The sequence below is a fragment of the Crinia signifera genome, chromosome 3, assembly GCF_055691185.1.
Source record: "Crinia signifera chromosome 3, ASM5569118v1, whole genome shotgun sequence".
Taxonomy (NCBI): Eukaryota; Metazoa; Chordata; class Amphibia; order Anura; family Myobatrachidae; genus Crinia; species Crinia signifera.
This window is the reverse complement of record NC_139219.1, coordinates 139,781,283-139,925,461: the sequence shown is the minus strand read 5'-3', so window position 1 is coordinate 139,925,461 and position 144,179 is coordinate 139,781,283. Positions and strand designations below refer to the sequence as shown.

The 144,179-nt window shown below is 45.5% G+C and overlaps 2 protein-coding genes and 1 pseudogene across 4 annotated transcripts; 2 read left to right on the top strand and 1 right to left on the bottom strand.

Annotated features, from left to right (window-relative positions):
- Positions 1 to 59,631: 59,631 nt before the first annotated feature.
- Positions 59,632 to 65,432, bottom strand: LOC146062924 (uncharacterized). The gene is made up of 6 exons (XM_083174933.1): positions 65,331 to 65,432; positions 62,073 to 62,305; positions 61,910 to 61,974; positions 60,780 to 60,854; positions 60,174 to 60,286; positions 59,632 to 59,884 (listed from the first exon to the last, which is right to left on the bottom strand). Exons 1-6 carry the CDS (start codon positions 65,430 to 65,432, stop codon positions 59,822 to 59,824), a joined length of 651 nt encoding a protein of 216 aa, XP_083031059.1. The 3' UTR covers positions 59,632 to 59,821.
- A 2,283-nt stretch (positions 65,433 to 67,715) lies between these two features.
- On the top strand, positions 67,716 to 122,866 carry TNFAIP3 (TNF alpha induced protein 3). Of its 3 annotated transcripts, none has more exons than XM_083176614.1 (10): positions 67,716 to 67,937; positions 82,066 to 82,174; positions 98,432 to 98,733; positions 112,533 to 112,723; positions 113,758 to 113,905; positions 114,598 to 114,768; positions 115,648 to 115,828; positions 116,269 to 117,170; positions 119,391 to 119,599; positions 121,058 to 122,866. In XM_083176614.1, the coding sequence occupies exons 3-10, from the start codon at positions 98,436 to 98,438 to the stop codon at positions 121,292 to 121,294; spliced, it is 2,337 nt and encodes a 778-aa protein (XP_083032740.1). In that variant the 5' UTR covers positions 67,716 to 67,937; positions 82,066 to 82,174; positions 98,432 to 98,435; the 3' UTR covers positions 121,295 to 122,866. The 3 variants fall into 3 exon arrangements, with proteins under 3 accessions (XP_083032740.1, XP_083032739.1, XP_083032738.1); XM_083176613.1 differs by lacking the exon at positions 82,066 to 82,174 and adding an exon at positions 69,848 to 69,927; XM_083176612.1 differs by lacking the exons at positions 67,716 to 67,937; positions 82,066 to 82,174 and adding an exon at positions 90,217 to 90,491.
- Positions 122,867 to 143,258: 20,392 nt separating this feature from the next.
- LOC146066046 (U2 spliceosomal RNA) lies at positions 143,259 to 143,478 on the top strand (annotated as a pseudogene).
- The last annotated feature ends 701 nt before the right edge of the window (positions 143,479 to 144,179 follow it).

Genomic DNA, 144,179 nt, shown 5'->3' with positions numbered 1-144,179 from the left:
TCCCAACTGCCACCCCCCGCAGCGGGACAATGCCTGCCGCGGGTGGGACAGCGGGACAGGACCCGAAAATCGGGACTGTCCCGCTGTAATCGTGACAGTTGGGAGGTATGCTAATCTGTCATTGTAATTTAAAGACTCCATCCCTTTTATTAGCTTGGTTGCCCTTCTCTGGTCTTTTTCCAGTTCTATAATGTCCTTTCTGTAGGCTGGGGCCCAGAATTGCATTCCAAATCCCAGATGAGGTCTAATCAGTGCCTTCAAGAGTAGTATAATTACATTGTCGACCCAAGTTTCCATATCCCGTTTTATACAGGCCATTTTTCTGTTGGCCTTAGTGGCTGCACCATGGCACGGAGCACTGCACCCAGAGGTGTAACTAGACCTTTGTGGGCCCCATAGCAAAATTTTTAATGGGCCCTCCAACTCAGGAGAGTCTGTATGGCTAGTGAAGCACAAGAAGTGTGGTTAGTGTTGCCTCTCATATATACATCCATACACCACTGCTCTCATACATACTGTATAAACATATGTAAGCCCCAGCACAGTAGGGGTTAATATGGACATCAGCACGCCGGCCACAGCCCGCCCTGAGAGGGTTAATGTGGGAGGAGGCAGGAGCAACCCGTGATGGACAGCTCAGCACGACCTGGGATAGGCTGGGACAAGGGGAAGACAAGGACCGGAAGGAGGGGAGAGGAGGCTGGGAGAAGAGACTCACGTGGAAGGAGAGACGAGCGGCGGCACGGGAAGAGGATTGACGCAGCGCTGTCGAGAAGGGAGCAAGCAGCGGGACCCCCTGCCGAGCGGAGAAGCCGGGAGCGGAGGACGCGGCGCAGCAGTGACGTCACCGCCGGGAGAGACAGAGACGCCGGGAGCCGAGGACCGCGGGCAGGAGCGACGTCACTGCCCAAGAAGAGGAGGGAGAGTGACGCTGACCCCCGCCGACTGCCGGGACGACAAGGGAGCGGGTAAGACTGTGATTGAGTGAGGCCACCAGCAGCCCCAGGTCCCGTCACACCAGGCCACCAGCAGACCCCCACCAGCACCAGGCCACCATCAGCCTAGGGCACCAGCAGAGGCCCCCCTTGGGAGTGTCCCAGACCACCAGCCGCCCAGGCCACCAGCAGCCCAAGCCACCAGCAGCTCAGGCCACCAGCAGAGGCCCCTTGAGAGTGTCCCAGGCTACCAGTGTCCCAGGCTACCAGAAGCCCAGGCCACCAGCAGAGCACTTTGAGGGCCACACCAGGCCACCAGCAGACCCCCCCACCAGGTGCCCGTACAGTAACAGAGGGAGAAAGGAGTGCAGTAGGGAGAACTGCAGAGCCCAGCAGTAATTGCAGCCAGACAGAGGACCCAACAGCAGCCGGGGGCGCAGTGTAGCGGAGTGTGGCAACGCCTGGCACCCACACTAGCAATCCCATCGGGGTGCACTGCGACCGGTGAATATCTGCCCACACCCAGCGGGAGCTGGCACCGTGCCACAGGTACTTTACCCCTGACCTTAACAGTTAAGCTCCGTACTTTGCCACTCCACTTTCCGAATCTGAGGAAAAGGTTGCTGGAGCAACATTGCCACCCGGTGGCCAAAGGATAAAAGTACAGAGACCCATAGACCTAAATAAATCCTATGCATAGGCTCTTGTTGAGGACTGACCGGTCTTAGCTAACAATAGTACCCAGGTACATAGGCTTAGGTGGTGCGAAGTAATATTTCATGATATGTATGTTGCGATAGGTAGAGGTTAAGAAAAGGCCTAACTACTGCTGTGTTGGTGATAATCGTAAATAATTGCCGTCACTGTTCTAGAGCTATTGTCCTGTTTGTATTGCAAATGATGTCTGCACTTTGATATTGTTTTATACTGTTACGTGGTGTTCACCCCATTCAAAGGTTAAAAACAAAGCTGGCGCCCCTAGTTGCAGGCCCAGAATAAAGCATCAATTGAGAAAGTGTGTCGATTGATTTGTGTACCTGTCACGCGCCGCCGCGGCGGTACACGGCGGGTCCTGTACTCACCCGTCCGTGTCCGCAGTCGGCTGGCGTGTGTCGGCCTCCATGTCAGGTGAGGCGGCAGGCAAAGGTCCGGCAGTGTTGGAGGGCAGCATGGAAGTCTGCAGCGTGGTCTCACTCTAGGCTATGGGTGCCGTGAGACCAGCGCCGCCATCTTGCTTAAGGGCAAACAGGGGATTGGGCCAGGTCAGAGCTGCACACCTGTTCCACTGTGATAGCCAATGGCAGCCGCCTTCTATGCATATAGAGGATCTGCCCAGGTAACTCAGTGTCAGTGCAAAGAGTCTTCTGTGCCGTGCACTTCCTGGAAGGCTCCTGACTCATTGTGTCCTTGCTATCCCAGCTGTGTCCGTCAGCTCGCTTTGGCTTCAGATCCAGTGCTCCTTTCCAGTCACGCTGGTCGCCAGCTTCTCTCTGGTACCCTTGGGTGCTTCCTCCTGGATTTCCCAAAGACCTCCTCTTCAGCTACCTCCAGCCGCAGTCACCTCCCATCTTCTTCCAGTTCCGGATCCTCTATTTGCCACCATCTTTTCATCTCTTCATCAGGATTTTCCTCTTCATTGTCTTCTGGACATTCATCCTCATTGTCTTCTGGACATTCATCCTCATTGTCTTCTGGACATTTATCGTTTGCCATTTACTTTGATTCCTATTACAGTTGTTCTCAAAGAAGTATTTGAGTCCTGTATGACAGCCTTTATTAAACCTGCTCGTTTTAACCCTACTACTGCCTCCTCCTCAGTCCCTGAGCACCACACGACCTCATCAGAATCTTCGGCCGTGACAGTTTGCACTGACCCGATGGAGTCGGGTGAAAATCAGGGATCTCTGGCAAACGTATTGCAAGGCATTATGGGCCGCCTGGAAAAAGTGGAGTCTTCACAGCGGCAAGTGGCGCAATTTTTACAATCACTGACTTCCTCACAAACCACCCCTCCAGCGGCTACAGCAACATCTTCAGTATCCTCGGGAGGAGTTTCCGCCACGCCACCAGTCGGGTCCATTATTCCCCCTCGGTTACATTTGCCAACCCCCAGCAAGTACGATGGGTCTCCTAAAGGATGTCGCGGGTTTTTGAATCAGTGCGATGTGCACTTCACTCTCCAAGCCTCCAACTTTCCAACTGACAAGGCGCGTGTAGCCTACATTGTCTCCCTCCTCTCGGGATCTGCCCTAGAGTGGGTTTCGCCTCTGTGGGAGAGAACAGATCCTCTACTAAACAACTACGATGATTTTATTGCCTCCTTCCGACGAATCTTTGACGAACCAGGTCGAGTGTCATCAGCCGCTGCAGAGATTCTGAGAATTCGACAAGGTAGCAGATCGGTGGGCCAATATGTGGTGCAGTTCCAGACACTAGCATCGGAGTTGGAGTGGAATGAAGAGGCTCTCGTCGCCGCGTTCTGGAATGGTCTTTCCAGCCGTCTCAAGGACGAACTAGCTACCCGTGACATCCCTTCCACTCTGACAGCGCTAATCTCCTTGTGCAATAAAGTTGATCTGCGGCTTCACGAGCGACAACTGGAAAGGACTCGTTCTGAACGTTTTCGACCTCGTTCTTCTTCTGTGGTTACTTCTCCTGTAAAGATTGGATCATCTACTCCTTCTGCCACAGAAGAACCAATGCAAATAAATCGGTCCCGTCTCTCTCTCGAAGAAAAGAACCGACGTCGCAGAGATAATCTCTGTATGTACTGCGCTTCATCTTCTCATCTTCTGATCTCTTGTCCTCTTCGCCCGGGAAACGACCGCTCCTAATCTCCACGAGGGAGGCTAGATTAGGAGTGTTATCGCCTGCTCCCTCCACCATAGACTCTACCATCTCAGTCACCCTGAGTACTCCTCAGGGACAAACGTCCATGCAAGCTCTACTGGACTCAGGTGCGGCTGGGAACTTCATCTCGGCCGACATGGCTGCACAACTCTCCATACCTCTCCAACCACTGGAACAACCTCTGGTCCTGACAGCCGTCGATGGCAGCCACATCTCCAGTGGCCATGTCACCTCACAGACGGTACCGATCCATCTTCAAGTTGGAGCCCTGCACCAAGAGAAGTTAGAGTTTTTGGTTCTCCCTCAGTCCTCTCACCCTGTAGTCCTAGGGATGCCGTGGCTTACCAAGCATAACCCCCATGTCGACTGGCTAACTATGGAGATTAAGGCCTGGAGTAAGGACTGCTTTTCTTCTTGCTTATCTCCTGTTATTCCTATTCTTCTGAGCAAACCTCAAGCATTTTCTCCCCAGCTTCCTGCCTCCACCATACCCGCACCATACTCGTCTTTTTCAGATGTCTTTAGTAAAGGAGGTGCCGATACATTGCCGCCCCACCGGCCATGGGATTGTCCCATTGATCTCATTCCAGGCAAGACACCACCACGGGGAAGAACGTACCCTTTATCGTTGCCTGAGACCGAGGCCATGTCGGCATACATCCAGGAGAATCTGGAGAAGGGATTTATCCGGCCATCCACCTCTCCGGCAGGAGCAGGCTTCTTCTTCGTCAAGAAGAAAGATGGCAGCCTGAGACCGTGTATCGATTATCGGGGGTTGAATGACATCACCGTTAAAAATCGCTATCCGCTGCCCCTCATCACTGAATTGTTCGACCGAGTTAAGGGGGCCACGGTCTTCACCAAACTAGACTTGAGGGGAGCATATAACCTGATCCGTATCCGCCAGGGGGACGAATGGAAAACGGCCTTCAATACCCGAGATGGACATTATGAATACCTCGTTATGCCGTTTGGTCTGTGTAATGCTCCAGCCGTTTTCCAGCAATTCGTGAATGACATCTTTCGGGACTTGTTATATATTTCCATTGTTGTCTATTTAGATGACATCCTCATCTTCTCGTCCAATCTCAGCACTCACCGGCACACCGTTCGGGAGGTGTTAAGCCGTCTTCGCCAGAACCAGCTTTTCTGTAAGCTCGAAAAGTGTGCCTTCGAAGTCTCGTCAATTCCCTTCCTGGGTCATATTCTTTCAAGTACTGGGCTGGAGATGGATCCTGAAAAAGTCCGCGCTATTCAAGATTGGACACCCCCAACCACTCTCAAAGGTTTGCAAAGATTCCTCGGCTTTTCCAACTACTACCGCCGCTTCATCCGCAATTTCTCCTCCATAGCAGCACCTCTGACGGCTCTTACCCAAAAAGGGGCCAATCCTGCCCAATGGCCGTCCGCAGCTACCAAGGCTTTCCAACTACTGAAACAGGCGTTTATCACCGCTCCAATTCTTCTTCAACCTGATGTGAACCGACCCTTCATCCTGGAGGTTGACGCCTCTTCTGACGGAGTAGGAGCAGTTCTTTCGCAAAAAGGAGAGGATGCAGAGCTTCACCCTTGCGCATACTTTTCCAAGAAATTTCTCCCGGCAGAAAAGAACTACCCTATTGGAGAACAGGAGCTGCTCGCTGTTAAGTTAGCCTTCGAGGAGTGGCGGTATCTGTTAGAGGGGGCTCGTCACCAGATCACAGTTTTTTCCGACCACAAAAATCTTTCTTTCTTAAGACAAGCACAATGTCTCACTTCACGCCAGGCTCGTTGGGCTATGTTCTTCGAACGCTTCAATTTCCAAATCAAGTATCGTCCAGGTGTTTTAAACAATAAAGCTGATGCCTTGTCTCGGTCCTTCAATCCCAGCTCAGATTCTGAACCACTTAAACAGTCCATCCTGAACCCTGTCGTTTTTGCTCATGTCTCTCCTCACCCTACACCACCTGCAGGCAAGTCCTTTGTGCCGCCCAATTTACGCAAGAAGCTGTTGACGTGGGGCCACGCCTCCCGCTTTGCTGGACATTCCGGGGTACAAAAAACTTTACAATTTCTCCTACGATCATATTGGTGGCCAACCATTCGACAGGATGTAAAACACTTTGTATCTTCATGTGTCAAGTGCGCCCAACACAAGACGTCTCGGACTCCCCCAGCTGGGGCTTTGCTACCACTGTCCATCCCAACGGAACCATGGACTCATCTGTCGATGGACTTCATTTCTGAATTACCCTCCTCTAGCGGTTACACTGTTATCTGGGTGATAGTCGACCGATTTTCCAAAATGGCCCACTTCGTGCCCCTAAAATCATTACCTTCGGCTCCAGTACTAGCCCAACTCTTCATATCCACCATCTTCAGGCTTCATGGGTTGCCCAAAGAGATCATATCCGATAGGGGTGTGCAGTTTGTCGCCAAGTTCTGGAGAGCTCTGTGTACTGCCGTTCAGGTGAAATTAAAATTCTCCACCGCCTTCCATCCTCAGACTAACGGGCAAACCGAACGTGTCAACCAAGACCTAGAGACATTTATTCGACTTTTTGTGTCCTCCTCTCAAGATGAATGGAAGGATCTATTACCCTGGGCGGAGTATGCACACAACAACTCTTATCACTCCTCTTCAGGTACTACACCCTTCTTCACAGTCTACGGCAAACATCCACGGTCCCCTGATTTCTCAAGTTTGCCGTCTCCGGAGGTTCCGGCAGCTTCCATGTCTCTTCATCGTTTCAAAAAGATATGGGCTGAAGTTCACAAAGCTCTTCTTCAAGCTTCTGCCAGATATAAGAAAGCAGCTGATAAGCGAAGAAAGGCAGTTCCACCATTTAAAGTAGGGGATCGAGTGTGGCTGTCTACCCGCAATCTTCGACTTCGCGTACCCTCGATGAAACTTGCCCCTCGTTTTATTGGTCCATTCCCCATCACCCAAGTCATCAACCCGGTGTCCTACAGATTGCAGCTTCCATCTTCTATGAAGGTATCTAATTCGTTTCATATATCTCTTCTCAAACCATTGAAATTAAGCATCTTCCAAAAGAAAGTACCCCGACCCTCAAAGGTCAATACCGAGAAGGATGCTGAGTTTGAGGTCAGACGAATCATAGACTCTCGTTATCGCAACTCTCGACATCAATTTCTGGTGGAGTGGGCTGGTTTCGGACCGGAGGAGAACTCCTGGGTGGATCAAGCTGATTTACATGCCCCAAGTCTCGTTAAGCGCTTTTTTCAGAAGAATCCTCACAAGAAGCGCAAATGTCCTGAGGTTACCCGAAAAGGGGGGGGTACTGTCACGCGCCGCCGCGGCGGTACACGGCGGGTCCTGTACTCACCCGTCCGTGTCCGCAGTCGGCTGGCGTGTGTCGGCCTCCATGTCAGGTGAGGCGGCAGGCAAAGGTCCGGCAGTGTTGGAGGGCAGCATGGAAGTCTGCAGCGTGGTCTCACTCTAGGCTATGGGTGCCGTGAGACCAGCGCCGCCATCTTGCTTAAGGGCAAACAGGGGATTGGGCCAGGTCAGAGCTGCACACCTGTTCCACTGTGATAGCCAATGGCAGCCGCCTTCTATGCATATAGAGGATCTGCCCAGGTAACTCAGTGTCAGTGCAAAGAGTCTTCTGTGCCGTGCACTTCCTGGAAGGCTCCTGACTCATTGTGTCCTTGCTATCCCAGCTGTGTCCGTCAGCTCGCTTTGGCTTCAGATCCAGTGCTCCTTTCCAGTCACGCTGGTCGCCAGCTTCTCTCTGGTACCCTTGGGTGCTTCCTCCTGGATTTCCCAAAGACCTCCTCTTCAGCTACCTCCAGCCGCAGTCACCTCCCATCTTCTTCCAGTTCCGGATCCTCTATTTGCCACCATCTTTTCATCTCTTCATCAGGATTTTCCTCTTCATTGTCTTCTGGACATTCATCCTCATTGTCTTCTGGACATTCATCCTCATTGTCTTCTGGACATTTATCGTTTGCCATTTACTTTGATTCCTATTACAGTTGTTCTCAAAGAAGTATTTGAGTCCTGTATGACAGCCTTTATTAAACCTGCTCGTTTTAACCCTACTACTGCCTCCTCCTCAGTCCCTGAGCACCACACGACCTCATCAGAATCTTCGGCCGTGACAGTACCCATCCTAAAGTAAGAGAAGACTTCAGACCGTGAACCGGAGAAGACTAGTGGGACCGATTCCAGGCGTACCAAGTGAGGTAATTCCCCTTACGGTGCCCACACATACACCGTTCCTCTCATACACACACACAGCCTATATTTTACATACATACACGCACATACACATATAATTAGCATCTCTTTTTTAATGTACATACACTGCCTCCTTAATACTAGAAACATAGAAACATAGAATTTGACAGCAGATAAGAACCACTTGGCCCATCTAGTCTGCCCCTTTTTTAAACATGTTACCTCAAACCATATTCGATCCTTATTTTTTTGTAAGGATATCAATATGCTTATCCCAAGCATGTTTAAATTGTATTACTGTATTTGCGTCTACCACCTCTGATGGCAGGCTATTCCACTTATCTACTTCTCTTTCTGTGAAGTAATTCTTCCTCACATTTCCCCTGAATCTTCCTCCCTCGAGGTTCAGTGCATGTCCTCGTGTTCTGTTGCTCCTCTTCCTGTGAAGAATGTCTCCCACCTGTACCTTGTTAAAACCCTTGATATATTTAAAAGTTTCTATCATGTTCCCCCTTTCCTTCTCTGCTCTAAAGTATACATATTAAGATCTTTTAGTCTTTCCTGGTACGTTTTGTGATGTAGGCCATGCACCATTTTAGTTGCTCTTCTTTGTACAGTCTCTAATGAATTTATATCCTTCTGGAGATATAGCCTCCAGAACTGAACACAATACTCTAGGTGAGGTCGTACCAATGACCTATACAGTGGCATTATTACTTCTTTCTTTCAACTGCTGATACCTCTCCCTATGCAACCAAGCATCTGACTTGCCTTCTTCATTGCTTTGTTACATTGCCTACCTGCTTTTAAGTCCCCTGAAATAGTGACACCTAGACCCCTCTCTTCCTCAGTAGTTTCCATTATAGTGCCATTTATACTATATTTAGTCTTTGGATTTCTGAGACCCAAGTGCATGATTTTGCATTTTTTGGCATTAGTTGCATACATGCATTCATACACTGCCTGTCATATACTGTACATCTTACCCCCTCCACACTAGCGCACACGGAGACCACCTTCCCCGGGTGGTGACTCTGAGCAGCCACCACTACAACTGGGACGAGGACACTGCCATTGGCCGGCTTAATGCTGTTACTAGAGATATCATCCAGAGCCGGCAGAGGACGCAAAGCAGGTAGGCGCCGGGCAGAAGAGGCGCTGTCTCTGCTCTACATCCCCTGCTGTCTCTGTGGCTGCCGGCTGCTGCTGCGCCTGTCACACTGCAGGGCAGGCAGCAGCGCCGGAGGCACAGAGCTCCTTCCAGGCTCCTAAACAACAGGTCTGCAGCACGGTTGAAAAGGGGCAGGGCTACACAGACGGAGGGGGCGGGGCTACGAGGGAGCCAGGCTGAAGACACAGGAGAGGCTGAGCTGCATTGCCAGGAGACTAAAGTAGGAGTGTACTATGTCGGCAACTGGTGTGAGCATGTGTATAGGTACTGCTAGTAATGCCGGCAACTGGTGTGAGCATGAGTGTAGACAACGCTACTAATGTCGGCAACTGGTGTTGACAGGTGTATAGTCAGCGCTACTAATGTCGGCAACTGGTGTGGGCACGTGTATAGTCAGCGCTACTTATGTCGGCAACTGGTGTGGGCACATGTATATTCAGCGCTACTAATGTCGGCAACTGGTGTGGGCACGTGTATAGTCAGCTCTACTTATGTCGGCACGTGTATAGTCAGCGCTACTAATGTCGGCAACTGGTGTGGGCACATGTATAGTCAGCGCTACTAATGTCGGCAACTGGTGTGGGCGTTATGTATAGGCAGCGCTACTAATGTCGGCAACTGGTGTGGGCACATGTACAGGCAGCGATACTAATGTAGTATGGAGATAGAGACATCTTGCGCTGCTTTGTGGATACTGTATATTGCTCTGAGAATATACCCCTGAACAAAATGTATACTGGACACACCGTAAGATTACATTGTTTTTATAAATTCAATAATTAATAGGAAGAGCAATACCCATTAAAAAATAATACACTTAATACAATAAGAAAAATATGAAAAAAAAAAACTAAATTAGCGCTACTAATGTAGGCAACTGGTGTGGGCACGTGTATAGGCGGTGCTACAACTGTCGGCAACTGGTGTGGGCACGTGTATAGACAGTGCTACTACTGTCGGCAACTGGTTTATGTCTATAGTCAGCGCTACTTATGTCGGCAACTGGTGTGGGCACGTGTATAGGCAGTGCTACTACTGCTGTTGGCAAGTGGTGTGGGCATATGGTTACACAGTGCTACTAATGTCGGCAACTGGTGTGAGCACTACGTATAAGCAGAGCAACTACTTTTGGCAACTGGTGTGGGCATTATAAATAAGCAGCCCTTCAAATGTGGGCATATCCAGGAGTACTCGGGGCATTATGTGTAGCATAATGTGTGTCATATGGGTGTTATGGTGCATGCCATTTTGTAAGGGGAATTACGGTGTGTGGCATAATGTGTAATGGGCATTATGGTGTGCTGCATATTGTGTAAGGGGCATCATGATGTGTGGCATGATGTATAATTTGCGGTTCTTGTGTAGTTTCACGGCGCCAGCCCGCAGCGTGGGCGAGCGAAGCGCCGTGAAACTACACAAGTACCTAATTTGCATTACTGTGTGATAAAATGTGTAATGGGCATTGAGGTGTGAAGCATAATGTGTTATGGGGATTACGGTGTAATTGGTATTTTCATGTGACCATGCAGCGGTGTAGCTTGGTGCCATGGTGCCCGGAGCAAGGTCATATTTCGCGCCCCCCCCCCCCCCCGTAATGAATTGGGGGCGTGGCTAACATGTGTTGGTATGTTACATTTGAAATATATGACAGTGGCAGAATCTACTGCGATATATAAGACGCTATAACGGAATCTGCTGCGCTTATAAGACACTGTAACGGAATCTGCTGCGCTATATAAGACACTTTAATGGAATCTGCTGCTCTATATAAGACACTAACGGAATCTGCTGCGCTATATAAGACACTGTAACGGAATCTGCTGCGCTATATAAGACACTGTAACGGAATCTGCTGCGCTATATGAGACACTGTAACAGAATCTGCTGCGCTATATAAGACACTGTAACGGATTCTGCTGCGCTATATGAGACACTGTAACGGAATCTGCTGCGCTATATAAGAAACTGTAACGGAATCTGCTGCGCTATATAACACGCTGTAATGGAATCTGCTGCGCTATATAACACGCTGTAACGGAATCTGATGCGTATATAAGAACCTGTAACGGAATCTGCTGTGCTATATAAGACACTGTAACGGAATCTGCTGCTCTATATAAGACACTGTAACGGAATCTGCTGTGCTATATAAGACACTGTAACGGAATCTGCTGCTCTATACAAGACACTGTAACGGAATCTGCTGCGTTATATAAGACACTAAAGGAATCTGCTGCGCTATATAAGACACTGTAACGGAATCTGCTGCTCTATATAAGACACTGTAACGGAATCTTCTGCGCTATATAAGACACTGTAACGGAATCTGCTGCGCTCCCTATGCCTCTGTGACCATGTCCCTTCCCCATGAAGCCATGCTCCTACATTTTTGCACGCTCCTACGGCGCAAACTCTCCCTGTTTTTTTAACTCATGGCACCAAAATGGCTAGTTACAGCTGTGTAAGGTGAATAATATTGTGCTACTATGTGGTGTAATTTGGAGTGGGAGTACTATAGTGTGGCCATTCCCCTTCCTTGTGAGATCACTCATTTTTCTTTTGGTGTGCGCTGTCCCTTTGTAAAGCTTGGGTGAGCGCAAATTTATAGTTTGCAGGAGGACACCGAACCCCCTAGCACTGGCCCTGATATCATTAGCTCATTGTGTTGCTTACCAGAGGCGCTGCTACGTCTAAAGAGGGGACACTGGCTGTTCCGCAATGCTGCTGCTTTCTCTGTAGTGACACTGGCCGACAGTGGCGTAGCTTGGTTTGGGGCGCCCCCCGCTGTTAATGGGGGGTGCCCCCTATCACCGCAGGCTTACCTGTCTGCGCGTCCCGGAGGGGAGCCTCCTGGCTTCAATTAATCACGATAAAATGGACGCCCCCAAACCGCAGACAGTTTCAGAGAACTGTCTGCTTTATGGGGCGGCCATTTTATCGTGGTCCGTCTCCATAGAATTGATTGAAGCCAGGAGGGGAGTCGGGACGCGCAGACAGGTAAGCCTGCGGGGGATGGGGGGCGGGGCATTACTATAGCACCGCACCTCCCCCGGCGCCCCCACATGCACAGCGCCCCCCCCCCCCCAAGCGAGGGGGCTGCGGTGCTATAGTTATGCCCCTGCTGGCCGAGTTGTGCTGCAGTGCTTATCGGGCTGGTGCTGCTGCTGCTTCTAACAGTAGGACACTGCTGTACCTTGCTGCCGCTGTTTCTATAGTGTCGCTTGTCAGCTCGGCAGTCCTGCTGCTGGCGGGAGATGCGATGCGCGGCAGCTGTCACTCATTTTTGGCCTGCTTGGCTCCCTGGGACCCTGCGGCGGTGTGTATACACGAATGTGACCCCATATTGTCAGGGTCCCAAATAGGGATATTGAATAATATATAAAAATATGTGTATGGTGTATTTTGGAGGTGTATAAATATTGAAAAAATAACTGTTACAGTGTTATAATATCTACCAAACATTGGACAAGATACATGACCTCTGTGTTAGGATTTTGTACACTCCGTTACTGTACATGGTTATGCTGTTAATATGAACTTCTTTCATGGCTTGATTATTAATTATCCCTCATGAGGGAGCAAAATTTAACCAGAACTTTTCACAGAAAATGATGTGAAATAGTTAGTACTTGTTGGAAAATGCATGTGGACCAAACCCCCCTCCATTATAATGAGGTGGTATTGCCCTTCCAGTATATGTATAGCAGTTGGTAAAAGGACTGTTCCATTCTTCCTGGCAGTTGGGGGAGAGACTTTGGATTGAACTTATTGTACCCCAGGTAAATAGTTAAATAAAGTTGTTGTACATTCAAACTGAATGTATAAAACGGGGGAGCAGGAGAGAGAGGGGGAAAAAATTATCCTGAGGAGATTGAGGGCAGAAGTGTGCAGCCCTGGCAGATAGGAGAACTGACCTGTGAGGGAGAAAAGACTACTACCAGAGGCTCCGTGTGATGGCAGCTTCTACAGCTGACCAGATGCTGACAGGTGGCCTAAATCTCTGGCTGGGCAGATAGTGTACATTCCGGTGGGAGGTACCAGAGGTGTGGCACATCATCACTGGAGGTGGCATCTGGGAGGAGATTGGGCGGAGGCCTAAAGAGGAAAGAACGGGGAGTGGTGAGTGCTGTCCAAAACCCTGCATCACTCATAGCTACACAGGGAAAGATTCCTAAGTGCAGACTGACAGGTGATATATGACACCTCACTGCAGCTGCCTTACAGCAAGGGAAAGATCACTACTACTCTGAAGGTGCCCATACACGGTCCGTTAAACGGATCCGTTTGGGTCTTAATTAGTATGCATCGTATCGGATCGCATGCCTAGTGCATGCAATGCGATCCGATACGATGTTTAGCTAGTACAAAAAGTATGTGCAGCACATACTTTTTGTACCGTACTTTGTGATGCGCGGGAGCGCGCATCGCATAGTACAAAACGGACGGTCCGGGAACGGACCGTCTATGGGTACCTTAAGTTAGAGTATCATAAACATTGCACAGGTTTTCAGCACAGCTTTAGATCAGCAACCCCTGAATAAAGAACTATTAACCCCTTCAGTGCTCACAGTGAAGTAATAATAAAGGCATCCTGACAGTCAATAGTCTACAAGATCATTACAGCTCCAGCAGCACAAAAGTGAGATAAGGAGAGTGAGAGGGAAAAGGAGTTTAAGTACAATACAGAGACATTGTATTTGGGTATAAAGAGAGCAGCTAATTATACTTCAGCAGCAGAGAAATTGTGAATGACAGACTAAGGGTTAAGCTGTATACAGGGAAAATTTGAGAAAGTACAGAAGTCCTATTTGTAATGAGCACAAGGTGATAAGATATAGATATAAAGGATACCACTCTGGGATTTTATACAGAAAGACTGCACTACAGATGATCTTGGGGAAAACCTTTCCAGAGACTGCAGATAAATTACATCCGGAATAAAAATGGTGTATTTAATAATAGACAGCTGCATACAGTAGATCTTTGGGAACCTAACAGTGCAGTATTACTAGCAGGATACAAAAAGTTTCTTCGTAGAGCAGTATTAAAGTTTTCACTCCAAACAGCTATGAAACTGACACTTTGTGGACTGGAAAAGTGTCAGACATTGTTACATAGTTACCTACCCTCCTGCATTCTGCAGGAGACTCCCTGAAACAGCAGCAATCTCCCTCTCTCCCTCATTAGTCTAGCAATCTCCCTCATTTCACCTAGCCCACATTACATTGTTACATTTTTTTGGAAAAAAGGAATGAGAGATGCATTTACATTGAATCATCAGCGCCATTTCCCAGCACGTTACCAAGTATAGTAGCTCTTACTAACGGCTTTGGGGCTCATCTACATTTGGATATAATTCATTGTAAAAGATTCCTCTCAGATGTAGCAGTACACACCCACGCTTCTAGGTGCCACGTACACAATCTCTCCATATATGGAACTAGACACACCCTTTGGGTGGAGCATGGCACGCCCCCTCAGTGGGGCACTGTGTAAAATTCTACTACCAACTATAATCTCCCTGAAACTAGTTTTCAAAGTAGGCAAGTATGCATTGTTATTACACTAGTATCAGCTGATAGTGTTTCGTTAACAGAACATAATTCTCTCTAGCATCTAAGAGAATATACTCCTTTTTGCATACAGCAGCAACAGTTCCTTCAAACCAATATAGTAGAACTATATAACATTGAATACAAGTGTGGATTGTTTAATAACACAAATTCCATTCAGGAAAGTACAGCCTGTTAGGAGAGAGCGGATCCTTTATAGTGGGAACTCATTTCTTGAATCCTTCAGTAAATATCTTGCAGTCTATTTCTAGATTGGATTACAAACACTTCATATAAGTTCAACTCCTATTACTTACAAACTCACCTTACAGGACTCAGGTGGGAACTTTAGATTGCTCAGGAACTGCAGTATATGGTTAACAAAGGAACAAAATACAAAAGCGCTTATAGTAACACCAAGACTAGTGTACACTAACTAAAATACATATTATTGCGCAATAATAGTTTAAGGTTTATTACTATATGTTTGTTTTATTGTTGGTTGAAATTGTTGTTTAAACGGTGAAGATATTAATTCACTTGCATGTGACGTATAATATGTTTATTTGTTTCAGCCGACTAAGGTAGGCTTGTATAATCTTTTTTACTTGAGGAAGGTGTAAGCCCCAGGAGAGGAAGGGGTTAATACACCCTGACACAGCGCGCCAAGTGACGTCAGGGAATGGTGGGACGGAAGAGCCTGAAGGAGAAAGGAGGAGTGGCGTGCAGCGTGGAAAGGCAACGGAGGGACTGGCACAGGCACAATTGAACTCCGCAAGCGCTGAGGAGCTGAGCCGCACGTGTGAGACGGGCGGCAGGAGATTGAAGCGGGGGAACGCAGCCACAGAGCCGGGCACCGGGAACAGCGAGCGGCAGAGCGGTGACGTCAGTGTGACCCCCGCCGACCTCCACAGCGCGAAGAGGAGACGCGGCGCTGGAGACGGCCGCAGCCATGACAAGTGAGGGAGCGCGGAGAGGTCTGTGACCCCCGCTGACCTCCCTGGCTGTCAGCAGCACCAGCCACGCACGTAGGGGGCGAGAGAAGGAAGAATCCCTGTGCGCCCAGCACCCAACAGCCGCATCCACAGCGCGGGAGGGTGGTGACCCCGCTGACCCCACCAACTAGCAGCACCCACAGAAGCGAGAGGGGACTGCACTGCACCTCAACCATATCAGCAGCGCAGGGGGACCGAGCCTGAGGGTCCCAGCGTGTCTGGCCTTGTGTGGAGGAGCCAGTAACAGAAAGAAGCCAGCTGTCCTAGCAGGGGTGCCAGACCCACAGCCCAGCTTCAGTGTGACCAGCCACTGCCCTGCAGCAGAAGCAGCCGACCGTCTGCCGCGATCCAGTGTGACCTACCTAACCGTGAGTCTGCCTGTGGGGCAATTAATGCTAAAAGTTCCCTGGTACCAAGAGGGGAGAACCAGTACAGGGAGGCCTCTTTACTGTAGTATTGACTGTGTAGCCTGACAGACATTTTTGCTAGTTAAACCGATTTATTGGGGACTGCTTTGCTGTTAAATACAGGCTGGGACATTATTCGGCTACCCTGGTAAGGAAACAAATGAAACTATAAGGGCCACGGAGGCCTCCTTGCCATGCGGGGTTTGCTGTCTGCTAGTTAATCCTTCCAAAGTAAGGGAGAGACTTTCCTTGGAGAAACACTGCCACCCGGTGACCCAAGGACCAAATTGCATCCTTGTATAGGATTTACCGGAAATGCAATTGATTATTTTAAGTCCTATGCATAGGCCCTTGTCGGGACTGACCGGTCTTACTGATAGAGAGTGTACCCGGGTACTTAGGGTTAAACACGTATTATTGTGACGTAATGTGCTAAAGTTAGTCGTTAAGGTAACAATCTGTAACTCCATAGTCTTTGAGTGGTATATCACCGTGGTTCATGCATTATTGAGTGTGTTAATGCTGTTTTTGCATAGAGTAAGGTATACTGCATATTGTATTGTGATGTGGTGAAAATATTGTTAAGTCAGTACGTGAAAGAGGTTGACGGTCTCAGTGACCGGTTTTAGAATAAAAGGTCAACCTGATCCCGTTGTCGATTGTTCTGTGTCCATTCCTGCATCACGAGAAGACTCCAGACTAGAACCCGTGAGATCGAGGAAGCACGGCCCTCACCGCATTCCATAAGGTAACCCCTCTTCAGGTGTTTACAATTCTGTGGCGTCACGAACAGGATCTAGTCGACGCGGAGTATAATCTGATCACAGGATGGACGCACCACAGGCCGGGGGTGGGCAACCGCCCGGTGTGCCCCCCAACGGCGACCAACAGGCTGCCCCGCCAGTGGCAGTGCCTGCCCCAGCAGCAGCTCCTCACGCCCCCATCACGCTACCCTATTACTTTGGGGCCCCATGGATGCTGACCTACAGTGGGGATCCCAACAAAGGCGCAACGTTCACGGCATTCAGGAATCAGATGAAGTCCATGGGTCAGCTCTATACCCCAAGTGAAGAGCAGAGAGTGCAGATATTAGTTGGCCAACTCACGGGCTCCGCCCTTAGCGAGGTCGAATCGTGGGAGGACGACCAAAAGAAGAACGCCGACCAGATCTTGACTCGGCTAGCCACGATCTTCGAGACCGCCACCCTCCCGGAGTTGAAGATGCAACTCTACGGTCGGAAACAGCGACCAGGCGAAACCCTCCGGGACTTCGCCATAAGTCTACAAAAGACCCTGAGGCTCATCCAAGGGGCCGACAAGGATGAGGTGCGTAACAGTGATGAGGCGCTCACACTCCAATTCGTGGAAGGGGTGTCGAACTCCAACATCAAGACCCAACTGCGACTCCTAAGGATGCAGATGTCGGGGAAGTCCTTTGCTGATTTTAAGAACGCCGCCATCTTGACCGTCGGGAACCACGTGGACCCCGAGGTGGAATACCCGGAGATGGTGGGGGCCCGAGGAGCCGTAGCCTCGAGTTCGGAACAAGTCGGCCGACTGAAGGGCCCAGCCAGCCGGGGTGGCCAACCACCAGCGGATGATTCAGAGCAGGCCCTCCAACGTCAGGTAGAAGACCTGGCCCTCGAGATGGCAGCTATGCAGCGGGACATACGCCAGCTGGTGCAACAGACCACGTCGAACCACGAGGAAGCCAGATGGAGGGCGGAAAGGCAGCCGTCAAACCGGAGGCGATGGGACCCACCTCAGGAATATGGGAGGCGAGCCTCGGACCAATTTGACCATCAAGGTCGACCCATCTGTCGCCACTGTCAGGAGGCCGGGCACGTCGAGAGAAGCTGCCCCTCGCCCGACCATTTAAACTCCAATGCCCCGAGGGAGAGGGCCGAACCTCGGGGAGAACACCGGGAGTAGACTCAGACCCGGAGGAATGGTGGGCCCAATATGTAGGACAATGCCCGAGGATCCCAGTAGTGATCAACGGGATAGAGACAGTGGCCATGATCGACACCGGGTCACAGGTATCCATGATACAGTTACCCACTCTCCAAAAGTATTGGGGAAAAGTACCGTTTAGACAGCCCCCCACGCAAGTGAAGGTGGTCGCTGCCAATGGCCGAGAAGTCGTCTGCAACGGGTACTGGGAAGCAGATTTGCAGATTGGACGAACACATTTACCCAGGCAGGGGTATTTAGTGATCACCTGCGGGGAAGAGAGAGTTGCCCCCATCATCCTGGGTATGAACATACTAAGGAATTGCCCAGAAGAGCTGATTGCAGCGTTAAAACAGGAACCAGTGAACCAAGACCAGGCTGGGGAGATCACCCAACAGCACATAATCTGCGTCCAGGGGAGCCAAGTGGAGAAGAGAGTGAGGGCCCCGCGTATCCAAGGGACGGTCAAGTGGTTTAACATCCGAAGGGGATATGGTTTCATCAACCGGAGTGACACAAGGGATGACGTTTTTGTCCATCGGACAGCCCTAAAGAAGAGCCACTCGCGGAGACTTCTGTGCAGTCTCAGAGAAGGCGAGACGGTGGAGTTCGACGTGGTGGAGGAAAAAAAGGGCGCCAAAGCGGTGAACGTGACTGGTCCAGGTGGAGTGCCAGCAAGAAGAAACCGGCTGGGCCCCGACAGGCGTCCTTTCCGCAGGCGTGCCCATTGTTGCCAAAGTGGACAGATGGGGGCACCGATTTCCCTCAGCCCAGTCTCACGGCATCTACTCTCAGGGGTGAACCTTGTCCCCGCCAATAGAGGAGAGAAGCCGGTCGCTGAAGGGGTATGGAATCACCACCCCCCTATCGTTAACAGTCGTCCATGGCGTAGATTTCACCATACCTGGGAGACCGAGCCCTACGTGGTCACCAAGAGCCCGACTGCAGCAATCGAAGTCCGCCAAAGTGGAGAACCGGACGGGACTCGACTGCACTGGGCACATCGCAACCAGCCTAAGTCATACCCTCGACAGACGGAGACGCCTACCGTCACCCCCGGGGGCATGCCCAGGGACCCGCAGGAACTGCTGTTGAACGTAGGGTGGAGCATACCGTCCATCCCGGCTACACTGACCACAGAACCTGTAGAAAACTACGTGACCCCAGCGCCAGGAGAAGAAGCGCCCGCATTACCGGCGGGGCGGTCCTCCCGAAGTACTAAGGGTACGCTACCAGCCCGATACCAATAATAAATTCCTAAGCCCTAAGGGCCTGTCATTATTGTATATAAATATGCTCTACTGTTATTTATGATGCAGTCCTTAATTTACAGTTGTTGTGATGTTATACCCTTGTGTGAGAAAGAGACTTTACTTATTCGGAACTTTGAACAGTTCAGACTTGCCTTTTCGGTAACGTGGTGTGAGGACACGACCACGAAAAAGTACGGGCGGATGTAAGCCCCAGGAGAGGAAGGGGTTAATACACCCTGACACAGCGCGCCAAGTGACGTCAGGGAATGGTGGGACGGAAGAGCCTGAAGGAGAAAGGAGGAGTGGCGTGCAGCGTGGAAAGGCAACGGAGGGACTGGCACAGGCACAATTGAACTCCGCAAGCGCTGAGGAGCTGAGCCGCACGTGTGAGACGGGCGGCAGGAGATTGAAGCGGGGGAACGCAGCCACAGAGCCGGGCACCGGGAACAGCGAGCGGCAGAGCGGTGACGTCAGTGTGACCCCCGCCGACCTCCACAGCGCGAAGAGGAGACGCGGCGCTGGAGACGGCCGCAGCCATGACAAGTGAGGGAGCGCGGAGAGGTCTGTGACCCCCGCTGACCTCCCTGGCTGTCAGCAGCACCAGCCACGCACGTAGGGGGCGAGAGAGGGAAGAATCCCTGTGCGCCCAGCACCCAACAGCCGCATCCACAGCGCGGGAGGGTGGTGACCCCGCTGACCCCACCAACTAGCAGCACCCACAGAAGCGAGAGGGGACTGCACTGCACCTCAACCATATCAGCAGCGCAGGGGGACCGAGCCTGAGGGTCCCAGCGTGTCTGGCCTTGTGTGGAGGAGCCAGTAACAGAAAGAAGCCAGCTGTCCTAGCAGGGGTGCCAGACCCACAGCCCAGCTTCAGTGTGACCAGCCACTGCCCTGCAGCAGAAGCAGCCGACCGTCTGCCGCGATCCAGTGTGACCTACCTAACCGTGAGTCTGCCTGTGGGGCAATTAATGCTAAAAGTTCCCTGGTACCAAGAGGGGAGAACCAGTACAGGGAGGCCTCTTTACTGTAGTATTGACTGTGTAGCCTGACAGACATTTTTGCTAGTTAAACCGATTTATTGGGGACTGCTTTGCTGTTAAATACAGGCTGGGACATTATTCGGCTACCCTGGTAAGGAAACAAATGAAACTATAAGGGCCACGGAGGCCTCCTTGCCATGCGGGGTTTGCTGTCTGCTAGTTAATCCTTCCAAAGTAAGGGAGAGACTTTCCTTGGAGAAACACTGCCACCCGGTGACCCAAGGACCAAATTGCATCCTTGTATAGGATTTACCGGAAATGCAATTGATTATTTTAAGTCCTATGCATAGGCCCTTGTCGGGACTGACCGGTCTTACTGATAGAGAGTGTACCCGGGTACTTAGGGTTAAACACGTATTATTGTGACGTAATGTGCTAAAGTTAGTCGTTAAGGTAACAATCTGTAACTCCATAGTCTTTGAGTGGTATATCACCGTGGTTCATGCATTATTGAGTGTGTTAATGCTGTTTTTGCATAGAGTAAGGTATACTGCATATTGTATTGTGATGTGGTGAAAATATTGTTAAGTCAGTACGTGAAAGAGGTTGACGGTCTCAGTGACCGGTTTTAGAATAAAAGGTCAACCTGATCCCGTTGTCGATTGTTCTGTGTCCATTCCTGCATCACGAGAAGACTCCAGACTAGAACCCGTGAGATCGAGGAAGCACGGCCCTCACCGCATTCCATAAGGTAACCCCTCTTCAGGTGTTTACAAAGGCATTCCAGAAATATTACTGAACACGACTACACGTCTTAAGTTCCAGTCAAATAAAATTGGTTGTGATGATTAATGCCATTATTTCACCTATTTTTGTTGTGTGAAATTACCTATGTAAATAATATTATTGTTATGCAAATAACTTGTTAACTTTATTGGTTACTGGATAGTTCAAAGGGTGTTTCCCCGAGCTCGCCCTCATAGAAATATATACATATCGATATAACCTATCTTTATACCATCAAAGCTTGGGGTGGAGGCACATAAACTCGCTTATACATACTCAGTGCTGAAGACAGCGTTACACGAAGTAAATTTTATTTTTAAAATCACAGTGCAGGGGGGCGCTTGCTGGACCCACGGGTACCCGAAACACCTAACTGGTGGCGGGCCCCATAGCAAGTGCACCCCCTGCACCCTCCATAGTTATGCCACTGACTGCACCTCAGTTTGTTGTTAACTTGGACTCCTAGGTCCTTTTCCAACTTTGATTTGCTTAATTCTACCCCCATTTTGTTAATAACTAGCACACTGGTTATGTCTCCCAAGATGTATAACCTTACATATATCAACATTGAACCTCATTTTACCATTTATCTCTGCACTCATCTAGTGTATTTAAATCCTCCTTTAGCATGGAGACATCCTCAAACATTCTAATCACCCTACACATTTTTGTGTCATCCACAAAGATGGTAACTTTGCTTAGTATTCCATACTTTATATCAGCGGTTCTCAAACTGTGGGTCCCGACCCCAAAGTGGGTCCCGACCTTCTCAGCACGGGGTCGCGACTCCGTGTTGCTGACCATCAGGCTGATGACTTTTCTAATCTCAGTCAGTGATTCAAGGAGTCTGAAACATCTGTTGAATTGTCTGTTATTTTAGACTCCTCCCATCATTCCACAATGCTGCCATGTACAGTATGTGCTGTCTGCTGACTACACATGTGATGTGATGGCCTTCTGCAGTAACTTGCTGGGGTCCTGTCATTATTTTTATTGTCTGATGGGGTCCCAGAGCAAAATAGTTTGAGGACCACTGCTCTATATCATTAATGAATGTATTATACAGAAGAACCCTGCGGTACTCAAATTAGTACTAGCATCCAGCTTGAATATGCACCATTTACACCCTCTGGTTTCTATCCTGCAGACAGTTTCTTGCCCAGCTACAAATTTGAACCCAGTCCCAAATCCTCCATTTTCTTAATCTGCTTCTTATGTTGCACAGTGACAAATGCCTTTGCAAAATCCAGGTAAATCACTTCTACAGCACCTAAGTGTCCATCTCTGTGCTTTGCTCCGCCCCTCTGGAAACCCCCTTCTGAAAATCCTGCGTTTGCCCCTGCAGCCCACACCAGTCCTTACACTAGCATATATGCCAAGCACATTGCAGTTATATGTACTCAACTCTCAGATACAGAGCGGAGCATCTATACAGGTCTGTCTTGTGAGCAACACCCTACTAGGCCTTTTATAGGCTTAACTGAAAGCTGCCATGATAGCACTGGGCAACTTGATTTGAAACAAACAAAAACATGATATATGACTATGCTCTATTTTACCGATACTATACTGTACATAGTTGAGTGGCAATATAAATGCCATATAAGTATACAAAAGAGAAAGTCTTTTGCTATCAGCGCTAATAATAATATATTATAATTATATAGAGGGCGTTTTTGTTATATATTTATCAAGGAATCCCAATTTTCTGCAAGCCCCTACCTCCCTACCCTAGCATGCATGCTCATCACACCATTACATTGCAGTTATGTGGGCTGGGACTGGTAATGCATGATTAATGTGCATGGTCCAGGAGAGGTGGTAGAACTCTCCCAATATGTCACAGCAAGGGTGAGTGCTAGGGTGTTTGCCCCCCCCCCCCCCTCCAAGCTTTAAATTTATGACCTATCCCACACACCCATGAAAAGAATAATGCGTGCCCCATAATACCATCCCTAATTTAAATTATGCCCCACAGTGCAAAACAACCCAACAACTAAAATAATTGCTCGATGCCCAGTGCCAGGGTTACTTTACATGCACAGTGCCAGTTACTGTGTGTACTGCACTCACTGTGCGGTAAAGGAGACAATCATTCAGAGTGGTGGGAAACCCAGCTGTCTCTCTCAGAACCAGTCCATCTGTATGTGGCACAGCTATTTCAAATGACGCGCCGGGCCCGGCTTGCGGCTCACAAACCAATCAGAGCTCACGGCCCAGCAGCCAATCTGGAGCCATCGCGAGTTGCAAGCCAGGCCCGGAACGTCATTTTAATTAGCCGCAATGCAAATGGATGGGCATACTCTGAGAAAGACAGCTGGGTTTCCCACCACTCTGCCCAGCTGTCTCATTTATAGCAATGCAGGCAGAGCCAGGGACAAACAGCGAGGCAAGGTTAGCGGACAGAGGAAGAACCATTCCACTCCAAAATGGAACTGACGGAACGCAGTTCTGCCCTGTTTAGGGTCACTTTAACCCCTGCATGACCCTATTTATTGGACTTGTGGAATACATTCTGCACTCATCTTCTAATAGATTTTATTAGACTTTGCCACCCAAGGCGTGTGGACTGATCATGGAGTCTGTCACTGATTTCTTTCTTCTTCATAGGTCTTTCAATTCCCATTTTTTCTTTTTTCTTTCAGAACTTATTTGTATATTAGGTACTTGTGTATTTGCAGGGCGCCCAATTTACATACGTACGGCACCATAGTAAAATCGCATCGCATGTAATTTTGCTGTGCGATGCGATGTCACTAGTTAATATGGTACTTGTATATATTAGCATGGCGCCCGTTATGCAGTTAGCGTAGTGGTGCTGTCAGAATCAGCAAAGTGTTTGCGCAGGCTGCGTAAATAGCATGCGATTTTGCATGTGATACAATTTAGCAAAACACCCCCACTGTACATGTCTATGTGATCTAATGGGATTTACCTCACCCCACTATCCACGTCACCCTGAAGCGTGGCGAGGGGATGCGGTTACTCATCCTCCCAACCTTTTCATACCCCCACTATCCACGTCGGTGTGGAGTTGACTCTATAAAGTGTGGCGAGCGCAGTGAGCCACCGAGCCCGAAGCGTGGCGAGCCCATGAGGGGACACGGAATACATGTAAAGTTATCCGTGTCCCCTTGCGGGGCTCCCTGCGCTCGCCACGCTTCGAGCAAGGTGGCTCACTGCGCTTGCCACACGTGGATAGTGGGGGTGTGCTAAATCCGATTACATCACATAGACATGTACACTGGGGGGTGTTGTGCTAAATCGCAATGCATTAAAAATCACATGTGATCGGCAGTCAGGGTGCAGTGAATAAATTAACTAGTGCCATGCGATGCAATGCAATTTCACTACGCAGAATAGCCCACTAAGCAAATAGCGTAGTGAGTGCCGTGCTATTACACGGGATGCAGTTACCATCCCGGCGGTCGGGATCCCGGCGTTCAGAATCCCGACGCCGGAATCCCGACCGCCGAAATGCCGACATTTTCTCCCTCCGTGGGTGTCCACGACACCCCTGGAGGGAGAATAAATTAGCGTGCCGAGCGTAGCGAGGCACCGGGCCCGCTGCGTGGCGAGCGCAGCGAGCCCGCAAGGGGGGGCGATCCACGTCCCCCCCTTGTCGGCATTTCGGCTGTCGGGATTCCGGCGTCGGGATTCTGAACGCCGGGATTCTGAACGCCGGGATCCCGACCGCCGGGATTCAATACTGAATCCCTATTACACAAGTACCCTATTTTACATTGTTCTAGTGCCTATACCGTGTCCTCATTCGGAAGAGATTTGATCATTTCCTCCAGTTGGTCATTGGTCTCTGCTACCAGGCTGTTACAGTCTCCTTTCTTGGTGTCTTCCCTTGGGTCACCATCAGGCTCATTTGTGGCAGTGGTGACCATTTCTGCTCGCTCATTGAGTGTCCACATTGAAAGGTATTCCAGCCTTTATGGGGCTTATAACGGTCAAAATGATGTGCAGTAGTCGCAACGAACATTGAAATATCTAGTTTTTCTTTCTCTGTGATGACCCTCAGATATTCCTCCTCAATTTCTGGAGCTGTCAATAGTCTTTAGGGGCCGATTTATCACCATCCTAACCGGGGGCATAGGGAGACTCCAGTGGAGAGCAAGCTCTGGGCAGCAAAAAGCCAGAGGGAATGTGCTGGAAACATATACAGACACAGTTGGGTCTGTGCTTTGTTCTTCTTTGTAAATACGCATCACTGGCTATATTTTATTAGTATTTTTGTAAATAATTGTATAGTCATTATTTATGATGCAAACCGAACCTAGGTTGGTAATCAATGGATCCGGGATGTTGCATTTAAAGTGTGAATATCTTTTTGCTGTGTATATGTAATGATGTGGTGGCAAGCTTGACCATTTTTGGCCAAAATATCTGATGAAGGGAGAAGGGGGGTGTTCAATTGTCTATATGGTCAGTTCCCCGCTCCACAATTATAACCCCAACTAAGGGTTAGACATTTATACTTTTGTACAAATATATGATTGTGTACTTAATACTTTTATGAAATTGTGTGTACATTGTATATGTAAATGTTGAGCTATTATATATTAATATTATAATTTATGGAAGTAAATTGGTGGCAGTGACTATAGGGTTATTTTCATGTATAAATGCACATTGGTGGCCAGGGCTGACAGAAGGATCTAGAAGCCTCACGTACACTAAGCAGCTGTCAATCTAAACAGCTGCAGCTTGAGACAGAGGCGGGAAAGCTAACCCCTTACTCACTGGACAGTAGAGGTCACGTGCTAACTTGAGAGGGTTATATAAGGGCTGTCAGTAGCAGCTGACGGCCAGTCTGGAGATCCCATCCTCGAGTGCTCCTCCCCCTGTGCCTGGTATGCCGGAACTGTGAACATCTGAGCTGTAAGTGGGCGGCCAGGCACATGGGAGAGGAGCCGGAGAGGGAGCCTGGATCACAGCAGGACCTGGGAGTCCCCAGTGGCTCTGTGTGGGCAGCGTCACTGACCAGCCTGAAGTCTCCTCTCAGTGCTTGCCCCTTCTGCGCTACGGCAGCTGTGGTGATGAGCAATGTAGCTGGTTGCTGTTGAGCTGTGCAGCCAGAGAATGTTCAGCGGTAAAAAGTGGGCAGAGCCAGTTAAAGTTTTTAAGTGCATAGGACCTATTATTGCACAAACTTTTAGCAGCAATGTATTAACTGAAATGCATAATAACACCTGAAATAGACAATCATAGCAAGACCTGGGTGTTATATGCAACTGGACACTGTGACAGCTGAGGGTACTGCTCAGGCAGAGGAAGACTTAATGGCAGTATATATTAGAACTCTCTCCATGGCTCGTAGGGGAGGAGTCCGGGGAGAGAGACGAGTCAGTGCAGAACCATTATCAGAGTGTTGGCTTTAGAAGCAGCCACAAGACATAAATGACTGACAGCTTCCAAGATATTGTATGTAGCATAGCATTTGCATTAGGTACAAATGCAACTTTTCAGTGTGACAGGAAGCAAGGAACTAGCCTACTGGAACTGGATACATTTGTATCTGTGAACCATGACATTACTGTATATACCTGAACTTACTGTTTTATGGCTTCAGCAAAACAAAATCTACAAAATCTACTGGAAGGAGCAGATATAAAGCGAGTTACATCCATGGCAGGTTAAATAAACTCTACAGTTTAGTAAACTTCCAGTTTGCATATTTAAAGGCCACAGCTGGATTCAATTATATTCAATCTATATCATAATAAAAAAAAAAGGTCATAAAGGAACATGCATAAAATAATTGAACAAGTTACTGTATTTTATAGTACTGTCATCAACAGACTAGGATATCATGCGCACCAACTAAACTGCAGTATAAAACTAAAGTAGCCTTGGCGCTAAAGACTTTTAACATTCTTTACAATGATATTTGTAATTATAAGCATGTTATAATATTGTATTGCATAGTAAGATATTTAAGAATTGTACTTACCTGTAGGGTAATTTGAGTATATTGTGGGTTAGGATTATAAACTACAGTATGTTTGACTTGGTTTTTATATGGCGATATAATAGTTTTATTTCAAAGTATATGCATGGAAGTTAAGGTATCACACGTTACTGTTTATGTCACTTGTGTTCATAATATAAATAAAAGTGTTGTAATTAATGATAAGTGGAGAGGTGTACTTGAGAAGTGTTATTTGCTGGAGCTGCAGTGTAAATCAATATTTAAGTATAAGTGGTAAATACTTAAGTACTTTATACTACGCTACTGTAATTTACCTAATGATTACAGAGAACATAGACATGTCCTTTACCCAATGGGCTTTCCCATGTAGGCCCAATACTTGGGTGGAGGCACTGATGATATTCAATAGGCACATTCCTTTAACAGCAGGTTAAGGGTCTGCTTACATTTGTGACAAGGTTATTGGTAACCTAAAGTCCCTTTAAATGTTACACAATTCCTGATGGCGGCCCTGTCTGCGGCCAAGAGCTGTCTAATCACAAGCATGGTAGGCGCCCCCAAGGGTTTGAATGCACTCACTCCCATGGGGCTTGTCACTGCAGGATTCTGATGTCAGAGACCCGATTGTCAAAGAGGTATACCATGCCGTCGTTATCTTTGTGTAAATATGTAATGTGTGGATAGATAGTATTTGTATATACATATGGGTAAAGTTGTGACCATGCCTCTCTGTTCTTTTGGATCAACCCTATATTAGTTCATTTGACTGTATTTTCTACCTATGTAGGGTGCTGTATAAAACGTCTGGTGCCATATACATATCAAAGATAATATATAAATAAAAAGTCACCAAGTAGCTTATGAAACCATAATAATCCCTAAAAGGCAGCAGTTGTTTAACATACAACTCCTCCCAGTCAGTTTATTAGTAATGATTACAATATGAATGGTAAAAACATAATTACAAAAAAGTTATATATTACATATGGGGAATTCCCAACCAACGACACAACATGTGTGTTGCTTCACTTCCTCAGGGGATAATGTCCAAAGATCCCCATGCATTTCAAGGACTGCTAATGATTAATTTCTATCCCAAAAGAGGAAGATGACAACTGTTTGTGTGAAAATGGGGCAGCACAGGACCGGCATGAAGGAGCAGTATCTCTCTGTACCAATGGTAAGTGAATCCAGCTCCGTTTGGCCACAGTCAAATGTTCCTCTTAGTTTTCACCAAAGATCCACAAGGATTTACCAAAGATCCAATGCATTTTGCTGCAGGGAAAAAATAGTTAGCTGAGTCTTATTTATTGCTAATAAAATGCCAAATCACAACACTTGCTAAAATTAAATACACGCTAAAAGATGAGGGTCAGCCAGCAGTGAAGCATGTCTGAGAATGGACTACAGCAGGAAAGACAGGTACCCCAGTAAATCAGGAAACACAGGTGAGGAAAGGATCCAGGAAATAGTATTTAGTCAAAGAGCAGGTATAGTCAAAGATAGATTTATACCGCAACTGGCCCATTTCCACCATAACATTTTTGGATTTGGGGATTTTGCTGATCCCCATACAAATCTCAGATCATCAGAGCACGCCATATGGTGTATTGAATCGACATCAGCAGAATGGGGAATTGGCATGTATAGCCTGCATAAGTATTCTCATGAGCAGTGCCTTTGTTCTGTAGTCTGGGTTTATTACAGTATGTCCACATTATAGGAGCTAATTTTTGTTTTCCCATTATATTTTTATTGGGTTATATGCAGTGCAGTGATCAGGCGGCCTGTAGCACCCCATCCCCACCCAGGGTCTTCTGAGCAGGCAGCTCCAGGCTCGGGACAGGGGGGTTACAAATGGTACACTTGTCCCAGACCAAAATTCAACAGGGCCTCCAGGTTCACAAGGGTGCACACAAAATGGCTGCATGCCCATACCAGCCCATAATCAACTTGACCAGTGTACTTCCCCTCCCCCATTCTTCCCTGTTCTGTCCCTATCTCTGTGCACTTATTCGGTTTACTATGGAAATTTGCAAGTAACTGAATAGCTCCAGGCTTTAAACCCAGGAACTGCAATTGCACAGTAAGTCCTTTATCTAAATCAATCTGCCCCAAAGTATAAATGAATGCCTGATGGCTCATGATTCTATTATGTGAATACAATACCTTTGCCCATGTTATTGGTCTTTCTTCCACCCTACATACAGTATGTGCAGATACTTGTATAATCACACAGGGGAGGGATATCAGTGTACAGGGCCCCAGGATTTCTGCTGCTAGGCCTGGGCAGCCTGAGGCAGCCCCCCTTCCCCTCACCACCAGACAGCTCAGTGCAGAGCAGGTAACCTGTGGCACCTCCTCTGCGCCTGGTGGGCAGCTGCAGAGCAGTAGCCTGAGGCAGAGGAATGGTGGGAGCAGTACAATGTGCTGACAATGAATATTGGCTGAGAAAGGTAATGAAGGGTGAGGATGGTGATGAGAAGAGGAATGTACTGACACTGAAGAGGGGCTGATGAAGGTAATTGGGGGACTGATGGAAGGTGACTAGGGCTTAGAGGAAGGTGATAAGGCCTCCGTTCTGTGATCAAGGTTCAACAAACCAGTCTGCCTCACCATGCCTGCCAACCTATTAAGGACATGCCACCTTTCGGGTGGCCATGCCCTCATATTTTCAGTGTGTGCAGCAATTCACCCTAGAGCAGTAGTTTCCAACCTCAGCCTCAAGTATCCCTAACAGTTCAGGTTCCAAAACACCCAGCTGGTGCACTATTAATAACTGTCACCTCTTTAAAAATCCACAGGAGACTTTGAATATGTGAAAAGTTGGGGGTACTTGAAGACCGCAGTTGGGAACCACTGCTCTAGAGTGAACATGAAATCCTCTTAAATTTTCCGTACCCACACTTCCAAAATTCCGCTTCAACCACTGGTTATATAGACATATTGTACATAACAGATAGGTACATTCTAACAAGTAAAAGCATCAAACGTTATGCTTAAATGGCTACAGGACTACATCAAAAGAAAATACCATGTGGCAATTGGCAAGTGATCAGTAAAACTGTAAGTTATTAACCTTGAGAAATTGGGGGGAGAAAGTGGAAAGGAAGGAGAGTAAGGAACATCTTGTGTAACAACCAGGGTTGCCAAGAGAAATCCTGGGCCCGGGTACAAAAATTTCCCGGGGCCCCTACGGAGGGTGCTCCACGCACAATCCACTGGCGCTGGCGTCGGTCTGCGGCGGGAGCTTACTGAGTTTCAATTATTGCATTGCCACTCTCTCTCTCTCTATATATATATATATATATACACAAGGGCTCGCTAAATTTCTTTAAAATGTAGGATACAGAATGAAAATGTAGAGCCGGAAAAAAGGACAGTGCACTTAAAAAATGTCACTGTAATGCCTATTACACATGTCAAACACCCATTACAGATTATACCATATGCCATAATGCCCATTACTCGTTATGCCACACACGGTAATGCCCAGTACACATTATGCCACACATTGAAATACCTGTCACATATTTTACCACACGCCATAATTTCCATTACATGTTATTCCACACGCAGTAATGCCTATTACATATAATACCACATCCCATAATTACATATTATGCCACATACAGTAAGTTCCGCTTAACTACATGCTCATTGCTATGGGCTTACATGCTCTGCCAGGAGTTACATGCTCTGCTAGGAGTTAACATGCTCATTTCCATGAGGTTAACATGCTAGTTGCCATGGGGCAGGAGGACTACATCACTGCAGGCGGGTGGCTGGAGGTTTGGCAGAGAAGAGTTGCACTGACACATCCACGGCTTCCCAATACTGGGGCCGTGGCTTTACCGCATGTGGCAGGCCCCGGCATTGGAGAGCGGAACACGATTGTTCGCTATATATGGCCTCCTTAAGCAGGAGCTCAGACACACTGCCGCTGCGTCCTATGTCCTATCTCCTCGGTTGGAGACAAGCTGTACCCCTAACAAGATCTGGTCACCAGGGAGGAATATCTGGTCACCATGGCGACCTGTACCCCGGGGTTTGTTGAGCCCTGATATATATATATCTCTATAGATTTGTATCTACCCAGTTTGTTTAATCACTGTTGTTTCCAATTGTAAAGCGCAACGGAATCTGCTGCGCTATATAAGAGACTGTAACGGAATCTGCCACGCTATATAAGACACTGTAAAGGAATCTTCTGCGCTATATAAGACACTGTAACGGAATCTGCTGCACTATATAAGACGCTGTAACGGAATCTGCTGCGCTATATAAGACACTGTAACGGAAACTGCTGCGCTGTATAAGATGCTGTAACGGAATCTGCCGCGCTATATAAGATGCTGTAACGGAATCTGCCGCGCTATATAAGACATTGTAACGGAAACTGCTGCGCTATATAAGACGCTGTAACGGAATCTGCCGCGCTATATAAGATACTGCATGGGTCCTCAAACTGCGGCCCTCCAGATGTTGTGAAACTACAAATCCCAGCATGTATTGCCACAGTTTTAACACTCCCTTATAGCAAAACTGTGGCAAGGCATGCTGGGACTTGTAGTTTCACAACATCTGGAGGGCCGCAGTTTGAGGACCCATGAGATACTGTAACGGAATCTGCTGCGCTATATAAGACACTGTAACGGAATCTGCTGCACTATGTAAGACACTGTAACGGAATCTGTTGCGCTATATAAGACATTGTGACGGAATCTGCTGCGCTATATACGAAACTTAATAAATAAATATATACAAGAAAAACTGCAAGGCAATCTCGTGCACCTATCACCTGTGCTGCCCCCTGCGGGGTACTGATGACGTCATTGGTGCTCAGGCGCTGGTTTTCTCATGGTCACTAGGGGGCATGTGTTAAACACCGTGATTGAGGTTACAAAGGTAATGGGATAAACAACAACGTGTGGACTATATATACATATATATAATATAGTTAGTTGCTGGCGGCACTCGCAGAAATAAATAACACACACGGAGGTGTAATAATAATAATAATATATATATATAAAATACATAAATATATATATATATATATATACATTTTATATATATATATTAATATTATATATCAATTTATATATACAGATAAATCATACATATTAAGCCAGGCAGAGGAGACAAATGCACTTACTTGGAGCGTTTTTAGAGTGGGTCAGTCTGAGTTTTCTGTGTCACTGTCAGCAGTTTTTCACAGTGAGCTCAGCTCAGCCTCTGAGCTCCTCCGGCTCCACACCGCACCTTCCCCTTCCTGGTGTCCCACAGGCAGGCTGCAGAATCCGGTCCCAGCTGCTGGCATGCAGTCTGCTGATTCACAGTCAGGAGACCTGCGAGATGATGATGTCATCATCTCGCGGGGGTCTAAGCACGGAAGCTCCGCACTGGAATGTCCCTGCCTGCCGTGCACTGTCTGCACACAGCAAGACAGAGACAGTTAGCACCCGCTCCCCGGCGGCCTCTCCTCCTTTGATGTATCGGCGCGCCGCAGCCGACCGCGCTACCACTACTCAGAAATGCGCAACGCACCAGTTGCTGGAGGAAAAGAAAGTTATTTTGTGTGCTCTCGGACCCGGGCCCCCTAATAGGCCCGGGCCCAGGTAAAATGTAACCGCCCCCCTCCCCTCTCGGCGGCCCTGGTAACAACATTTTATGTAAATCAGTTTAATGCCAAAACAGTTTAATGCCAAAAAATGCAAAATCATGCACTTGGGCCTCAGAAATCTAAAGATTAAATATAGTATAAATGGCACTATAATGGAAACTACTGAGGAAGAGAGGAATCTAGGTGTCACTATTTCAGGGGACTTAAAAGCAGGTAGGCAATGTAACAAAGCAATGAAGAAGGCAAGTCAGATGCTTGGTTGCATAGGGAGAGGCAGGGGCGGATCCAGGAAAAAATGACAGGGGGGGCACCAAGATAGGGGAGGGGGGGTGTTAGTGGTGCCAGTGTGCACGCTCAGAGAACAGAGAGAGAGAGGAGGAGAGCAGAGAGAGAGAGAGAGGAGGAGAGCAGATAGAGGGTGGGAATGGGTTTAAAAATAGGCCCTGGCATTGAAAGTACGCAGGCCTACCTTGGCGTTAATAGTGAAGCACGTAGTTGTGCGCACGCCGAAGGCGCGCGTCGAAAAATGGGGTGGGGCCACTCAAAAGGGGGCGTAATCTTGAGTGTAGTGTACCACACCATATACCACTTTTACACATTATGCAACAAAATAGTACACCTCATTATACCCGCTACATAAGTGTTGCTTACCTTCATGCTCGTTGCCAGGGGTTCCATGCTCGTTGCCAGGGGTTCCATGCTCGTTTCCATGTGGGATTCCATGCTTATTGCCATGTGGGATTCCATGCTCATTGCCATGTGGGATTCCATGCTTGTTGCCATGTGAGAAATTTATTTTTTTTGTTCCGGCCAATGATGCTTATGCAGATAGGAATAGTGGGTCCTGGACTCCTGGTGAGTATGTGTGCGGTGCGGGGGTGGGCACACTGGCACCCAGTATTGGTGCAGCATAGTGGGCACAGGGGGCACCCAGTATTGGTGCAGCATAGTGGGCACCCAGTATTTGTGCAGCATAGCAGGCACAGGGGCAGAGAACAGATGGATTGCTGGATCAGTGCTGCTAGCAGTGAATAGCTGGAGTAGCCACAAGTGCCCCTTTGTTCCCTGCTGCTGCAGGTGGGTGGCTTATAGCTAAACGTTATCTTTCCCCCGCAGTGGTGTGCACAGTGCACTGCCCCAGCAGGTGCCACATTCTAATGGTGTGACTATACAGCAATGTTTCATATGGTCGCCTACATGGTGTACAGGCAGCATTGCTACTGTCTGCTCATGATAACGGTCCCCACAGAGGAAACTAGTTCTTTTGTCAATGCAGTGAGTGGTGTGGAGGTTCAGGGGGTGAGGAGTGAGAGGTGTGGAGGGCAGGGTGTGGGGAATGAGGGGTGTAAGGGGCACAGTGTGTGGGGAGTTAGGGGTGTGGAGGTTGTAGGGGCGCAGGGTGAGGGGTTCAGGCTGTGGGGGGATGCAGGGGCCGTGCACAGTAGTAGAATTTTTGCCTAGGGCTGGGGACGGGTGCTAATAAATCTTCCACATACCCTGTCTGTACTAGTGTCTTCACAGCTGGGCAGAGAGCAGAGAGCTGCCCGGCTGTTACATAGTTACATAGTAGGTAAGGCTGAAAAAAGACTTGCGTCCATCTAGTTCAACCTGGTATAGATATCCATTGCTGATTTGGTAGGTTCTGATATTTTACATACAGATTATATTTCTTATTTGTACCCATGGATGTTTTTCTCCAGTAAATGTTTTGCCTTGAACGCATTTAATGAGTCAGCCGTTACCACCTCTCTGGGAAGAGAGTTCCAGAGTTTGACTGTTCTGACCGTAAAGAAATTCTTTCTACTAGCTGAATTAAATCTTTCTTCTTCTAATTTATACTTATGCCCTCGTGTCCTAGATTCCTTTATAGTAGAAAAGATGGTGTGTGACAGTTCCTTATATTGGCCCTTGATATACTTGTACATGTTGAGCATGTCCCCCTTAAACGTCTCTTTTCCAATGTAAAAAGTCCCAAATTGCTTAATTTCTCCTTAGCTTAAATTCTCCATTCCCCTAATCAGCTTTGTTGCTCGCCTTTGGACTTTTTTTAATTCTATGATGTCCTTTTTATAGTGTGGGGCCCAGAACTGCACTCCGTACTCGAGGTGAGGTCTCACCAATGCTTTATACAGTGGCATAATTACCCTTGAGTCCCTAGTTTCCATTCCCCTCTTAATACATGCCAGAATTTTGTTGGCCTTTTTTGTAGCTACATTACAATGGGCACTACATCCCAGTTTGCTGTCTATTTGGACTCCTAGATCCTTTTCAAGTATGGAATTACCCAGTTCCTCTCCGTTAAGGTTGTAACTTGCACACTGGTTGTGTCTCCCAAGGTGCATAACCTTACATTTATCTACATTGAACCTCATCTTCCATTTTTTTGCCCACTCATCTAGAATTGCAAGATCATTTTGAAGCATGGTGACATCTTCTGATGATTTGATGACTTTGCTAAGTTTTGTATCGTCCGCAAAGATGGATATATTGCTGAGTAACCCTATCCCAATAACGTTAATAAAAATGTTAAACAAAATGGGCCCCAAAACCAAACCCTGGGGCACTCCACTTAGTACCGGTATCGTATCTGATACGGCACCATTCACAACCACTCTTTGTTTTCTATTACATAGCCAATTCCCTACCCATCTGCAGATATTTTCACCCAATCCTAGGTTCTCCATTTTATTAATCAATCTCTTGTGTGGGACAGTATTAAATGCTTTAGCGAAATCTAGGAAAATCACATCTACAGCATTTCCATTATCAAGGTTTTTGCTAACCTCTTCATAGAACCCTAGTAGATTAGTCAAGATCAAGAGGACACTGCAGCAGCCCTAGGTCCCGTCCTCCTGACTACCCGCTATTTTAAAACTTGCAACAGCCAATCAGGAGTGGTGTCTCTTGATTGGCTGCCAGACCGCGAACGAGGTCCGATTGGCTTGCGGACCCGACAGGCTGCTGCAGCAGCGCAAGTTTTAAAATAGCCGGGAGTCAGGAGGACGGGACCTAGGGCTGCTGCAGTGTCCTCTTGATCTTGACAATACAGCCGGGCAGCTCTCTGCCCGGCTGTAAATGCTCTCCGGCGGCGGGCGGGAGTTAAAGTTAAAAAAAAAAAGTGTCAGAAATGACAGGGGGGCACGTGCCCGGGTGCCCCCCCCCCCCCCCCCCTAAATCCGCGCATGGGGAGAGGTATCAGCAGTAGAAAGAAAGAAGTAATTATGCCACTGTATAGGTCATTGGTATGACCTCACCTAGAGTATTGTGTTCAGTTCTGGAGGCCATATCTCCAGAAGAATATAAATACATTAGAGACTGTACAAAGAAGGGCAAGGTGCATGGCCTACATCACAAAACGTACCAGGAAAGACTAAAAGATCTTAATATGTATACTTTAGAGCAGAGAAGGGAAAGGAGGGACATGATAGAAACTTTCAAATATATCAAGGGTTTTAACAAGGTACAGGTGGGAGACATTCTTCACAGGAAGAGGAGAAGCAGAACAAGAGGACATGCACTGAAACTAGAGGGAGAAAGATTCAGGGGAAATGTGAGGAAGAATTACTTCACAGAAAGAGTAGTAGATAAGTGGAACAGCCTACCATCAGAGGTGGTAGACGCAAATACAGTAGTACAATTTAAAGATGCTTGGGATAGGCATATTGATATCCTTACAAAAAAATAAGGATCAAATATGGTTTGAGGTAACATGTTTAAAAAAGGGGCAGACTAGATGGGCCAAGTGGTTCTTATCTGCCATCAAATTCTATGTTTCTATGTTATGTTTCTATAAATCTGAAAGAAAAAAAAATACACAAACTGTGGTTACAACACTTTTAGTGCTGAGCTCCTAATGAAACACTACATATTTGACACTTTAACTGCTTCTTCTTACTAGTATGATGCCCTGGGGCAATTGTGTTTCATGCCCACATGCAACTACTGCCTAATTGTGATACTGTACTGATGGTACCTGGGGCAAATTAGGATTTTAAACAATAAGGTTAAAGTTGAGACAATGGAGAAAATGGAATTTGAAGCCTGTCCCAACAAACCAAAATTTGATTGATTGATTGATTGATTGATTGAAACATCTTCGGCAGCCATTCCTGTGGTTAGATAACCCAAACAGACAAATATTTTACAAACAGGTTATAATTTAGTACTCACTATTGAAGTGTATTTCTTTATTAGTATTGCTAAGGGAATATTGCTATTACAAAATTTTAATTGTGTATTATTAGGTGATACATGTTTGGCAGTCACGGACATACTTTGATTGATTTCCACAGAAACTGTTCCTCAAGCATGACCCTTTTTGTCCTTCTTTACTTTTGTCCATTCTAAAACATGCAAGAGCATTTTTGTGGTAAGCAGAAACATGGGACAGCTAACTAAAAGCTTTTCATGGTTCCATTCTATTAACCCTGGCAAGAGACTCCATACAAAGTACTCAGTGGTGAGGACATTCTTGCCGTTGCCTCGTAAAATTTGTGATAAGAAGCAGCTCAGAGAGTAACACTCTTAGTTTTATTAAAGAAAGGGTTTAGGGAACCACTGGCGCTTAAAAAAGTGACTGCAATAACAGGTCACTAGCTCCAATACCAAAATGTATGGAAGATCCGTCCAATCCCGGGACGCTACTACTCTCACATGTGATAAGACACTTACTTCAAAGTTCTGTCTCGCATGCACATAATGGTTTCTTTTGGGCTGGATGACAGAGTCCTTATGTTCAAACGGCTGATTTATTCACAAGATAAAAAAGGTATTCACAAAATCTGTATATACATAGGATTGGATACAAAGTAGGCAGACAGGAAAAACGGAACCCCAGGATGGTGCTGCTGATCCGGCGGCAAGACGCTGCAGACGTTACCGCTGATGTACGCTCCTGGGTGCAGATCTCCTGTCCTCTTTGTGTGCAGACTGTCTTAGTGAAAAGGCAGAGGACGGCAATCAACTCTTAGGGCCTTATTCTGGTCGGTGCGGCCGGATCCGATTATGCGGCCAGGACCGTGCGTGCGAAACCCCGCCTTCCATACCGATCGCCAACTCCGTCCGTACGCGGTAAGAAGCTGGCCGAACGGACCGCACGTGTATTTTACACGGAATACGCCTCCTCCATCTAAGGGAACCTCCCCCATCATTCGATGGTCGCAGACCATCGAATGCAGGACCGAGTGCTCCACCAGCTCCCGCAACCTCAGACCACACAGACATTTTTCCGTGTAAAAGCAGGGATCTGGGCGGGCAGCTGACATCCGGCGATGTCATATGTCCGCTCCCTTCACGTGCGTCACGGCCGCATTACCATACGTACGCCCAGCGTTTGCATGGGAACGCCCATGAAACGCGGGGCGTATGCATATGGTAATGAGCAATGTTCCCTCTAATTTTTCGAAGGCTGTGTGCGGCAAAAGATTTTGGCTGTGCAACTTTTGAAGGAAATTTTAATTTTTGTGCGTCACTTACATAAAACTGGAAAATGACATTCAGCATTTGTGTTAAATTTACTTCAAAATGATATTAAACATTTAAAACACAGCACACAATAAAGTTAATGGGTGAAACATACATTAATTGAGTCCACAACTGCAAAAAGGGACCACTGCTGCTTTGTGCGCTCTGTTGTAATGTCTGTGCGCACGCTCGTCAAGTTGTGTGCGCGCGCACAGCTTAGAGGGAACACTGGTAATGAGCACAAATAGCCCTTCACGCCCCTCTCCACCCCCTGTTCGGAGTGTTCACATATCATGCGGGATTTGGCCGTACGCCCCGCTCGCACATGCGCAGAGACGCCTCTGCACATGCGCAGACACAAAACATCGGCGGCCCGAACGCACGCGGATATATCCGCACCAACCAGAATAAGGGCCTTAGTTTTATATTAGCTTAGGTATTTTTACAAATATCAAAAATTTTATGTAAAGAGGTTGTGCTCAAACTTATATGTGGTATCTGATGGCTCATGATTCTATAATCTGAATACAATACCTTTGCCCATGTCATTGGTCTTTCTTCCACCCAGGGCCGGCGCTACCCACTCAGCAGCTTCTGCAAAGCAGGGAGGCGCCATGCTGATAAGGCGCTGTCTCCCTCCCTACTCTGCTAAAGCTGCCTCAGCCCTCACTGTCACTGCCTCCTGCACACCGCCTGCAGTGCCTGTCTGACAGCGGGCGGCAGTATGGAGAGGCTGAGCAGCTCCCTGAACCACGCACACACTGTCCTCCTCCTGCGACCTGCCCCCTCTTCCTCACGGACACTTGCGCTGAGGCATGTAGCGCTGTCTGTGAATGCCTGGATGACATGTCATGTCCGGATGCACCCCCTACCCATTGCTCCCTGCGCCTGTCAGCTGTCAATCAAATGACGAACAGGCAGCAGCGCCGCCCTTCCTTCCCTCTTCTCAGTGTGCTGTGCCAGTGCCATTGCCAGTCCTCAACACTCTGCCCCCTCTATCTCCTCCCCTCTTCTTCCATCTCCGCCTTCTCTCCCCTCCTTTCCCCCTCAGTCACGAGAGGGGTGTAATGGCGTCCTCAGCGTCCTGCCTACGCAAATAGAAGAGAAGGGACTGCACAAGAGTTAAACAGCAAAAGAACAGTGAGTCTTTTATTATAAATGTTTATAACAAATTTTTTAATAATTGTAGATTTTTTTATATTAATTTAGACACTTTTTAAATAATGGGCTGGGTTATGTGCCTAAAGGTAGCCATACACGCTGCAATCGGGCATCGCATCGCACAGTACAAAAAGTATGTGCTGCACTGAGATGGTGTATGCATACATGTACATGCAACCGAGATCCTCCATAGGATCGCATGTTGCATACACTCCCACAATCGGGCTGCAGCTTGTTGCAATGGCAATGTGAAAGGGCGCAAAATGTATGGTTTGCAGGAGGGCGCCAGACACCCTACCACCGGCCCTGCTTCCACCCTACATATGTGGAGATACTTGTATAATCACACAGGGGAGGGATATCAGTGTACAGGGCCCCAGGATTTATGCTGCTAGGCCTGGGCAGCCTAAGGCACCAGGCAGCTCAGTGCAGAGCAGGTAACCTGTGGCACCTCCTCTGCGTCTGGTGGGCAGCTGCAGAGCAGGAGCCTAAGGCAGAGGAATGGTGGGAGCAGTACAATTAATGTGCTGACAATGAATATTGGCTGAGAAAGGTAATGAAGGGACGGATGAAGGTGATGAGGAGAAGAGGAATGTATTGACACTGAAGAGGGGCTGAGGAAGGTAACTAGGGGACTGATGGAAGGTGACTAGGGCTTAGAGTAGAGAAAGGTGCTAAGCAGGGCCGTCTTAACATTAGGAAGGGCCCCTGGGCAACCTAGTTCACTGGACCCCCCCCCCCAAATTAGTTTGCCCAGGAGCCCACAGTCACCTCCCCAACCCTCACCTCTCTGGCTCCGTGCGGCAGCCAGTCAGCTTCCGGCGGCCGGGGATCCGATCATCTTCGCTGGGGGATCCGGGCAGCGGGATCAGGGCAGCGGCGGTAGCTAGGAGCCTGCCCTGAAGTGGCAAAGCGCTATTAACTGGCGGGGCGGGAAGCGCTGTTGCATTTGAAAAGACTGGCCAGACGCTGATTGGCTGAATTCAGCCAATCAGCGTTCGGCCAGTCTTTTCAAATGCAGCAGCGCTTCCCGCCCCACCGGCAAATATCGCTAATGGGAAAGATGGTGGCCGGGTGGCGGGGATCCGACCATCCTCGCTGGGGAAGGGGATCAGGGCGGCGGTGGCGGTAGCTAGGAGCCCGAAGCGGCGAAGCACTATTTGTCGGCGGGGGTGGGAAGCGCTGTTGAATTTGAAAAGACTGGCCGGATGCTGATTGGCTGAATTCAGCCAATCAGCATTCAGCCAGTCATTTTAAATGCAGCAGCGCTTCTCGCCCCCCCTGCCGGCAAATAGTGCTTCGCCGCTTCGGGCTCCTAGCTACCGCCACCGATGCCCTGATCCCCCTGCCGGATCACCCAGTGAGGGTGATCAGAACCCCGGCACACGGACCCCCGAAATTAAATTCACTGCTAGCTAGGAGGTGAAGCGCTATTTGCCGGCGGGGTGGGAAGCGCTGTTGCCTTTTCAAAGACTGGCCGGATGCTGATTTTCTGAATTCAGCCAATCAGCGTCCGGCCAGTCTATTCAAATGCAACAGCGCTTCCCGCCCAGCCGGCAAATAGAGCTTCGCCGAATCAGGCTTCTAGCTACCGTCACCGCCCTGATCCCCCTGCCCGGATCCCCCAGCGAGGGTGAGCGGATTCCCGGACCCCGGCCACCATCTTTCCCATTGGGCTGGGCCGGGGGCCCCTAGGTCCTAGGGCCCCCGGGCAACTGCCCATCGTGCCCAATGGGAAAGGCGGCACTGGTGCTAAGGCCTCCGTTCTGTGATCAAGGTTCACCAAAACAGTCTACCCCACCGTGCCTGCGGACCTCTTATTTTCCCTCATATTTTCAGTGTGTGCAGCAATTCACCCTAGAGCAGTAGTTTCCAACCTCAGCCTCAAGTATCCCTAACAGTTCAGGTTTTCCAAGACACCCAGCTGGTGCACTATTAATAACTGTCACCTTTTTAAAAATCCACAGGTGACTTTGAATATGTGAAAAGTTGGGGGTACTTGAAGACCGCAGTTGGGAACCACTGCTCTAGAGTGAACATGAAATCCTCTTAAATTTTCCGTACCCACGCTTCAAAAATTCCGCTTCAACCACTGGTTATATAGACATATTGTACATAACAGATAGGTACATTCTAACAAGTAAAAGCATCAAACATTATGATCAAATGGCTACAGGACTACATCAAAATAAAATACCATGTGGCAATTGGCAAGTGATCAGTAAAATTGTAAATGAAAGTTATTAACCTTGAAAAATTGAGGGGAGACAAGTGGAAAGGAAGGAGAGTAAGGAACATCTTGTGTAACAACATCTTATGCAAATCTGAAAGGAAAAACAAACAGATACTGTAAATGGGGAAAGGAAAAACCCGGCATGTACACAAACTGTGGTTACAACACTTTTAGTGCTGAGCTCCTACTTCTTATTAAGGAAATACTATTTGACACTTAGTACATTAGAACATGCCGTAAAAACCACTTAAGGAGGATTTTTATCACATATTTGCTTTTGTACGTACCACCCTAAAAGAGAAGTGGAAAGCTAAAGGGGTCCTGGTGTCAGAAGCAGTCTTAGAGCGAGATTCAAGTAGCTCTGGTAATTAACCATGGACTGATGCGGTGGCCAGGGTTTTTCAATTACAGCCCACAGCAGCCTGTGAAAAGACCACACAGCACAACTTAAAATACGATATATTTCCATAATTATCCAATAAGTACCCTTATACCTGGTGGCGCAAACACATTTTTTAGCTCATAGTTAACCCTATGGGTTAACATGCGTTACCCGCAGATTTATGGTGCAAGAAAGTGTGGTAAGCTTTCTAGGCCTAATTCTCCCTATACTATACATCTCCTATATATTTGGCTACATCTGTCACTCAAAGTGGGTGTCTGTGTCTATAACGCTCTGTTCCTGGACTTTCCTCTTAATGTGTGATTGCCTTCATCTGTGCTGAACACTTTTCTGAGAAATTAACCTGTTTAAAACAGGTGATGGCAATCATACATTAAGGGGAAGTCTAGAAACAGAGCATTGTGTCCCTCCTGGAGAGGGTCATGTTGGGAGATATGTGACAGAGAACCAGCCCAGTGAGCCCACAGACAGTGCCAGACCCCCACTGCCTTCCCATGTTGCCCAGCACTGCTACTCCACAGCCACCAGGTGAGCGCCCCCCTCCCTCGATTTGCGGCAAAACCTCCCCCCCCGCCCCCCCCCCCCTCCCGCGATTCGCGGCAAAAACACCCGCTCCCCCGCGACCCCCACTACCGCGATTCGCAGCAAAAACACCCCCGCGACCCCCCCTCCCGCGATTCGCTGCAAAAAGAACCCCTCCACGACCCCTCCCGCAATTCGCGGCATAACCACCACCCCGCGACCCCCCCCTCCCGCGAATCGCGGCAAACCCTCCCCCGTGACCCCCCCCCGATTCGCGGAAAAAACCCCCCCCCGCGACCTCCCTCCCGTGATTCGCGGCAAAAAGAACCCCCCGCGACCCCCCCTTGCACGATTGGCGGCACCCCCCCTGCGACCCCCCTCCCGCGATTCGCGGCACACACCCCCCCCCCGCGCAATTCGCAGCAGCCCCAGGATTAAATGGCACATGCAAAACACTGACATGGCTATGGTCGACAATGAAAATGACATGAGTTTTTGAAGATTTATTTTTAATTTTTTTAATTTTTTCATATTCATTGTCATGTGTCGACATGGACACCAATGAAGTGGCACACTTATGTCAACATTTACATGTGTTGACCTTTCTGTGTTGATTTTTTCTTGTGGCGATTCGCGTCACACCCCCCCGCAACCTCCCCTCCCGCGATTCGCGGCACCCCCCGTGACCCCCCACCTCCCGCAATTCGCGGCAAACCCCCACCGGAACCCCTGTGAACCCCGCCCTCCCGCGATTCGCGGCACCCACCCCCGCGACCCCCCCTCCCGCAATTCGCGGCACCCCCCCTCCCGCAATTCGCGGCAGCTCCAGAATTAAATTGCACATGGAAAACACTGACATGGCTATGGTCGACAATGAAAAAGGTTGACATGAGTTTTTGTCATTTTTTGAATATTTTCATATTCATTCTCATGTGTCGACATGGACACCAATGAAGTGCCACACTTATGTCAACATTTACATGTGTTGACCTTTCTGTGTTGATTTTTTTCTTGTGGCGATTCGCGTCACACCTCCCGCAACCCCCCCTCCGGCGATTCGCAGCACCCCGGCACCCCCCCGCGACCCCCCCCCTCCCGCAATTCGCGGCAACCCCCCGCCGGAACCCCCATGAACCCCGCTCTCCCGCGATTCGCGGCACCCACCCCCCGCAACCCCCCCCCTCCCGCAAATCGCGGCACCCCCCGCGATTCGCGGCAGCCCCAGGATTAAATGGCACATGCAAAACACTGGCACGGCTATGGTCGACAATGAAAAAGGTTGACATGAGTTTTTGAAGATTTATTTCATTTTTTGAATGTTTTCATATTCATTGTCATGTGTCAACATGGACACCAATGAAGTGGCACACTTATGTCAACATTTACATGTGTTGACCTTTCTGTGTTGATTTTTTCTTGTGGCGATTTGCGTCACACCCCCCTACCCCCCCCCCCCCCACAACCCCCACTCCCGCGATTCACGGCACACACACACCTCCCCCGCGATTCTCGGCACCCCACCCCGTGATCCCCCCTTCCGGTATTCACGGCACACCCCCGCGACCCCCCCTCCCATGATTCGCCGCAACCCCCGCCCCGTAACCCCCCCTCCCGCGATTCGCGGCACCCACCCCCGCGACCCCCCCTCCCGCAATTCGCGGCACCCCCCCGCGATTCGCGGCAGCTCCAGAATTAAATTGCACATGGAAAACACTGACATGGCTATGGTCGACAATGAAAAAGGTTGACATGAGTTTTTGAAGTTTTTTTTTTCATTTTTTGAATGTTTTCATATTCATTCTCATGTGTCGACATGGACACCAATGAAGTGCCACACTTATGTCAACATTTACATGTGTTGACCTTTCTGTGTTGATTTTTTCTTGTGGCGATTCGCGTCACACCCCCCCACCCCCCCGCAACCCCCACTTCCGCGATTCACGGCACACACACACACCCCCGCGATTCTCGGCACCCCACCCCGTGACCCCCCCTCCCGTGATTCACGGCACACCCCCTGCGACCCCCCCTACCATGATTCGCCGCAACCCCCGCCCCCGTAACCCCCCTCCCGCGATTTGCGGCAACCCACCCCCCCACAACCCCCCCTCCTGCAATTCGCGGCATCCCCCGCGACCCCCCCTCCTGCAATTCGCGGCACCCTCCGCGACCCCCCCTCCCGCGATTCGCGGACACCTAAGTTGCAATACAGGGCATCTTTCATACAATTCTAACCATATTTCTCATATACAAACGTTCACAAATTAAGGGGGCGCAGCCCCTTACGACGGTGTGAAGAGCGCCCGCAGGGCGCGATGAATCACCTAGTCCCTTATATATTTGGCTACATCTGTCACTCAAAATGTGTGAGTGTGTCTATAACGCTGGGTGGAGCCTCTGACTCCGCCCACGCACACTCAGATAGTGACAGAGAACCAGCCCAGTGAGCCCACAGTGCCAGACACCCTCTGCCTCCCCATGCTGCCCAGCAAAGACACTGCTACTCCACGGAACCCCCCGTGACCCCCCCTCCCGCGATTCGCAGCACCCACGCGACCCCTCTCCCATGATTCGTGCCCCCCCGCGCGATTTTCCGCCCTCCCACTATTCGCAGACCCGCCTCACGCGATTCATGGCACCCCCTCCCGCAAATCGCGGACCCCCCATGCTCCCCCTCCCGCAATTCACACACCCCCTCCCGCGATTCATGGCACCCCCCGCGCCCCCTCCCACGATTCATGGCACCCCCCACGCCCCCTCCCACGATTCGCAATCCCCCCCCCCCTCCCGCACTTTGCGGACCTCCACCCCCTCCCGCGATTCTGCCCCCCCCTGCGCCCCCTCCCGCAATTTGCGGACCCCCCTTCCCACGATTCACGCCCCCCCCTCCCACGATTTGCGGACCCCCGCACCCTCCGCAATTTGCAGACCCCCTCCCGGCTATTCCACCCCCAGCGGACCCCCGCTCCCGCATTTCACATACCCCGAAAGAATGGGGGATCCTGTACCGCCACAAGCAGGTGCCGCCCCTAGGTGGGAAATCTGGCCCTAGCTGCCGCGCTGCAGGTTCCCCCACTGCCAGAAGTGTCCCTACGGTCCTCTGCACCAGAGCCACAACTTTTATAAATGTCTTGCCCACATACCACTATTATACAGCCTCCTGCTCTCATGCACGCTCACTCCCTCCCAGTGGATGCATACTGTCCCCCACCCTCTTCCAGTTCTAGGGATGCCCATCGACCATCAATGATTTCAAATAATCAATGGTTTATGGCCGATGTTGAATACTTTTGCCATCGATGTGGGAGGACCAGATGGTTTCCCTACATTGATGGCAAAGGAGAACTGATCAAGTTTCAAATTTTTTAATGGTGCCGGGACACAGAGCATAGCTCCTCCCCCCCACACCCGACAGTCCCGCCACCGAGTTCTGATTGTCCCACGGCCTATTCAGTCAGATATAATGGATGACCATCGATAGCTACAACAATTGATGGTTATCCAAGTAATACTTTACTATTATCGATGGCAGGGTGCAAAAATCGCCATCAATGCCAACCATCGATGGCGTCTGCACCAATGCCCATCCCTACTCTGCAACAGGGAAAAACCTTTACTACCCCTCATGCCTACACACCTCTATCACTGCCCTGCCTCCTGTTCTCCTGCCCCGTAACTTCCGCCAGTGGGGACCCGCTCACCCTGTGTTGCCCACATTCCCCTATCATGCTTTACCACCCAGCCTCCTGCGCTCCTGAACCGTAACTTCCACCACTGGGGAGTCGCTGACGTTGTGTTGCCCACATACCCCTATCATGCCTCATAGCCCAGTCTCCTGCTCTCATGCACCCTGTGCAGGAGGAGACACTGACTCATGGGCACCGTCCTGTACTCTTGTGCTGCCACGCTGGACCCTCACCCACTGGCAGAAGCTGCACAGTGTCCCCCACCCTCCTTTTTAGTCCCCCTTATGCCCACACACCCCTTTCACTACCCAGCCTCCTGTTTTCCTGTGTCGTGACCTCCGCCAATGGGGAGCCGCTGACTCAAAAACACACTACTATACTATTGCACACACACCTAAACAACACGCACACCCCCCCCCCCCACACACACACACACACATGTCACTGTACCCTCCACACTATCAATGTACATCTTACTCTGTAATCGCTTTTTAATTAAACAAAACAATACAATACACACCCCCTTCCACATCATATGCTCTCTATTTAACACATTTCACCTATAACTCAAGTTGCAATACAGGCCATCTTACATACAATTCTAACCATATTTCTCACAATACAAACGTACACAAATTAAGGGGGCGCAGCCCCTTACGACGGTGTGAAGAGCGCCCGTAGGGCGCGATGAATCACCTAGTATACATATATATAGCTAAGCCCTGCCACCTATTGGATGTTTGAGACATTACACAGTTCAGACAAGTTACTGCATGGTTTGCCACCCATGCATGGGTCAATAGAGACATTCCAGTGATTAGATAAATCAAAAAGTCAGAGCCATGAGCCAGCAGTAAGATACACTGCATAAAGAGCAGCAGAATTATTCAAACCTAAAACACAAGGCAATACTCTATAATAATCATAATATACTCGCCTATCTCTGATACTGCGCCAATACAATAAATATCAGTGCAACACACTAAAGTGGGTCATGAAATTGAGGAGTCTGACACGATACACACTGTCAGACCACCCATACGACTTTAACATACTAGGATCACAGAGCAGCAAAGAGTGGCGAACTTGTAACAAGCTTACAAGCCTTTAAACAACACGGCTTCCACGCAGTAGCAGTAAGATACACTGCATAAAGAGCAGAAGAATCATTGAAATATAGGCTATACTTTACAGTAATTGTAACATATCCGCCTATCTCTGATACTGCGCAAATAAAATCAGTACAATACACTAAAGTGGTATTATCTAATCAAATCTACAGAGATAGGAAACTGAGCAAAAGAATCGATAAATACACTACAGATCTATCACATCTTGCACAAAAAGAAACACCCAACCAGCGCGTGCATCAATTTTATATTTATTGTTCAATGTTTGTTTGTTTAGTCATGTATGTGGTACATATTTCACTCTAACGGTTTTTATCTACACATATAATTAAAAGTTACATTTTAAAATTCTTCTCTTCAGTGCGCCAGAAAAAAAGACAATCCTTTTCTTTTTTTGTTCTCTTGAATCCAATTATTGTCTTTAGCAGCACCCCCATCTGTGTATCAATTGTAATAAACACGGCAACTACAATTTGGGGATATTAACATTCCCAAAAAGAAGCTTGTGCAGAAGTCCTTCACATCTTCCCCCAGCCCCTCTTTTAAATACCATAATGATATCACCAGACTTAAAGATCCTCCTTCCAGTAACTTTATGGTCTGCAAACCGGGGTGCTATAAGTGCATACACTGCACTACTAGTAGCTTCTTGGAAACCGGTGATAGCTGCTCACACCCACATACAGGGGCCCACATTCCCATACGACATGTGATGACATGTAGTACTACCCATGTCATCTACATAATACGCTGTCCGTGTGGGCTCCTGTATGTGGGTAAAACAACATGCCAGTTCAAAGAACGGATGGCAGGACACAGGTCCCATATTAGAAAAGCACTTGAAGGGAAGATACTACCCCAAGAACAGCCTGTCCCGCGTCACTTTCGTGAATTTAAACATGGGTTAGCCACCCTAAGATACAAAATGATTGATCACATCCCCAAAACCTTAAGGGGAGGTGATTGGGATACCAAACTCCTGCAGCGTGAGACCTGGTGGATACACCGCTTAAACACGGTGGCTCATCGGGATTCAATGAAGCCTGCAGCTTTCTTCCTTTTTTGTAATTGCTTTGATCCATTATGTATATACTATTTTCGTGGCATTTATGATATGACCGCCCCAGAATTGATGTCCTAGGCTTTTCTTCTTACCATATTGCTTTTGTTGATTACGTACTTTGCCGCATAGGACTCTCTGTTAGATCTGCTCATCTTTTAAACTGCACATTGGTTTTTGTTTTTGTTTATAGGTCGCCTGGCAACCCGTCCACGTTCTGGCATACCGACTGGTATGCGTCGCTGGCTAGTGACGTCATAATGACCCGGACCTCTGGCGGCGACCTGGCGACCGTTGTAACGGTGTTTGGTGAAGGTATAAAGGTATGTCCATGATATGTTATGTGTGAGCTTGAAAAAGGTCATTAAAGACCGAAACGTCACACGGACCGAAGTGTCTGTATCATTCTTTTCACAAGTCCCATGAGTGCCTCCATTCCCACCCCCATATGTGTATATATATATATATATATATATATATATATATATATATATATATATATATATAATTGTAACTCCACGTTTGTTATATATCTGCTAACCTGTGGCTCCGGCCTTAAATATGTCGGTAAGACAAAGAGATGTCTGAAGATCCGTATGTTTGAGCATATAAGAAATATTAAGCATGGTGTAACCAATCACAGTGTCTCCCATCACTTTAGTAAAAGTCACAACTGTAATCCATCCATCTTAACCTTTAAACGTATTAAAATAGTTCAGCAAGGGAAGCGAGGAGGAGATCGGGAGAAAGCACTGCTGAAAAGAGAAACCTTTTGGATTCTTAAGTTAAATACACTGTGTCCCTTCGGACTTAATGAAGGGTATGAAATTACACCCTTTATTAATTGAGTTTAACACTGTTTATATATGCTTAATCTAACATTTTTTTGTTGTATTTTACAATGAAGTTACATGTATTTTTCATGTTGTTTTTTTTAAGTGGTACTGTCTCTTTAAGAAAATTTGTTATGTAATTTTTAATCTTTTTTTATACAGTTTTCATATAAATTGTAAGACGTGACATATATTATCGCGTCTGTTTGAATCTAGAGACTTTTGGGTTCTTGTTCGTTAAAAATGGATTGTCAATCCATTGGAGTCAATTGTGCCTGTGTTTTTTAATTAGACATAAAGCGTCATGTGGGTGGAGACTCCGTGAGCTTTGGGCACTTGATTGACACCTCTGGCCTATTTAGGGGCTGTGAGTATGTGCGGTGGCCACGCCCTCTGACGAAGTCCCAGTGACGAAACGCGTCAGGGTGTGGCTATCTGCACTTACTGACTGGCTGTTCCTGTGGCTCCTTTGGACCCTTCACCCGATCCCGTTCTCCTTCAAGCGCCTGCCCGCAATCCAGTGGGGGACGCATGTGAGGTATTCAGTTCTTCGGGACCAGGATTGCCCAGCTGCTTTGCCTGGGCTTTTATATGTCATGTCATGTGGTATCCAGTCCACCCTGTTTTAAATTTGGTACGAGCATTTGCTTTGCTCTCCCTGGTCTAAAATATTTTTTACTCATTAAAACTCGTTTAATGCACCATGAAGCGCATCTTCTTATGTTTCTTTGCCTATATATATATATATATATATATATATATATATATATATATATATATATATATATATGTATGTGTATGTATATATATATATATACATACACAGTGTATGTATATATATATATATATATTTGTGTGTGTGTGTGTATGCCCTCTCACTGTGTGCCGCTGAACCATGCTCCCCTCTCACTGTGTCCCGCCAGCCGCCGCAGGTGCTCCAGAGTCCTCCTGCTCCATGGCACCCTGTAAGAGCATGCGCCGACGGAGGAGTGTGGGAGGGTACGCGCCGGAGCCGCGTGACGTCAGTGCGATGCACGCCGGCCTGGGCCTGCAAAGCACCACTGGGAACGGGTGCTAGTGTCTACTACCCGCGGCCGGGGCCGATCGAGGGAAGAAGGAAGACCGCCTGGAACCAGGCAGAAAATCGGAACATTGGTACACTTTGTTTTTTTTCCTGGTACAGACCGTTAAAAAACTGTACTGTACCAGCAAAATCGGTACAGTTGGAGGGTATGCTGTAAGGTCACTTTCAGTCATTGGTATTTTATTCATAAAAACTAGTGACATATTGTGAATTTCCACTTGACAAAACCAAATGTATAACCTGTTATAAAAAAAATTCCCCAAAAATTTAACTCAATGATCCTGAAATGTATTTTAGTTAAACTTAATGTCATTAAGTGGGTTCATTTTGTAATTTCCTAAAGCTATATTCAGAGAAACATAATGTGGGGCTTGAAGTATTTTGATCATGCTAGAGTGAATGTGTGTGTGGTTTATCTGACCTTGTGACATAAAGTGGGTTTGGTTTTCAGTGGTAAAATGAAAGAAAAAAGTACACAGCATACTTCCCCTTTGATATGCTGTTAGAGTAGTACAAAGTCAGCTGATTATACATCAGTTTATACTATACACTTCCCAAACTTGAATCACAATGCCCTAGGGCTAAAAGTATGTTATTGAGAGATTCAGCTAAAATGATTACATTTTTTAAACTGTGCTTAGGTTCAGTCCTGTGGTAGTGGACAGGGTGCAGAGGCTTACTGGCAACTTTAAGCATAGGGGCAAACACCACCAAGTGACCCTTGTGCACTGCAAATATAAAAATGGAGTGATAATATCCTTTAGGAGAAGATTAATATTTAATTTTGGCGAGTTTCAGATGGTTTTTAGTCAGTTTCACTGACTAAAAATTACTACAAAACAGAACAAACACCCATCATTTTGATAAAACATCTGGATCCCTGAGTAAACAACCGATCCAGGTGTTTAGCCCCTGCCAGATTTTTTGACCAGTCCAAAAATCGGCACATTAATTAAATAGGTCATATTCTACCTAAAAACGTCACAAAGATCTGACTAGTCAAAAAAATCCCTCTTAATTGAATATCCTCCATTATCATAATGATCTCAATATATACACAGAGCATTCTAGGAACTAAAATGCATACACTCATGAATTACCCAAGCTCTGCGGCTGGCTAAATTCAAGCCTACATTTCCCCTGGTTTTAATCAGCCACAGAACTTGTGTAATTGAGTGTCCTGGTATAAAGGGATTGTATGGTAAACTTATCATAACATAATACAAGGGCACTCTAGTGACTTAAAGTATGTACATGCCACATATTTTAATCAGCAGAAGCTGCTTGTGCATCCTGTTTGCATTCTTTTGTGAATAAGATACATTTTATTGAAAAAATAAATCAAAAAAGATGCCCAGCGCTAGAACTGTTTAAAGCAAAATGAGGCTAGCTATACATGGACACATCTGTACAATGCAGGGAGAACGTTATTAATTAATGTACAATACTGTACATGTACTGTACCAAACTTATCTCTGTAAACTGGAAGCACTTTAGTAATTATACTTTCCATAATACATATCAATAGGAAGCAATTCACATAATTTCCAGGTCCTAGACCTGATAATTATAATTTCTTGTCAACTTTTTTACAGCAATAAGAAATTAATTATTGCTGGAATGCAGCCAATTGGACATTATCTGAATTGAAGTGTGTCATAAGTGATCACTAATGTGATCACTTCTCCTATGGGATCTAGTTGTATTAGCATGGTCTGCTGACATACTGTAAGCGGATGGAGAGTGCTCGGAAGGTGCTATGGATCTCTGTCCTGGGAATCCATAGACTACATTGTGGATAGGGATGATGAAAACAGGTGTGGTACAAAATGTTAGTGTTCACATTCATAATGTCAACATGTGAAATATCAACAATGTCAACATTGACATAATGTAAACATTATGAACATTGACATTCGGCATACAGACCATATTCTTTTGCATTTGTGAGATGAGTATCTCTAACCCCAGTTCTAGCCTTAATCGTCTAAAGCTGGGTACACACACACACACAAAGATTTATCTGTCCAATCTGTCTTGTGGGAGCAAAAATCTGGGAATGCATGGGTGAAAATGACAATCGATCAATTGCTCCCAAACACTGGAAAATGGATAAAAACAATCTTCGGATTAGTTTCATAAATCAAACATTTATCCAATTTATCTGAATTACTATAGTTTTCAACATCGTATTGCCAAATTCACACTGCCGATAGTATGTCATGTCAACATTCTCAGAGGGAAATTTACTAAGATGGGAGTTGTATTTCAGATGAGATGTTGCTGTGGGCAACCAATCATCTACTATCTATTATCTTCTAGAACAGGCATGTCCAACGTTGGCCCTCCAAAAGTTTTGAAACTACACATCCCAGCATGCTTTGCCACAGTGTTGCTATTAGAGAATGCTAAAACTATTGCAAAGCATGCTGGGATGTGTAGTTTCAAAACATCTGGAGGGCCAACGTTGGACATGCCTGGTCTAGAAGGTCCTAAATAAATATGAAGTAGATTCTGATCTGTTGCCCAATAGCAACATCATATCTGAAATAAAACATTGTGACAATGTTAACATTCTGAATGTGTAACATATCATAGTAGTTGAGGTTGAAAAAAGACATGTGTCCAACCATTTCAACCTTACACAAGACTCGGTAGGTGGTATAGACTAGATGTGATATCCCCATTTTAATATCACCATCTGTTCCAACTGTGGCTAAATAGTGATTGGTTGTCCCCCTGAAAGTTTTTTTCCAGAAAATGTTTATCCTACCTTATTTTAACCCCTTCCCGCCGCAGCATGTTTTTGCCTTCCTGACAGAGGCCTTTTTTTCAAATCTGACATGTATCACTTAAGTGGGGATAACTTTTTTTTGCTTTTACTTATCCCAGTGATTTTGAGATTGTTTTCCCGTGACACATTGTACTTTAAATTAGTGGTAAATTTTGGTCGATACAATTTTTTTTTTTTTTGTGAAAAATACCAAAATGTCGTAAAAAAATGGAACATTTTGCTATTTGCAAAATGTTACATTTTCTGCTTGTGAGACAAATAATCATACCACTCAAAATAGTTAATAACTAACAAAGACCATATCTATACTTTATTAAAAAATCATTATTTTAACCTCCTTTAATTTTTTTGGACACTAGGGGGCAGCAGCGTCTAAATTTTACACTACACGCAGTTTAACGCTGGTTTTGGCTGTTCACTTTTTGACAGCCAATCGCAGCGATCGCCCAAGACGGGGGGGCAACCCTGCCCCCCCTGGGCAATGAGGGAGGATGTCTGCTGTCAGGGACAGCAGACATCGTCCCTCTGTCACCGCGTCTGTAGACGCGGTGGCACTTTTAAGTCATGACGTATATATACGTCATGTGTCGGGAAGTACATCCCGGCCATGACGTATATATACGTCAAATGTCGGGAAGGGGTTAAATGTGTTAAATGTGTCTGCCATCACCAACTTTCCTGAAAGATTGTTCCATACCCTTACCCATTACTCTAACCATAAAAAAAACTTTCCTTCTAGGGTTACAGAATCTTCTCTTCTCTAGACTGAAATGCCTTAAGGTCCACACACACTGGACGACTATGCCCATACACACTGAGCGGATTTCCCACTGCCTGGTGCCGACAGCAGGGGGCGGACAGCTTTGCATAGCGCGGAGCTATGCAAAGCCGACCTCAAAGCCATTCATCTGCTGGTAATACCAGCAGATGAGCGGCTTTCCCGGTGACGATGTGGGAGCGTGCAGCAGCACTCAATGCTCATCGCCGGGCCATACACATTGGGCGGCTTTGAGCTGAAAGCCGCTCAAACTTGCTGTTTAGTTTCTGACCGCAGAGTAAAGAGGTTGCCTGATAGTTTAGAATATTGCCCCCTGATATATTTGTACATGTTAAGCATCTCTCCCTTTAAACATCTCTTTTCTAGTGTAAACATTCCTAATCTAGTCTGTCTTCATAGCTTAAGGACATCCATATTTTTTTTCTTAGCTTAGTTGCTCTTCTCTTTTTCCAGTTCAATAATGTCTTTTTTTTTGTAATGTGGGGCCCAGAATTGTATTCCAAATTCCAGGTGAGATCTAACCAGTGCCTTGTAGAGTGGCAAAATTACATTGTTTGCTCTAGTTTCCATGCCCCCTTTTATACATGCTAATATCCTGTTGGCTTTAGTGGCTGCACCATTACACTGAGAACTGCATCCCAGTTTGTTGTCAATTTGGACCTTTTACAATTCTGATTTGCCCAATTCTACTCTATATAGTGTATAAGTTGCACACTGGTTATGTCTTCCGAGATGCATAACCTTACATTTATCTACACTGAACCTCATTTTCTTATCAGTCCATTCATCAAGTTTATCTAAGTCCCTTTGTATAATGCTGACATCCTCAACCATTCTAACCTTCCTGCACATTTTTGTGTCATCCGCAAAAATGGAGACTCTGCTTATGATCCCATCCTCTATATCTTTAATGAATAGGTTAAATAGAAGAGGCCCTAACACTGAACATTGTGGTACTCCACTCAGTACTGGTATCCAACTCAGTGCTCGAAGTGGGCCGGTATAGGACGGTATGTCATACTGGCACTTCTTAAAGCACTGATTTTTTTTTCGGTTCAGTGGATGCAGGTCTTAATTCCCCCACAGCTGTCTCCCCCCACCCCGCTCAAACATTCGGTGTCTGTGACCGGCACCAAACCCACACCACCATGCAGTGGCTGTGTAGGCACCATGCCAAAACAACCTGCCCGGGTAACATGGATGTTTCAGCCTCCCCCTCTTACATACCCAACGGCTTTCCACTCTGTGCGGCACAGGAGCCCACTACCTCCTTACATGCCAGACAGCTTCCCGCAGCACAGGAGCCCCCCACCCCCTTACTTGCCCGACGGCTCTCCGATTTGTGCATCACAGGAGGCTCCCCCATACACACCCAGCAGCTCTCCACTCTGTGCAGCACACTAGCCCACCTCCCCCTTACACGCCAGGTGGCACAGGAGCCCCCCCACAAACACCCACACACACGGTGGCTCCCCTCTCTGTACGGCAGCAAACACCTTCCCCTTTACACACACAGTGGAGCTGCCTTCTGTCCCATTCCCTACTCGGCGGCTGTGTCCTCACCCGCCCGGCGGTGCTGTCTCCGTCCACCAGACAGCTGCGTTTGGAACCCCCTTGTCAGTGTCCTGTGTCAGGTTAAGTAATATGTCAGCATCCTTGTCATTGTCCGTGTACCAGTATCTGTTTATTTGTCAGTATAAGTGTGTCAGAGTCTGTGTCTTAGCATTTGTCTGTATTGGCATCAGTGTCAGCGTGTGTCAGGGTTAGTGTTCATGTGTCTGTGTCAGCATCCATGTGTTGGTAGCAGCATCTGTGTGTTTGCGTCTTTGTGTCAGCTAATGTCAGGGTTAATGTGCGAGCATCCATGTGTCGGTGTGTCAGTCTTTCAGCATCTGTCCATGTGTCTGTTTGTAGTATCTGTCTGTATCAGCACGTGACGGGGTTATTGTTTCATTGTATGGGTCTGTGTGAGCGTCCATGTGTCAGCATCTGTCTGTCTGCATCAGTGTGTCATCATCGGGGGTGTGTGTATGCTGTGTATGCATTATTGTCTGTCATTGTTTATTTGTCTGTGTGTCAGTCTCTGTCCATGTGTTGGTGTCTATGGGCCTTATTCTGGTTGGTGCGGCCGGCCCGTACGCGTACGTTCCGGGGTTTTTAATGACCTGCGCATGCGTACCATCTCCAATGCGCAGGCGCGAACACTCCACAACGCTTACGGACGGGTCTCTCCGTGCGAAAAAACCTGTACGCGAGAGTACGGCATTGGGGGCGGCATAGGGGCGTGATGAGGGGAGCGGCCAAAATAATGAGGGAAAATGGGTGTAAATATGGGCGTACACGGGGGTGTGCACCAAAAATGAACGGTGCTACTACCGCACGATCGGCTAAAGCACCGTTCATTTCGGACACAAAACAGGCGGCCGCCAACCGCCACCTCAGACCACCCCTACAGATACCGCATGCCAGCGTGCGCCTGGGTTTGCTAATTTACGCTGATTACTACTCAAACACATACACCTGAATGTAATAAGCAATGCTGCAGTCTATTAAGTCCAAACCATTATTTCACTACCTGCAAGCCTACACACAGCACTCACAGCACTCACACATTGGAAGCTTATCTTTCTATACTTCTCTACATTTAAAGGTTTGTTTAATTTAAGGTAAGAATCTTTTTAAGACCTGCTTATATATGCTAAGGTAGGTATTTGTTAAACAGTTATACACATTCACTACGTGCTTTCATAGACTTTACACAGTAGCACACTCAATCTACACAAGTCGACATGTGTCAACGTGTTCACTCTAATACAAACATAGGTTTTGTATTTATGATACAATAACATAAACCACATCTAACACCTACAAAGGATGTTTCAGCAATGTTTTAAGCCCATGCCCACTATTTTGCACACAATCTTCAATTGAGTTAATAGAAAACAATAATTGAATAACAATTAGAATAATTAATTAATTGTCAGAATTATAGTTGAAAGGCAAGATTTGCAGGTCCATATATGTGAAGGGTATGCCAGCGTGCACGGACGTACTCTCACGAGCGGTGACATAAGCTGAGTTTTCCATTGAAAACAATAGGGACCCGTCCGTGCAAGCTGGCGTACGCTCAGATTTCCGCAAGAAGTCGGCGGGAAGACGGACGAGAGACGTCCGTAAACGGTGGCGTACGCTCTGTTGTACGCCAGTTGTCGGAGTCTAAGGGCTGATCCGTCCGTGTACGTTGGCGTACGCTCAATTGTACGCCACTCCCCTTCGACGTTGTTTCTGGCCGTACGTATGCGGCTGATTTGTGGGTGGACTTAACCTCAACGGGCGCGTACGGAGAGCGTACGCTAATATGGAACGTACGCACGTTTGGCCGCACCGATCAGAATAACCTCCTAAGTGTCAGCATTTGGGTGTCAGTGTGTTTGTGTGTCAGCATCTGTGTTTTGTTACATGCATCACAGTCTGTGTGTCTGCATCTGCCAGTGTGTCAGCATCTGCCTTTGTGGCTTTGTTGGCATCTGTCAGTGTCTGTGTGACACCATGTCAGCATCAGTTTGTGCATCAGCATCCGTCTGTCCTTGTGTATCTATGCATCAGTATCCGTGTATCAGCATCTGTCTGCGTATTATCTACTGTGTCTCAGTGTCTGTGTGAGCGCCTGTGTCAGCATTTGTTTGTCAGCTTCCATGTGTCATTGTATGTCAGCTTTTTTGTGTAGGTGTGCCAGTGGCTGTCTGTGTCAGCATTCCCACCATAGACTGCCTTATTACCCCTGTCAGCTTAAGAGCACGACTCCTTTGAGTTACTATGCACCTTTCCCCAGCTCTATAATGTGTCCTAAAATGGACACTAGGGGTGACACTCTATGGGCTGAGAGAAAAGCGCATATATTTTTCGCACTCCACATCGCCGCTCTTTGCACTTTCAGAAATCGCATTTTTTTGTCATAATTCGCATATTTAATGGGATGCGCATTAGAGGATAAAAAGTGCGATGTAGTGCGATTTGCGGCGAATTGATGCGAAATTATGTCACTAAAAAGTGCGATTTCTTCCGCCGGTCATGTGCGCATTTTAGACCAACCGGAGTGCGATTTACAAGACTGTCTCCACATGACAAATAACCCCCTAACCTATTGGGCCACCAAGGTCCCCTCCATTCTGCATCACACCCCCTATATAAAGGGGCATTGGCGCCATTTCACTCTTTGATAGGAAGTAAGGAGCATGGAGAGGAGCAGTGGCAGTGTGAGAAGAGGAAGAGGTGTTGGTGGCAGAGTGAGGAGTGGCAGAGGGGCCAGTGGCAGAGGGAGCAGTGGCAGTGTGACCAGAAGAAGAGGGGCCAGTGGCAGAGGGAGCAATGGCAGCAGCCAGGCAAGAGGAGCCAGTGGGAGAGGCAGCAGAGGACTGGTGAGGTCGACCTCCATTACTGGTGAGGTCGACCACCATGGCCACTGCAAGGGCAGCCCCAGACCAGGCCCTGGCGGACCAGGCCCAGCAGGAGGAGGTGGAGGATCCGCTGGCATCCCCATCCTGTAGCCAGGACCTTGCCCATACCCCACAGCAGCTGCAGGAGGGCCACATGTCTGAGATGGAGGAAGATGGAGGTGAGGAGGAGGAGGAGGAGGAGGAGGAGGAGGAGGAAGACACTGGAAGATATAGAGGATGAGGAGGAGGGTGAAACTGGCAGCACCAAAAGTGGGAGAAAGGTCAGATTCAGCTATGAGGAGAATGTGGCGCTTGTCCGGGCCATCATACCCCTGTATGACCGCTTACTGGGGAAAAACCAGCACAAGACCACTTCACATCGTAAACGTGGTATGTGGAAGGACATCACCCAGGCGGTCAACGCTGTCATTCACCGCAAGAGGCTAAGCAAAAACGTTAAAAAGCGGTTTAACGACATCAAGCAGCAGAAAATGGCCATGGAGATGGAGGAGGTCACCAAGACTGGCGGAGGAAGCCCCACCACAATAACCTACACATCATATGAGGTGAAGCTCCAAAGAATTATCCCCCCTGAGGTCCTGCCTGGGATGCACATTGCGGATACCGATAGGCCGGCAAGCCCACCCCGAGCTGGTAAGTGTCACCACATGCAATATGAAACATACATGCCAATGTATTTAAACTGCAATGTTATTTTGTATTGTTATACTAATTAATGTGGTGCTGTGGAACTACATAGCCCAGCAAGCAGCGGCGTAGCTTTGTTTGGGGCGCCCCCCCCCCACCGTTAATGGGGGGGTGCCCCCCTCCCGCCCGCCCATCCGTCCATCCGTCCAGCGTGCCCCCCGTGCCCCCTCCCCCCATTGCCGCATGCTTACCTGTCCGGACGCGCGTCCCGGCTCCCCTCCTGGGTTCATTAAATTCTATGCAGACGGACCACGATAAAATGGCCGCCCCATACCGCAGACTGTTTCAGAGAACAGTCTGCTTTATGGGGCGGCCATTTTATCGTGGTCCGTCTCCATAGCATTGCTTGAAGCCAGGAGGGGAGCCGGGACGCGCGGACAGGTAAGCATGCGGGGGATGGGGGGTGGGGGGATTACTTTAGCACCGCAGCCCCCCCGGCGCCCCCATATGCACAGCACCCCCCCGTGACCGCGGGGGGCTGCGGTGCTATAGTTACGCCACTGCCAGCAAGGTCTGTCAATGGCAATAGTCTACACCTACTTTAAAAATGATCAGAATGCTGGGCCTTGTAGTTCCACAACTGCACATCTATTGTTTCACACTGTAACATTTTTTCTACCAGCTTCATATGTATGTGGCCCAAAAACATTGGTGTACTGGTGGTTTAGCAGTCACGCCTACATACAACAGATTTGCCAACAGTTGTAATGTGTCAAGCAGCGTTTTCATTTTTTGGCCTGACTACAGGTTCAAAACATCAATGTAAAAATATAGTTAGTAAATAATATAGCCCTAAACCAAAGGTAAATTTGTCCATTATTGTAATTTATTTGATGATTTTGCACAAAAGCATCTCCATTGCTCGGTACATAAAGTCTGCCGATCTTTCCTTTCACAGATTGTCCATCCCGAAGTGATCAAGCATCCAAGAGAAGAAGCTCCGATGGTGCCGCATCTGTGGAAGCAGGTAAATGTTCAAACCACAGGCCATTACACATACAGTACACACACCCATGTCACATCAAATAATAAATCACATTACAGTCATCTCCAGCTGCTACATTGCAACGGACATGAATGTAATGTGGCCTAGCCATGTCAATGAAGATTATTGTCAATGTTTCATGCAGGATCGGGGTCCATTTGTAAGTACATAGCACCCCTAGGTATGGGCGTCTACCATCTCAGACCCTTTCCAAAACAGTACTGACTACAGAAAGGACAATATATGCATCTGTACTTACCTCTTCCTCTGTATCCACAGGTACTGTACAACTAGGACAACAATCCACAGAATCCTCTGATATGCCGGTGGATGACATAGAGATAATTCTGGAACCAGTGGACACGTTTGCGGCTGAGGAGGAAATAAACACATCATCACAGAGTGATCTTCCACCAAGTGGGGTGACTCCAAACCCACCCCCACCCAGAAATACTACCCCTACAGCTGCTTCTGCTGCCCAAGTAGCTACCTCCTTGGTACATTTCAAGGACAAACAACTAGAATGTATGGCCTCCCAAAGTCTGGAAATGGGCAACATTAAGGGGTACATGCGTGACACCTTTCTACAGTTGAGAAAAATGTCTAGGAGTGTACGGGTTGGTGTAGGCAATCAGGTGCGTATGGCAAATAGCATAGACACCCGTCTTGCTGAACTTAGTTCTGCTGTAAGGGAGCAGAATATCCATATTGGCAGCCTTGCACAAAGTATTCATTCAATTAGTCAATCGTGTACTGCACAGACCAATGCGTTGGGCACAAATCCATCACATGGAGGTGTCAGGTGTCATAGGTGCAACTACATCTACAATTAGTAGTGTATCTAGCACAACAGTAAGTGGCTCACCAACTTCCCCACCCCGTCGGAGTATTAGGACCCGGGGTGGCGTGTGCGCAGGGTCAAGAGGTGGTAGTGCGCGGCCTGATGGAGGGAAAAAATAATTATTTAACATAAAATAAATTGATAATGCATGTACTATGCTTGAATTTTTGTGACATTAATACACATTTCGGTACTTATGTAGTATCTGGGCTGCCGATTTTTTGATTGTATGCCTTAAGTTAAGGCATACAATCAGATGCGATGCGATGCGATATCGCATCGCATCGCATACGATGCGATGCGATGCGATGCGATGCCCCGATTTTTCCATAGGATTCAATGTTAAAATGGACTGAGTCCATTTTAACATGGAATTCAATGGGAAAAAGGGGTCCTTTTCATACCCCTACTATCCAAGTGGGCATGGAGTTGGATATAAACCTGTGGCGAGCGTAGCGAGCCACCGAGCCCGAAGCGTGGCGAGCGAAGCGAGCCCCGCGAGGGGACGGTATTCTGTGTCCCCTCGCGGGGCTCGCTACGCTCGCCACGCTTCGGGCTCGGTGGCTCGCTACGCTCGCCACAGGTTTATATCCAACTCCATGCCCACTTGGATAGTAGGGGTATGAAAAGGACCCCTTTTTCCCATTGAATTCCATGTTAAAATGGACTCAGTCCATTTTAACATTGAATCCTATGGAAAAATCGGGTCCATCGCATCGCATCGCATGCGATTTGGTCGGGTGCGATGCGATGCGATGGACCCGATTTCAAAATCGGCAGCCCAGTTACTACATAAGTACCCACATTTCTATTGTTTGTGACTGACAAATGCAGGTTATGTATGACATAATATACTGTAGTAAAAATGTCACAATGCATACCATTTTGTCTGTGTGTTATTCTTCAAACATTTGTTGTGTGATCTGTTCCATAATGTAATGATATATGGGCAAGGTATTGGTGGAAGTTGCTGTTGTCTCAAATCTGGCCCGTCCGAGTTTGTGGAACTACATATTTTAGCAAGCTGTGGCAGTCATGTTTTGAGCTGTCATACTTACAGTGTGTCAGGGCATGCTGGGCCATGTAGTTCCACAACAACAGGTGAGCCATAGTTGATTGCACAAAAATCACATACATGTTGTGAATATACTTACAAGGTTTTTTACAGCAAGGGATAGGTCTGCACCACCAACTGTACCCTTGGACTGTGTCTATTGGGCTAAATGTGGGGGCAAAAAGATGTTAGTGATAAATGTAATGCAGGTGAGTTCACTTCCAGCAAAGGTACATGTAGGAATAGAGGGCACATGTGCTTACCAGAAAAGTAGTGCCTGATGATGTCTGTACGCACCAGATTCCCCCTCTGCGTACCCCTCACTACCCGAGGTGTGGTAGGTTGGGCTTCCTGCACGACTGCTGCATGATCCTCCTCCACATAGGCTGGTTGGTATAGGGCTATGTTGTGTAACATGCAGCAAGCCTGGACGATCATCACTACTTTTGCAGGGTGGTAAAGCAGCAAACCAGATGACCGGTCCAAACACCAGAATCTACTTTTCAACACTCCAAACGTACGCTCCACCACATTGCGGGTTGCAATATGGGCTTCATTATACCGGTGCTGTGCAGGGCCATCGGGGGTGCGCAAAGGTGTCATGAGCCAGGAAAGACACCCATATCCTGAGTTACCTAAACCAAAGAAAGGAAGTTATTGCCTTATATGGTAAGGTATGTGCAGTGGTCAAATAGTATTTACTTGGACAAGAGTAGTAGGCTGGTGAAAATTGAAACACACACACACATTTCAGCTGGTACAAACACGAATAGAGAGGGTAATATGTAAAAATGTACTTACCAAGTAGCCAGCCCTCTGGCATTTGTTGTTGGGGAAATCGGTTCCAGAGGCCAGAGTGTCTCAGAATATAGGCGTCATGGCAGTTCCCAGGGAAGCCTGCAACCACACTTAGGATTTTCAGATGAGCATCACATACAACCTGCACGTTCAGGGAGTGCCTCCCACGCCTATTGACATAGACGTGGCCCCGCACGTGCGGTGCCCTAATCCCAATATGTGTGCAGTCTATAGCTCCCAGCACGTGAGGGAATGCTGAGAGTCTATAGAAAGCAACCTTGTGGTCCTGCCACTCTGACTCTGAACTGGGGAATCTGATGTATGTCCGCCACAACTTCTTAAAAGCAAGTAACACTTGAGTAAAATGCTTTGAGAAAGTGGCTTGTTATACCCCCAAGGACCATGAGGTCACGGACTGAGTGGAGCCAGTGGCCAAATAGTAGAGGGTACACATTAATTTCTGCAGCCCAGACACTGCATAGTTGCCCCCCCCCCCCCCCCCCCAAAAAAAAGGGTCCAAATCATCTCTCACCTGCTCATATAAGTTCAACAAGTTATTGCGGTTTAGCCTAAACATCCCCACAACCTGTTGATCCGAGAGGGAGTCCAGGTACAGCCTAGCATGATACATACGTGGGGTACGCACTATTTGGGGTGGTACCTGGTTCTGGTGCGCAGCTTCCTCCCTCCTGCCCAGCTCCTCCAAATGGGCCAAATCCAAAATGAGCAACTCAAATCCACTCTGCACAATCTCCATGTCTCAAACCCTCACAGGTGTCCTTAATGATGTGGGGGTATATGTAGGGGTGTTTGTGAGTGAAATTAAGGACACCTGTGATGACATTAACCATGTGTGCACTTGAGCAAATTGAGTTCTGGGCCAAATCGCCCAACAGAACCTGGTCTGAAAAAATGGCGATTATTAGACACCTTAAAAGTGAGATTTGCGAAATCCGATTCCATTAAATAAACGAATTGTATACCTTTCTATTGGAAAACATCTGGATGCGATAAAAGTGCGAATTTTTACCGCACTTTCAGTACGCATGACTTATCGCAAAAAATTTGCGATTTAGGGACCTTTTCGAATCACATTAAATATGCAAATTCACGGAAAATGCGAATTAGCCGGTTTTTTTTAGTAAAAATCACCAAAAAAACACAACTCTCATTCCATAGAATGTCACCCCAAATCCCTTTCCCTGCTGTCACTCTTTCTGTCCCTGCTGTCAATCTCTATCCCTGACGTTACCCTCCCTGTCCCTATGTCCCTGCTGTCACTCTCCATGTTATCACTCGCCCTGTCCATGTTGTCAATAGCGCTATCCATATGTCCTTGCAGACACTCTCTTGCGCCCTGCTGTCACTCTCTCTCTGTCTCGACCACAGCCTCCTCCGCACCACCAAGAATAACAACCACAGCCTCCTATGTACCACCGCAGATCACAGCCTCTGCTGCCTCTGATGTCCACAGCCTTCTCTACACAGCTGCCACTTCTGCAGAATCTAGCCTCCTCCTCTGCAACGCTGTTTCCAAACCCAGTCTCCCCCTCTACAGCCTAAGGCAGGCATTCCGAACTACAGTCCTCAAGGCACACCAACAGTGCAGGTTTTCTAGATATCCAGGCTTGGTTTGAAAAATGACAGGCAGGAGATGATTGGCCGGTGAAAAAAAACAGACACTATTCACTTCAGCGAGCTTAATAATTCTACCCCACAGTGTCAAATGTCATTGAAAAATCCAGGAAGACCACATCTACAACATTGCCAATGTCTATGGTTTCTGCTAACGTCCACATAAAAACTTATTAGGTTAGTTTGGCATGAATGATTCTTTACAAACCCATGTTGATTACTACTGAATATATTATTCATCTCTAGGTACTTCTGGATACCTTCTCTTAAAATTCCCTCAAATAATTCCCTACGATTGACGTTAAGCTCACAGGTCTAAAATTCGCTGGGTGACCTTTTTCCTTTTTTTAAATAATGATACTATTTCCCCAATTCTCCAGTCCTTTGGCACTGTACTAGACGAATAAGATTTGTCATAAATGTAGTGCAGAGGATTTGCTATCTCCTCCTTTAGTTCCATCAGAATCTCAGCTGGACCTGGTGATATATTTGTTTTTATTTTGCCTAGCCTCTTGAGGATCTACTCTACGGTGAAGTCTGTATTTACCTCTTTTGAGGTGCCTGTATGTTCCACTGACTGCTCTTCCCTAGTAAAAAAGATGAGAAAAATGTATTTGATAGTTCTGCTTTATCTTCATCCTCAATAACGCTACTTCCATTAGCCTTGCTTAACAATCTCTTTTTTTTAACCGTTTGCTATTGATGTATTTAAAGAACTTTTTGGGTTTGCTTTGCTTCTATGGCTGTTAGCTTTTCAGTTTCCCTTTCGGCAGCTTTAATTTTCTTTTTACAAATGTAATTTAACTCTTTGACTTTGTGCATGTCTCTTCATCTCCGGAAGCCTTGTATAATTTAAACGCTCTTTTCATATTGTCTATTGCTTCCCTTACTTTTTTGTTTAACCATGCTGGATATTTCTTGCTGATGCTATCCTTATTTCCCTTTGGGATACATTTATTTGTTAAAGTGTCAAACAGCTATTTAAAAGTATCCCACATTTCCTCAAATAAAACATCCCACTCTATTTATTTTCTAGATTCCCTAAGCAAATCAAAGTTGGCTTTCCTGAACATGGAACCTGACTTTACCTCTTCAGCATGGGCCTCCACCAATATATTACTCCGGTGACCCTTCATGCCCCAGTCCAGAAGCACAAAGATTGTTTGATTGTCTGATCCTTGATTTTCCATTATGGCTAAAACATTACCGAACTTTCAACAGAGGTGTTAAAGGGAAGCTTGTTACAAACAAAGTAATAGTTCAGTAGTGCACATTTAAAGGCATTTGAAGTAACAGTAGTAGGTATTTATGGTTAGATAGACTTTTATAGTCAAATTTTCCTGCTGTCCCTATAAGGTAAGTTGGTGTAGTATATTAGCTCTACACTTATTAGATAGACAATTAGTAGGTCAACATCTAAAAGGGTGACAGTTAACAGATTGACTGTGTCTGTGGTTGACAGGGTTAAAAGGTCGACAAATGGTTGACTTAAAAAAGTTTGTCAAGCAAAACTTTGTCCATTTCACACCCTGTGACCATGGTTAGTGACAACAAGGCTTTACTATTGCCAGTCATATTTACTGTCAATGGTAAATTAATCAATAGTTGAAAATAATTAATATACCTCTCGACTGACCATAAGCACAGTTGACCTTTTATCTGTCGACCCTTGGACCACATCGTTCTATTGCATTTTGACTTTGTGGGGTCAACCTACATTACTGATTGTCTAGCTAGATACTGTCTATACATTGGAACCCAAGCTAAATAAGGGCATAGCATTGCTCTCTAGAAATTAGTCACTCCAAAATACCATTGCTTTGAAGCCAAGTATCTAGTTACTTATCTCAGTATAGACAAAAAACATTTTAGTTTCATGTTTTTTTTTTTACATATATTGGATACCGTTCTGTTCATGTTAAATAGCTCTTCTCTATTTGTGCGATATTGAGGAAATGAGTGGGTGGTAAGTAATTGTTTATTCTAGGGGGTTAACCAAATTACAAAAAAAAAAATGATTAAGTGGTTACATAAGGTTAAATCGCTGAAAATTACATCCTGCCAGAAAAAGTTTATGAATGCTGAAAATGTCAGACGCTAAGGTGAAGGTAGTTTCATTATGTATGGCTATGGTAAATAATTGTGTGGCCCATAACAGACTATAGAGAAAGAAATAACACTCAACAACCACATCAAATTGCATCAATGAACGTAGCTTATTTTTATTCATTTTAATTGCATAAGACATGCCATTCTATACAGTGCACAAAAGAATTGGGCCAGATTTTTTTGCAATTTTTTAAAGTAAGCAGATTGCATTTACCTCAGAACTGGAAATACTATCTATCCAAATGAACTAAAAAAAGTAAAAAAAATACCATGCAGTTAGCCCTGTGATAATAACGCCTGCTTCAGCTGAAAATGTTGCTACCTCTGTACTGCTTTCTCTGTCTCTGGGCAGTATCGGGAAATGGTCTCTTAAGCTTATCCGCATATGCCAGTATGTTTGCATCCAGCACTTTTGTCTCCTCCTAGCTGTAAAGAATACAGGAAGGAGCAGTCTAATTTATGTTGAATACAGTATTACTGTGTTTGTATAGGCGGATTGGCCCACCGGGAAACCGGGCCATTTCCCGGTGGGCCAGTGCAGATTCCCCACTGGCAGGGCCACCGACCGTGCCTCCGGGGTTGGCATCATTGCCCAAAACAAATATGGCCGCCGCATATATGCATATATTATATGCATATATTATATGCACGTATGCGGCGGCCATATTTGTTTGGACCATGCTGCGACCGAGCGGACCAAGGCACGGCGGTGCGGCAGCCGAGGTAAGTAGTCCCCCCCGCGCTGTATCGTCAGCCCAAATGTTGGAGGGTATGCAGTATGTTTGTGTGTGGGGGTGCATATACAGTATGTGTGTGTGTGTGGTTGGTATGTGTGCATATACAGTATGTGTGTGGTTGGTATGTGTGCATATACAGTATGTGTGTGTGTGGGTTGTGTGCATATTCAGTATATACAGTATGTGTGTGGGTGAGGGTGTGCATATACAGTATGTTTGTGTGTGGGGTGCATATACAGTATGTGTGTGTGGTTAGTATGTGTGCATATACAGTATGTGTGTGTGGTTGTGATATGTGCATATACAGTATGTATGTGTGGGGGTTGTGTGCATATAAAGTATGTTTGTGTGGGATGTGCATCAAAGGCGGGCTGGGCCGGGGGGCAGGGTGCCATGTGCCCCCCAGGCCGGTGCAGTTATGCAGCACTCGGGCCACTGTGTGAGATTCAGGCTGATAAGTTTGACGTACCACCAGCCTGAACGGAGGAACCCGGCTTTCAGACTCCAGAGCAGGAAAAATAGCGGCACATGGGATTTGTAGTTTAACTGTTACTGCTCAGACTCTGAGCAGTCAAAGATTAACTACAAATCCCATGATGCCATTGTTCCTGTTAAAGATGGCCACCGCGGAGCTAGACAGCACTTGGGCTGTCCTGGTGTCCTGCCTGTCCCTCCTCCTCTCCTATTGCTCTGCTAGCTGTAGGGGTTAAACAGGAGGGGAGTGGAGAATGAGATCGAGCAGGTGGGCGGAGCTAGACGGCAGCCTGCACACAGAGTGCACAACATGTGAGGACTGGAGGAGGCAGCTGCAATAAAGACACTGGGCCCACCCAGTAATAGTGTGATGAGGTACCATATTATGTGTATGTGACAATATATATTATATACATGTGCACTGAGTGTGGCTGTATGCATATGTGTGTCTGCCTGTACATAGATAAGTGTGTGACTATGTGTGACATATATATATATACATATTTATATATATATATATATATATATATATATATATATATATATATATGATGTGTTGTACTATTTGTGTGACTATATGTGACTGTATGTGTGTAACTGTACATATGTACTGTATGTTTATATGTGTGTAATGGAGTAACTATAGTAGGTGCTATGGTGCTCTCACCCTGCACTCATTTATGGGTAGAATGGTTTTCTGTGTGTGTGTGTGTGTATGTACAGTATGTGTGTGTATGTATGTGTATATATATATATATATATATATATATATATATATATATATATATATATATATATATATATACACACACTCCAAATAAAGATGTCTTGTTAAAGTGCAAAAAGGTGCTTTACTGCTGTTTCGGGACTCGCCCATCTTCAGGACATACACGTGTATGTCCTGAAGATGGGCAAATCCCAAAACGCCGTAGACAGCAGAAAAGCACCTTTTTGCACTTTAACAAGACCCGGAGTGACAGATTTATTTGGAGTGTTTGTATGGTGGGTGTTGTCCCTCTGGATGGGCACCCGGGCAGAGTGTATTTATGCCGGACCTTGCACAGTATATATAGTATATATATGAGATTTTTAGATTGTCTTTATTTGTGGGTCTAGGTTGGACATAGTGGCGACATTGGTTGCAGTGGGGTGGCGTGTCCTGCGCATGTGTCCCTAAGGTTTTTGTGTGGAGTCATAGTGCAGACTCAGGCGTGATGAGGTGTTGGGCCTATCTGGGCAGTTGCAGGAATGGTCTGGCTGGTCAGACACAGGTAAAATTTTGCTATGGGCCCAAATAGGTCTAGTTAGTAGTTACGCCCCAGTGTCAGGGTCAGACTAGTGCACGGGCTTACTGCTGCGTCCGGCATAAAGAGAAATGGCTCTGTGTGATAGGGTAGGGCTTAGCGTGATGCGCGGTGGGGGGGTCACACTGCCCAGCTGTGTTGGTCAGTGTCTCTGATTGTTAGGTGCAGACAGAAGCCTTTCCTGCAGGTCACTTCCCAATCCTCCCCTTCCTTTCCACTGTCCAATAAAGTAATAATGCAGAGCTAAGCTCCGCCCCAAACATAACAAGGAGCTGAATGCTAAAGCAGCCTAACAATGCTTCTGAAGCTGTATTGGAAAAAGGGGCTGTTGGTGGGAAGGTGCATATTGCTGTACCCCTGCAGCCAGTGATGTAACTACTGTGGGTGCAGGGGATGTAGCTGCTCTGGGGTCCTGGCTGTCTCCAGGCCCACAGCTTTCCTGGTCCCAGTCATGAATTGTGCTGACATGCTGGGAAGGAGGGTTCAATTGTGCGGCACAACAGGTTGACAAACTCACCCGCCCTGCCCCGCCGCACACCATTCCCCTCATACAGTAGCTCACCAAGTGCCGCACATGTGCGGCAGCTTCAAGTAGCTACAAAGCTGGATGAATCCACCAGTTGCTGCGTCACATGGCTCCTCCCAGACACCTCTGAGTGATCGTGTCACTGTGGAGCACTACTCCGTGTTCTGGACAGCTGCAAGTAAGGTGTGTGGCATTTTGGGGGATAAACAAGCAGTATTTTGTGCTCTGCTGCAATAAATGCACTTTTGCTGCTTATCGTTTTTACACACCGGCAGGATTTGTGTGGTGGTAGACAAGCCAGGGCCTTTTGTTTGTATTTGCCCCCCAGGCTGAAAGTTGCCAGCCAGCCCCTGATGTGCATATAGTGTGTGTGTGTGTCACTAAACAGAAGTCCCAGCTCACTGTTTTCCCTGTGCTTTGTCCCCGTGCTTCCCTGACATTTGCCATCGGAGTAGTGCAGCTGCTGGAAGGGACCGGATGTACATTGGGTCAGCGATGGAGGGAACTTGAGGCCACATGGTTTAACTTAAGCCAGGTTAGTACACTACACTACACTGAACAGAATTTGTTCAAACCATCAAGGTTATCTAAAGCCGCCCCTCCTGGCAGTTCAACCCAAACCATATACCACCCACCCACAACCTAACTCTAACCATATCTCCCCCCTCAGCATAACCCTACCCATACACAAACTTCTGCAGCCTAAACTAACCATACACTTAGCTCCACAGCCTAACTCTACCCATAAACACACTCCCACAGTCTTTCCCCCCTTATTTGGCCTGACCCTAACCCATCTCGGCATACTTATGTTTGGGATGCTGGCTGTCGGTATTTCAGTGTTGATATTCTGAAATCTTTCGAAGATTTGGCGACGGTGTTCTGATGGCAGCCTGGTTGTCGGTGTACGTACACTGCACACAGCCATGCTGACTGCATCCCATATATTTAATTATGGGAGATATATATATATATATATATATATATATATATAGAGAGAGAGAGAGAGAGAGAGAGAGAGAGAGAGAGAGAGTGTAAGGCACTTGTTTCCTAGCACGGCGCCCAATATTTTGATCGTAGTACATCTTATACAATCGCATTGCATCCACGTCGGTGTGGAGTTGATTTTATATAGTGTGGCGAGCGCAGCGAGACACCGAGCCCGAAGCGTGGCGTGCACAGCGAGCCCCACGAGGGGACACCGATTACTTTACATGTATTCCGTGTCGTATTCCTTCGTATTGCTTCGGGCTCGGTGGCACGCTGCGCTCGCCACACCATCAAAAATCAACTCCACACCGACGTGGATAGTGGGGGGTATGAAAAGGTCGGAGGACACGTACCGCCACCCCTCGCGGGCTCGCTGTGCTCGCCACGCTTCGGGTTGTGTTGATAGTGGGGGTGGCGTTGCCAATGGGGGTGCATTTAACATTGAAAGCACCCATCAGGATGCTTGTACAATGAAAAACCGCGGCGCATCGCATGCCATTTGCTGGCATGCAATGCTATGTGATATTTCATTGTACAAGCACTCCTGTTAATTTAACAGGAATTTCGCATCGCATTGCACGCATCACACACCACTAAGCTATTTTTCAGCAAGAACCAGCAGGAACTCAGATCCTGAACCTCTAATTAAATATGGCATTATCAGGGGGGCGTGGCCTGACTGGCAATGTGAGCGGGTGCGGGGATTAGGAGCTCCGACAAGATCCTGATATATATCCTGCTCCCCGACCCCTGGACGCTGTATTCTTACCTCCACTGGCTCCGGAGTTGCTCCTGCGTCCCCGGCGTCATCTGGGATTCTGCTGTGTGGAGGACGGAGAGTTGTGCAGCTGTTGATCCGTGGTGATCCGTGTCTCCTCTTCCTCGAGTGCGGGCGCCATCTTGGTTTCTCCGACAGCGTTGGCTGAGCTCCTGCAGTACGGCCCCGTGGCTTGACAGCACCGGTGCCCTGTCCGGTGTCCCAGCAGGTGGAGGTGACTGGCGACCCTCCGGTGGATTGTCGGCGGATAGCGGGAGCTGTCTCTGTCGGAGCGCGCTGCTTGGCTGGCCGGAGACGCTGACGCCATCTTACTCATCTGGTTCCTGGGCTGAGGTACCTGGCCTGACTTAACCCTGCAAGTGGAGACCTTTAAGCACCCCTGATTTACTCTAAATTGTCAAGGTGGGATCTATATTGAAGTGAGTTGCTGATCCCTTTCACAGACACTAGCTACATGCTGAACTATATACTTGTGGACATGAACTGTCTATCTGATTCCATTTGTGCCTTGGAGGATTAATGTTGGTGGCCCTACATTTAATTATACTGCTTCATTTACTGTCACTTTTTAGCGGTGTGCTAACCACCGCCTGTCTCCCTTAAGACTCCTCCAAGACGATTGGCTTGGATTTCCTTCCACTTTGTGAGCCTCCCTGCATTATGGAAATATCGCAAATCCTGCAGGCCATTTCTGCATCTGAGCGGAGGCTTCTAAACATGTTTAACACTTTGATGGAGGATGTTGCATCTCCATTTGAAGAGCCTGGTAATGCCCTTGCTGATGGATGCGCTTCAAATAACGCTGATCCCCAGCGGAAAGTCCTGTCTCTCTCTGCTGCACCTGTCCGGCAGGAGAGTAGAGTTGGGGGGGCTCAACTTATGTTTGATGTTCATGGAGTTCCTATGACTCCCCTGCCTGCTCATGCCATAGACTTTCCTGAGACCCCATTCAAACCGGTGGATTTAGATCTCTCTACACCTGCCTGCCTCATTCACGATATGCTCTATGTACAGGGCCCTGATTTACTTCACCTGCAGGTCACGTTTCTCTGGAATACATATCTGGAACGCTACCTTTATTCCCGAATGATCTGGGAAATTACTATATGTTCCTTTATATCACTCCTGGAACCTGAGGCCTGACTGGACTAGGGATGCAGAGTCTCTGATACAAGTGGAGATGGAAATGTTTCTTACGCCTTGTCCTATAATTTGTTGCGCAATACTTTCATATCCTGTTTGCTATCCCTCTAAGTTTTATGTTCCCCTATGTGCTAGTAACGTCTGTAATAAGATCCTGATTTCTGAATGCTTATACTTCGATATTGTTACATGCCTATGTCTGTGACTCTTCTGATCTCACTATTGTTTATCGTACTGTTATTTATTCCTTACTATATCCGTTTGTGGACTCTGTTATTGAGTGGGAAGATATGGGAGTCACATTTTGACCTGTTTCAATTTTAGCTCTGAGACCACTACCCACGATATATCCTTTATATACTATCCGGTAACTAAGGGGCGGGGGGGGGGGGGTACGGGAGTTAGTTAGGTTAGTATAGTTTGGGGAGCTAGTAGGGTAATTATGGGATCCAAGTACGCCTTAGTTGGGGGTGGGTTGTACAGGGTGGGGTGTTTATGGGAGGTTTGTTTTGGTTTTATGAGGGACTTATTTTAATAGTGTTAGTGGGTTAGGTTTCCTAGTAATATACTTCCATGCTGATGTGTTCCTTACCTGCAGTGTTACAATACCGGCTATGACGCAACTGCGAATATGACTTGTTCTCCTCTATAGGCGAGTGTGCCCGGATGGTGCCTTCGGGCTACTCCAATATGTCCTTGGAAATGAGTGTATATCCTGTCTTCACTCACATATATTCTAGTGTATGTTTGCAATATGATTCATCACTTTGTGATATTTGTTTTTATGTCTATACCGGGATTTTGTAAGGTTATTTACAAGTTTTGAAAACTCAATAAAAATATGTTATTTAAAATATGACATCATCAGGAACTAAAAATGTACTTTCCATAAGATAAGTTGTATTTTAAAGTCACCTTTGTTTCTAAACACAGTATATACGTCTATCTCTCCCTCCCACTCTTTATTATATATATTCTTTTTTATTTAATTGATCCGCCCCCAGACCTGGAGTTCCTGGACCTCTTTTTCCAGAAAAAATAGTACTGCCACTAAGTATGGTATGCGATGAGTGCCGTGCTAGGAAACAAGTACCCAGTGTAAATGATTGCCGCTTTAAAAAACTGGAGATTTCTTTCCAAATCTCTCACTTTCTGATTCTCTCACCCATAGTATTAAATAGAAAAAGGGAAGTACTGTGGCAAATACAAGGTGGAGAAAAATATTGCATACTGTATTCTAGTTCAGTAAAATGACCACGCCCCTTACCATGCCCCCTCAAGAGATCCCACCCCCACATAAGGGCTGCTTTGAGAACTTTCCTGGGCTGGTTTTAAATCCCAATCCGCCCCTGGCTGGTGAAGTAACTGCTAGGAGGCACGGGGGGTGGGGAGAGCACACTGTGACTGACTGACACTGGCGGCTCGCTGAGTCGTTCAGCGGCTCTCCCGTGACTGGCTGCACCAACCAATCAGAGGCTCACATGCTAGCGATATCTTTTCAAATGGCCCCGGGTTATCCTCAAGTAGTAGGAGAAGCGCTATCTGCGCTCTCCACAGAGGGAAGAATCCAGCGGGGGCAGTCTAAGAAGAAGAGAAGTGGCAGCAGTGGTGAATACTGATGGAGGAATTAGATAGACACTAAGGGCATTGTGCATTAGACACTACAGGGGGCATTCTTCATATGGACATATGGGGGGGGGGCATTCTGCATATTGCACTACTAGAGGAATTAGGCACATGGCACTATGGGGGGGGGCATTCTTCATATGGACATATGGGGGGGGGGGCATTCTGCATATTGCACTACTAGAGGAATTAGGCACATGGCACTATGGGGGGGGGCATTCTGCATATGGAACTATAAGAGGCATTCTGTGTATTACTGAGGGAATTCTGTTTATGGCTCTATGGGGGGCATTCTGCATATGGTACTACTGGGGAATTTCATCATAAGGCACTAAGGGGGCATTATGTATATGGAACTAAGGGGGAATTATGTATATGTCCCTATAATCCCCGGTCCCACAAAGCCATGCCCTAAATTTTTGCACGCACTGTTCCTTTCCTTTTTGGGGTTTGGTTTATTTTGCACTGTGGGACATAATTTGAATTAAAGATGGTATTATGTGGCCCGCATTATTCTTTTCATGGGTGTGTGGGATAGGCCATGAATTTAAAACTGGCAGAGGGGCGCCAAACACCATTGCACCCACTCTAGCTGTGACATATGGGGGGAAGAGGCAGGAGAAGTGAGTTCCACCACCTCACCAAGACCACTTTAAGCACTGCCTATCTCTCTAACACTCCCTGCTTTCAGCCTAACCCTCCCCCCCTCAGCTTGACTCTAACCCTCCCCGCTAGTACCTAAGCCTAACCACTGTTACCTAAACCTAACCTCCCTGCCCCACAGCCTGACCCTAACCCCTACCTTGCAAGTCCTTTAACCTAACTGCCCAACTCCACAGCATAACCCTATGTCCCCTCCTCTAGTGTCTAAACCTATTCCCCCTATCTTTGGCCTGAGCCTAACCCATCTCGGCATACTTATGTTTGGGATGCTGGCTGTCGGTATTTCAGTGTAGATATTCTGAAATCTTTAGGAGATTTGGCGACGGTGTTCTGATATATATATATATGAGAGAGAGATACCATATATATGTGCGGAAAATGCAGCCTGGCTTTCCCTTAGCCAGTAACTATGCTCCCCGTTGCCTTCCAGACAATAACAAATAGAAGAAAGGTAAAGCCAGTACTCCAAGGTAGTTTCAAATAGGTGTATTCACCAAATACACAAACTGGCAAATTCTGACATTTTGGGGAGTGCACGCCCCTTTGCCAAGGTGCAGGTGAGTCAAATAATAAAGTGTACAGTGCATAACTTTATACAGTGAAGATAAAGTTTGTCCTCGCACGAGGAGCTAGCTGGGGCTGTCCGTTACCGGAAGTAAAATATCGGAAGTTCCAGAAATCATGCCTCATCCCTACATGTGGAATGTAAGCAATGTTGGTTGCTATGCCTCCTTGGGTGTCATGGGGAGGAAATTCTGGCACTTGGGGCCTTATTCTAGTTCACTCTTAGAGGCAAATTCCTTCTCAAATGGACAAAACCCTGTGCACTGCAGGTGCAGATATAGCAGATATTGCATGTGCAGGGAGAGTTAGATGGTTTTGTCCATCTGAGAATGAATTTGCCTCTAAGAGTGAACTAGAATAAGGCCCTGGGTGAGCTCAGTGCAGCTAAGGAACAAATGTAACAACGTTTTTATATAGATTGGCATGATTCTTTAAGTGAAACATGATATAGTATGAATATATTACAAAAGTGCAAATTAGGATCCCAGTTGCAACTTGGGAGTAATGTGACTGTCACGGCTAAAGGGCTGGATGGAGTCGTGTGGTGCACAGGAACCGGAGACGGACCAGGAGGAGTAGGATTGAAACGTGCAGGTTTAATAACGGATTTCATAAATGATAAACTTCACTCAAATACTTCTTTAAGTGACAGTTGGAATAAATTAAATAGAGTCCAGCACAATACTAATAACGGGCAGGGAAATCTGGAAACGTATACTTGGTGAGCCAGAGTACATAGATGAGGATCCGGAAGGAGGTTGATTTGATGACAGAAGAAATGGATCCGGATGACTGAAAGATGATGGAATGAATGAGTTGTATGAAGGAGGACAGCGGGAAGCTGTGCAGGGTAATTCTGGGACACAAGCAGGAACAAGCACTAGGTAGGACTTGCAGCATTGGTGTCAGGAGAAAACTTCCTTGTAGCAAGATGCAGGGAGCAAGGCACCAGAGTCAGGAGAGAAAGAGCCAGGATCCGGGAATCAGCTAGGAGTTGTGAATGACTCCAAAGACTCATTGCACTGACACTGAACAGCCTAGGCAGATCCCCTATATCCCCAGGGGATGGCTGCCATTGGCTGTCAGCACAGGATGAGGAGGGAACCTCCACTCTGGGCCAATCTGTCTCCTGCCCTCAACCAAGATGGCGACGCTGGCCTCCCGGCACCACTACTGCTGCCATCCCTACCCAGAGCTGCCGCTACCCGCACACCGCAGACCGGAGCCTGCACACGCTAGCCGGCGGCGGGCGCGGACGGGTGAGTACTGTACCCGCCGCGCTCCGTCGCGGCTACGTGTGACAGTACCCCCCCTTTTCAGGGTGACCCCAGGGTGCCTATGGGCCTTGTGCGGATTTCTCTGGAGAAATTGCTTTACCAGTTTTGGAGCGTGCAAATCAATGGAATCCACCCAAGAGTTCTCTTCGGGACCAAACCCAACCCATTCCACCAGATACTGGGTACGAGAATTGCGGCAACGAGAGTCTATAATGCGTCTTACCTCGAATTCAGCCCCACTTTCGGAGTTAATCTTGGGCGGTTTGGGAATCTTCTTTTGATAAGAGTTCAACCTTAAAGGCTTGAGGAGGGACACATGGAAGGAATTCGAAATCCTTAGGGAAGGAGGAAGTTGAAGTCTATAAGCGACAGGATTAATGACTTGGATGATAGGGTATGGCCCAATGAACCGGGGAGCCAGCTTCATAGAGGGCAGACGGAGGCGTATATGGCGGGTAGACAGCCATACCCGGTCTCCGACTTTCAATCTGGGCGCTGCCCTTCTTTTCCTGTCTGCCATCCTCTTGTATCGGGCGGAAGATTTAAGAAGAGCGGTGTGGACATCCGACCAGATTTTAGCAAAGCGTTGTAATGAAGTGGTTGCTGCAGGAACTTCGGAAGAGGATAATTCTGAGAAATCCGGAGATCGTGGATGTTTGCCGAATACTGTAAAGAAGGGGGTGGTTCCGGAGGAAGAGTGATAGGAGTTGTTATGCATATATTCTGCCCACGGGAGAAGATCCACCCAGTCATCTTGGGAAGACGAGACAAACAGTCGGATAAAGGCCTCCAAGTCTTGATTCACCCGTTCTGTCTGGCCGTTGGTCTGGGGATGAAAGGCAGTGGAAAACTTGAGTTTGACCTGTACCGCGGCACAGAGAGCTCTCCAGAACTTTGCAACGAACTGTACTCCGCGGTCGGATACAATCTCTTTGGGCAGTCCGTGAAGTTTAAAAATGGTTGAGATGAATAGCTGAGCCAGTACTGGAGCAGAGGGGAGACCTTTTAGTGGGAAAAAATGGACCATTTTCGAGAATCGGTCGACCACTACCCAGATTGCGGTATGCCCTTTTGAGGGAGGTAGTTCGCAAATGAAGTCCATTGACAGATGGGTCCATGGTTCTGTGGGAATGGTTAGAGGGCGGAGAGGACCAGCGGGAGTTGTTCTGGGCACTTTATGCTGAGCACATCTTACACAAGAGGCAACGAAGTTGGTTACGTCGTGGCGGATGGTTGGCCACCAATAAGAACGTGACAGGAACATCAAGGTCTTTTGTGCTCCTGCGTGCCCTGCGAAGCGGGAAGAATGTGCCCATGACAATATTTTCTTGCGAAGTTCGGGGGGAACGAACGTTTTACCTGGAGGAGGAGATGGCTGTACGGTTACTTGGGCGAAGACCAGCGGATCGAGGATTGGACGAGGAGGTGTCTCTAGGTCAGAGGTCGTCTCAAAGGAGCGGGATAGAGCGTCTGCCTTAGTATTCGTGGTTCCAGGTCGGAATTTAATTTGGAAATCAAAGCGTTCAAAAAACATGGCCCAACGGGCTTGGCGGGCAGTAAGGCACTGAGCCTGTTTAAGAAAGGACAGATTTTTGTGGTCTGAATACACGGTGATCTTATGTCGTGCCCCCTCCAGAAGGTATCGCCACTCCTCTAACGCAGTTTTGACTGCAAGCAACTCCTGTTCCCCGATGGGGTAATTCTTCTCTGCTGGGAGGAATTTTTTGGAGAGGAAGGCACAAGGGTGTAATTCTTGATCCTCACCTTTTTGTGACAAGATGGCCCCGATCCCTTCCGAGGATGCGTCCACCTCGAGAATGAAGGGCCTGTCGAGGTCTGGTTGGAGGAGGATTGGTGCCGTCATGAATGCTCTCTTTAACTGCTGGAAGGCAGAGGATGCTTCTGGCGACCATCGGCTTGGATCAGCTCCCTTGCAAGTGAGAGCAGTGAGGGGAGCAGCGATAGTAGAGAAGTTCCGGATAAATCGCCGGTAATAGTTTGAGAACCCTAGGAATCTCTGAATTCCTTTGAGTGTTGTGGGGGCTGCCCAGTCTTGGATGGCTCTCACCTTCTCTGGGTCCATTTCTATCCCAGTGGCGGAGAGAATGTGACCCAAGAATGGAATGGACGTGACCTCAAAAACGCACTTCTCCAACTTGCAGAACAGTTGATTTTGGCGAAGACGTCGTAGGACTTCGGACACTGTCTGTCTGTGAAGTTGGAGATTTGGAGAGAAGATGAGTATATCGTCTAGATAGACTACGATGGAGTGGTACAGCAAGTCCCGAAAGATATCATTTACAAACTGTTGGAAGACAGCGGGGGCGTTACAAAGGCCGAAGGGCATCACCAGGTATTCATAGTGGCCGTCGCGCGTGTTAAAAGCCGTCTTCCACTCGTCACCTGGACGGATCCGGATCAAATTGTAGGCCCCTCGCAGGTCCAATTTAGTAAAGATTGCTGCCCCTCTGATCTTGTCGAATAGTTCTGCGATAAGGGGTAAGGGATAGCGGTTTTTAATGGTGATGTCGTTCAGGCCCCTATAGTCGATACATGGCCGAAGACCGCCATCTTTCTTTTTCACAAAGAAAAACCCGGCCCCGGCCGGAGAAGTAGATGGTCGAATGAAACCTTTGTTTAAGTTCTCTTGAATGTACGAGGACATGGCCTCAGTCTCAGGTAGCGACAGGGGATAGATGCGGCCACGAGGAGGGAATTTCCCGGCCACCAGCTCTATCGGGCAGTCCCAAGGACGGTGAGGAGGCAAGGTGTCGGCACCACCTTTACTGAATACATCTGTAAATGAACGATATGGTGCGGGTATCGACAAGGGTGGAGCTGAAGAGGATGAAGGACAGTTACCCTCACGTTGTGGATGGGTCTGGTAGACCGGAAGGATCTGAGGAATGCAAGTAGACTGGCAATCTGTTCCCCAGGCCTTGACCTCCATATTGGTCCAATCGATGTGTGGGTTATGTTTGGAGAGCCAGGGAAGGCCCAGGACCATTTGGTGTGAGGACTGTGGAAGAATGAAGAATTCGAGGGTCTCTTGATGTAGAGCTCCTATGAGCAGTGTCACCGGGGTGGTCTGATGGGTGATTTGTCCACTACGAATTCGACTCCCATCCACTGCAGTGAGGACCAGCGAGTGATCCAGGGGTTGCACAGGCAGGGCATGTTGGGTAACAAAAGAAGAAGAAAGGAAGTTTCCCGCTGCTCCAGAGTCCAATAGGGCCTGAACTCTTTTTCTCCCTTGGGGACACACAAGGGTAACCGGAATGGTGGAATCAGAAGAAGAGGGAGATGGAAGCAAGACTCCTAATCGGACCTCCCTCGGGGAGATTAGGAGCGGTCGTTTCCCGGCCGCAGCGGGCAGGAAGCCAATAAGTGAGCTGAGGAGCCACAGTACATGCATAGATTCTCTCGCCGTCTTCGGGACTTCTCTTCGAGAGAGAGACGGGAGCGGTTGATTTGCATGGGCTCATCTGTTGACACCGCAGGAGGCGGGGTTGGTTTGGAGGCTGGTGCGACATTGGAAGGAAATCGAGGGCGAAGGCGATCAGAGCGATTCCTCTCAAGTTGGCGTTCTTGGAGTCGCAGATCGACTTTGTTACATAATGAAATGAGTTCAGCCAGGGTGGAAGGAGAATCGCGAGTTGCTAACTCGTCCTTGATGCGCCCGGCTAGGCCGTTCCAGAAGGCAGAAACGAGAGCCTCTTCGTTCCATCTTAGTTCGGAAGCCAGGGTTTGAAATTGTACGACATATTGTCCCACTGGGCGACTGCCCTGACGAATCCTTAGGATCTCCGTGGCTGCGGAGGACACTCTGCCAGGCTCGTCGAAGATGCGACGGAAGGAGGCCACAAATTCTTCATAGTTATTGAGGATGGGATCCGCACGCTCCCAAAGGGGGGACACCCACTCCAGGGCTGGACCCGCCAGTAGGGACACGATGTAAGCCACCCGAGTCTTGGGAGAGGGGAAATTGGAAGGCTGGAGGGTAAAATGGACGTCACATTGATTCAGGAATCCTCGACACCCCCTCGGGGACCCGTCATATTTACTGGGGGTTGACAGGTGTAGCTGGTGAGGAGCAGCTGGCCCAGGGGGAGCAGCAGGGGCCGAAGCTCCGGAGGTTGGTGCTGCTGAAACTGAGGGAGCCGCCTGAGGTGATGACAAGGTCTGGAGAAATTGAGCCACTTGACGCTGGGTAGTCTCTACTTGTTCCAATCGAGCCATGATGCCTTGAAGAACATCCGTCATGGAGGCCTGTGCTTCACCCGATTCCATCGGGTCAGTGCAAACTGTCACGGCTAAAGGGCTGGATGGAGTCGTGTGGTGCACAGGAACCGGAGACGGACCAGGAGGAGTAGGATTGAAACGTGCAGGTTTAATAACGGATTTCATAAATGATAAACTTCACTCAAATACTTCTTTAAGTGACAGTTGGAATAAATTAAATAGAGTCCAGCACAATACTAATAACGGGCAGGGAAATCTGGAAACGTATACTTGGTGAGCCAGAGTACATAGATGAGGATCCGGAAGGAGGTTGATTTGATGACAGAAGAAATGGATCCGGATGACTGAAAGATGATGGAATGAATGAGTTGTATGAAGGAGGACAGCGGGAAGCTGTGCAGGGTAATTCTGGGACACAAGCAGGAACAAGCACTAGGTACAGATGGCGCCGGGCTCATCTTTCCAGGGGATGGCGATGGCGACGCCATTCGCCATTCCCTGCTCCGGCGCCATCTGTGTGTCGGAAGGGGACGCGCGCGCACGAGGTGTGCGCGCGTCCCCTTCCGACGGTGCTGCCGTCCTCGTCCGACGGGCGCCCGGTGCCCACACCGGGCGCCCGCACCCCCCCACAGCCGCTTCGGGTCCCCCCAGCCCCCCTCGAGCGGGAGGCGGACAGTATTGCGTCCGCCTCGCCCGCCGGCCGCCCGGATACTGAGACGCACGTGCGTGGGGGACGCACGCGCGTCTCAGTCAGATGGCGCGCCGTGCTGCTGGCGGATCGCCAGCGGCATGCTGCTGGCGATTCGCCAGCAAGCATAAGGCCTGCCCCATCTGTAGGACTTGCAGCATTGGTGTCAGGAGAAAACTTCCTTGTAGCAAGATGCAGGGAGCAAGGCACCAGAGTCAGGAGAGAAAGAGCCAGGATCCGGGAATCAGCTAGGAGTTGTGAATGACTCCAAAGACTCATTGCACTGACACTGAACAGCCTAGGCAGATCCCCTATATCCCCAGGGGATGGCTGCCATTGGCTGTCAGCACAGGATGAGGAGGGAACCTCCACTCTGGGCCAATCTGTCTCCTGCCCTCAACCAAGATGGCGACGCCGGCCTCCCGGCACCACTACTGCTGCCATCCCTACCCAGAGCTGCCGCTACCCGCACACCGCAGACCGGAGCCTGCACACGCTAGCCGGCGGCGGGCGCGGACGGGTGAGTACTGTACCCGCCGCGCTCCGTCGCGGCTACGTGTGACAGTGACATAAACGCTACAATACAATAAAATGTAATTTACATATATGATCACTGTGACATAATAATGAGAAATCAGTAACATCAGTAAAATATGGGGACATAACACATAATATATATTTTCTGGTGATTCTGTTTATAAGGGTCAAAGGAATCACCATACATTCCACACCGAGGGATGAGGCATGATTTTGGGGACTTCCGATCTGTAACTCAGCATGTGGGGACGAACTTGATCTTCACTTTGTAAAGGTAAGCACTGTACACTTTATTATTTGATTCACCTGCACCTTGACAAAGGAGCGTGTCAGCCCCAAAACATCGGAATTTGCCAGTTTGTTAACTACAATACACCTATTTGAAACTACCTCAGAGTGCCGCTGTTCGCTCCCCCCACTACACCGTCACTCTATTGTAATGGCTATTTTTACATTGCATGTGCTGGTAGAAGAAGAGGGGGCATTTCCTTGTGTGTGCCTCCCAGGCTTAAAGTTGCCAGCCAGTCCCTGAATGTACTATTCTGTATATGTTGATTCACAACTGTTTTCTCAAGGAAGAACAGAAATATATAGAAGCAATTACATTTCACAGTTGATAATCTCATCTTCAGGAAACACCTGCTGTAACAGTGTCATGCAGGCGCTTGAAATAAAAGAAAGTGTCTGTATTAGTCACATTATATAAATTATATGGAAATCCTCTAGAATGAAGGCCTTTCTTCAGATATTTCCATGGTTGAGGCTCAAAGGGTGTGGTTTGATCTCCCGATAGTTGGGATTCTGATGGTCATTAGGGCAGGGCCGTCTTAACAGCAGTGTGGGCCGCTGGGCAAAGCAATGCACTGGGGCCCTTACCCATTCTCCCCTCCTAGGGGTGGGGGGTGCTATCAGCAGCAGCTTTGATGTCCCACGGGTGGCAGGTGGTGCTCTATCTTCCATTCAACATGTAGGACCTGGAGCAGTAACTTACAAAGCCATGTAAAACAAAATACACACACAAAAAAAAAAAAAATATATATATATATATAATGAACTGCTGTTAAAAGCTGCTACCACGAAATATTTGTAGTTAGAAATAAAGGTTAGCTTAACTCATTGGCAGTGTAGTGAGGAGCAGGAGTGTGTATTTTGTTTTACTTGGCTTTGCATACTTACCAGGTGGCACATTGACACTTTTTTTAATACAGTTTTTTAGTACACTTGCTGTGTTCTCGTAGCATAGTCAGTTTATTAAATTGACACCATCGCCATCCCATTCTTTTATTAATACATATTGTCATTTTAGTATCCATTTTTTATCCTCCCCTCTTTTTTTATTCGGTCTCTTTGGTTTAAATCTGATACATTTTATATTGCGGTTTTATAACATTGTGTGAATATCTATATGTATTTTTATACCTTTCTCTTCTGTATTTAAATAAATTAATTTTCTTCATACACTGTCCCATGTGAAATACGTGCACAGTATTCGCTATCCAAAGTCCAAAACAAAAACTTCCTCTACAAATCACCCCCTGAGTGGCACACCACCGCTCCTGGACTTAGCTGACGCCCCAACCATAATATTAGGGGAGTGCTCTATATGGGATCACGCTCCTGGACAACTACCTGTTTATACCCTCCTGGCGCACATCTCACCAAATTCTAACCCTTCCACATATATATTGTGACGAAACCAGGCCACGCCCCTTTCTGTCATATGTTGTTCTCCCGCCTCTTTCTGCGCTTCAGCAAAGAGAATTGCGAAATGCCGGCGATAACCGGATATTATCACTGACTGTATTCATATCTGAGCTGTGTTCCCCAGACTGCTGTATACAGGGGACATCACAGGGCGGTATGTCGGACAATAATAGGATGTTATACTGAATAATCCAAACAGGTTATTCCATTAGGCTGAGTATGTGTGCTACTGGAGGGAAATATTCCCTCATGTTATGTAAATGACTGTAATATGTTCCCAAAGCTTTGTATACTGTATCCCATACTGTTACATATGCATATGAAGGCAAGAAGATAGTTTTCTGGGCACAGGAGAAACTGGTAGGGAGGATCAGCGTTGCCTGTGGTTACGTCACTGCCTCCAGGTCCTGTTCTTAGTAAACTGCGATGGTATCATGAATAAGGGATTTGTGACTATGAAGTTAATTATGGCAGTCTTCCCAAATGTATATTACTCAAATAATGCAACTGTATATGTGGAGACAAATGGTCTGGCTAGAATGGACCAAATGCTTAGATTGGAATGTGTTTATTTTGTGTAGTCTTAGGTTCAGCGATCAAAGGACCTATACAGAATAGTAAGTAATACAGTGCTAGCTGCCCAATACGCTTCCCCCGCGGTCTATAGTCAGTCTCCAGAGAAGAGATATGTTCACATGAAGGTGTGAAACCCGTCACCTCACCCTTGATACATGTGTTTACACAAGCTTCAAAGCCAGCTGAAGGGAGCAAGGTAATCAGCCCCTGGACGGGTAACAGGAGACCCTGTTACATTCTTACAATTGCACCCAGCATAGGAAGGGTTAAGAATTCCTAAGGGAGGGGGAGAGGGGTGCTTTTGGGATGTAAGTTGGTGTTTGCAGGGAGAGAGGGAGAGATGTGAATGAGAGCCAGCGCTGGGAGTCATGGACTAGCGTGTCCTGCCCATCTGAGCTTAATCTGAAGGTAACGTGGTAAGGTTCTGATAACGTGACTAATACTGATGGCCTTTCTGTATATAATGTATATAGACTGTAATTGCTGATTTTACATGTATAACCCGTGTGTAAAATAAAGGTAATACTTTTGTACCTTTGCTATTGTGTATTCCTGTGCGATCTTTGGAACTCGGAGTGACCCCGGGGCTCTGCGTGAGGCATAAGTCGCGCTGCGCTGCTGCATGATCCCGGGATCATCACATATATATATATATATATATATATATATAGACTTTCTGCGGGGCTGGGCACTCCTCCTATAGATAAGTTGCTGCGTTGTGTGCCTTCAACAGGTAGAATATAGACTTGCAGAATGAAGCGGCACTCCAAACGATGTAGCAGTAAAAAGAAAAAGCTCTTTATTGGCAACGTTTCAATACGTGTGTATTAGCCTGAAGATAATACACACGTATTGAAACGTTGCCAATAAAGAGCTTTTTCTTTTTACTGCTACATCGTTTGGAGTGCCGCTTCATTCTGCAAGTCTATATATATATATATATATATATATGCAAAGAGTGACCCAAAGGAGCGCCCAATTTGGTATGGCAGCTACTTCACAAATCTCCCCTGTTAGTGGGAGATGTAATGCAACAAAGAGAAAAGAAAAGAGAGTGGAGAGCGCCAGAGGTTTACCAACCACCTTAATGATATGTACAGTGCACAAAACACAGAATACAGTATAAAATATTTTTATTAAAAAATCAGATGATCACATCAGGATTTCATCTCTAGAATGCAGTTTCAATAACCCGACGCGTTTCGTCTTGAAAAAGACTTCATCAGGGGTTTAGTACATGCACAAAAAGTAAAGAATCAACAGGATTGATGTGGAAGCTGAACACACCTGTCCCTTATAATGGATGGCGGTTTCTTAAATGAAGATAATCTTTATTTTGGTATGAAATCGTGTTCTTTGGATGGAACTGAGGTTGAAGATTAGTATCGGTGGGAGTATTAATTCACCTTAGTGTCCATAACAGTAGGTACGGGAGTTATGGAAGCCAGCTGATGACAGGGGATACGTCTGTATGTCGACACTCAGGGTGTAATGACAGACAATGGTTCCCCTCAGGTGTGGGTAGAATCCAATTCCAACAAATAGTCAGATTAAACAAGGTGTAGAATCTGTTACCGATGTGAACGCCAGTGACCTGATTGTGAGATATATATATATATGTGAGAGTGCTGAATCTGCACTTACCCATAGACTGTGATGGCGTACCATATCTGTATTGCGCATGGAACACATCCATTAAAGCGTCAACCTTAATGATCGGAATTTCAATGCTTTTTGGCGCTTGAGTGGAAGAGTTACTATAGGTTTCTGAAATGCCAGATCATGTGTATGAAGCCTTAATGGGACATATGAAACTGTAAGGTTTTTTGTCTATGGAATATATATAACTGGCTTAGGGACCCAGTGCCTACCTGGACTCCCTGAAGCTAATGGCCCTTTTCATTGGTGGCTCAGTGGGCGCCAAACTGGAGGGGCGTCCATGCCTGTTGCTGGGCAGTATAGCAGGTTGCAAGTAACCCGGAGGAGGGGCAAAGGAGGGCGCGAAGTAAGGAGTAAGCAGGAGGTTTGGCGCAGGGCATGAATTAGAGTGAGCTGTGGCCAGAGCTGGTCACACGCAGAGAAGGTAAGAGACTGACCTGTAAGGAGTAAACAGCACAGCATACTGCAGGGAGACCGCAGGCGGATATCGGCGCAGTGAAGAGGGCAGCCCGGAGACTGAGATCTCCGGCAGCAGTACCCAGTAACGCCGGAGCCGACCACGCAAGCTGAGGAGAGGTGCAGGGATCTGGCACCCGGAGCGCAATGCAGCCCTGAACAACCCCGAGCGGTGACCCACATCCAGAAGCGGTCCACAGCAGGAGGGCCTGGTAAGCGGCGGTAGCCAGCAGCGACCCCCAGTGGGAGAAATCACTACACCAGCCCCTGACAAGACCCTGGCAGAGCTGCCAGGGAGTTAATGTGCCTACTGTTAATTTGACGCGTAGCAGCCAGTAGCCTGTGCCCTGGTGTCCAGAGCCTACAGCACAGATACAAGTGCCCAGCAGAGGTCCCCCAGTGCCCAGCAGAGGTCCCCCAGTGCCCAGCAGAGGTCCCCCAGTGCCCAGCAGTGGTCCCCAAGAGCCCAGCAGAGACAGTAGTGTCCAGCCCAGCAGTGACAGAGCCCAGCGGTGACAGCAGTGTCCAGCCCAGAAGTGACCGGCAGGAGCTGGCAACGGCACCAGAATTCCAGGTATTTCACAATCACCTGCCCTGATAGCCCAGCTTGTTCAGTGGCCCACAGCCCCTCTTCTACTCCTATCCAAGAACTGCACCACCAGAAACCACCTTAATTGGCCAGCCTAACAGGCCCTCGGCTATAGGCCCCACAGCAGGTGTACCCATCTGCTCTACAAAATGACCCCATTAACACAGGTCACTAAACAGACCTGTCCTGCAAAGCCCGCAGGAACTGTTACACTACCCATTCACTACGTGCCTTACCGTGACAAGTCTGAAACTGTACAGGCCTGAGCCTGATTCACCAGCGTTTGTTTGCTACACCACACCTGGTGGTATATTCGGTGCACCTAGGCCAAAGGCACCTAACTTTAGGGGTAAACTGCGCAGTTTTGGGGAATTAGTACGCCCTATTGGGGTTTCATTGTTACACAATATTGATTGATGTGTTATAAGTATGGAATTGCCTTACTTGTATGTGCCTACCGTTAATGTTTAACGAGACCTTTAGTGCAGCGTATTGTGCGAATTGCGGCCCAATGCCTACTGTGGGCCCCATCATGCACAGTATCCTTTAATTGATTGTATTACACTGTATTATTCATTGCATATTCCTGCCCTGTGATTTCAATTGATTGTATTGTTTAGTAATTGCTTAATCATGTCTGCTGTATAGTATACCCTGCGAATTGCGGAGCGCAGTGACAGGGTCACATCGCGCACAATATTATTTTTAACGATCAGTACCATTATTGTTGCCAGTCATTGCAACTGTTCTTGCATAATTCCTTACAGCGGTGACCCATGATCCAGTGCTGCTTAATAAAATATCCGTTCACCGTCCTCACGTGTGGTGAGCGTGTTATTGTGTGGGTGTATGTGTGGGGGCGTTGCTCTTTGGGGTTCCTTGTCCCTTGGGCCGCAGAGTTCAGGCGAGTGAAGTTGGAGGACCACTGATGGATAACGGCAGGTGGGAATCAAGAGTTCAAGGTACAGGTTACATCCACACCTCAGCCTAACAACATTACATTAGGAACTATAAAGAGGCAAGTATCTCCTTCTTGCAAAGCTGGATGTTGTAAAAAAAAATACAGGGACTGCTCCCTAGGTGTTATTTGCTGTAAATGATTGTCTTAAATATTCTCTAAGGGCAGGATGTACTAACGGAAAAATTTACCGCATTTTCCTATGTACTATTACCCGGCCACCACATCACCGCAGTGTAGGGTATCGCCACCTTTGGGTGGCGATACCCTATAGAAGCCTATGGGCTTCTTTTCGCCGCCCGACGCCTCCGCCGAAAAACCCGCCGACCCCCCCCCCCCCCTCTCCCCCTCCCTCTCTTACCTGGTCCAGGTCCTCCTGGACCCGGAAGGTAACACCTTCCTCCCCCTAGTGACACAGCCGGACCTTCCGGCTACAGGGGGGAGGAGGAGGCGCCAGGGACAGCTTGCTTAGCTGTCCCCGGCATGAGGAATGCAGGAGGGGGCAGGGAGGTGACGGAGACCCCCCGCACACCACATTCCAGGTATCGCGGGGGGCCTCCATCAACGCATCACGATGCCAGCCGCATATGTTAGTACATATGTGGCGGCCAGGCGGCGATGTATATTAATACATCCCGCCCTAATACTGATGCTGTCTAGATGTTTATTCTGTGCTTATGGTAGTGGGAGGGGTTAATGCTGATATTCTCTCTCAATGCTGATAATAATCCAGATGTTATAGGTTGTAAATTAATGTTTTGAACAAAAGTGGAAGATGTTATGCACATGTGCCTCCTTTAATGTCACTGCTATACAGCTCTTTATATTGTGTTTATTGCTAAAGTGAGACTACTTTAGTTAAGCAAATGTACTCTCCATAAATGCTGATGCTAGTCAGTGGTTCATTTTGTGTTTTACTGCTAAAGTGGGAGGGGTTATTCAGGGAGTCACCCAGCAAGATATAGTCCCCATTTGCATGGCAAAAAGCGCAACAATTAGGGTTGCCCCCTGCCTTCACTGCAGGCATGGTCCGGACCATGCCTCTTCTATGCCTACCAGGCCACCAATGTCAAACTGTGATCGTCCTACCAGGTTGGCTGGTTTTGCGCATAGGAACAGGGCTGGCTCTACCACTAGGCAGCTGCCTAGGGTGCCGGGATCTGGGGGGCACCACCAAGTCTGCCTATCAATAAATCAAGGATATCTGTGATGATCCTTGTTGTATTTAATGCAGGTGGTTGCTGTGGAACTTTTAAAGCTGCCCATAGACGGTACGTTCCCAGACCGTCCGTTCTGTACTATGAGATGCGCGCTCCCGCAGATCTCATCGTACGGTACAAAAAGTATGTGCTGCACATACTTTTTGTACTAGCTGTTCATCGCATTGCATGCACAAGGCATGCGATGTGTAATATTTAAGTCCCACACGGATCCGTTAAATCCGCGTCCCAGTCCCTTAAGCTGCGTGTATGGGCAGCTTAAGACCTCACCTCCATACTTTCTCTTGAGGTATACTTCCCTACTGTGCTGCCCTCTCTTCCTGTACTCTGTTGTGGTTGGCAAAGGGGAGGGTGCTGGGGGCCTCCAGGGAGAGCAGGGACTTGCCCACCTTCCTGGGGGGGCATCACTCGATTTTTGGGAGGCTCCCTGCCATTCCAGAATGTTCGGCAAGTATGCATGAAGGGGTTGGAAGATGGGTATTGGTGGCAGTATAGGGGGGGGGGGGTGTTGCAGCAGTTTGAGGTTTTGCCTAGGGTGCGGAGAAGCCTTACACCGGCCCTGCATAGGAACAGGCGATTTTCACACTTCTACAACTGAAGCTGAATTAGGCTCATTGTGCTGACATTCCTCCGGTGTGTACTGTACCCAGTTGCTATATCTGCCTCATCGCTTGCAGCTGTCTGCATTTCTACCTGCATCCTCCTCAGACTCAGGCACTCTGTGTACTTGGACCAAAATGAAAGCTGAAATAAAACAAATGTATTACTACGAGAATCAGTCATAGGGTCGACATGAGGAAGGTTGACATGCATTGAGTCGACCGCCGACCACATGGGGTTTTCCACTTTTTTATCCTGAATGTCGACACAGTTGACATGAACACTAAAAAAGCGCACCAGTACGCTCAGCACACTATTTTATTCTCCCACCATGCCCTAGTGGATGGTAGGGCATGAAAAACCGCCTGTCGGCAAAAAAGTGAAAAACCCCATGTTGACCTTTTGACTGTCGACCTTCCGGTGTGTCGAGCTTCATGTATGTCAACCTTCCTATTGTCGATCTAATGAACGTTTCCCATTACTACTGTGATCGCGTCCCCCTGCTGGCTACAGGCAGCTACTGCAAATGTGTACAGTATTTGGGAAAGTCCCCGGAGCTGGGAAATCCCCGGTGGGGGGAAGAGATTGAGAAGCGAGGACGGTGCTTGTGAGTGCGACAGCCGCTGCTATTGCTGTGTTACAGTGAATCTGTAGAGCAGCTCTCCCAGGGTACTGGTGCTAGAGGCGGCACTGGGACGCGGATTCCGCCCTGCACAGTCTGCGCTCTCCCATGGACTGGAGCTCTGTGTCCTCCAGCACCTCACCCGGAAGCCCCGTCGACACTGACCGCCTCCTGTCACTTTGCTCCAACGCCGACCGTAGCTTGCAGGTAAGGCGGTGTGCAGCCGGTCACATACTGTGCACGATTTGGGGTCAGGAGTGCAGGCATGGGTTAGAATTGCATATAGAGCTAGCCTTTGAAAAATATGTTGTGTGTCCATTTTTCTATAAGTTTTGATCCGCCCTTTGCAGCCTGGCAGTGCCTGATAGGTTGCATAGGCCGAGCAAGCCCAATAGCAGGGCAGCTGTCACTTCAGTCTGCATGTTTCCTCAGAGTCAGGCCACTGTCAGTGATCATTCTTTATGGACTGGCAATATGTATTTTAAACCTGAAAGTTTTTTTTATTTTGTTCTTATTTTTTAAGCATTATATGGCATTATGTATTGCTAGAAAAGGTTTCTATAGCTGACTTGTGTCATGTAGATGGATTATTTTTCTGCTGGTTTTCTGGTCAGGAGCTTTTACTGCCTGCAGATGACAGTGGGTGAGATGCTGCAAAGAAAAAAATGCTGCCAAACATACAGTTTTTGGTGGTTTGGCTTTGGCCACATACCCCATATGTACAAGGCCAGAATGCGGTACATTCCGGGGCTTGGATGTGGTGGGCAATGCAGTTTTAAAATCAGCGTTGCCTATGGGCTTATTTCGTGGTTTTATGCTAGGAATGATTCCTGCTGGCGTGCGCATCACAGGACGCCTGCAGAGATAGGAATTTGGGTCTTTTGCAAAATGTTTCATGCATACGGCATTAATAAATGCCACTATGCATGTTGAGGCCGGCAGCAAATCTTGTGATGTTTGCTGCATCTTGCCCAGTGTGACATTCAGTACTGAGACATTACTTCTCTGTGTGTATTTTGGACCCAATACTGAAGGTGGACTGTGGGGCCCATTTATCAACCAATATTTGCAGCTATTTTACTGGATTAGCCACACATATTAAGTATAATCAGAATGTATGAAGCAGGGTCCCCAGTAGATATCGCCATTACCTGCCCGACAGCAGCCACATCCCCAATAGGTTTCTAATGGGGGATATAATGCTGCCATATTTTTTGGAAAGCATTCCTGATACAGCTAGCACCATTTTCAGAGATCTGAAGCCTATGGGCTACAGATCTTGGCTGTAGTTCTGGCAGGGTTCCCTAGCAACCTTCCACCAGAAATAGCTGCTGTGCATGGTGTTCAGCATTACCGGTAGCCCCGGTACCACACTCAGCACATCACAGGGACGGTTCCTTTCTGTGCCTTGACCGTGCCTGTGTCGGCAGGGACAAGGGACAATCTAATTGTCATCTTATTGTCTAGCACAGTTTAAAAAAATGACAGAAGCTGGTTGATTGCTGTGGAGTCTTTCCATGCGGCCAATTCAAACCTGACTGCAGGGCTGCAACTTTTTGCAGCCCAGTGATCAGTGAGCCTCCTCCCCACCTGAGCGGGATCCTGTGCATGGCTTTGAATGGTATTGCAGCTGTCCTGAAGAAGGGAAATTTCATAATCACTCACCATCGACAGGAAACCCCTCCCCCTTGTGCAGCGCTGTGTAAGCCAAGACTTACTCGGCGCTGCGGTGGTCATGGGGAGGGCTGCTACTGAAGTCAGCAGCCCTCCCACCCAATGCCCGGGTCCACCTGCATTTTACAAACAAATTATGTATAACTACATAAAACAAGAATTGTTTCCATATTGTCGTGGAAAATACCAGTAACCACACCAGGTGATGTAACTAGGGATTTCCTCCTGGTCGCTAGGCCTAGTAGCATTACTAGTGGAAACTGAGTAGGATCATAGATGTATCTCTGAAGATAAATGGGTTAATTACTTCATAGAGGCTTCACCTTTTCCTCACTTGACCTATTTTAACAGTTTAATGATTCAGCAGTAAAAATTGCAATTTTGCTTTTTTGGTTGTTTTGCTTATGGCATTAACTCGTGCCATGGCCCTGAGTACAAGCTCACCTATAAAAAAAAAACACACAATTTAAAGCTGGTTCCAGATGTAAACAGACAACAACACCCTGGTGTATCTGTATCTCATGCAATTGATCAAGCCCAGATAAATCGCATGAGATATATCTTATGGTATACAATTGTACCAAAATATATATCTGATGGGCTGGGTTAGAGGGCTAGAGGGACTGGAAACATCAGTCAAACCTCCTGCAATATATTGCATATGATATATCGCATGCGCAAAAAGCGCTCCATTTTCCATCCGATTCCGATATCACAGGTGCAGTATGACAAACCTAGAGGGCTCCTATCCGACACCTACGGGACCACGCATCGGATCGGATTAGATGGAAAACACAAATGATGTGGCACTTCAGATCATCCTGAAATCAGATGAATTTGTGCAAAATCTTTCTAGTGTATGGGGGCCTTAACCGGGTAGCTCATCTCAGGTATGTCAATGTATAGGCTCCCAGTAAAAAAATGGACAAGTAAATATAGGCACCTCAGTAAATATATTTACTTGTCCATTTCTTTACTGGGAGCCTATACTTCGACATAACCTGAGATGAGCTACCCGGGTTTAATCGCTACATCTGGGAGACTTCATTAAAGAAACCCTGATGAGAATACAAGCATATGTTTACATGTAAGCATACAATTCTTTTGACAGAATACTGTAGTTCCGGCATCCATTATTCAATGCAGCGGCCAAATCCGACATGTGGGCTTGGCCGCTGCATTGAATAATGGATTCCAGAACTTGATGCTCACCCGGCCGGCGCGGGCACCAGGTGAGCGCAGCGGCAGAAGGTGGCACAATTGCCTGGGAGGTGGCGAGAGACAGCGGGAGCCGGGTGAGCTGCTCTCACCCTGACCAACAGCGGGAGAGGTGAGTGCGGCGGGAGGTGGCGGACAGCGCCATGTAAGCTGCTGCTGCTCATCCGGCGCTGTCCTCCCTGCCTCAATACAACATCTTTCATGTTGGACTGAGATTGCCGGAACCATGGCAAAAACGTTTCGTTTTTGGCTGTGTTTCCATCAAAAGCAGGTGGATTAGCAGCTATTCCGTCAATCCACCTGGTTTTTGGCAGGTCGGAACATTGTGACCTGCCGGAAAAAAACAGCATTGAATAGATCGGAACCCCTTCCGATCTATTCATGTTGAAAACTGTCTTTTCGGCAAGACGGCAGTTTCGACATCAAATGAATATACCCCAGCATGTTGATGTCTGAAATGTACCATTGATGGGAAAAGAAACCTTTATGTGCAGGGATAGTATGGACAGTCACAATGTCTTTCTAACTTTTTAATTATTAACTATTAAATATATTTGTTACTCTAGCGCAGTTCTGTTCTTTATAGGTATCCTAACAGCTGCAATCACTTTTTGGCTGGAAAGGAAAGGGAAAAAAAATGTGTAGCTATCAGGATTTTGGTTTCACTTGCCTGAGCCTGAAAAACAAAATCCACGATAAGTGCCGGCATCGGGCTAATAGGTTGGCCATGGTAAATCACCACAGCTAATTGGATATCCCACTTAGTTTTTTCCTTCAGTTGTTTTTCTGTACATATCACATGTACATAATGCGAACAGGGTACATAAAGTCTTGAAAACAGGAAACAGAGCAACCACACAATCAGTTATGTTACTGCAAGATATGCTCAGTTTATTGAAATCTGCTAATGCTGCAAATATATATATATATATATATATATATATATATATATATATATATATATATATATATATATATAATTTTTTATATATTTTATGTTTATTATTATTATAAAAAATTAGCATCATAATATTTATCCCTGGACATTTTTGCCTGTTCTGTATGATGTTTGAACCTGCATACTGTACATAAAATAGGGTGTGGTTATATGCAACATAGTAACACATTTCCATTGCATGATACATTAGGCTATTATTATAGGATATTACACCAGCTTTGTACTCCCAGCATATGATACACACTGTATACAAGCCTTGTGCTTCAAGCATATGATACACACATTGGGAGAAATTTACTAAGATGTGTATTCTACTTCACATGTGATGTTGCTATGGGCAACCAATCACAATCTACTTATTTATTTAGCACCCTCTAGAAGATAGTAGACAGGATCTGATTGGTTGCCCATAGCAACATCACATGTGAAATATAATACACATCTTAGTAAACTTCCCCCATTATATATACACTCCCATATTGATATACCAGTGTGTGATCACCTCTCCTTATCTTTCTACACTGTAATATAATACTGTAGTGTGCCCTGTAGCTGAAATTATCTTAGCAGTGAGATTGCATGCTGCGCAAACTGGGTGCACGCTAGACTATATTGTCTGAACCTGTCGATCGAACTGACGTATGGCTTACTATATCATTGACAATGCATGTCAGCGATATCCCTGTAGGGTTGATGGCAGACATCTCTAGCAAGGGAGCATGGCTGCTCCCAGCATGTTGGCTCCTTCCCGGGGTCTCATCGCTTGTGATCTGGCTGGTTACACACATCGGCTGCTGTATCTCAGCTTTAGTGTGACTGAAACAGTTGTACAGTTATGCATTTCTAGTGTGCTGGCTGGTTAATTCAATGATGAGTTTGTTGGTTCAGTCGATCAAGTTACTGTCCAGTATATTTTTTTTCCTGCTGGCTTTCTTTCTCCTTTTTTTTATTCTCCCAATGAATAATCCTGCACTTGTACAGGTTTAAATACCATAATTTAAGTAATTTAAAAAAAAAGTAACCAAAAAAAGTCACCAAGGTGCACACTGGGTCATACCCCCTGCTCTGGAGGCGGGTCTGCGCAAAAAGGCAGCATGGCCGGATGGCGGTCTACTTCCCACTTGTTTATGTGCTTCTCCCAGGTCACGTTTTTGTAAAAAAGTCACCCAACTTCATTGCATTTGCCGAAAATTTTAATTTCTGATTGATGTGCGGTTTTGCCATGATAAATATTATTCCTAGTATGCTATGCAATTAGAGAAGCACTAAGAAAATGTTTATACTAAGGGCTGCATACTAGGTGGGGAATTAATATTTTCCTACGTACTATCATGCACAGGTTGGATGTAGTATGAGCCATCACATGTGCTGGAGAAAATCATTGGTTACCACAGTTCATCAGATATTGCGTGGGTGTGCTTAGTGTTTTTCCAGTGATTACCAACTGGATTGCAAAACCATTAAGGTCCAATCTTTGGACCTTATTTTTATTCTGGTTGACTCGCAAGGCTGCGTTTTCGTAGACGCCGCCCTGTGAATGACGGGTCCCCCCCCCATTTGTACTCTGCGCTCGTTCATATGGCCTGCAAATGGATGTTTTACATAAACATCCATTCGCAGGCCAGGAGGAAACTCCCACATCTTTCAATGGTCGCCGACACATGGGGTGCATGCACACATTTCAAGAGTGAGTCTTCTGTCACTCAGGTATGCGCGCACATTCGGAAGGAAATGGACGGGCAGCTGACATCCGGTGATTTCCATGGGAACGCCCTCAAACGCTGGGCATTCCCATGGGCGAGTCCCCCAGCCTTCCGCCCACAATGTTGGGTGCGTGCATCTGGCGAACAGTGTGTTTGCCGTGGATGCATGCACCCGGTGAATGTGCATGCGCATTTCAAAAACCTTGAGCTCTAACGCAAATTGGCATGTGAGCAAACAGACCGGAATAAGGTCCCTTCTTCTTGTTTCCTTGTCTTCATCAAAGCCGTGGGAAGTGATATAGTGGAGTGAGATAAACTAACCAATCAGATCCCAACTGCCATGTTACAAGCTGTTTTATACAAAAAAATTACAGTTTGGAGCTGCTTGGAGGTACTTTTTCCACTTTATCACTCTCCAAGGCTAAGTAAATTTGCCCCATGTCTGACACTTACTAGTATCAACAAACCAGTAAATATTTTAAAATAATCTGTTTTATTTCCAGTATATAAGGTATAGCATATCTCCATAATATGATGCAGTTGACTAAAAGTAAAAGTTCTACTGGTGGGTGGTTGTGAGACTGTAACCATTTATTGTTAGGATTTTGATTTGAATTAAGCCCCATACACACTAGATGATATTGTGAATAATATCACTCAGAAAGGGGCTTCTGAGTGATATTGTTCACAACATGGTCTAGTGTGTACACTCAGTATAGTTAATGTGAACATGTACAGAGGAGTAGCCCTCGTTAACGACAGTCCATTCCTCACCTTCCAATGTCGTCACCAAGCCAGGTCCCCGCCGCTGCCAATATAGTCATCAGTGCCACGTTTAGTGGCCCTTATTCAGATCTGATCGCAGTACAAATCTGTTCTCAAAATGGGCAAAACCATGTGCACTGCAGGTGTGGAAGATGTAACATGTGCAGAAAGAGTTAGATTTGGGTGGGGGGTGTACTTCAAACTGATATCTAGATTGCAGTGTAAAAATAAAGCAGCCAGTAGTTACCCTGCACCGAAACAATAAAACACCCAAATCTAACTCTCTCTGCACATGATACATCAGCCCCACCTGCAGTGCACATGGTTTTATCCATTAGAGAGTGATTGTGCCTTTCCGAGTGAATCAGAATAACCCCCATTATACAGAGGGTGACAGGTATAACCCTTCTAATAATCCATGTGGAATTGCTCATCCCTGGTTACAAGGTTCTGTATAATACCCCTTTCACACCAAGTAACCTGGGTCCAGTCTGCGCCTCTGTATGGTGTAAAAGCGCCATTTTATGCACACATGAGTCTGTGTGCTTTCTAATATCTATTGTTTACACTTATTAATTTATTTATTATTTATGTATAAGGTTTCTTATATAGCGCACACATATTCCGCAGCGATTTATAGAGAATATTTGAACATTCGCATGCCAAGTTGAGTGTACAATCTATATTCCCTACCACATATACATGCACACAGACATTCTAGGGTTAATTTTGTTGGAAGCCAATTAACCTACTAGTATGTTTTGGGAATATGGGAGGAACCCGGAGTACCTGGAGAAACCCAGACTAGCACAAGGAGAATATACAAACTCCGCACAGTTGGGACCATGGTGGGAATCAAATCCATGACCTTAACGCAGTAATGCTAACCATTACACCATCCCTGCTATCCGGTAACATTTCATTGCATTATTTAGATATAAATATTAAATGTATAAATATGCTGGGGGCTAGTGTATATTTAATCTATTTTATGGGAAATATGACCGTTAGTATATTATCTTTTGCAATTTTATCTCTCTGCAAGCTTTGATAAATACTCTATATGCCCATTGTTACTAATACCCTTGTCAGACCACAAATGCTGGGTCACACCTGGGATTTGGACACTTGTCCATCCCATGAGCAACCCAGTATATGTGAGGTTTAAGCTCCCCACAGCAACCCCCAATATTGCTGGGTCATTGATGTGAAATGAGAGTGGGGCGGAGCTGTGGTGCATCTTTGGGGGAGGAGGCAGCGGTAGGAGCTGGCACGGTCTCCAAGTGCTGCCTCCTCTATAGTGTCAATGGGACACGGTCACTCGATCACATTGTAGAGCAATTCGTGTCAGAGCAGTGTTCAACCCTCGTTGTGACCTGGGTTGAAATACTGGATTGCTCGACCCAGGAATTTTGCTAGTGCGGTTTTCACACCGCCGCTCAACCCGGGTCGACACGGCAATAACCCGGGTCCCATGGTGCGGCATGAAAGGGGTATTACCTAGACAACTATCTGTAGATGTAAACATTGCCACCATTCATTTAAAAGTTGTAAATCATTATACTGTTAGATTTTGTCTGGCATATCAATGTGTAAATCACATAGTACTTTCCCATAGATTTACTTATTAGGCTACAGACTAAAATCAGATGTGTATGACTAATTATTATTTTTTTTAATTTGTGAAATCCCGGAAACTTGTCTTAGCTCTTTTGTAATGGTAGGGGATTTTTCTAGCAGTGCTTCATGTAAAAAGCTACATTTGCAACATCCAGGTATGCAATCCTGTACAGATGAGAGCTGACTTGGTTCCTTGCTCTTTTCCACAGAAACATGGCAAAGCAACAAGTTCTTCCACAAGACTTGTACATGAGTAACATGCTGAAGGCTGTTAAAATCCGTGAGAGAACCCCACAGGACATAATCAAGCCCAGCAATGGAATTATCCATCACTTTAGAACAATGCACCGATACACTATGGAACTGTTCATGATCTGTCAGTTTTGCACAAAATTCCGGGAGATCCTGCAAAAGAATCTCTTTAACAGAACCATGCAAATCACATTGGAAAGTTGCAAAAAGCTAAATGCCTGTAGAGAAGTGAAGAAACTCATCCCTTTAAGGACAAATGGTAAGCAACATTTTATATTGGTATGGGTTTATTTAATTTATTACCATTTTTGTATATTATGAAAACATTTTTTGTAGCTTCCTGTATGTTTTTGAATTGTGGGAAGAAACCGAAGTACCCAGAGGAAACCTACGCAAGTAAGGGGAGAATATACAAACTGCCACACAATTATGGCTATATTGGGAATTGAACCCATAGCCTCAGTACTGTGAGCCAGTTATTTATTTATTAACCGTTTCTTATATAGCGCACACATATTCCGCAGCGATTTACAGATAATATTGGAGCATTTACTTCAGTCCCTTCCCTAGTGGAGCTTACAATTTATTTAACTAATGCTATCCATTACACCATCCGTACTGTTTTGTCCTGCTTTAGGTCTGTTTTGTAGCTTAAACCATTTGTTTATTAAAACATATGTGCGAGAATTGCTGTCAATGTTTAATCATTTGCATATATTCCTGAAATGAATTTGGCATATGATTACATTTTTGTTATAAAATAGTATTGTATGCAGTGCACTAAAGCCTCCTTCTGCCCTGGGGAAAAAATCGTGAAACGCGCGTCGGCAACGGCGCTGTGTGTGTCTATAAATGAAAAATGAAACAATGTATATGTGATATGTTTTAGTTTAACCTGGCACAAATGGTGATGAGCACTAAGGGATTCAAGTAATGTGCACACTGTCTGATGGTAGCATAAGGTCTCCCTAGCTCCCCGTGAATTAGCAGACAGCAGGGAAGCACACGGTGATACAGCCAGCAGCCATTCGACACGCTGCCTCTCTGGCCGGCTAACACGCGGCCAGCCTGACAGCAGCGTGGGTTACCAGAGGCGGCATACAAGCTGTAAGGTTCAGTACAATTAATTATCATTAAATATGCCGCTTGACCAACAACAGTGACTAATACAAATAACCGCTGAACCAGCGGGCACAGTAGCTGGCGCAGCACAACTCATTTATTGAATTATAGTGCACGCGACTAGCGGTTATTATTTTTTCTATGTACTGCTAACCGCATATTTGATCATTATATAAATACAAATTTTGGCAGTGATATATACAGTGTATAGGATTATTGCCCACAAATATAGTGGCAGTGAAAAGCCATCCAGTTGATTGGTAATTAAGCGGCAATAATCACTTTAAAAATCGCTTATCTGCAACACTGTTATATCAATCCCTGAGAAGACTGCATAAATCAGTTGAAATAACTATCTCCGAAGCCTCATACTAATTAAATGATCATATGGGGTCTATTGGTTATATATCCAATATATACACAGTTGATGGAAATACTGTACATTTAATTTAACTGGGGTACAAACTTTCTGGCTGACGGATACCACATGTAAATCAGCAGCAATAAATATTTCACATGCTGCATGCATATTTAATCACTATATTAACATCTCCCAATTAAGATATGTGACTTGGTCCCCTTGATTTTTTTAGGGGGGTATGTCTTATTGGAGATAACAACTATACCATACCGGCAACATATTGGATGACTGACCTTGAGGTTTTAGACTCATATGCTGTTAGAAAACAGCAGTGCTTAGCATATAAATTGGCAGACAAGCTATATGACCCGGCCAGTTAAAACATTGCCAGATAGAGTATAGTGATTATTATCTCAGCCGACTGATACGCCGCCTGATACTACAAAAGTCACTGATTTGGCCCATAAGTAAAAATCTATGATTTTGAAGTAAACCTGAATCGGTTATCAGAAGAAAAGTTAACCCCCATACACACTAGATGGGGGGGCCCTTCTGAGCAACATCTTTTTTAAAGATGTGTACGCTCCCACGCATTGTGAAAGACCCCCATGTCTTCTGAACATGTAGGTCGACTTTGGCTATATAACCAATGACCCATATGTTCAGCTGTTTTCAGCGACGTCACTGAACGATATTGTTTACTGATATCGTTCAGAGTGTACACTCAGTATCGTTTGCCTGGGAGTTCGGGGGGAAATACAGCCAATATTGCTCATAGAGCATATAGGCTAGTGTATGGGGCTTTACAGAATTATACCAAAGAGCAAATCTATCTGTGCACGTTGGGTTACTGGATAGGTATACATGCATACCCTGTAGATCCAGTTTTAATTAAGCACAGTAATTTCAGCAAGTACTCAAGATTTTGTTTGCAGCCTATTCAATGTGTGCTGATAATTTTGTCTGAATTATTGGCACACTGCTATTCAATTCGGCCAGTTTCAGACACATTGAAGAAATACAGAATTCACTTTTTAAAAAGTCTAACCTGCATTGTTGAATGCGCAGCTGTTTTGGACAATGTACTGTTTTTCCGATTGTCGGAAGATTGAATATGGTCTGTATAAGTATTTGTACGTGTAAAGGTGCCCACACACTAGAACGATTTATCGTCCGATTTGATTGTTTTTGATCGTTTGAACGATTAATCGTTCGATTTTTAGTGCACATCGTTCAGTATTTTTTACGATCCGATGCACGCCACCGTGTATCTTATGCGGCGTCGGTTCATCTTCCCTGCTGCAGGGAAGATATGCAAATATTCTGAACAATTTCTGGTCATGTGTTGGGGGCGTGGCTTGGACGCGGCATGTAAACCCGGAAGCTGTGCTCCCCTGGCAGCTGACAGCCGGATACGTGCAGCTGTAAAAGCCAGAGCCGGCGGGGACCCAGCAGGAGACGCGGCATGGGAGCCGGCGTGTGCAGGGCTGTCTTTTCGTATGGGCTTAATGGGCACTTGCCCAGTGGCTCCAGGTGTATAAGGGCCCTTTTCTGATAGCTGAGGATCGCCTTTTTCCAGGGATACCAGAATTTTGAAAATCGGCCCTGGGAAACTGGAGATATCCAACTTCAAAGCAGCAGTCCACATCCGACCTGTTAATTGCAATTCCCAGTCCTATTTCTCAGGTTCTCTCTGATTTAGAGTTTTTCTGAGAGTATATTCCAAAAGCTGGGACTCTCCCCTTTCTGGCAACACTAGCGGCTTGTCTCGATCTTGCCCAGAACCAGAGATATCAGGCTTCCATCAGCCGGTCCCTGCTCCAGCTCCAAACGTCTGTTGTACAGTTTTATATTTTGTCAATGTCAATTAGAGCACCCCCTGCCACCCATGGGACATCAAAGCTGCTGCTGATAGCACCTCCCACCCCTAGGAGGGGAGAATGGGTAAGGGCCCCAGTGCATTGCTTTACCAGGGGCCCACACTGCTGTTAAGTCGGCCCTGATGGTGCCCCCCCTGTCATTTTCTCCTGGATCCACCCTTGTATAAACATACACACACACATATATATATATATATATATATATATATATATATATTATATATATATATATATATATATATATATAGAAACAGAGAAAGAAGGAGCGCACAGCGTGAGCAAAGTTTATATGAAGTATTTACTGTAACTCAATAAAAGAAAGCTCACATACATAGCATAATAAATGTAACCGCGTGAAACACAAACATAATCACCGCTCCTAGAGCACGTCGCAGTGCAGGCACTGGGGACACCAGTCGATCCAACACGATGTTTTGTGCAACGTAGGTACTCTCAGCAGGTAGCGGGGCGGGCACTGGGGACTCCAGTCACACCGTCTAGCGTGTATCAGCAGCGGCGGTCACTCCGGCTCAGATGTAACAGCAGCAGCGGGGACCAAACTTTCACAGCGGGAAACGACAGATACAAACAGCGCGGACCAAATAGGAAACCAGTGATCTCAGCATCAGATGGAAACGCCCCAACGCGTTTCGTCATTGGACTTCGTCAGGAGGCGTGTCCATGGTAGGTACGGTGGATGTTTAAATACCCAGCAGATTTGCTCTTAATTGAAAGCAGCTGATATCTATCAAGTAACATACTGAGTAGCTGAATATTCATTACACAGCACTAAAAACAGGGGGAACATAGAAAATAGTGTTTTAACAGATACAACCGGTGGACAATAAACATCACCGGCTGAAAGACAGAGAAAGTATCAATATAAAATACAGTAAATAGAAATATTTATATCTAATACAATATTGCATAGCGCAAATGCATAAAAATAATTTTATATACATTTTTTTAAAAACACACAGTACTAAGTGATAGATCCCCTAGATGAGAAATATAAAAGACATATAAAAAACATAAAACAAGGAGAGAAAAAAAACATCGATGTTAGATATGAGACAAAACAACATTTTCATTCATCGATTAGCAATAATAGCAGTACAGAGACCATCAACAGATGTGAATGGTAATAAACTAAATAATGAAGATATGGACACCGGTCTGCACAGTGGAAAAGGGATGATCCAACCACCATCGGCACCACGAAGGAGGAAAACCTCACAACAACGTGGTGTCAGTGGGAAGAACACCACAGATCCACTATTTAGTGCAGAAAGGGTATGATGTCCACACCCTCATTAAGACCATGAGGGGCGAGTGTACCAAGGGTATATATCCAATAGGTTTCTCGCCTACTAAGTTTTTTAAGGATATCACCCCCCCTTTCATCAAGGGTAATATGCTCTATCGCTTTAAAAGTGAGATTGTCGACATTTGAAGAGCAGCATGCAGCAAAATGTCTAGGAACAGTGTGAGATAGAACCTTATTTTTAATATTTCTAGAATGTTCAAGAATACGTAGTTTCAAGACCCTCTTTGTTTTACCAATATATTTTTTTCCACATTTACATGTTAGCATATAGATAACATGTGTGTGTTTATATATATATATATATATATACATACAGTACAGTACAGCAGCACTCACAAGGTTGTGTAGAGAGGGGCCCCGCTGGAGTGCTTTGCTCGGGGGCCCATAATACTGTTAAGATGGCCCTGTGCGTGTGCCCCGGCAAGAGAAGTAGCAGGGAAGTCAGTTGTGGGACCCGGCAGGAGACGCAGCGGGGACTGAGTGCACGGAGCACAGGGGCCTTGAGGTGCGCCAGTTAATGCCAGTTAAATCAAAGCGCAGTAGCTAAGTGGAAAGTTCAGCATGTATACACCAAGTCCACTTGTGACAGAGCAGAATGTGCACTGAGCTGCCAATACCTTCTGCATAGTCCAGCCCATTATTATAATTTTTCTGAAAACTAAAGATAAATCTTTTGTCAAAATGTACTCTTTTGAATGAAATCTTTTGTGTTGGGCAGATGGGGAGTTCAAGGGAAATCTTAAGATAAATCTTAAGATCACAGATCTTTCTAGTGTGTGGGCACCTTAAGATTTTCATGTTAGTTTTTCAAGTATGGCAGTTGTTAACAAACATATATGTAGATCCTTGTAAATGCCTGCTTATGTAAAAAACATATTTATAGCACATTATCTATTATATATTTTACAGTATTTGAAAAAAAAAATGTTAAAGTTTGAATAAACAGTTTAAAATGTGGTAATGATTACATGCGCTCTGGAATTTGATGCATACTGTATTCTAAATTTGATTTATTAGCCACTAAAGAGGCACCTGAACCTAATAGTCACAGTTAAGTACACCTACAACATATAGGGGGTTATTCTGATTCACTCGGAAAGGCACAATCACTCTAATGGACAAAACCTTATGCACTGCAGGTGGGGCTGATGTAACATGTGCAGACAGAGGGGGTTATTCTAGTCCATTCTTACTGACAAAATCCTTCTTAGATGGACAAAACCATGTGCACTGCAGGGGGGCAGATGTAACATGTGCAGAGAGAATTAGATTTGGGTGAGTAATTTTGTTTCTGTGCAGGGTAAATACTGGCTGCTTTATTTTTACACTGCAATATAGATCTCACTTTGAAGTAAAACCCCACCCAAATCTAATTCTCTCTGCACAAGTTACATCTGCCCCACCTGCAGTGCACATGGTTTTGCCCATCTAAGAAGGATTTTGTCAGAAAGAATGAACCAAAATAAGGCCCAGAGTGCTTTCAGTGCTTTCTGAGTGGTTGAATATCTTGCAGCATGCTTATTTTCTTCCTGATTCACCCCTTGTGTAATTTAAGTTATCAGAATGAAAGAATTAAGGAAGATAGTTGGTCATATAAAAATCGAAACTTCTTGCGAGAGAGAAAAAACCCCAGCATCAATTGGTTGCACAGATCTGACTTGCTTAATGAATATGCATTCCTGCTTGGCTAACCCCGCCCTGTTGGAAAGTCCTGTGTGCTTCTATGTTGAAAGAACAGAAGAAAATACAATAGTCTTCAACCAATTGCTAGTCACATAGCTGAACAGTGGGAAATTCCAAGTGACAGGGAATTTTATGCTGATAATTCACCTTACAAGTGCTATGTACAGGGATAACAAATCCGATCTTTGTTCTGTCATTTACAATAGCAGGAAAATGTGCCTGTCAGCTTTATGAACAAACAGTGTGATTGTGCTAAACTTACCATCCTCCACTGAGTAAAATAAATTGTAAGAAGGCATCTGCAAAGTTCTTTAGAGTACAGTAGCTACTATCTAACGTTATAAAATATCGATCAATAGTGTAACTGTGGGGCAGATGTATTAAACCTAAAGGCTCCCATACAATATGAGATTTAGGCCAATTTCACTTGATTCTCGTAGGTCGGGCCGAGAAATTGGGTGGAATTGGCCCAACTTGCATCTGTATGACATCCGATGCGCAGTCCAATGTGCATTGGACCAGAGTCACAGGTCGGATGGGCTGTATATAAGATACATTGTATGTGCAGCTGTCAACTGCACATCGCAGGTGCTTTTTAGTACCTGCAAAGTATCTTATCTGATACGGTCTGACGTATCATAACATATCCTATATAGTTTGTCTATCTGCCTATCTCGTATACGCAAAGCAGGGAAGCACCTGGCAGAAAAGGCACTTTCCCTGCTCTGCTTTCCTGGTGGGCAGGAGATACAAAAGAATGGGCGGTCACTGATTGGCTTTAAGAGCTCTCTCAGCCGATCATCGGGTCATGTTTTTTTTCCAGTTCTCCTTTCCCCCACCTGCAGCTCCCTGAAAGGAGCTGATTGGTTGGACGTTTATCACTCTGGGCGGTATGTAATGCTACCTGAGTTTGGCAGCAGTATTGGATGCCAGCCGAACATGGACTTTTTTTTTTAAAAGGGGCAATCACTTACAAGGCATGAGTTCGTCTGAGTTCGGCCAGTATCCCGCACTGCTGCCGAACTCATCTGGCATTACATTCCAACCTTTATCAACTTTGCATTTCTATTGTTAAGGCTTAGTATATCTGCTCCTATTTTTGTAACAGACATTGCGTTGTTATTGTAAGAATACTTCCCCCTTTGCATTGATAAGGATGTAGATTATAAACACCCAGTATTATGGTATGTAACATGTATGTTCCATCTCCACATCTTGATTATTCTCTTATCTGGCTGCCTATCAGGCTTAAAACATTCATTGACCTGGAGGGTCTGCAACTATAGCTAAAGGCCCATACACACTGGGCGACTTTGAGCTGAAAGTCGCTCAAAACAGAAGGTTTGAGCGGCTTTCAGATTAAAGCCGCCCAGTGTGTATGCCCCGGCAATGAGCGGTGATCGCTGCTGCACGCTCCCGCATCATTGCCAGGAAAGCCGCTCATCTGCTGGTAATACCAGCTGCTGAGCTGCGCTATGCAAAGCCGTCCGCCCCCCACTATCATCGCCGGGCAGGAGGAAAGCCGCTCAGTGTGTATGCCCCGGCAATGAGCGGTGAGCGCTGCTGCGCGCTCCCGCATCATTGCCAGGAAAGCCGTTCATCTGCTGGTAATACCAGCTGCTGAGCTGCGCTATGCAAAGCCGTCCACCCCCCGCTATCATCGCTGGGCAGGAGGAAAGCCGCTCAGTGTGTATGCACTGAGCAGCTTTCCCCCCAGCGATGAACATGATCATCGCTGTCCATACACGCTGGGCATAGTCGCCCAGTGTGTATAGACCTTAAGGTCTATGAATGATCTGCTATCATTTGATTTTGCAAATCTTATTGCTAATGCCCTTGGTGTGCTAGGGCTAACATGTATTATGTATCTTTCTTGTCAATCAATCTTTTACTGTTTTGTTTAGCATTTCCTACTGAATTAACTAAAGTGTGACTTATGGGCCCTACACACATAGCGATGTGTGTACGGAGATCTAGCTATGCACCTCTGTTGCTCAGTACACAGAGCTGACAGCCCACACACAGCGAGTTGTCAGCTCTGTGTGCTGAGCGAGCGGACATCGCCAGTGTTCTCCGGTGATGCCGATATTGATGGACACCTCTCATCAAACTCGGCCAGCGGCACGCGGGGACGCACATTGCTGTCGCTATAGCCCCCTACACACACACACACACACACACACACCGATGTAGGGGTATTTTCTAAGCGACTTTGCCAAACTAAGCAATGCCTTAATATCAGCATGTGTAGGCCGTATTAGATTTGAGGCAGTTTGTGTGCTGGCATTCTGTTTATTTTAATGGAAATGTTGCAGCATGTATTTACCTCAATGCATTCTTGTGCATTTGTAGATGTTCGGAACATTAAAGTTATATGACTCGGCTATTTCCAACTACACATTGAACTGAAGTGGAAAGATGTTACATTTATTGTGCGATTACTGTGGGGAATAAGAGCACCTTAAATACCGTATTTCTCGCTCTATAAGACGCACCTGACCATAAGACGCACCTAGGTTTAGAGGAGGAAAACAGGAAAAAAAATATTCTGAACCAAATAGTGTAATGCCCGCTCTCCCCCTCCCCTGGTACAATGTAAGTGACAATATGGCTAGTGGTCACTAGATTTACTAACATATAGGCATAAGACAGTGTATATAGTGAATAAAGGGGTACATTTATTGTGAAAAACAAACAAACATAAGCAAGCATGCACTTTTAGAATAATCCTCTTAGCCAAGTGGTGGGTTGGGAAAGGGTCTCTGAGCTGTGGCCCCCCAGGCAATGAAGCAGAGTAACAATGAACAGGGCACAGAACCCCTGGTGATACCTCAGCAAGCAGACAAGTTCAGAAGACAGGCTTTTAGCATGGTCCCACGCTGTGCAGTCAATCCCTCAGTGCTGCTTCCCACCGTTAACGATTTGCCGGGGTATCGCGGTCTCCTCCCACCACAGCTATTACACTTCGTCAGGCAACCTCCTGGCATGCGCCGGGTGATGATGTCACCTGGCACCATCCACGCTGTGGAGCTCCGTGTGTTCCAGTCAGTGCCGTTGCAGAGGCTTCTAAAGGTGCCGGGTGGCAGTGTTTGTGTAAGTAGGCTACGGGGATCAGTATTGACAATATCCTCCAAGAGCTATTATCATTTGAAAACTTGTAAGCAGCTCACAGAGGTCCGGGCAGCGGGGACCATTAAGTGTGCTGTGGAGTCCGTTCGGTGAATGGGATATCATCTGCAGGGTTCCTGCTAGTTCCCATCTGCCGCAGGGATCCCGACGATGATATCCCATTCACCAAATGGACCCCACAGCACACTTAATGATCCCCGCTGCCCGGACCTCTGTGAGCTGCTTACAAATATCAGAGAGGGGGGTAGCAGGCTCTGCTGCAGCTCCTGAGATGCTGATGCAGCTCCTGAGATGCTGATGCAGCAGCAGCAGCATCCAGGAGTTTGCTTTATTTGCAGTATTCGCTCCATAAGACGCACACACTCCCACTTTTTTGGGGAAAAAAGTGAGTCTTATGGTGCAAAAAATACAGTATTCCCCATAACTCTCTTCAATTACTGATTTGTCCTTTTATTTCCAAACATTTGCATTTTGCATTATTCATGCATGGTGCAGTTCCTGAAAACCATCAGATTTGATCCTTCTTATCAAAGACCTTTGAGATCAGGATAACCGAGGGGTACATTTAGCCTGATGGTCTTTAAACCCCTAATCTGAGGCAGATTGGAGACATAGGTGCAGGCTTTAGAAGATATACACTAGATTATATATTGCCTAATTTATTTTTCCGACATGGATCGGAACAAAATATTGGAAATATTGCCTTGTGTGTATGCTCGATCTGCACTCACCTCCTGTCATTAGTTAGGTCTTTTGGTCAGCCCTGCTGCAGGGTCAATCAGAAGACCTCGCTAGCATTGCTATGCTGTTCAATGTAGCATGGCACCCCCTGCTACCCTGTCTCCTCCCTGCTAGTGTGTATGCACAATGTCTCTGCCCGGTACATATCAGTCCAGTGTGAACCGGCTTCAGTTGTCTATGGAAGACTCTGTGCCAGTAAGAAGTTAGTTTGTGTTACTGGATGGCGTTATTTCTTTCATTTAATATAACTGGCACTGTTGTGCCTCTTTTGATATAAGCTGCCCTCCCTCCCCCTACTGTGTAGTTGATTGGGTTTTTCCTTGATGGGAATAAGTGCAGTCCTGTAGCCATCTTGCTCTATGGTTAAAGTGCACTACCCTATTAGAGCAAAACTATCCATCAGGGAGGTGCCTTATAGTAGGTTGACAATGAAAAGTCTGACTGTCTCTGTTGACTCTAAAAGGCTAACATGTACAATAGGGAAAAGGTTGACACATGAATAGTTTGGCATGGGTTTTTCAGTTCTTTGGGTGTTAATTAGTAGATTCGATAACATGGACCCCAAATGAGTGTGCAACTTTGCTCGCAGTGCTTCGAGTAAGGTGCCTCTCTGCACTTGGCATACTTCATCGTTACTAGTCGGAGTCCACGTGGATGGTAAAGTATGAAATAAAAAAATTCAAATAAACTCGTATCAACCATTACATGTGCCAACCATTGCCATGCCTACCTTTTTTCTATGTCAACCTTGCCAGTGTTGACCTATTGACCTGTCATCCAGATCCCCCAACTAGGTGGGCTTATACTTGTTTTGGTTTGGCAGGCTATCACTTGCCAGATCTATTGACTGGAAAGGACGGCTGTCGGGCCGTGGCTGTCCCGTCCTAACATGCCAGTGTGTGCAGAGGGAGATGGGGACCTTTCTCACACACCAGTTGCAGCTCTCCCTGTCCCCAACTAGTCATCACATTGAAGCCCGCCCCCAGAATAAATGTGAAAGCATGGCAGAAGTAGATTTTTATATAGGGTGCTGTTTGCACGTTGGAATGGTAGGCATCATCCAGCTACTGGGTGCCGCTGCTGTCAGGCCGGCTACTAGAGGATGTCTGCGGGTGGGTTTCCAGCTGACTGTGGGTCTTGCTGGACCTTTCACCCTGTGCCAGGTAGCAGACTTTACTGCGGAGGCTACAGGGAGGGAGGGTTTGCAAGGGCCAGATGTGCGTAGTTGCTGTAACTTGCTAGACTGGCAAATTCCCAGGTCACATGTGTGAAAGGAGCATTAACAATTATTAACCTGCACAAGGGTTCACAATTTATCTTTCCTCTTTCTGTAGTGGAACAAATGAATAACTTAATCAGTGTCACTTTGTCATCCTATTATTTTACTTACAGTATAAGAAAATGTCACAAGTGATTTCTAAGTTTGAGTCATTGAAAACTTTTTGTCCTGTGACTGTGATTCATTCCTCCTCTAAGTATTTATTTGTTTTTACTATGACAGTCAAAGATGAGCTACAAAATTAAAAAGCTTTTTGTTGGTCCTTTCTGCTTAATGAAGGAAGTAAAGCTATTCTTTTGGAGTTTCCCCATTAAAAAAAAAAATGATTCACAACTATTTGTTTTTTTTTTTTATATTGTGGTAGGATGGTGGCAAGTAATAATCACAGTTACACATTTATAACCACAGACCTTGACCAAACTTGAGCTGTGGTTTTGACCTTAAAAGGCTTCTCCACCTTTTACTGTCCAATCATTTAATTATTATATATATATATATATATATATATATATATATATATATATATATATATATATATATATATATATATATATATATATATATATATATATATATATATATACAGGTCGAAGAACCGCACACAAAGAATCTGAATTCCAACGGTGGGTGCCAGATCACGTAATCAATAGCATATGTTTCATTCCCACAAGAAGTAGAAAAGTGGTCTGCACACCAGTTTAGTAAATATGAAAAAAAGCTTTTATAAGCATAAAAAGTCAATAGCACATGGCAACATACTGAGAATAACAGGTTTTAAAGCAAGTGGGAGGGTTACTTATCATAGGTCCAATGCATCTGTGTACAGCATACTTCTATAGGACACCCATCACCACTTCCAAGCAGGATACCCGACAGCCTGTTTCGGTAGCACCACCGAAACAGGCTGTCGGGTATCCTGCTTGGAAGTGGTGATGGGTGTCCTATAGAAGTATGCTGTACACAGATGCATTGGACCTATGATAAGTAACCCTCCCACTTGCTTTAAAACCTGTTATTCTCAGTATGTTGCCATGTGCTATTGACTTTTTATGCTTATAAAAGCTTTTTTTCATATTTACTAAACTGGTGTGCAGACCACTTTTCTACTTCTTGTGGGAATGAAACATATATATATATATATATATATATATATATATATATATATATATATATATATATAAAAATATATATATATATATATATATTGAAGCATAAAAAATAAAAATGCGGTACTTATATGTTAGTTGGGCGCCCACTAAGCTATTTGCTTAGTTTTCCGCATCCGCTCGCCACGCTTCGGGCACGGTGGCTCTCTGCGCTCATCACACTATATGAAATGAACTCCATGCCGACATGGATAGTGGGGGTGTGAGCGTACTAACCATAGTGGGCGCCCAACTAACATATAAGTAACAAACATGTCCTGGCACATTTCCAGGAGTATCTACTATAATATAAAGATGTTCGTATAACTCAAAATTTGTGTAAAATATTAACCTATTTAAAAAAAAAATAGATATTATGAAGGACAAAAAAAAGGGCATCTGGCACTCATCCAGTGGCATTCATTTTCGAAGCAAAAAGAATGTTTTTTTTGCCTTATAAATTATTGCCCTTTTCTAAAAGCATTCTGTAGACTCTGTAACTCATGAAACGAGCCATGCAAGGGTGCATATTACACTAATTAGGATCCCATGTTGACAATGACACCAACTTTAAAAAAAAAACTCACACCAAACTTTTTATGTGTCTATCTTTTTCATGATGACCTTTTGGCCGTTTGAGGTCGACCTATTGTTTATCTAGACTCTGTAAATCTAATATTCCAGATTTCTTATGCACAAGGGGGTTTATTGTGGTTCATTTGGTCCGGATCGATGTTGTGCATCTGCGCAGGCACATGTGCAGACGCCGGGTGCGTGCACCCACGGCGAACATTCTGTTCTCCTGCTGCACGCACCCTACACAGTGAACGGGGGGGTGGAGAAGGGCAAGGGGCGCCACGCAGCCCCATTACCATATGGGAATGCCCAGCATTTCATGGGCGTCCCCATGAGAATGCTGGGTGTTCTCATGATAATGAGGCCATGACGTGGGTGCGGGGCCTGTCAGCTGCCCGCCCATTTCCGTCCAAGCGGACACGCATATGTAAGTGACTTGAAAGTCACTTTTATATGCGTGCACCTTCCACATGTTTCAATGGTCGTCCACCACCGAAACACGTGGGTGTTCCCTTCAACATGCGAATGGATGTTCATGTTAAACATGCGGGAATCCACCTAGTCCACTCCCATTAAACTCTGCATCAGGCCTACAGTGTAGCACCATTATAGTTTTTCATTGTGAGCATCCTATTTATAGCTTATTTGTATAAGACATTAAACATTAATGTTCTATGTTGACATCTTATCCATTGTATTGTGACAACTTATATTGTGTGCTGGGTAGTAGTCAGTAAATGCACTGTGTGTTCAATTAACAAAGTAAAGCAATGTTTTCTAATTGATCTTATTTATCTCACATTACTTCTGTATAGGGGATGGAAACTGTTTACTGCATGCCGCATCCATGTATATGTGGGGTGTACAGGATACCGACTTAGTGCTGAGAAAGACCTTGCACAGTGTTCTCAGGACAACAGACATACGGAACTTCAAATTCCGCTGGCAGCTTGAGTCTGTAAAATCCACAGAATTTATACAAACAGGACTTCGATACGACACACGGGTAAGAAATAAAACCAGCTATTTGGAAATGATGAGGCCTCAATAATAACCAGGCCTAAGATCTTATTTATCTTATGCTGATCACTAAATTACAATGACACTGTTGGATAGTAATCTAGCGGGTGCTAGAATGAACACTATTTCTGACTCCCGGCAGTTGGAAATAACAGGTACATATGGGATATTATGTAAATTTAGTTAGAAAAAATTCCAAATGCCACAATAATTGCAGTGATTACTAAGGAAGGCTATACTATCCCTTAATTTATATTATGAGGAGCCATATCATTAAATCATGAATATGGTATTTCTCCTTTGGATATAAAGATATAGAACTCCATCTCTGCATTATCCTTGATTAATATTATACATCTAAATACGAAGTCTGATGTCTTTTATGTGTCTGCCTGTCGGCTTCCGGCCTTCATCCTATATAATAAAAGGCTATGAGTCAGATGCACTAAGCTTCAAAAGTGATCAAATGGAGAGTGATAAACAACCAACCAATCAGCTCCTGTCTGACATTTCTCAAACGCAGTCTGTGAAATGGCAGGTAGGAGCTGATTGGCTGGCTGTTTGGAAGTCATTAGATTGACCCAGATGGAGCAATTCAATTGTTGGTCCATTCCGTTGTGCACAGCCGCCAACGCTGACATTACTATTATGATGTTCCATCATTCCGATGGGCTGGGAACTAGTAAGCAAAGATTGTATTATGTTGTTAAGATAAACAAGTCACAGCAACAAGACCCACCAATTAATTTGGATTTAAAATAAACTCCACAAACTCCACAATTTATATATTGCTTGCACAAATTGAAATGAATATTGCATATTTTTAAAACTGTCTCTTTCTTTATGTTATTATATTTAACTTTCAAGAGTATGTCAAAATACTTTTCTGTTATTATACTCTGATTGTACCTGTTGATTATTTGTTTTGACTATCCATGATGTCTCAATTAAAAAATTTTATTAAAAAAAAGTAATAACATATGCTTACACAATTATATTTCCAATCACTTTGATCCATAGAATTGGGATGAAGAATGGGAACACCTTGTCAACATGGCATCCACAGAAACCTCAGAAGGCCACAGTGGGCTCCAGTATCAGTGCCTGGAAGAGATACACATATTTGTACTGGTTAACGTCCTTCGGAGACCAATTATTGTTCTTGCAGGTGAATATATAGCTTTTGTCAAACACAAAAAAAGAAAATTATAGTATATATATCTTGTTTTAGTTACAACAACAGAAAATTGAAACACACATTATAATAGCATTTTTCTGAAATTTTATTCGGCTTAAATATTCCATTTTGTAACTTATTTTGTGACTTTAACAATGGTAAACTTAAATTATTATTATTATTATTATTATTATTATTATTATTATTATTATTAATTACTTCAGTTAATATGCTTTCAGGTGGGATTAACAGTATTATAACTTCATTCACATTCTTAATGAATGAGAACATGTTGGTGATTACTGATCTATGAACCCTCTGACTCATAACTGTAATTATGTAAGGAATGATTTAACCTTGTCCTGAGAATGTTTTGCCTCTCATCCCATGCATTACATTCATGCACTTTTAACAATTATCCTGGTTCCGTAATTTTGGCTAAACTATTTACTATTTTTTTTTTTCCCGTACTGGTCATACACTGTAATATCAAAGAAAAAAATTATCCATCCATAACTTATTAAAACTTTCAATTCAACTGATACTCTAATTCAATTAAACATTTAGTCCAGTATAAAATATTTTCATAATAACAATGTCCTTTAATGTCAAAAGCAAGTATATACAATATAAAACTTATTGCAAGAACCATTATAGTAAACAACATTTTCATTGTTCAATAGATAATATGTTGCGAAGTTTGGAGTCCGGCACTAGTTTTTCCCCACTAAATGTTGGTGGAATTTACCTACCTCTTCATTGGCCTGCTCAGGAATGCCATAAATACCCTATAGTCCTTGGATATGACAGCCAGCATTTTGCACCTCTTGTCACCATGAAGGACACCGGTCCAGGTGTGTATGTCAGAACTGTGCAATGAGATTTAACAGAGATACTGTATGTATATATGTGTGTGTATGTAGAGAGAAATATAGATAGATAGAGATTTAGAAATAAAGATATATTGGTACATAGATATATGAAGACTATTAAATGGACGCAGAAATTTCCTTGATCAGGTCAGCCAACCTCTCCTATCCTTTCAGTGCTACTTACCTCCATTTTCAGATATTAATCTGTTCCATCACTCCAAGAAATAACCAACACTCCAAAGGTACAAGTAATCAATAACAGCTATTGGTTTTGTGTCCTGACGAAGGGGTTAATGCCATGAAACATTGACGGTATGTGCAATACAAGCTGCTATTGATTACTTGCCGGAGATAGATATATATATATATATATACACATAGTAACTCACCTTAACATTCAAATAATCATTTAAATAAATAATGGGGTTTTAGTTCATGAATTGATCAATGCATTTAAGCTTGCAGCCCATCGCCAAGGGACCCCATTTCACTGCAAGTCCTACACTAACAACTGGTTTTCTTAGGAACCTGGCAACTGCTTACACATCATAGCTAAAATGAACATGTGTTTTTCCTTGGGTTAAAGCTCAACTGCCAAGTGCCTTATGGCTTTTAAAGGTGAGACAATCCCAAACACAGCACCTGAATTAGTATTAAAGGGGCAGCTGTCACAGGTTTCAGGTAAATGAGCTTATCTAGGGTGCAAGAGAAAGCTATGATCACAGTAACAGATTAACCTCTGTATATTTACCACTGTAGATAGCAATGGAGCTTTTTACAGGAATCAATTATTCTCCAGATAGCTGTATTCAGCTTTGCACATAGAGATGATGATGATGATTCATTTTGTTTCCCGTATAGAAATCCGAGCTGTCCCACTAGTGCTCACTGAGACAGGAATATTTGAAGATATGAGAGTGCACTTTCTGACTGACCATGAAGAGAAATCCAGAGAGAAGCTGCTAAAAGAGTATTTGCATGTACTGCAGATCCCTGTGCAATCCCGGGAGCATGGAACTACTCACCTAGTAAATACTGCCAGGTTGGTTTCTTTCCATCATATTACGCACAGTGCTTATAACAAAAGCAGTCATGCTCAGACTACGGCAAATATTTTGATTATTCAAAAAGAAACTTTTTTTTTCTCAAATTACCATAAGGACAAGTAAAATATACGTTTTATTATAATATTACAAAACATTTGTGTGTGTTTATTATTTATTGTGCAATCCACACGGCTACCATAGCTTTTAAATAGTTCACCCTGTGTTTTGTGCTCCCTTTTATATTTCACATTTATTGCAAACAAAGCCAAATAAATAAATATCATTTTAGGGGGGGGGGGGGTTATCCTCAAAAAGTAGGTGTACATGCTGTTAAATCTACCGTAATATATTCTGAAAATATTTTAGGGTGCTGAAGTACCAGCAAAATCACAGCAAAAAACTTGGCTAATTGTGAACTCCCCTTTGTTTGTTGCAGGCTGGATGAAAACAATTTACCAAAAGAAATCAATTTAGTAGATGATTACTTTCAACTAGTTAAGCATGAGTACAAGAGATGGCAACAGTTTTCAGAGCACACCTGCAGAGTTAATGGTGCAAAGAGCAGATTTGAAATGTCCCTACCTCAGCTGTCTCTTGTTGAAGTGAAATGTGAAACATTAAATTGCCCCTTCTACATGTCTGTGAGTACTCAGCCTTACTGCCATGAGTGCTACGAAAAGAAACAAAAGTCAGGCAACAGGAGTAAAACTCTGACACAGAAGGGTGAAACGTACCCTCACGGAGTGGCACATTTTGATCCATCCCACCAAATGACAGAGGAGTCGTTATCGGGTCCTGCTTCCACCCTAGCCTCGGCACCCAGCCTTTTTATTTTCAGTGAAACAAATGCATTGAAATGTAAAACACCCGATTGCCCATTTACATTGAATGTGGAGCTGAACGGACTATGTGAACGCTGTTATAACGCCAGACTGCTTCCACCTGGCAGTAACACGGAAAGAGCTGTGAAGTCTGACATAATTAGGTGCAATATTTGTTTTAAGGATGCCACAAGGACATTTAATGGGATTTGCAGTTCTTGCTTCAAACGGACTACAGAACATTCCCATAGCGCAAGCTTTCCACCTTTGCATCTTCCCAGCTCCAACTCTAGCTCTGACCCTGTGAGTTTGTCTAGGAGTCTCAGTAACCTGACCGGTCTAGAGGCCACCAATGAGAGCCGGGAATCAACTGCTGGATCACACTCTGCGGCAGCATGCAATATAGAGGAGAGGACCGCTAACCAAAAGTGCAGGAAATCTGGCTGCCAGTTTTTTGGGACACTACAAAATGAAGGATTTTGCACGTTATGTTATTTTGAGTATCAAGAAAACAATGGTAAGTCATTGCTATACTTTTCTTTTATCTCATTAAGGGCCTTATTTTGGTTCACTCTTTCTGACAAAATTCTTCTTAGATGGACAAAACCATGTGCACTGCAGGGGGGCAGATGTAACATGTGCAGAGGGAATTAGATTTGGGTGAGTAATTTTGTTTCTGTGCAGGGAAAATACTGGCTGCTTTATTTTTACAATTCGAAATAGATCTCACTTTGAAGTAAAACCCCACCCAAATCTAACTCTCTCTGCACATTTTGCATATGCTCCCCTGCAGTGCACATGGTTTTGTCCATCTAAGAAGGATTTTGTCAGAAAGAGTGAACCAAAATAAGGCCCTAAATCTTGACACGGTTTATGCTATGCTTATTTCAAGTTATGATACAAGTACTATAGTTTAAATATTTATAGGATGCATTTCCCTTTTTATAATGCTGAGTTCATATTTATACCCATTGATATACATTAGGATGTGTTAAAGAAGTTTAATGTGTCATATTTGCCACAATTATTTCGCAGGTCATAAAACTGTGGCAACAACACATCGCACCTTCGCATTTAATTGGACCGGCCCCTAAGTCTGTATTCTTTGAACACAGTTCTATTCAGCAAATGGATAGTGCATCTACTGCAGATATACATTACAGAGCATGAGCAGGACTCTAATTTATTGCATTATTTGTTCAGGATTTGCATGCACAGTTTGGTATGTGAGTTAAAAAACATATGGTATTGACAGCCTTTATTGATATATATCAAGACAGTTTAATAAACAATATATTAAAACATAAATCACAACATTATTGTTCAAAAAAATGCAACATTGACATGGGATCGATTATTGGTAATTGACTGGACTGGTCCCATGGTGTCCATTCTCAATATACCCCATAAAATGATGTCCCTTTAGTAGCCGGTAATAAGATGGTAAGTTCCAGATACCTCTAATTGCTGATTGGTTTCTGCAGCAATTACCTAAGTTACCTAAAATCAATCCCATGGGTGACTATTTTATGTCAATGTTGCATTTTATTTGAGCAGTCATGTTCTGTTTTATGTTTTAATATATTGTTTATTAAATAGTTTTGATACATATGTAGTGCGGTCAATACCCTGTTTTTTTTTATCTATTGTGTTTGGGGGGAGTGACTAACCCCTAATTTTGTGACAGCCGCTAATGACACAGCAGCCCACAATATCTTTTTGATATTCACCTTTTTGGTATGTGAGTTAGGCAGTTAAAATGTTGTACCTGGTATGCCAACTTGTTAATAATGCCATTTAGTGCATTTTAACAATGTTGGATTTGCAAATTCAAACACGAAGGAAAAACATACTGTAAAAAAAACAGGACACGTACTTATAATATTCATACAGCTGTGATCAGCAAACAGAGCAAGTCTGCCCCTTTCACATACAGTTGAGCACTATAGTAGAGAGGTAGATTGATAAACTTCCTTTTTACATTGCCACATTATGTGGCTCCCAGCCTCAGGTGCATCGGGATTCTAAGCGGTGTTGGGATTCAGATACCAGTCCTCTGACCATCAGGATGCCAACTATATCCCAGACATAGGTCTGCCCTGTTTTATAACGCATACAGTAAATTGAACTTCAAACAGTTTTTCTTCACTATTGTTCACACCATTGTAGTACAAGACTTCGGTTCTAGATAGGTGAATTTACCCTAATAGGAATAATATATATTTATTCATTTATTTATTTACAGTTTCTAATATAGCGCAGATTCCGTTGCGCTTTACAATAGTAGATAGTGATAAAACAAACTGGGTAACAGCAGACAGACTTGGAGGTAGGAGAGCCCTGCTGCTAGCTTTCAATCTATAGGGACATAGGGGGAAACACAAGGACAGGCACCAGTAATAGCAAAGCAGTCCCACCAAGTTGCAGGTCCAGACGAGACGCTATATAATATATAAGTGCCTCAGAGGGTTATGTGTGTGGTACTTAAGCTTGTCTGAAGAGGTGAGTTTTCAGGGAACGCTTGAAAGTTTGGAGGCTAGTAGATAGTCTAATTGTGCGTGGAAGGGCATTTGTTTGTTTTTTTACCAGTACCATTAACATCAAAATATGCCTTGCTTGCAGTGTCAAGTGGTAAGATAATATCTATTGTAAGATGTAATCGGGAAAATACACTGTAGTTAAATAATATTGTGATCTTTTAATACTATTTTAGTAAAATAATTGCATTCTTTTTAAGGAATTGGTTCAAGAAGATTCCACAAGGTTCCATCGAGCAATGTCAGTGTGGCTGCATTCAGGAACATGAGCCGGTGCTTGGGTCGGGAGTGCAGCACATTAGGAAGCACGCTGTTTGAGGGATTTTGTCAAAAGTGTTTTATTGAAGCTCAGAGCCAAAGATATCATAAAGCACGGAATACAGATGATCAATTTCAGAGACAAACCGAGGTAATTTTCTATATCTATAGATAGCAATCATCTTCGAAACGTTAGCCAATATATGTAACTACTGTAGTCTACATGTGCTGTTACTATGGAGATTTTGTGCAATTACATCCAGGCACTAGGGCACACTATGATATGTGTACTGTGAGCTCCGGAAGACATTGGTGTGCACGGAAGCCGGAACAGGGGGTGCTGTAAACAGACAGTAATGGAAGACCCATTCCCCTCCAGGGCATAGCTTTCCCTGTGTAGATACTCTCCCACCTGACACTATCTCTTCACCTTCAGCCCAAAACACAGTAGACGACTTTTTAAAAGATATCACTCTTTTCTGCACTTCTGACCGATTGTGTGCAGAAGGCTTGAAGGTGCCCATAGACGGTCCGTTCATCAGATCCGTTCGGCACTTATATAGTACACATCACATCACATCGCATTGCATGCCTTGTGCATGCGATGCGATGAACAGCTAGTACAAAAAGTATGTGCAGCACATACTTTTTGTACTGTACGATGAGATGCGCGGGAGCGCGCATCTCATAGTACAAACGGACGGTCTATGGGCACCTTTACTCTTTCCTTCCCCCTTCCTTTTCTCTTAGGGCCAGATGTATCAAGCTTCAAAAAGTGATAAAGTGGAGAGTGATAAACAACCAGCCAATCAGCTCTTAAGGTGCCGAAACACGGTACAATTATTGTATACAATATCGCATAGCATCTCATCTCATTGCATCGCACAGGTTTTGCAATGCGATGAGATGAGATCTAGTACAAAAAGTATGTGCTGCGCATACTTTTTGAACTAGATCTCATCTCATCTCATTGCATTGTGAAACCTGTGCGATGCAATGAGATGAGATGCTATGCGATATTGTATACAATAATTGTACCGTGTATCGGCACCTTTACCCTGTCATTTTTAAAACCCAGTCTGTAACATGATAGTTAGGAGCTGATTGGCTGTCTGTTTATCGCTCTCCATGTTATCACTTTTTTTGTAGCTTGATACATCTGGCCCTTGAAGCTTGCTACATCTGGCTCACAGTCTCTCTCTAGCCCTTCACTCTCCCCAGTAACACCACTGACACTGGTGGAAGCAATCGGTGTTAAGACCAACTGTCCTTACATTACTAACCACACATGTAGCAAAGGCCTATAAGTTGTAATTGCACATTCATAAAAACATGGACAAATGTGGAGCGTTATCTGATTTAAAAAATATTTTTCAAAGCAATTAAAATAAGAAACAACTGGAATAGTTTCATACATTAAGTTTAAAAGGATAAAAAATAAAAGTAAGGTTCAATAATGTAGAAGTTTTATTTTTATTTTTTTACAATTTGTAAATCAAAGGCACCTAGGAGCAGAGTCACACACCTGAGCATATACTATAAATGCAGTGTGTTTATAAACCTTAAATAAGTAACTATTTTTAATGGTGGAAAAAATCTGTATTCACAGGGCCAAAATCGTATTGGAAATCCTATGAGAGTATGTGCCAGGGATGTCTGCAGGAACCTGGTGTCAGGCAGAAGTGATGAGCTGTGCGAGCAGTGTAAGCACAGAGGGGGTCACAAATCCTCTGGTGAAGACACACCAAAACTACGATGTAGAGCACCAGGATGTGATCACTTCGGAAACATCAAGTGCAGCGGTTATTGCAATGAATGTTATCAGTTTAAACAGATGTATGGATAACTGGAAAACACCAGAACACCCCAATTACCCAGAGAATGGTGCTACCTTCTGAACACTCCTTAAAAATAAAGACATTCTTGAAGAAAACTGTTATATAAATAACTGCAAGCAAAGATTAGTTATTTATCGATAATCTTTATTTATGTATATACTGTAATTGTAAAAACTTTGTCTAATCATTGTTTGTGAGAAATCTATTTCCTTGTTTTATTGCAAACTTACAAAATGACACTTTTTTCAGTTCTTTTATAACAGTTTATTTTTGTAGACCTTTATATACTATCCGGGTTGTTTTGTGTCACTAATATTTATGCATTTTATTTTCTGATAATAAGATGTCTATTTTGGGAAATGTTCAGTAAAACCAAAAATACTGTATTTCTGACACTTATAACTATGATGTTTCTATGCATAATGCTGTCATAATCGTATCATGCTTTCATGTTACTAAGACAATTGGTGGTTACTTTAGTAAATAGTATATTATAGTATTGGTAATTAATGCCTGTAAAAACCAGTCATCAACTACTGTAACATGTATATCTCAGTGGGAAAGCTAGGTCAATGTATACTAGCAAGTGTTGGGGATGCTCATATTTTAAGGTCGATCCCCACCCTGCAAAGAGTGCGAGGTACTGTTCGAACAGTGTTAAACGCTGGCAACGGTACCTGTCCTCACACTCTTCGCAGGATGGTTTCAGCCCAAATTTGCAAAAAATTGCTTGCTACCCTATGGGGCAGCAAGCACGTTTCTGCTAAATCAGAGAGCCTTAAAGTGCTGCTGCAATGATTCGCATCACAAATTCACCAAACATAGCCGATAGCTACAGGAGTCACTTACAGGAGTTGTGCTTTGGTACTACACATGTCTTCCCAAACATTGAATTGTGTGTTACTGCTTAAAGTCCATCCATCAAAGAGAGAAGGGCATTTTATAGGTGGTGTGTTAGGGTGATTGATCAAACAACTTTCGTCCAGCCTTCTGCAGTGGGCCAGCACAATATTAAACGCATGACTACATTAAACAAAATAATCAATATGTTGAATTGTAATTATCATCCTGCTTCAACACTTTCCACTATTCTATGTTTAGGAATAGCACAAGGAACAGATGCATTTTGGTGACAAAACTTTCACCCACAATGTTAATACAATTTCCAGCATGCATTGTATATTTCTGACAATCTCACTGCATCTATGATTATTTGTTATTATGTGGTACAATTAAATGTACCATTTGTCTCACATAATATTGGGTAACTATGGCTGTAAAGAAACGCCTCCTGGATTGTAGAAAGTTTGGGCCAAATGTTCTAGCCTCCGAGTTTGGTGGCCATGCGGGATGCCGGTTGAACTTGGATGGCTTCATGCATGGCTGCCAAACTTGGAGGCTATTACAGTTGGCCATTTGTGTATAGATGTTTTTGTGCTTGAGATTAAGGTGGATTTGTGAGTAGTAAAATGTTTCTATACTTTCTATGTATTATAAATAGTTCATATCATTGTGAGATCATTTATCTGCTAAGTTTATATACTGAATTTTAGATTTGCACATTGTATTTTTGTATTTGGACACTCAATTTAAACTAATAAATTATTTAAACCATTTATTTTAAAAAAAATTTCCTTGTATTGAAAAATATCCAGCGATGTTAAAAGTACATCACAAAAATAAGACGTTTTTCATAATTATGGGATTTATCAATCGTTCTTGAGTACCTATGGCAACCAATCATATTTTAGCTATCAGCTAGCATTGTATATACAATATACAAGAACTATAAGAGCTGTACACCTACGGATGTGACTTTTTACATCATTGCTGCACTGTAGCATGGTAACATTATGCTGCACCATAGTGCGTGCAGTCACACCCACGCATTGGTCATGTACAGCCAGCGATTTGCCTGCAACATGTGCAATGTGGCAACAACATAAAAGGACACATCTGTATTAATGGTAGACTACTAGAGACCTGTTTTTAATGTGATGGAATGGATTAAAAAGTTATTTAGGATAATTGATAAGTTCTTAAAATGCAACTACTGTACATTGCTAATACGGTGGAATAACTACTGTAGTTTATCAAATACAGTAGCATACATTTAGACATACAAAGCAATAGCAGTGACACTATAAATACAATTATATTTGGCATTCAGATCCGGATCCATTGTACAGTACAACCTCTTCTTTTCTTCCGGATTCCTTTTTTTTATTTGTTTCATCCATGCCTTAAAGGGTATGCTCTGTGTAATGCATACACAGTGTACACACATAGGTGCTGTTGCGACTGAGACGCACAGTATTAGAGATAATGTGGGAAAATGCTGGGCATTCCCAGCCAATGGCTGCAAGAAGACTAGTGATCAGCATCCACAGGTAGACTTCACTGACGCGGCTGCATCAGATTGGAGAGGGTAATTACACAATTCCTAAAATTAGACTCTCATTATACAATGCAATGGTTTTGCAGTCATACCATAGAAAACAGCATTACCCATACTGCTGTAATCACAGTGAGACTTATGCAGAGGAGAGGCAGAATATATGAAAATATGGATGGCCATTGATCATCAATAATTCATAATAATTGATGGTTTATGGCTGATATTAATTAAATTTGCCATTGATGAGATCAAAATGATTTCCCTCCACTGATGGCACAATATAACTGAATCTTTTTTTTTTTTTTAACATTGTCAGGAAATTAAGCTTAGCCCTGCCCCTCGCCAGCCCTGAATCCCCACCCCCAGGTTGTGATTGGACCACGGCCCAGTTAGTCAAAAAACAGAGATGACCATCAGTTGATGAAACCATTGATAGTTATCTATTGCATACAGGGGTTAAAGTGAGGGGGAACGTGGTGGACCTGAGTTCCACCACCTCTTATGGTAGGGGGAACCGAGTTCCACCTCTACCACAGCCCTGAACGGTAATTCCAACAGAAAAGCCAGTCCCAGCGTCTTCTTTTTCTTGCACATCGTATGTGATGTCATAACATCACTGCCGCTGAAGTGAACAAGAGCCACTAAGACAGCAGGCTTTGTGCTTGCTAAAGACAGAATGAGAGAGGGCTGGAGGGACACAAAGGTAGGGAAGCTGCTGGAGGGTCACAGGGCATGGAGTTTCTGATGGTGATAGACTCCTTTGCAGGTACCTGCATTCTTCATTTGTCTCGGCCAGGTTCCCAGCCTGTCGGCACCTATTGGATATCTTAAGTCTCTGGTGGTACTTTTTGCCTTTATCTGAACTCCTGCGGTTCACCAGGCCACTTATATCAGCTAACTGGAAGTGCTCCTTCGAAGCCCTGGTTCTATCTTTTCTTATCTTAGCTGGCAGCGGTTGTCAGCATATTGTTAGTTTTGTTTTGCGACAGTGCTTGGTCCTTCTCGGACTTTGCAGCAGATTCTGCGCCAGGTTATGGCGGTTGCCCCAGAGGGCTTATTCGGTTACGATACTTCCTGTCTTCTTGTGTGTTGTTTGCCGTGTCTAGTTACTGGTGTAGGAAGGAGGGATTTGTGTTCATGGAACACTGGGTGGACTTCTCGTCAGGCGCCATCTTTTTTGCCGTGATGGATTGCACCTGAACGAGGAGAGGACTGCAGTGCTGGGGGGAAGGATGGTTAGACGAGATTTTAAACTAGGCGATGGGGGGGTGGGGGTAGCTAGATACTATGGGTCCCGTAGTTAGAATAGTAGGATTGGAGTCAAGAATCAATTTGGGGGAGGAGGAGTCGGGGAGGACATAGTTACAGGCAATGGCCGGGGTACTAATAAGGGTAATATCGTGGGTAATTCCCAGGGTGCTCCAGGAATATTATGTAATAACAGTAATCTTACCTCATTACAGCTCTCAGGTACAGATGACCTTAGGGTATGGGAAGGAGTAAACGACATAGGAAGAAGTTTCAAAACTGTAAATAGGTCAGGCAGTGGGCATGGTGGGGAGGGCTGTAGAGAGTCTGAGGGAGAGGTGGGTACGAGGAAGTTAGTAAGGAATACAAATAAGTCCAGAGGAGAAATTAAACACAATGTTAGGGATGCAAATAAAAATAAACATACATTAAAATGCCTACTGGCAAACGCAAGAAGCTTAGCAGGTAAAATCGGGGAACTAGAAACTGTGGTCACTAGGGACGATTATGACATTATTGGTATTACAGAAACATGGTGTAATGAGTCGCACAACTGGGCATTAAGCATGGAGGGATATACACTCTATAGAAAAGATAGGGAAAATAGAAAGGGCGGGGGTGTGTGCCTATATGTAAAAAATAACTTAACGTTGTGTGAGAAAGAAATGAGCACAGGTACAGAGGAAGATTACACTGAGGCCGTGTGGGCAGAGATAACCCACAATAACAAAGAACCTAATAAAATTTTAATAGGGGTATGCTATAGACCTCCGAACATAAACGAAAGGGACGAGTCTCTTCTTTTAAACCAAATCAAACAATCATCAGATCAGGGTCAGGTATTAATTATGGTGGATTTTAATTTACCTGATATTGATTTGAAAAACGTAACATGTAAAACGGCAAGAAGCAGTGGGTTCCTAAGTTTACTTAAAGACCAGTTTATCACACAAACGGTAGAAGCTACAACTCATAATAAGGCATTATTGGATTTGGTATTAACAAATAACATAGATCTAGTCTCAAACACAAAAGTAAATGAACATCTAGGGAACAGTGACCACAATATGGTTTCACTGGAAATCAACTTCAGTAAATCACATCATAAAGGATCGGCAAAAATACTAAACTTCAGAAAAGCGAACTTTGAAATATTCAGAGAAGCCCTAAAAAGAATTGTGTGGGAAACGTTTTTTGAGGGGAAAAATGCTGAGGAAATGTGGGATACTCTAAAAAATGTACTTGAATCATTAACTATTAAATACATTCCTAAAGTAAATAAGGGTAAATTCAATAAAAAAAAGCCACCATGGTTGGACAAAAAAGTTCGGTCAGCAATCAACAAGAAAACAAGAGCATTTAAATGATATAAAAATAACTTAAATGAGGAGGTGTTCACCAATTACAAAGAATCAAACAAAATTTGCAAAGGGGCAATCAAAGTAGCTAAAAGGGAATATGAAGAGCGAATAGACACTGAAAGCAAAACTAACCCCAAGAAGTTTTTCAAATACATAAATAGTAAACGTATAATTAAGGACAACATAGGCCCACTAACCAATATCACTGGAAAAAGTTTTACGGAGGATAAGGGAAAAGCAGAACTGTTAAATTAGTTCTTCTCATCAGTGTTTACTAAGAGAGAGCAGACTGTGGAACACACACATACCACAAATGGGATGAACAAGCCAGACCTCAATATTGATTTCTCTACCGAGGAAATAATATTGAGGCTCAGCAAAATCAAAACAAATAAATCACCTGGGCCAGATGGGATTCATCCTAGGGTACTAATGGAATTAGGGGAGGAATTAGCTTCCCCTCTACATTATACGGTGCTGGGCAACACCGGCCCTCCAGATGTTAATGAACTACACATCCCAGGATGCTTTGCATTAGTTTTGCTATGTGGCCATGCTGAAACTGATGCAAGGCATGCTGGGATGTGTAGTTCATCAACATCTGGAGGGCCGGTGTTGCCCAGCCCTGACATTATATCTTCAATAATTCACTATCATCAGGAAAGGTACCAAAAGACTGGAGAATAGCAGAGGTTGTGCCATTATTCAAAAAAGGAAAAAAGGAGGATACCGCTAATTACAGACCTGTTAGTTTAACATCAATAGTGGGTAAACTATTTGAAGGATTTTTTAGAGATGGGATCCAGGAATATTTAGACCTTCATAGTTTACTCAGTTATAACCAGCATGGGTTCGTGAAAAATCGTTCATGCCAAACTAATCTACTTGGTTTCTATGAAGAGGTTAGCAAAAACCTTGATAATGGAAATGCTCTAGATGTGATTTTCCTAGATTTCGCTAAAGCCTTCGACACCGTACCACACAAGAGGTTGATAAATAAAATGGAGGACCTGGAATTAGGGGCAAATATCTGCAGATGGGTAGGGAACTGGCTGTGTAATAGAGAACAAAGAGGTTGTGAACAGTGCCGTATCTAATATGATACCAGTACTAAGTGGAGTGCCACAGGGTTCGTTTCTAGGGCCCATTTTGTTTAACATTTTTATTAACGATATTGGGATAGAATTACTCAGCAATGTATCCATCTTTGCGGACGAAACAAAATTGAGCAGAGTTATTAAATCATCAGAAGATGTCACCACGCTTCAAAATGATCTTGACAATCTAGACGAGTGGGCAAAAAAGTGGAAGATGAGGTTCAATGTGGACAAATGCAAGGTCATGCACCTTAGGAGACATAACCAGTGTGCTAGTTATAACCTAAGCGGGGATGAATTGGGTAATTCAGTAATGTAATATAGCAACTAAAAAGGCCAATAAAACTCTAGCATGTATTAAAAGGGGCATGGAAACTAGGGATTCAAAAGTAATTATGCCTCTGTACAAATCATTGGTTAGACCGCACCTCAAATACGGAGTACAATTCTGGGCCTCACACTATAAAAAGGACATCATAGAATTAGAAAAAATCCAAAGAAGAGCAACTAAGCTTATTAGGGGAATGGAGACTTTAAGCTACGAGGAGAGATTAAGCAAGCTGGGACTATTTACACTAGAGAAGAGACGTTTAAGGGGGGACATGCTCAACATGTACAAGTATATCAGGGGCCAATATAAGGAACTGTCAAGCGCCCTTTTTTCTGCTAGACAGGAATCTAGGACGAGACAGCACAAGTTTAGATTAGAAGAAAAAAGATTTTGTTCATCTAGAAGAAAAAATTTCTTTACAGTCAGAACGGCAGACACTATAAATACGTTTAAAATAAGGTTGGATAAACATTTATTGGTTAAAAACATCCACGGGTATGAATAAGTAACAATCTGCCTTTAAAATATCAGAACATACTATACAACAAGGGATTAGCTACTATAAACATAGTTTGAACTAGATGGACGCAAGTCTTTATTCAGCCTCACCTACTATGTAACTTTGTGGCCCCAGACACAGGTGTTCACACTCAGAACATTGAGCGCCTTTGGGGCTCCTGCAAGTGGCGCAACAAGCGCCAAAGAGGCACGGCACACCAGCATTTAGAGTCCTACCTGCAGGAAGACTATGGATGATGATAAAGCATTTCAATGTAAAGTGTGGCGAACCCAGTGAGCCCCGTGAGGGGACGCAGATTACTTTACATGTATTCCGTGTCTTCGACACACTTCGGGCTGGGTGGCTCGCTGCGCTCACCCCACTATATAAAATCAACTCCGCGCCGGCGTGGATAGTGGAGGTATGAAAAGGTCGGGAGTCCGCTCGCCATGCTTCGGGCTGGTGTGGATAGTGGGGGTGTCCTAAATCCCATTGCATCACATACACATGTACATTGGGGGTGTTGTGCAAAATTGCAACGCACGCATCGCATTCGATTTTGTGGTGGATGCGATGCGATGGGCGGTAATGGTGCAATGAATACATTAACTAGTGAAATCGCATTATATCCCATCTCACGGCATGTAAACGTGCCATGCGATGCTATACGATCGCCGGTCAGGGTGCATTGAATAAATTTACTAGTGAGATCGCATCAAATTGCAATAATCACACAGCACAAAAAACTGCCATGCGATGCAATGCGATTTCACTATGCAGAATAGCTCACTAAGCAAATAGCATAGTGGGCGCCATGCTATTACACAAGTACCGAGTTTTCTTTATTTAACTTAAAATATGTAATTGGGTGAATGTTCCAGTGAGAAAAACTCCACACTTCTAATAACGAAAGCCTGCCTACAGAAATGTTACAAACTGCCCCCTCCTTCAGGTCTTCCTGAGCAACAGATTAACAAGGGTGAAGGAAAGAGTGTTCTACGCACCAGTAAACAGACTGATTCTTTCTAAACATGAGCCTGGGGATGTTTGTGGTGATCTAAGAGGAAATGTGACATTTAACAATTCTACCATACTATGTATAACACATTTGGGGGGAATTCATTAAGCTATGATTTTAGCGTGTAAAAGTGGGCTTTGACAAAAGGCAAATTTAGGGAAATGCAATTAGCTGCACCAGTTAGCATAATTCCTGCTTGTATTAATTCTCCATAGAACTTAATGGGTTACTAGATGTGGGACAGATATAGGCAGGTATTCAACTGTACGGCAGCGAATCCTGTTTTGGATACGCCATGCTCTCGCTGTGCTTCTGTCGTCCTCCCTGTCCGCCGCCCACCTTCCCTCTCCCCCTATTGAACTCATCAGGGGCTCGCTGCCTCTGGCAAATTTGGACTCCACCAGCTAATACCGCACAGAGCCGGATGGATTGTGAAAGGCAGGGAGACCACAGTAAAACTACAGTTTTTTTCAAGTACCTGGAGTGACGTCTCTTACTTCAATATTATATATATATAACCAAAGATATGATTGGAGTGCGCAACCTAGTAAATAAAATGTACCACTCAGTTGGTAATCAGATAAAAACTCATTCTGGAGATTATTTACGTGTGTAAAATAATTATACACAGTTGGTTTGTGATGAATAATCTTTTTATTGTAAAAAGTACCCAACGCATTTCGTCACAACGACTTCATCAGGGGTAAAACTGGGAATGGTACAGAATACAAGAGCACTCCCCCTCCTGGGACGCGGCGCTTTCAGCATGAGTTGCTTAGCAACACAGACGCTAAGAACAGACAGCTCTGAATGCTGTAGCGTCACCCTGGTAACGGGGAAGAAGCACAGCGACACACAGTGGTCACATGACCCGGAACGTACGTCACACGCCGCCCGCCCACCCCATGATCCTTCACTACTAATTAAGGTATGTTTTTTACACTATGTTTTGGTACACCTTGAAAAAGGGGTTCGTTGACCCCGAAACATTGGATAACCACTAAAAAGTTTGCCTGATTTCACAAGTCCTTGGAGTTCCTCTGCATGTTTTGTACCGTCCACTATCCATTCCTCGAGAAGGCACCCGGGCAGTTGCATATGCTCACGGCAAGTGCCAGACTGATCTGTGCTTTTATATATATATATATATATATATATATATATATTTCACCACCACAATAGTGTTATCGAGCGCCCTTATTTCTCTATTAGTCTTTCCTTACTCTCAAACATCCATAGACCAATATTTTCAATTATAAAACATTTATTAAAAATTTACACTTTTAAAAAACAAATTTACACTGTTGTTCCTTGTCACAGGATTTTATTACAAAGTGGATGTAAATAAAAGCCCGACGCGTTTCGTCTCACAATGAGACTTCATCAGGGGTGCTTTACAAAAAATCTACAAAAGTAGAACAAATTGGTAAACATTCAATATGACAATAGGAAAGACATAACAATATTGACAATTTTGATTTAACAGGTTATTCTTAAAGGACAGACGAAAGATTTTTTGGAGGATTCTTTTGGTAAGTGGAGGGTTTAGTAGTTATTCATTTCACCACAAGATTGAAGGAACAGATTTTTCTTTAATACCAGATTGGGAGGAAACTGGGGGGAGGAGGAGAGAGGAAACCCCCACCAAGAGAGCTAAATTTATTATATTTGTATGTTTGATCAATATGACGTACCTTCTTAAGTCTTAAGTTTTTAAAACTCTGCATATTAAAAAATTGAAATTAAACCATTCAGGAAATAGTAAAAATCCTATAAAGTCTTAAGAAGGTACGTCATATTGATCAAACATACAAATATAATAAATTTAGCTCTCTTGGTGGGGGTTTCCTCCCCCCAGTTTCCTCCCAATCTTGTAATAAAGAAAAATCTGTTCCTTCAATCTTGTGGTGAAATGAATAACTACTAAACCCTCCACTTACCAAAAGAATCCTCCAAAAAATATTTCGTCTGTCCTTTAAGAATAACCTGTTGAATCAAAATTGTCAATATTGTTATGTCTTTCCTATTGTCATATTGAATGTTTACCAATTTGTTCTACTTTTGTAGATTTTTTGTAAAGCACCCCTGATGAAGTCTCATTGTGAGACGAAACGCGTTGGGCTTTTATTTACATCCACTTTGTAAGAAAATCCTGTGACAAGGAACAACAGTGTAAATTTGTTTTTGAAAAGTGTAATTTTTTAATAAATGTTTTATAATTAAAAATATTGGTCTATGGATGTTTGAGAGTAAGGAAAGACTAATAGAGAAATAAGGGCGCTCGATAACACTATTGTGGTGGTGTTTGATTGAAGTAGCCTCACTAGTAGGAGGCTAAGTGTTATAAGCGACCTACTTGTATTTCTAACACTAGCGCACATCTGGGAATTTTGTATTGTATATATACATATACATATATTAATATATATATATATATATATATAATTTTGTAGGGGGGATCCGGCTCTCCCTGTATCTGTGTTGCTGCGCCGGGTGCCCGCTCCAATAGTAGAATAGAAGACAAGGGGGGGAAATGCAGCACTCCAGGCGTCTTGGCAAAGAAACACACTCTTAGGCCATCCTTACGGACAATGTTTCATTGCTTTTTAATAAGCAATTTCTTCAGGTCATGGCAACTATATAAAAGTTAAGAAAGTGTCACTCCAGGTTTTTTCACTTTGACACTTTTTTCCAGTGCTTGCTCGCCACCGCCCGGGCCTCCGTCAGTAGCAGCGCGTCACTTCCGCTGACATCACCGGAGGTCCAGCGCACTCGGGAGGACGGACGGCACCTGAGCCATGGTACCGTGAGTATTTGAGTTTGTTTTGTATTCATCACTATGCGTGTCCTGATGATGGCCCCGGCCCGAAACGCTGTTGACCCCAATAAAACTTTTGCACTTCACGGGACTCCACTTTTCTGCAGGTCCTAACACTATCGCTCAAAATGGCTACAATACACATAGCTATCACATTAATGTTTGATTTCAGGCAAGCTATCTGGTCTAAAGCTCACAGCAGACTGTGCTTTTAAAGGTGAGCAGCTACCAACACACCAGTCACTAATCATCTAGGGAAGTGATTAACATAAGCTATGCAATATAGGTTAAAACAGGGTGCATGAGTGAGAGAATGTGACCACAATAAGACTAATTAAAAAATTAATCTAATAAACAATATACTCATTAGTCTTATTGTGGTCACATTCTCTCATGCACCCTGTTAACTTATATTGCATAGCTTATGTTAACCACTTCCCTAGATAATTTGTGACAAGTTTGTTGGTAACTGCTGACCTTTGTGGGGGGGGGGGGGGGTACAAACTGATTGACAATTTTCTGACAGCAATAAGCAAATATAGTGGACGATAGCTTCGTTATCACTTTATCACCTCAATTTAAATTCCTCTCTAGTCTATTCTTGCAGGTACTAGGCATTCTAGAGAACACAGGACACATATTTAAAAAATCGTGTGGCACAGGAATTTTTTTTGTAAAACAGTGACCCCCTTACACGTCCAAATCACCAGCATGCCACCTTTTATCGCCACACCATACTATATCCTACCACACCCAATCCACCAGTCAGTGACTGTCTATACCCTAAAATTAGAAAGTCATCAGCTATGAAAATGTCAAGTTCACCTCTCATCATACGCTATGTGCAAATGCTTAGGGAGGGCGGAGCTGGGCGGAGCACGAGCTCCGGGCGCCGACACATCAAACGGCGCCAGAGCCGTGCAGCATGCTCCCCCCCCCCCGGTAAGCATGGGTACCCTTGGCGGTGTTGGGGACGGCGAGTGCCCCCTCCCGGAAGTCGCAGCCTGGTCCGTCATGGGAGCCGGGACCTGTAGTACCACGGAACCTGAGGTGACCTGCTCCCACACACCACCGTTGATTGCTGCCCACCATCCCCCCACATCCGATGCTTGAGGGTGCCATCAGAGCCACGGGGGGAGCTGGCTACAGGCCCCGGGAGGCTGCACACACAGATCGGGGCCTGGTCCACCGGCTCAAGCTGGGACCTCGATTTTCGCGGTGCCCGCAGAGGCCCACTCTGGACTCCAGGCACTGGCAGCCACTCATCCCAGGCTTCCTTCCTGCCAACACCTCATCTGGCCACAAATACTCTCCTCTCCGGGACTGACCTGGGCTCTTGACATCCCTGCTGCTGGGGGAATCCCTGCTGCTGCAGCCTATGCTTCATAGGGGATTGCTTCTCGAAACAGCACCGGGCACCGTGGCACCTAGCTGCACCACTGCAGACAGGTTGCACACATTCTGGCCCACATGCTCCAAATTCTGTTGGTGCCTATGCGGGGAGGTGGGCAACATATTTCATTTGTTCTGGACCTGCCCAGTTCTGACTAAATATTGGGCAGATGTCTTTGATCTACTTAATGTTGTACTCGCTCTTCAGCTCTCCCAATCTCCCTCCCTGGCCTTACTGAATGTCATCCCTGTTTCCATCCCTAACCACAAACGTTATGTTTTGGGTCATATACTAATAGCTGCCCTAGCCCAAGTTTGGAAACAGGCGGGTCCCCCCTGATACTGAAAGTGATCCATAAAACTCATTTTCACTTTATTAAGGAAATGGAATTCAGACCCTACACCTGTTCACCATCCTCACCAATAGCCCAATGGTCATACTAGCACCCATATGTCACTGAGGGCGAAGGAGCTCAGTATTTACCTGACCCCTCTCGAGTAAGCCCTCTACAATTTAGTCTCAATGAGAAAAATACTACTGTACCTCTCCAACAGCTACCACTACCCCAGGTGATACTTAAACCGAACTGTTTAATCTATGATGATCCTGCTCCAAATAGTGGGCCAGATGCACTAAGCTTCAACAGTGATAAAATGGAGAGTGATAAACAGCCAACCAATTAGCTTCTACCTGCCATGTCACAGACTGTGTTTGAAAAATGTCAGACAGGAGCTGATTGGTTGGTTGTTTATCACTCTCCAATGTATCACTTTTGAAGATTAGTGCATCTGGCCCATTGTCTGACATGCTTATTTACATTTTTATGTATATTGCTGGACCCTGTGTGACCCCCCCCCCCCCCATGTTTTTTGGTTCCCTACTTCTTTTTTCTGTACCCTATTTCTATGAAAATTTTCAATAAAAACTTATTGATGTGAAAATGTTCAAATATAACGCATTCCACTTTTCACTGAAATCATTGGTAATTGTGTAGTTTCATGGCGCTACTTACATAGTCAGTGTAGCGTTCCTATCAGCATTAGAGTCGTGTTCCCGCAGCCAGTGTAGTCAGCGTAGTCAGTGTCCCCGTCAGCATCAGCGCCATAATTCCGCAGCCAGCGTAGTCAGTACTTTCATGGCTAACTGCTTACGTAGTTAGCATAGTCAGGCAGCGTTACGCAGTTAGCATAGTCAGTCAGCGTTCTGTCACCGCTTATTATCCATTTCAGCCCAAAGCATGGCGAGCGCAGCGAGCGGCCACGGTACGTGTCCTCCCGACCTGTTCATACCTTCACTATCCACGTCGGCATGGAGTTGATTTTATAAAGTGTGGCGAGCCCGAAGCGTGGTGAGCAGATGCCTAAAATGAGCCCCAAGCGTGGCGACCCTTGTGAGGGGACATGGATTACTTGATCCGTGTTTCCGCGTCGCCTTGCGGGGCTCACCATGCTTCGGCCTTGGTGGCTCGCTACGCTCACCAATATCAACTCCATACTGACGTGCTAAGTGGGGGTATGAACAGGTCGGGAGGACGCGTACCGCGTACCCTTGCCACGCTTCGGGATGACATGGATAGAGGGGGTTTTAAATTTGCCAGTATGTAACATGGAGCACTGGCAAATGCGTCCTTTATTGTGAATGAGACCCACTTGCGTCCACACTCCCCTTTGTGCACGAGACGCACGTACCGAACCCCTAACCCTGACCATCTCCCTGAAGAGGACACGGGCAGGGTTGCCGGCGCTGTGTAAGAGGCGCTCACTAGGCTTGCCAGGGATGCCAGGGACAGAGCTGCAGCTCGCGGGGACAGTACAGTGACTATGCTGCCTGACGAGGACACTACGCTAACTACACAGTGCTGTCACAGGGACACTACGCTAGCGTAAGGTGGCACCGTGAAACTACACAAGTACCAAATCATTTTCTAATTAAAAATATCTGGGAAATATCCTCATTTATTGCAAAACTGGTTTATCTTTATGGGCCATACACAGGGGTGTATGAAGAGAGGAGGAGGCCCATGTGTAGCCTCCTCCAGCCAGGGCCCTTCTTCTCTGCCGGGAGCAGCACAGTGTGTAGTAGGGCCTCAGCACTAAAGCGCTCAGGGCCCTACTGTGCGTGTGCTATTTTTCAGATAAATGGCGCAGCAACCATAATGGTGAGTTTTGCATTGCTGCTGCTTTTGGCATCAGTGCAGCGTTGTGAAGTCTCAGCTATAGAATGCTCTGCCCCATTTTTCCAGCAATTTCCGCGCATACTGCAACCATTATAAATATGCTTCTGGCCATATTCCTTTTAAGAGTTTATACTGTAAATAACTATTGAAATGTAACTGCAGCAAGAAGCAGTGGGGGTAAAACCTACAGTAGCAAAGGGGTTACAGGTAAGGCACACATTTTTTATTGTATATTGTTATATCAGGATTACCAACTAATTCAGCCATCTTTCCCAACACCCCAGGTCCTGCTGAAAACTCAAGCTGTATTATGTTGCTGGGTCAGTCAGAGGCCACCATGACAGGGGGGTTTGGGGAAATAAAGTGTCATGGAACAGAAGGGTGACACTGCGCAGGGCGTGGGGGGGGGGGGAGGGGGGTTAATGACAGGCAGTGTTAGATTAAGTTCTTAATGGGCCTGAAGCTGAAAATCAAGAGCCTATTATGCACAATAATAGGGGTTGTGGCCATAACAGGGGTTGTGGTTGGGTGGTCTGCTCATGGGTGTGTCTATTTGTGTAAATACTTTCCACTAATTTTATATATATATATATATATATATATATATATATATATATATATATATATATATATATATATATATATATACGAAGGTGCTTAAAGCCGGCACTCCCAATAAACAATGTCAAAGTGCCCCGGGTGCCTTCCAAATGATGTGTAAAATAGGAAAAACAGGCGTCACTCCTGGGGTCTTTCAAATAGTTAAATTTTATGGGTGAAACAAAAAATCAATGCATGCTCATCGCTGCCGAAGCAGTCGACGTTTCAATGTCACACAGACACTTTTCTCAAGACACGATGTGCATGTAAATAAGCTTATTTACATGCACATCGTGTCTTGAGAAAAGTGTCTGTGTGACATTGAAACGTCGACTGCTTCGGCAGCGATGAGCATGCATTGATTTTTTGTTTCACCCATAAAATTTAACTATTTGAAAGACCCCAGGAGTGACGCCTGTTTTTCCTATTTTATATATATATATATATATATATATATATATATATATATATATATATATATATATATTACAAATGTTTCCGACACTCACAGAATGCAGGGAGATACAGATGTAGCACCGCTCATCCAGCGCCGGGGCTCGCCAGACCACCCCCATTGGCGAGTGGATGCTACATCTGGTTGGGACGCACGAGCGGCGCGCACGCACGTGCGTCCCAGATTCCCGTCGGTGGGGGACATGATCCCTGCCCGTCTCCACTTCAGGGAGACAGGCAGGGTTAGGGGGGAGCAGGGAGGGAGGTAACACATTGGAGACCGGCGGCGAGGTGGTGGGGACCCTTCCGAAGGCTGACGGGGGGTGGCGGCTGGCGAATCTACCGCCATCCCCTGCCTGAATGAGGGACGCTCCATCTCTTTAAAATAATACCCCTTTCACACCAGAAAATGGAGGGACTTACCCGGGAATTTGGTCCCAGGATCATGCAGGGACATTCCCGGGCTGGCGCCTTTTACACCAGCCTAATCCCTGCATTTTCTGGTGCGAAGGGGAGAGAAAACCACCCCACCCGCCTTTAACCAGCTATATTGTTTAACTGGCTATAGCTTCTTAACCAACTTAACCATTTACATGAGACAGTATCATATTGAACAGACATGTCCAAACTATGGCCCTCCAGCTGTTGTGAAACTACAATTCCCATCATGCCTTGCCACTGTTTTGCTATTAGAGAATGCTAACACTATGACAAGGCATGCTGGGATGTCTAGTTTCAAACAGCTGGAGGGCCATAGTTTGGAAATGCCTGATATTGAAGAACTTAAGTGGGCTTCAAATAACTTTGACCCCATGAAACTGGGCCATTTGGTTCCAGAGCAATCTGCCCTCAAAGAACATGAACAGCCATGTAATGACATTTCAGAAATAAAAAATTGGTTTACCCGCAATATCTCTGGAACCAATTAACCCATATTAATCAACCTGGTATCAGATTAAAGGCCCTGCGATTTGGGTTCGAATGAGATCAACTTCGATGCCAGGGGGGGAACTGGCAGCCGTTAGAACCAGGTGGGGGTCAGAATTAGCGGGTCCCATGTTATCTTATGGAGAAAACGTTACAGCTTTGCCCGGCGGTATTTCCGGTTCCCGGGGGGCTAGCGACGCGGGGCTAGGCTTGTTGGGAAGCCCCAATCCTCATCTCCAAAATTAGCTTATTTGAAGAGTGGGCCTGGAGCTGTAGATCCATCAGGCCCATTGTTAATCCGGCCCTGAGGACAGGTAACAAACATTTAACAATTTTACATACAGTAGCACAGTCACTTTTTGGTGATGACTGTCCCAGCACCCCATGATTGTTACATTCATCCTCTGCTGCTTCTAGTATGACCAGCGTCAAAATGGCTGTCAGGAAGAAACTCTGGGGAGCTGTCACAACCCTGCATGCCACATGCCCCCATTACAAATTCTCAAGTACTAGAAGGGATGCATGAGGATGCTGCTTCTACTACTTCTTTATCATTTCACTTTTTTCCAGAGGCAGTCACCACCCCTCCACACCCTGAAAACAGCATCAGACAGCATCAGCATCAGTCTGATGCTTGCTTATGTATGCCACAGGTACGATTCACGAATGCGCAAAGTACAGAGAATCACAATTGCACCTTAATGATTGGTTCAGCAGGTGCACTGCAAGTCAACCTTCCTGCATGTTGACCAACTTGCTGGAAGCCTAATGATTCATACCCATTTATAAGTTATATATATTTTTATTAAATATAGAGGCTAGCATTAATATGGAGTTGTTGTGGATGGTAATATATTATGTGGGATAATAATGCAATGGGGAATCTCTATGGGGAGTCTTATAATTTACTGAAGGGGCTAGTTGGGGCTTACTTGCCTACTTTTGAAAACTAGTTTCAGGGAGATTATAGTTCGTAATATAATTTTGCAAAGCACCCCATTGAGGGGGCATAGCATGCTCCACCCAAAGGGCGTGTCCAGTTCCATATATGGAGAGATTGTGAAAAGAGTTTGTGAATGTGGCTCCTAGAAGCATGGGTGTGTACTGCTTCATCTAAGAGGAATGACTTATATCTAAATGTAGATAAGCCCCAAAGCAGTTAGTAAGAGCTATACTATACTTGGTAAAGTGCTGGGAAATGGTGCTGATGATTCAATGTAAATGTATCTATCTCTCATTCCTTTTTTTCCCCCAAAATGTAACAGTGTAATGTGAGCTAGGTGAAATGAGGGAGATTGGTAGACTAATGAGGGAGAGAGGGAGATTGCTGCTATTTCAGGGAGTCTCCTGCAGAATGCAGGAAGTTAGGCAACGATGAGTTGGGGGAATGATGCCTATTTATTAAATGTTGCTGTTATTTATACAATTTGGGGACTTGCTGAGGGGGAGTGAGTATGTATCGACAATGCAGCACCATAGTTCATCTAATATCCCTTGAGGCTTAGACAAAGCAATACAGGTCTGACTCTCAACCTATATTTGCTAGGAGCAAAACGGATTAATTTCAGAACCTTACCACTGCATGCCATAATTTTTGTCCCGTCTACAGTAATAGGACAGAGCTGAGCATTTCTCCAGTATGCAATGCTCCTGCAATGTGCTGAAAGATTACTATCGTATTTCATTTAGAAAGTTCCAGCATATTCCACAGCTCTCTACAAACACTGGATTCATGTCAGTAAATAACATGGAGCAAATATAAGGAGGGAATTGTTTTTCTAAAAAATGTGTACAGAAGCAGAATTACCCTTGTTGGTTTTACAAAAAGATTCCAAGGTACATTTCATGTACTGACCTGAGAAATATCCAGATTAGATCAGTTGGAATATGTTTTCTTGTAAACTATAATACTACATTTGTCCATGTGGGTAGTTTCTTCCTCTCTCTACATGATGCAATGTAAAATGCTGCAATGCCTGTGTTAGTGCCCTTCCTTTATTAATATGGTGTTGACCATATCAGGAGCATAAGAATGATTTTTTTTTTTAGGGATGCTGTCAGTTTCCTGGCGGTTGGAATCCTGGCGGTCAAAATCCCAACACCGGAATCCCGACCGCTGAAATCCCAGCACTTCTTCCCTCTGTGGGTGTCCATGACACCCATAGAGGGAGAATAAATTAGTGTGCCGAGAGTAGTGAGGCACCGGGCCCGCTTCGTAACGAGCGCAACGAGCCCACAAGGGGGAGAGGGCGATCCACGTCCCCCCTTGTCGGGATTTCAGCAGTCGGGATTCCGGCGTAGGGATTTTGACTGCCGGGATTCCAATCCTTTTTTTTTAAATCATATTCCATACACAGAGATTGGGGTATGATATGTCAACAGCCATAACGTCAGCATTCGTCATGTCACATCATATTGGCATTTACTTGCGCTAAGGGCAGTCCTTTGTGATTAATTACTTACAGGTATATGACCCGGTGTCATATATGTGCAAGCCTCAGATGACACGCACCGTGGGTGGTGCTGGGATGGATTGAATCCAGCTTTATAGGACAATGCAATCTGAACATGAAATGGCATTTCCGGAGGTTTTAGGTTTGCTACTGTACATCCTGGTGGCCCTGGGGTGACTTCCTGCTTTTCATGGGTGGCTAACATAGCCACTGTAGTAGTAGTACGTTTATTTATAAGGCGCCGCAAAGTGTCCGCAGCGCCGTACATAGCAAACAAAAAACAAATTACAAGGTAACGTACAGGGTGTGTTGAAAAATACAGTATAAATAGGGGTATAGCTGGTAGAACTAAAATCAGCATCAGTTCAGAAGTAGGTGTGGAAATTGTTGAGGAGACTGAAGATGAAGTAGAGGAAGGGAAGAACAGGACAGGAGCACAGGTGAGGTAAAGAGGTAGGGTGAGTATGTGAGGCAGGAGGACCCTACTCATAAGAGTTAACATACTAAAAATAGGTGGGTGGACGAACGAAAAACAATAGGATAAGTAGGAACGGAGGGGAACGGAGGCAGGATAGGAGGATCAAAAGAGGTTAGGAGGAGGGATAGGCTAGTCGAAAAAAGTGGGTTTTGAGGGAGCGCTTGAAGGAGGTAAGGGAATCAGAAAGCCTGATGGGTGGCGGGAGGTTGTTCCAGTGCAGGGGGGGGAACGCAGGTCTGAGCGCTATAGCCTTAAGGGCACAGTCCAGTGACCAGTCTCCACCTGAAATAACTTGGTGCTAGAGAGTTGAGATCCCCTTCACATGAAGATCCTTGGGTTCAGGCACTGGATAGAATGGTGGATTTGGGTATCGAACTTCATGCCTCACATCTTTACAGAGACAGGATGAAGTAGTCACAAAATGTGAAAACTCCTCTGGTGATTCCCACATCAGCCTAGTGCTAATGCGCTGTGTCTCTCCTACCAGCTGGCTCCACTATGTATGCGCAAGATCATCCACTGCAGCCAGGGACAGAGCTTTCCCTATAGTGTTGATGGGACAATGATAACTGCAACTGTCAAAGTCGATAGCTGTACAGTCATTGCCCTGCAATATCCTAAAGTTAGCAATGCCAATAATACCACGCTCACGTTAATACATGGGGAGAAGCGGTGAGACTACTTCTCACACATGCTCTGATGCAATCTCCAGTGGTGCATGCAGGGGGGATTCTGAGTACCCAGAAACTCCCCTGGCTGGCCAAGGTTTTTTTGTGTGTGTGTGGACAGAAGCACACAGTCACAGCGACAGTGGCTGCTATGTCCTGCTCCTGTTTACCAGACCTTGTTGCACACCCTTGGCAGTGGTGGGATCAGCAGACAAGCGCTGCAAGAGCTTCAAGTAAAGGCAGTGGCAAAGGAGGCTAACCTTCAGGGTTATGGCATTTTAGATCTACATTGTCTCGATCTACAGACATATGGTCGACCGCTAATGGTCAACAGTCGAAAGGTCAACAGGGTCCAAAGGCCGGCAGGTTCCAAAAGTTGACAGTGAAAAGGTCGACAGGGTCCAAAGGTCGACAGTGAAAATGTCGGCAGGGTCAAAAGGTCGACATGGAAATGGTGGACATAATGTTTCATGTTTTTTAGGTGTCTATGTTGACATAGGTCGGTATGGACACCAACTAAGTGTACCGCGCCCCCTCAGTACACTCACCATGCTCCGGGCTCAGTGCCTAGCTCCGCTCAGCACACTATTATATATTACGTCCATGCCGTAGTGGAAGGTAGGGTATGAAATACCGCCTGTCGGCACATGTCGGCTCATAATATTGTAAAAAAATCCATGTCGACCTTTTTCATGGTGGCAGCGGTGTGAGGGGAAGCCAAGCGCAGTGGGAGCTTCAAGAAGAGGCAGTGGCAGAGAAGGCTAACCCTCGGAAGCAGGGGGAGCCGTGGGACCTTAGCAGCGGTATGCAGGGCCGGATTAAAGCAGGGCCAAAAGTGGTCAGTACCCCTGGGTCCTCCTCTAGCTAGGGGCCCCCTATGGTTGGCATGTATTTTTTTTAGCTAATTTTGTGCATGGGAGTGGGGTAGTGCTGGAGCTTCACCTATATACTGTAATGTGACAATGATTAATGGTGCTGAGCATCGGGTGCCAAGGCACACTGACAAGTGTGCAGTGCATTACTGGGAGTTGACTAGCAACCAATCTTGAACACTACATGATAATAGAATTCAGAGATATTGGTTACATATACCTGCGCAGGTGTATGATATGCCCCCAAGCCGCGTCAAGGCTTCTCTGTATATTGGGGGTCCCTAGCGCTATATCTAGGTGCAGGGTGTGGCACCCCAAAAACTATCATAAGCTAGGAGGCCCAGTGCGGCATGCCAGTGAGATACTAAGTGTTAATAATTAGTGATAGGAAGAAGAAGCTATACATAAAGAGAGAGATAAATGAAATGTAATTAAAATAAGAGAGAGAGAGTGTTAGTGAGGGAAAAGTGTTAATAGAATGTAAGGGCATGCCGCACTAAAGCCACCCAGCCCAACCAGTCCAGGGGCACCACACCCCACACCACTGTTACCCTAAATTGGGTTTACAATTAGTCAGCAAGGAGCCACATGATAATGGCTCCTTACTTGGTATATCTGAACTAAGAGCTACCTACCTTGGAGCAACCCCAGACTACTCCATGTGGCATATCAGGACCTGCATCTCCGCCTAATGCAAGCTCCTCTCTGCCTCTCACAACATACATACAGATAGTGGTAGATGCTCAAATTAGTTCAGTAAAACTTTTCAGGTGCATGCAAGGGAGGGGTTAATACTTAGTAAGTAACAAGACATTGGTTCCCCCGGCACACTGAATAGTTTTAGCAACCAATCTTGCTAGCTTATGATAGTTTTTGGGGTGTCAACGTTGTAAATCAGACTGCTGAAATTTTCTTTAACAAGACGCCGTGAGTGCAGCACTCCCCCCCGCAACGCCGCTATATATATATACACTATATATATATATACACTATATATATATATATATATATATATATATATACACACATACATCTTGACAGGGGTCTCCATAGCCTTGAAACATTGGTCATTACAGTGTGACAATACATTGAATTCTGATATCACTACCTCTGAGTACCGCTATTTGGTTCCAGTGAGATATATATATATATATATATATATATATATATATATATATATATATCGCTTCTCGGCCTTTTGGCTAAGATCAAGTGTAGTATCTGTTCTTATCAGTGGGTATGGACTGGCCTCTGGCAGAGAATAGAGAAAGGCTGGACTGAGTAGCTGCTCTGATGGGCGGAGGGTGTGGGACCCCTCTTTTTTGCCTGGGAGTGGTGAAAAGTCTGGCTGAGTACCTTCACCTCTGCCTTTGGTAGGAGGTGTTGTTTCCGTAAATCCACTGGTAAGAGGGGGGGAGAAACACTGGGCTTAGTAGTTTGACTCTCTTGACGGGGTTCGTAGCCCCCGAAGGATGAGTCAGCGAAAGGCTCAGTCTAGTATCCATTCCCAGCGAGCGGAGAAAAGCTGAGACCGAGTAGATTGGTCCAGGTTGGCTAAACCACCAGCCTGGGCACAGCGAAAAGCTCAGCCTAGTATCTTAACCCTGGGAGCGGAGAAACACTGGGACTGAGTAGATTGCTCTTCCGAGGGGGGTGCAGCCCCTAAGGGAGTCTTTCGAAAAGCCCAGTGGAGTACCCATTCCCATGCCAGGGGCTGGAAAGTACCTGCTGGTGAGACGGAGAAACACTTGGTCGGACGCTGACTGGTCGGCTGCCTGGAGCCCGAGGCTGCACTGTGCCCCCGGGGTAACTCGGGGGTGCCTGATTTGCACTGGTGATGTCCAGCACCATGCACTGAATGGCACTTGCACCGCGCACTTCCCTCTAGGTTAGGCTACACGTCCTTACCTCGTCCTTTTGGATGGGGTAGGACAATTTTTTTTTTACACCCCCACCCCGGCCTTCTGGCTAGGGCCTCTTTTTATTTCTTTCTTTGATTTGCACTTTTAAGCACTTCACGTTTTTCGTTAGTTTGTCACTTTTTTTTGATTTGGGTAGTGCGGCTGTCCCTAACGGGCCTTCCGTTCCCCAAACGTGACTGGG

What these genes read in the sequence shown, in the direction of transcription:
- LOC146062924 (XM_083174933.1), bottom strand. Translation starts at nt 65,432, where the DNA reads ATGGAAAATCAAGGATCAGACAATCAAACAATCTTTGTGCTTCTGGAC. An exon ending in TGGAGGCCCATGCTGAAGAG is followed by an intron (nt 62,306 to 65,330) that starts GTAAAGTCAGGT and finishes GTTGAAAAGTAG; the next exon opens with ATTCTGGTGTTTGGACCGGT. An exon ending in CCCTTGCTGTAAAAAACCTT is followed by an intron (nt 60,855 to 61,909) that starts GTAAGTATATTC and finishes TCCCTCCATCAG; the next exon opens with GCCGCGCACTACCACCTCTT.
- TNFAIP3 (XM_083176614.1), top strand. Translation starts at nt 98,436, where the DNA reads ATGGCAAAGCAACAAGTTCTTCCACAAGACTTGTACATGAGTAACATG. An exon ending in CATCCCTTTAAGGACAAATG is followed by an intron (nt 98,734 to 112,532) that starts GTAAGCAACATT and finishes ACTTCTGTATAG; the next exon opens with GGGATGGAAACTGTTTACTG. An exon ending in AATTTCAGAGACAAACCGAG is followed by an intron (nt 119,600 to 121,057) that starts GTAATTTTCTAT and finishes CTGTATTCACAG; the next exon opens with GGCCAAAATCGTATTGGAAA.